This window comes from Benincasa hispida, chromosome 3 (genome assembly GCF_027475165.1).
Source record: "Benincasa hispida cultivar pf3 chromosome 3, pf3_genome.v1.1, whole genome shotgun sequence".
NCBI classification, from domain to species: domain Eukaryota; kingdom Viridiplantae; phylum Streptophyta; class Magnoliopsida; order Cucurbitales; family Cucurbitaceae; genus Benincasa; species Benincasa hispida.
This window is the reverse complement of record NC_143480.1, coordinates 50,941,381-51,085,559: the sequence shown is the minus strand read 5'-3', so window position 1 is coordinate 51,085,559 and position 144,179 is coordinate 50,941,381. Positions and strand designations below refer to the sequence as shown.

Here is a 144,179-nt window from a genome sequence, read left to right as displayed (position 1 = left end):
ACTACAGAGTAGGCCGCATCCAATGGTGTTATCAAAATAAGGTACCCAACCTCATTCATATACCATAGATCATTTTGACTATTTACTCGAACCTGATCCACTCTTATGTCTCCCCATAAAGTTCAAGTACTCATACAATAGTTATGGGTCTTAGTTTATTGGATTTATACTTTCATACAATTTATGAGATTAATAACAAGTATATTGATAATAGAAAATGTTTATCATTTTACAAACTGCAAGTTTTTAAGACATAAAACCCAACAATACTCCCACTTGGACTAAAACTCCAGTGGATCAATATATACAAATATATACAATGTTGAGTTTACATGGAGAGAATAAAATGTACAAATACAATAAACTAGGGCATCACAATACCCATCAATTCTCCCACTTGCCCTAGTGATACAAAACTCGTAGACCTAGTCCTACTAGGTAACCCTCGAACACTTTAGTCGAGAGAGCCTTCGTAAATGGATCAGCTATGTTTCTTTTGCTGATTTTCTTGTAGCAACGTACTCAACTTCCATTGTGGAGTTCGCAATACTACTCTACTTGATGCTTCTCTACACAACTGCTTCTCCGTTCAGAATGGATACTGACCCCGAAGTTTATTTCCTTGAATCAATATTGGTATGAAAGTTAGAATCAGTGTATCAAGTAAGGATCAGATCCTTAGGACCATACACAAGCATCTAATCTCTCGTTCTCTGAAGATACTTGAGAATGTTTTTAACAGCAGTCCAATGGTCATGACAAGGATTGGACCGAAATCTGCTGACAATTCCTATGGTATAGCATATATCGGGACGAGTACACAACATTGCATACATCAAACTCCCAACTACAGATGCATATGTAATTCGATTCATCTCCTTAACTTCTTGAGGTGTCTTAGGACTCTATTCCTTAGACAAGTGAATTCCATGCCTGAAAGGTAAAGATCATTTCTTGGAATTTTGCATTTTATACCTAGACAACATCTTGTCTATATAAGACGCTTGAGATAATGCAAATGTTTTGTTCTTGCGATTCCGAACTATTTGGATTCCAAGAACATACTGTGCTTCTCCCAAATCTTTCATTTGAAATTGTGAAGTTAACCATCTCTTAACGTCAGCTAGATATTCTACCTTATTCCCAATGAATAGAATATCATCAACATACAACACTAGAAAAGGGATAGTTTTGTTGCAATCTTCTTGTATACACAGGGTTCGTCAACATTTTCTTCAAAGCCATAAGATTTGATCGCGACGTCAAATCTCATATTCCAGGATCTAGACGCTTGTTTTAATCGACAAATGGATCGATTAAGCTTGCAAACTTTTTGCTTTTGACCCTGCTGTATAAACTCTTCTGGTTGAGACATGTAGATACTCTCTTCAAGATAGCCACTCAGAAAAGCTGTCTTGATATCTATTTTCCATATTTCATAATCATAAAATGTGGCTATGGATAAGAGTATTCTGATAGACTTTATCATGGCCACTGGAGAGAATGTTTCTTCAAAATCTAACCCCTCTCTTTGGGTAAACCTTTTTGCCACTAGTCTAGCTTTGTAGGTCTATACCTTAACAGCTTGGTCTCGTTTTCTCTTGTAGATCCATTTGCAGTCGATGCGTGTTACCCCTTCTGGTTGATCTACAAGATCCCAGACATAATTGAAATACATAGATTCCATTCCAAAGTCCATGGCTTTAATCTATTGGTCTTTGTCCACATCATTCATTGCTTGATTAAAAGACAATGGATCCTCTAAATCATCAATTGGTATGATGACTTGAGTTTCAGTTAAACCCATGCACCGGTCATGCTGTTGCACAACCCTCCCACTACAAGAACCCACGGGCCGAACCGAATCGGAAGACCACGAACCACGCGCAAACTGGAGTTGAACTGTGTGAAATTTTCGTCTCGAAGTGTTGCAACGTTGTGCCCTAATGCTGCGATGCTATAGAAATTTCCTTCCGTTCGTCGCATCGCAGTATCGCAATGCTAGGGCACATTGTTATGACACTACAATATAGATGCCTCTGTACTATTTTGAACTCTTTTGAAATTCCATCGTTTTTTTCCTCGTTTTCTCCAGTAATCAAACGGGAACACCATGAATGACTCAACAATAGAATACAGACTCGATTGCACAATAAAATGCCCAAAAACATCGGCGATTGCACAATAAAATGCCCCAAAACATTGGCCTTTACATATCGAAATCCATAAAAGAAAGCCATAAATTCTAATGTCCAATTCCAAAAATATCCATCAATACAATACCACATTTAACAACAATTCATCACATAAAAGAATCACAGAATGCAGAAACTAAAACCCACCGAAACTGTAAAAATAATTCATAAAAATTGGAATTTGGGATTAAAACCTGAATGCTCTGATACCAATTAAAGGAACCCTTGAGCAGAAGTGGATCTTTCCAAACCCCAATTTTTATAGAATTACAATTTTACAAAGGAAAAAAGATTTATGCATTTACATATAAAAATGCAGCATGCTAATTACAAAAAAAAAAATAAATAGGGTTTAGAAAACCCTTACATTTGAAGATTTTCTTCAAACGAAATCTCAAAACTAGAAAGGGCATGACCACAAGATGACCTCAGTATTCTCAGATGAGAATCCAGAAGTTTGTGGTGCTCTAGTGAAATTGGTGAGGGAAGGGAGATTGAATAATGAGAGAGGATGAAAAGAGAAGGTGCAAAAAAAAAACACACTCTGTGCTACTGTGAATAATCCATGAATCCCACCACTCTGGCAACCACCCATTAACGTGATGTGGAGAGAATTAAGGGAAGGAAAGTTATTTCTCTCCCTTTAATTTAATTTTAAATAAGTAAAATGAAATATTATATATATATATAATAACTAACTTATTATACATATATACATAACTATATATTATATCATATATAACATATAACTTATAGTTTTTAATATTGTATCATACATAATATAACCTTCTTCCCTCTCACAAATAACATTTAATATAAATCACATTTATATTATATTTAATAATATGATTCCAATTCACATAATTAATATCTGAATCATATTCAAATATTTATTTCATCTCAAATAAACTTTATATTATAATGTATCAAATACATTATAACAATTATATCATATATAATTAATTTAACTTAATTATCTCATATATAATTAATTCCCTCAATTAATTTGAACAATTCAAATTAATCCAAAAACTTATTCTCATTAATTCCTATTGAGCTACCAAGGGGGCCTCATGGACCTGTAGTTTGAAGCTCCAACGGTACATGAATAATTAATTAAACTCTTTAAAAACTATTCGCCATCCGTTAACTGTCGGACACTCCACTAAAGACCGACAACTATACTCTTCGCACTACAGATATATTTTTATTTTCATTAGGTATAACCAATCAACATTACAATGACCATTCACCAATTGCTCATAAGTACAACTGGGCCAAAAATATTGTTTTGCCCTGTAGTTACATTTAACTTTTGAAGTACCACTGATCCCTTTAATGAACAATAGATCATAGTCCAACTATGACTAAATCCCTCTCAGGCCAGGAGAGGATTTAATGCCACATTGTTCAAGCCCTTAAGGGAGCAATTTATCTACTTGCCCTGACATTGGGGAATGAGTGAATTCCTTCTTGTGTACTTATGTTCCTAGCTCTCCAATCAAATGAATCCCCAAAATGGTAGGCTTGTTAAGCGGCGATCTTGCCACTCTCACCTATACAAATCAAAGGACCGCCTTCATAGGCAGAAGTTCACAACTCACTCAGGATTTATGTCATGTTACCTATGGTCATCCTGGTGAAATGTAAGTCTCTATTAGGAATGATGTTATATAATGAGACTAAACATTTCGTAGTCCGGTCTTATACAAACTCCTTTGTATAGAATATCCCCGCTCACATGTCTCCACGTGAATGATCAGGATCAGATCATTTGTAGCACTTTACAACAATTGTAATATCTACAAAATGGGTCATACTTGTAGTGTCACCAAGATAAGATACCAATCTTATCCATCTACTACAGACCATTTAGGTTATCATTTAAACATGATCTACCCATATGTCTCTACATACATGTTTAAGCTACAAGATGACCTTAGATGTTAGTTTATTGGTTTGTGATTAATACAACCTATTTTGAAATAAAACATCACATATTTTTATTATATAAATAAAATGTTTGTACATTATAATTACAAACTATAGGACCCTATAAGATTTAGGGCACCAACCCCAACAGAAGAAACGTTTTATACAGCAGTCGTAACATTGCAATGTTGCACCTAGGGTTGCAACCCTGCGACAGATAATGCACGCACCTCCATCACAATTTGAAGCATTACAATGCTACCCTATTTTTCTGCATTGTGGAGGCTACTGTCCTGTAGCATTGTACAACGCTCAGTTGAGCATTGCAACACTCTATCCATGGGCATTTTCATCCTTTCACATCCTTTTGAAGTCTGGATGCTCAAATTAGCTCCCAATTGCTCCAAATTAACCCTGAACAGCTCGTAACGACTTATTCCACCTCAAAGATGTTCGATACCTATAAAATCATTAAATAAACAAATTAAACATAGTAATGACCTAGAATTAAGAAGAGGAAAATAACACATTTTCGGTGCTATCAAACACCCCAAACTTAATTCATGATCGTCCTTAAGTAAGGTAGAATCACACATTAACACAAAAATTTGCTTGCTCAATAACAAGGGTCATCACTCTAGTCTCAACAGTCTCTAAGGATAAGATTTTCAGTAAAAAAATGAAATTCGATTACAATCAATCAATGAAGCATATTTTAAAAATGATTCTAAACTTATTCATGCATGAGTGAGTCCAAAGCCCTACTAATTAAGCCCACAAAACCCAAAATGGTTTTATAAGGCTCTTAATTCGTTTTCCTCTACTCTGGCTTGAAGGTTCAAGAGCTAAGCTTCTTAGACTCAACAATGCAATGACACACTTAAGAAAACCAAACTTTTATTCTTTTTTTTTTCATTTTCTTATTTTATACAAAAGAGGAACCCTTATCTAGACACGTCACCCTCGTTTTGGTTTGTCCACATAGGTCACGTGAAAGACATCCAACTACAAGCAACGTCTCCTAACAAGGTACAGAAGCTTAGTCATTCCTTAGGGTACTTTAGCTTAGAAGGAAACTACGAGTGTCATAGCCATCCCAGGTTAATCATAACCCCAAGAAAGAGGAGTAATCCCCTTCAAAAATAACATACAAACTTTTTTTTTTACTTTACAACATGCTTTGCCTTTTACAAACTTTCTTTTTATTTACTCTACACTTGGCTTTTACAATACAAAACAAGAGTTTGGCAAAAAATTTAGGCATGCATTACTAGGTTGAGCTTTTAGTTACTTAACACTTATCATCTAGGTCTTTCGGGGTGACAACAAATGTACAAGCCACATAATACAATTCTAAGCATGCAAGACCTAATTTCTTTGGACAAAGGACTTAAAAATGCATGAAAGATAAGAAATTTTTTTAAAACAGGCTAAAAATCATGATCATGCTCTTTAAACATAATTTCATGCAAACCTAATCACAAAGAGAGTGTGTCATCAACTATTCATCATAACAAATAAAGCAAGAGAGCAAGCAAGCAATTCAAGCATACAAACATTGTCCGAGCATAGCGCTCAAGGACCCGAAGTTATCACAACATACCCTACCCCCAACTTAAAATGATACATTGTCCCCAGTGTATATCTAATCTAAGCCCAATAAAATAAAGGAGTCGAGGAAACATAAAACCTCCCCTAATGACGTTTACGTGCATGGGATGATGGTATGAGGGTTGCCTTACATTGATCTTCTTCTTCTTTTAGGGCAAAAGGAGAGAGCCTACAAAAGAAAAACAAGAAGTTAAACTAGAAAGCGGTAAAGAAAGCAATAAATTTTATCACCTGACTCCCTCCAGGAAGAGAAAATTTTTAACGTCGGTTGCTCGACGTGACTTGTCCCCTATCAAGATACAAAGAAATTCTCGTATTTCTCTAGTCCCTTTCTTAGATGAGTCAATATAGCTCGATAAGGCTATAAGGCTATAAGGCTCCTAACCTTTTCAAGGGAACCAGACAGGTCGAATTTGTATCTTTTGGAATATGGAAAAAAAAAAAAAAGGTAAAAAGACAAAATCAAAAGACTCAAATGACTCTAAATAGTCTAAAGAAAGAAAAGACGTAACAGACTTATGAGAACTAGAGGAAAAAAACTCGAATATATACGAAATACCAGAAGCTAGAACAGGGCGAGGTCTTTTGACCTCTAACTCTATCACCTGGATCTCATCAGATTTAGGCTCGGGATCCTCCTTAGCCTCGCAAACTAGCAAACATGGAGTGGTGTCCTCATCATCACTAAAAGAGTAGCACTCCACAAGGAACTCTACCTCTGAGGTACAGACAGTGGGTTACTCTGGCACGCTCTCCAATCTCTATAGAGTCTCTGTCAGCTGGGCAACATGGTCGATCATGCTTCACAGCTGAGTTTGAACGTTTTGCTAAAACTGAAGAGAGTTATTAGCAATTTTAGAAATTAAGAACTCTCAAGTCATACCTGGGCACGAATCTCCAAGAAGCGGTTCCTCCTCCTCCACCACGTCGACATGGACAACCTCATGCTTCTGGGCCTCTAGAAAATCCAAGGAATGGTCTGACAACAACTCTTCCAACCTCCCAACTGAAGTTGCAAGCTGAGCAACAAGGTCACCCAGACTTTGCAAGTCAGTTCTAGTCTTTACCTCAGGGCAAAGGCTCTCTTGCTAAAAATGCTGCCTACGGAGGGTGTTCTGCTGAAGCTCAAAAGTATTATCAGAAGCTCCAAAACCAAAGCCTCTAAAGACTTACCTGACCTTGAAGACTGAGCATGAGTCGATTGGTGTGATGTTGTGAAATCTTGGTTGTCTAAGCTCTACTGTCATCCTGAATATCTATGGTCAATGAACTCATCCCACCAAGAATGGTAAGACTCATAGTCCAAATGACCATAATACCCCTCCTTAGAATGACCATGTGGTAATGGACTCCACTGCAACATGGGGCCTATTGCCTTTGCTTGCTGTGAACTCCACTTCGTCACGTGGTCAACCAAGGCGGTCAACTCGGCAATGTGGCAATAAGGGCCACTTACTTCATCGTCCATACCTGCAACTCGGCTTTTGGGCGTCCAAAATTGATTTGGAAATCCTGTCATGTTTAACTGATACAACAAGAAAACAAATAAAAGCAAAAGAAACTTTAATTAAAAACTAACTAAGAAGAACTAATGGGCTTCCCTGGAAACGACGCCATCTAACCTAAGAACAAAAATTTTAAGAGCCAGAACCCACGTGACAGTCTTAATAACAATCCAAAAGAGCTTAACAACCTTAAGGTCTTGCCCAAATTTTCTAGTCACTCAAAGTAAATCTACACAAGGGTCATCAAGGCTTAAAACGTAAAATTTTTCACCAAAATCGAGCTCTAACACCTATTGAATAACATCTAAAATTCTTCCAAAAACTCCAATCCAACCTTCAAATTGTTGGGGTTGATGCCTAAAAGTCTCGTGTCCTGTAGTTTGTAAACAGTATATACGAACACCAGCGATTGTTAATATATGATATTTACTTTACATCTTGTTGTTTTGCTCAGTTATTTGTTTTATTTGCTTTACCACAAACCAATAAACATAAAATTCCTAGTTATCTGTATGTGACTCAAGCATGTATGTGGTGACATACAAGTGGATCATGTCTTGAGTGATAACCAAAATGGTCTGTAGTATATGGATATAGGAGGGGAACCTTATCTTGGTAATAGTACGGACGCGGCCTGCTTTGTGGAATGGTCACAAGTGTTGTGACTTGCCACAGATGGTCTGATCCTGATCATTCGTGTTGGGGACATGCGAGCGAGGGCGTCCTATACAAAGAGTTTGTATAAGACTTGACCACGAAGTGTTAATGTCTTGTTATATAACACCGTTCATGACAAAAACTTCACTTCACTAGGATGACTATAGGTAACATGACCTCAATCCTGATGAGTTGGGAACTCCTGCCATTGAGGGCGATCCTTTGATTTGTATGGATGCGAGTGGCCAAGTCACCGATTCAAACCTACAATTTTGGGGATTCGTCTGATTTGGGAGCTGGGAACTCAGCTACACAAGATGGAATTCACTCCTTCCCCAAGGCAGGGGTAAGTAGATAGATGGCTCCCTTAAGGGCTGATTTCGGGGCTTGAACGATGTGGCGCCACACACCTTCTCTTGGCCCGAGAGGTGTTCACACATAGTTGGACTATGTTGTATTGTTCGTTAGAGGAACCAGTGGTACTTAAGGAGTGAGATGTAACTACAGAGGCAAAACGGTAAATTGGCCCAGCTGTACTTACGAGCATCTGTGAAGGGTCATCGTACTCATGATTGGTTATATCTGATGGACACAGAAATATATTTGTGGTAAGAAGAGTTTAGCTGTTGGTCTTTAGTGGAATCACTGACAGTTAACGGATGGTGAATCTCATGGATAAAGAGTTTAGTTAGCTATTCACGTACCGTTGGAGCTTCAAGCCATAGGTTCATTAGGTCACCTAGGTAGCTTGGATAAAGTTGAGAACCAGTGTTTAGGTTAATTTGAAATGTTCAAATTGACAAGAGGAAGTTTAATTATATATGATATAATTGGACTGGTTAATTATATATGATATAATTGGCTAAATGTATGAGATACATTATTTTAGAAGAAATTAGATATAAATATGATTTATATCAAGTATAAGAGAAAATACTATAGTAGATATATAATATCAAACTATAGGATATAAATATAATATGATTATATTTATTAATTTTTGATTAATTATTTGATAATTAACTGATTAATCCATGTTCGGATGTGGGAAGTGGGGCTGCAAAGATTATGGTAACCGGCGGGTTAAAGTAATGAAAATCGTTTTCATTATTATTCAATCGTGCATTTGTATCGCCCGCACCCAAAAAGAATTCGTGAAAGAGCGATCGCGAGAGCCTATACGATAGAAGCTCGTTCGTCTAAACGATTGTTTAGTTCACGCATTCTCTAAACGATCGTATACATCTTTCCTAAATGATCATTCAGTTTTTCCTAAACGATCGTGTAGCTCTACTATACGATAAGCATTTTCACTATACGATAGCAAATTTCATCTCCCACTTGCTTATCGTCTACACGACATCTTTTCCTCCGTCCTCTACCAAACTCATCAGAGCCCACTCTTTGGGTTTTTTACGCTGAGGATACCCGGGTTTCTCTTGTGGTGGTGTCATCCCTGCGGTATTGTTCGTGTACGTTCGGTTCGTGTTGTTGCAGTCGACATACTTGTCGGGTGCTAGTAGATCGGTGGGAGGTTTTCCGCTGCTTTGGGTTCAGTCGTTCAAAGAGCGTCTTCATCTAGTATGAACCTTTTCCTTGTGTTTTATTGTATTCTGAGCATGCCGATAATGAGTTTAATATGCATAACTGTATGTATGGAATGTATATCATTTGAGTTCTGGTCACTGTGAAATCGGAGCGATCTAAACTCGCTCATGGAACTCTCAGTATGAGATCCTTCACAAATGTCAAGAGAAAAAAGATTTTAGGCCAAAATTTGTTGGGTATTCAAGATACACCATGAAAATTTTCAAAATTAATCAAATCATTACCTAAAACAGAAACTCTAGCAAAAAAACAACAAGGACGGTAATAACTCGTCGTCGACAACAAAAAACCCTAAATGGACGTGCAAATGAAAGGAAACGACAGGCTCGTGATTGGTGGTTGACAGCAGACAAAGATCATGTGAGAGAGAGATCGACAGAGAAAAGATAGATTTGAAGTGCACCATGTGGACGAGCTCGATCTTATCCACATCGAAACACGCAGACAAACAACTAGCGAAGACGCTTCACAAACTGGTTGTTAGTGTGACTGGGGCGTCCATCGCAATCGAAGAGATGGAGAGATGGAGGGTCGCCAAAGAGAGGAGATGGAGAGGCAGAGAGGAAAACTCGAGATTTTAGATCTAAAAATCGATTTCAGATCTATGGTTTTAAACACCATCTCCTGGCGAGCAATCGTACTCATTGGGAGTTTATACTAACTCCCGACGAGTAAATTAACGCGTCAGAAGTTTTCAAGCATGTCCTGACACTTAATTATATGGCGTTGGGAGATGTAGACTAACTCCCGACGTTCATATACGACGTCAGGAGTTAGTTCACTCTCCCAATGCCAACTTTACAATGTCAGCAGTTAGTCTAACTACCACAGTTGTTTCTGGCGTCAAGAGAGTCCTTTTTTCTTGTAGTGTTAGGTTGCTAATGAAATTGATCGTGATTATTCTTAGTATCATGCTTCTTAATTTGGTTTCAAGCAATTAGTAATCAAATTATGTTTGCATGAGGAAGACTGTTATTGAAAGATAATAATTTGGAAACTAGTTTCTTGACTTAAATATATCATTAACACAACAATCCCTATGAACCTTTGCATGACTTAATGAAGTAATTAAGTAAATCAACACCCATGAAAACTTTTGTCTATTAAATTTCACACTTGTTTTACTTTGTTTTCTTTTATTTTCAAAATTAAAATCAGATCATTCATCACAAGTTCAATCCTTCGATAAAATCAACATAATTCTTTAAAAGTTAAGCATAATTTGAGCATTATTGATCTCATTTCTAGAGGATGATACTCAGTTTCTTGATCGTTTTACTATATTACACTTGATACGTGCACTTGCATAATACTAGGATTTTGGCCATCACTATCTTGATAAGATTTTTCAACTTTTCGAACATTTTTGTTTTTTTTTATGTAGATCAAATTTATGATTGGACCATTTTTGTAAATCTTTTTATCTTAGGCCAAATTTTTTTTAAGACAAACTATTGTTGTTATTAGTTATCATTTTTTACATAGAAATTATTGTGCATTTTCTTAAATAGAAATCAGTGTTGTTAATACTTTTGGTAAATGGTATAAAAAACAACTTCAAACTAACAAAGGAAAAACATCTGCTAAGTGTGTTAAGCTATTTGCCTAAGCTGTTTATTTATTTAATATGATAAACATCTATTTGTTCACTGATTACTTTGCAGCTTAACTAGGATATGATAACATCTATTTTAGGCATAATCTCACATGATGTTACTTAATGGTTTCACTCGAGTGCTCTCACTCCAATGAAAAAATAGTAACATAATAAAAGGATTCATTGGTTTTAGAAATATTTATCAATTAGTTTATCATTATTATATCTAATGTTTAAAATGTCGATATCAATAAAAATATTAAGATCTCAATTTTACAAAAATGTCAATGAAATGTCGATGTCAATATACATGTCTAGAAAAGTTTATCAATTGGTTCTTAGCCCTATATCTCCACACAATCCTAACCTGTCATACGAGCATGAAATTCTGTAAACCCTTGTGCCCAAAAAAAGAAAAAAGAAAAACACAGTGTGAATAATTTAATCAATTGCAAATATTAGTTGAAAAACTGTTAAATTGATTTCCTTGCATCAGTTTAAGCAAAGAAAGACAAATTGGAATCTAAAGCAACAAGATATTAATATAATGGTAAAAAGAAAACCTCTATTTATAGACAACAGTTCAACTAATTACAAAGAAATATTTACTATCAAATTTTGTTCAAAAAGAAAATCAGGCAACAACATCTTCTAGATTTTTTCCTTTGTTTGAGGACTTGTTACTTGAAAGAAAAAGGCTAAAATGGTAGGAGTTTGAAGAGAGACCAGAGAAGAGAGAAGAGGAAAAGATGAGAGGAGGAAAAAAAATTAAAAATGCTTATTTTTTCGAAGTCATCTTGCCACTTCATCATTTTGTCCATTAAATTTAATAATTTATTAGTAGAGAGACTTTTAAACCTATTTCTAAAAATTTATGGACTAAAACAACCAATTTGAAACATTATGACCAAATGCACCTATTGTTGAAAACTACCGAAAAGTATTTTTCCTATTAACTTCCACTTGTTGGATTTTCTTCATAAACCCACAAGTGAGAGAGAATGTTAGATGATATAGTAATTAAATTCGTCTTCACCCATTAACTTAAGTTTTTGGGTCAATCGGCGATTTAGGAGGATTAAATTAAGAAATAAATCTTTTATATTTTCTAAAAAAATTAAAATGTTTCTTGAATTTTTTATAATATAATAGAAATGTTGTTTACCCTCATGATGTCATCTATAAAAATGTAAAAATATAGACAAAAATATCACCATTTATCAATTAATTTATCGGTGTTATTTCAATTTAGTTCCCGTTATTTAAAAAGTTTCACTTTAGTCTCTTGTGTTGAACATTGTTTTTTTACTTCAATTTGTTATTGAGTATTAAAAGGAGGCTAATAATGAGCTTATATAGCATGATACTAATTAAGTTTGGAAAAATTTAAAGGACTATTTGGAGGGTTGGAATGTGATGGAGAATATTGAGAATCAAAAAAGTGTTGGATGCATGATATATCAACGACAGAACGAAAATGGGATCATAAAACAAAACGACGTGAATGAGGATTAGGTTGAAAATTATTTAAACATAATTATTTTGGAATCACAAAATGGGATCCAAAACACTAAATTCAAATATGGGTTTTGTGTATCACACCCAACGAATTTGAATGCTCAATTTTTAAACATCAAATATTGTCTAAAGTTTAATATATCTTTTCTTTATAAGATTCTAAAGAGAACAGGAACACATGCTTTTAAATGAGCTGACATTTTTGTACTCAATTTCAAATAAAATTCCAAAATCTTTTTTAAAAAATTAATTGATCAAATTATTAACTTTTATGATGGTAATTAATGTCTTATCTCTAATAGATTGACAATTCCAATAACTCCATTATCCCATTATATATATAAGAAAAAGTTAAAATTTCAAAAAAGTTTTTATTGATTGTTTTTTGTAGCACGCTTGATCGCTTAGTTTTCTTATTAATTATTAACAAAAAGTTGATACAACACCTATTCTTTTATTGAATAATTAATTTTAAAAAATATTTAATTTTAATTTTCCTTCTTTTTCTCCCCTCTATTTCTCTCACCTCATTGTTCTTACTCTCAACACTACCAACAACTACAATTCTTTTTCCTTCTCAAAAAATTAAAAATATATTTTTTTAAATAAAAAAGAGGTGTCATATCAATTTGACACCTATTTTTTATTAGTACTAAACAGAAAAATTAATGGAGGAATGAAGAGTGCCAATAAAAGGGCCCAACAAGTTGGAACTAAAGAGAGTAAAGACGATAACTCTACTTGTTTGATCAAAGAGAGTTCGTGGACCTCATGTCTAAAAAAATCAATCCATGTCTTATAAATTTTTTACACTATGAATCCCATGACTAAATAACTTTACTAGAAATGTCTACGGAACGGGACAGGATCGGGATGTCATTCTCCATTCCCATTCCCACTCCTCATTTCATTTCCCATCTCCATGAAATTTCCCACGGGGATCGGGGCGGGAATTTCTCATGGGGAATCGTGGAGATCGATTCCCCGCAGGAAATTTTTCTCCGTTACTTTTTTTTTTGTAAAAAGTCAATTAATTTAAATCATTAACGTGAACAAATTTTAATTAAATAATTAACTTTATCACTGAATTATTTATTATGGTTAATTTTACCTGATAATTTGAATTTAAAGATAAATTACTCAAATTGTGACCTAAAAAAACTAATTAATTTTTTTTAGTAGAAGGAAATAAATAAATCAAACTATTCACGTATATAATCTAAATTTAAATATTCAATTTAAACATATTCATCTTTTCCAATAAATAATCAAATTTAAAATTTAAATGTAATATTTATCTAATAATAATACTAACATAACATTAGATAACTATACAAAATAAATAGGTAGAAGTTAATCGGAGTCATGAGTGGAGAACGGGGGTAGGGATATGGAATGGTCCCTATCTCCATTTAGTTCACGAGAATTTTTTTCTCCCATTTCCTCCCTATTTCCCGCCTAACCAGGAAATCTCCATCTCCGTGGGGAAATTAGACTTCTCTAAACTTCACTTTTTACCCTAAAACATCTTAGGAGTAAAAAGATTAAATATTGAAAACTCGAATATTTAAATGTAAACTAAACCAAACCTTACATACCCAAGATGTAAAAAGAATCAAAATAAAAGTAATAATAATAATGGTTTGTACTTTCCATATGAGAGATAATAGAGATTCTTCGATCCTCCTCCGCTCCCACACCAATCGAACAGTGGATGGAATGGCGGAAGCATATTCGAAGAACCCTCCTCTTGGATAAGGACGTGTTTGGGAGATGCCAATGCCAAGTCATTTGCTGTGTGATTTGCCACCCAACCGCCTACTTGCCGTAAGGAATCAAACGAGGGGAATTACATCATAAGAGCGCAATAATTTTATCATATTCCTTTAAAACATAAATAAATAATACCCTTTAAATATTATAGTAGTTATAATTATATCCTATACACGGGCAGAGGAAGAACAATATTATTTGAGAAAATGTTTTCAGAAATTACATCATAACGGCATCTCTAGGTTAGAGAGTTTATATAGCGCACTACTCTAAACCCTAGGGTCATAATCGTAAAAAACTGTACATAAATAAATTCAAGGTATTTCAACACTTATATAATTGTATAAGTTTGAGGGTTTAATTTTTATTATTTGGGGTCCAATTTCTATAATTATTGTAAGTTTGAGCTTCGGGATTCAATTTTAACACATTTATAAATTTGAGGATATAGTTCTAACTAGAATCATACTTTAAAGGTAGCTTTTGCAATTTGTCTCCCAAAAATAATTATGATTAAGTTCGGGAGGTTTTGTGGAATATGTATATCATTATATTCTATATGCCCCAGAAAGATAAATTCATTAATATGAAAAGTCAAGCGTTTACAACATTGTATTTATTTATATAGTTATAACAATTATAGTGACATTTATTAACTTATATTGATCATCTAGGCTCCCCTAGATGTGAGATTCTCCCTCAATGGGACTTAAGCACCTCCTAAGTATAAGTATTAAGTGATAAATCACTTAGGCTCCCCCTAAGTATAAGACACCATCTTGTCGATACTTTGTCTTTCCAATTTCAAATGAAGCCCACTTCACTTGATAAACTTAGGCTACCCTAAGTTCGAGAACACTTTCTCTATTAAAGATGCCTTAGGATTCCCCTACGGATGAGAACTCTTTCTCAATCAACAATGCTTAAGGATCCCCCTAAGAGTAAGAACTCCTTCACAACTTTCGATACCTTAGGTTCCTCCTAAGATCAAGAGATCTTCACAAGTCTCAAGTTTGCTTCTAATATCTCGAGAACAAGGATACAATGAGCCGCAAAACAACACTCAATTTCTTGCTTCACAATAACTAATAGTATAGATAGCTTTGGTGAAAGACTAAGAAAACACAACTATGCTCAAATTTCAGAATACATGCGGCAACTCTAATAAGGCTACTTCTTGCACTTAAATAACACAGCAGAAAGATGGAAAATATCCACATTCAAATTTGACAAATCAAAAACAAGGAAAGTAACCCAGAAAAAATAAAACACATATTATTTCAAATGAGAAAATAAATATTCTACAGAAAAAGCATCTTGTAAAATATTCTCTTAAACATATTCTAAGACATCATCAAAATAATCCAAAGAGCAAATTCCAGAATCCTTATATAAATATATAGCCAATTACTCAGATCTAACAATTATGAAGTAAAATTTTAAATTAATTTTAATAGTGATGAAAAATAATAAATTTTAATTAACTATATTACTTTAAATTAATACACATTAACATTAAAGACGAAGAATGAGTATTTAATGAAAAATCAAGGTTAAAGTGTAAATATTGAAATCTAGAGATCAAATCGAAACAAAACTTAAATCTCAATGGTAAAATTATAACATTTTGAAACTTAGAGACTAAAGTGAAACCAAACTCAAAATTTAAATATTAAAATGTGTAATATTTTAAAACTTAAAAAAATAAATGGAAACTAAGGACTAAAAAAACAAAATTTTATCAATTTCATGAACACATAAGAGTTTTATATATATATATATATATAACAATTTTTGGTGTATAAGGGTTAAAATTACTATAACTTTTAAGTTTAAGATTAAGATTGCAACAATTCTCTATAATTAAGATGCAATATGATGGAATTGAACCGTTAAAGTCAAAATTGATGCAATTTAACAAATTATCAATCAAATCATTACCTTCCCTAAAAGAATAAAAGATGATTCGATAAATTAATGGAAGCAAAAAACATGCCTTTCATTTTATAGTCAAGTATCTGGTGGCATCATGGTGGTGGATGCACTTTTTTTTTTCATTCTTAATACAACAATTAAAGGGATGGAAATTGGCCAATAGTCTTTAGAGTAAAAATTATATCAATTACCTTTGAGTTAAGTTTATTTCGATATGGTATATGCACTTTTTTTCTTTACCATACATTTTTTTTTTTCAGTTGAGAAAAAATCAGTTTGTACTCTAAACTCATATTGACTTAGTTAAAACTCTGAACTAGTAATTTATTAAAAATTTAAACGATTAATTTCTTTGTATAATTTAACTTATTGAAATCTTATATCTTAATTAGATCAAAAGATCAATACGTTTCTTAAAAAGAATCAAAAGATTAGTCAAAATGAACATAACACAACTGCATCAAATCTATGTGACAACATAATGATATGAACTAATAATAGTCAGTTAAAATTCTAATTATGTATGGTTTCATGTGATTCCTATTCTTTGGGTGTAAAATATTGCCCCCTAATGGACAAAAAAGCTTGTTATTTTTAGGGGGAAGTAGAGTTCGAATCACTAGCTATTACTATCTCTTTTGATAAAGATTTAGTTGATCAAACAAGATTATGGTTTTTTTATCTTTTATTTTCGAAAATTAAACTTATAAATACTATTAATTATACTTTTAAGCTTTTATGCATTGTTATTTATTTTTTACGGTTAAATTTTAAAAATTGAAAGAAATAAAAATTTTCAAAATTGACTAGAAATTCAAGTTTTTTTTTTACAAACTTTAATTATAAAAAAAAACAAAACAGGAAAACGAACTCGTTACCCAAATGATATCTATATTATCCACCAAAATATCTTCAATGTCAATATTTATAACAAGTATAGTTGTCATATATTATACGACATGGTTATTATTCTAGTGAACTCTCAACATATATGACATCTTTCCTAGCGAACTCTCAACCTATATGATATTGATAAGAATAATCTCGCCATCATCATATACCTTCATAGATTTAACTTTTATAAAATTTAAATAATATGTTAACAAGTTAAATTATGTTCATTTGATTGAAATTTAAAAGAGAAGATTCTCCATTTGGAAGTTCCCACGTCCACTTTTCCCATAGAATTTAGCCTTCAAGAATCTAGAATTTTTGCCGTCTTTAATAAAAGAAAAGTTATCACACTTCCAATTTTATTGATAACGTTGGACTTGTACATGATTCGCAAATTGAATAAATCTAAAGCGGACAATAGGTTGCTTTTTGTTAAATATTCCTATGGTTCTTGTTTAAAATTTTCTTCTTTTTTTTTTTACTCATTCCCTTTCATATTATTAATTTCTCTTTCATACAAAAAAAAGAAAAAAGAAAAAAAGAAAAAAATAAATGACATTTTGATGGAACGGGTCAAAAGTATTAGGTCATATCTTTGGCCATATAAAAGAAGTTTATTTTTAAATGTAAGACAACACTCTCAAAAGAACAAATATTCTATTTCATATGATATTCCAAAAGTTTTTCTATTACAGTATTCCTAAAATGAATATTTATAACCTTACAAAGAAAATAAGCAATTAACTAATTAATTTTGAAATAATAATTCACTACAAGAAAACATCATTTTTTCGACGCTCGAATTCGTAGGAAAATGGTCAAAAACGCACCAGGAGATCAACTCCCGATGCGAGAAACATTGTCAGGAGTTTGGTCGGGATAAACTCATCAGGAGAACGTCTCCTGACGGCTAAAGCCCCACCATTGGGAGTTATGGAAAACTCCTGATGCCTAGTGTACACCGTCGAGAGATAGAAACTTTCGACGGCAGTAGATACACCGTCGACGGTTCATCTATCGCTCGACGATGTTCAATGCTGTCAATGAAGGGATTTAATCCTAATGTGAAGTATTTTGTGTCTTTGAATTAGGATTGGAAAAATCAGAGAATTGATTTTACATTATTAAAAGGTTAAGCATACAAATTTCTACAGTATAGAAACAATACATTTGAAGACCAATTTCCTCAAGAACCTCCGTGAAATTCCTCTACACGATCTTCCAAGGTCATGAATGGTAAGACACCACCACGAGGATGCCCAGCTATTCTCAGGGAGGATCAAGAATGGTGGGATCCAAATAGCAAGGAATTGAAGAAACTTTTTTAGAGATGATTTTTTCTCCGAGAGTTTTTTAAAGAGAGAAGAGAGATCAAAATAACACATCACCAAACAATTTTGTGTTTCTACGTTTCTATATATCACATCAACTAATGTGAGGAGAAATAACTCCCTCATACCCCGCTCTCCACTCCCTTGCATAACTGTCGAGAAGTTATTATTTTAAAAAATAAAAATAATTAATTAATTTAATTAATAAATATATATTAAATTATAGTTAATATGTTATAAATAATTTAATAAATATTAATTAATTAATTAACTATTAATTAATCCATATAAATATCACATATTTATTTAATTATGCATTTAAATCATATAAAAAGGCATATCTCTCTCTTATCCTATAGTTTTAATATGAATCCGATTCACAATTAATTTTACTATATAGTTTTAATATGAATTAAATTCATATTAATTTAATATTTCAATCTTATTCAAATATTATTCTCTCATATGATATAGTTTTAATTATAAATCATATTTGTAATTAATTATATACTATAACGTATCATTATACATTATACTTTATATTAATCCTTATTAATATAAAATTCCCTAAAATAATTTGAACAATTCAAATTATTTCAAAAATTAATTGATTTTTGTTTTGCCCATAGTGGGCTAACAAAAGAACCTAATATACCTACAAATTAGAAGCTCCAATGGTTCAAAATTAAATTAATTAAACTCTTTAATTAACTTAATTAACAATTATTAACTATGGGTCACTCTATTAAAGTCCAACAGCTACACTTTTCGCACTGTAAATATATTTCTATGTCCATGGATATAACTAGTCATCAATAAGTTAATCCTTCACGAATTACTCATAATTACAACTAAGTTAAAATTATCGTTTTACCCCTGTAATTACATCTTTCTCATCAAGTCCCACTAATTCTTTAATGAACAACCTAATTATGGTAAGACCCGAAGGGAGGGACAACTTGTTCAAGACCCGAAGTCAACACTTAAGAGAGAAATTCATCTACTTTCCCTGAGAGCGGAAATAAGTGAATTTCATCTTATGGAGTTATGTTCTCAGCTTCTTACTTTGACAAATCCCCAAGATTCGGCGACACGGGTCACTCTCACCCATACAAATCAAAGGATTGCCTTTGTAGATAGGAGTCCATAACCCATTCAAGATTGAGTTACCTATGGTCATCCCATGGAATGTTAGTCTCTTCAATTAACGGTGTTATAAAGAAAGAACAAAATATTTCATGGTCTGGTCTTATCAAACTCTTTGTACATGATACCATCAGTCAAATGTCTCCACATGAACGATTTGGATCATAACATTTGTGACGTTTACAATTTTTGTAATATTTACAAAGTGGGCAGTATCCACAGTGTCACCATGGATCTTAGTTTATTGGATTGAGTTAATGCCTTCTAAATATCGAATAGAATACTGCTTATTTTATTAAATAAATAATTTGTATTTACAAATTACAAAATACAAGATCCATGCAATTTAGGGCACTAATCCACTAGTCGGGAGATTGGTTTACTTTCTTAAATGAATCTCCCGACGACATACTAGCCGTCGGGAGATGGTTGAACTCCCTACGGTATATCAACAGTCATCAGGAGATAGTTGCACTGTCCGATTTTTTTTTCCTTTTAGTTTTGATCTTAATAACCTAGAATTCATAACATTATTAAGCAAATCAAACGCTTTCGTATAAAGAGCGAAACAAACAAACAAAAGTCGGTCTATAGTTTTCTTTGTTACATAAAAGTAAGAAAAGTTTGAAAGACGGCCCACAAAACAAATATGCCTTAAGGTATACATAGAAGAAAGTGTAATGACATCTTCTCCAAATGGCATCTCCAACAACATATTTGAAACAGTAGTTTACCTACATTTAAATTAATTAGAGAACATTATTATATATATATATATATATATAAAGATTAAATGTATAACGTGAAGGAACTACTGAAGGTCCTTGAGCGGAAATGGGGATCGGACCCAAATCCCAAAATTACAGAGTATTATATAAAATACAGAATGTTATGCATTATATAAAAATTACAGCATGTTGAATAATAAGAGAAAAAAGAATAAGGAGATGGAAAACTAACCCTAGAAGATTAAATCTTCTTCCTGTAAATCTTTTTCTCTAAAATTGTCACAAATTCCAACGTGCTCGAAACCCTAAATGGTCACCACCACTTAGTTTCCTCCTGGATAAAAATCCAAGGAGTTTATGGACTCTTGGTTTTGGAAGAAGAGGAGAATTGTGAGAAAAACTGAGAACTTTTTTTCAGAGAGTTTTCTGTATTAATTTTTCTGTCAAACTCAAGGAAGGAGATGATCGTATCAACTTCTCCTTCATATAATATATAAATTAAACTATATGTTATATCAAATATAACATATAACCTATAGTTTAATATTGTATCCAATACAATATAACTTATAGTTTAATTCTCTCATTAATGATATTTAATATAAATCTCATTTATATTAAATTTAATTATATGAATTCAATTTACATAATTAATATTTGAATCATATTCAAATATTTATTTCATCTCAAATAAACTTTATATTATGTATCAAATACATTATAGTAATTATATCATATATAATTAAATTAAATTAATTATATCATATATAATTAATTCCCTCAATTAATTTGAAAAATTCAAATTAATCCAAAATTAATTCTCATTTAATCCTCATTGAGCTACAGATGGAACCTCATGGACCTATAGCTTGAAGCTCCAATGGTACTTGAATAATAATATAATTAAAGAAGTTTAATCAATTATTCAACATCTATTAACTATCGGGCACTCCACTAAAGATCGACAGCTGCACTCTTTGCACTACGGATATATTTTTTTGTTCATTGGATATAACTAGTGAACAGTGTGATCGCCCTTCACAAATTCCTCGTAAGTACAACTAGGCTAAAATTACCATTTAGCCCTTGTAGTTACATCTAACTCCTTAAGTACCACAGATACTTCTAATGAACAATAAATCATAGTTCAACTATGACCAAACCCTTTTCAGGCCAAAAGAGAATGTGGCGCCACATTGTTCAAGCCCTAGAATCAGTCCATGAGAAAGCAATTTATCTACTTATTGACTTCGGGAAAGGAGTGAATTTTGTCTTGTGTAGCTGTGTTCCTAGCTCTCGAATCAGACGAATCCAAAAAATGGTAGGCTTGTTGAGGCGGCGATCTGGCCACTCTCACCCATACAAATCAAAGGACTGCCCTCATTGACAGGAATTCACAACTCAATCAAGATTCAGGTCATGTCATCTATGGTCATCCTGGTGAAATGTAGGTCTCTATTATAAACGATGTTATATAATGAGACTAGTCATTTCGTGGTCTGATCTTATACAAACTCCTTTGTATAGAATACCCTCGCTCACATGTCTCCACATGAATTATCAGGATCATATCATCTGTAGCATTTTACAACAATTGTAACATTTACAAAGCAGGTTGTACTCGTAGTGTCACCAGGATAAGGTATCCAGTCTTATCCATCTACTACAAACCATTTAGGTTATCACTTAAACATGATCCACTTATATGTCTTTACATACATGTTTAAGCTACAGAAGATAACCTTGGATGTTAGTTTATTGGTTTGTGGTCTTAATGCTACTAAATGTCAAATAAAACATCTCATATTTTATTAAATAAATAAAAAGTTTGTACAACGCAATTACAAACTACAGAACCCTACGAGATTTAGGGCATCAATCCCAACATAAAATACTCTCAACCGACCCTCATTTGAAAATTAATCTCAACCCACTCCACACAACATTCAAACTTCATGATAAACCTCCACAAACACACGAAAACACCACAAGTTAAACTCCAAAACAAGTTTAACTAATCTCAATCCACCCCATACAACATTCAAACTTTATAAACCTCCACAAACACACAAAAACTCCAAGTTAAACTCAAAAACAAGTTTAATTAATCCCAACCCACCTCACACAACTTTCAAACTTCATAAACCTCCACAAACACACAAAAACTCTAAGTTGAACTCCAAAATAAGTTTAACTAATCTCAACTCATTCCACACAATATTCAAACTTCATAAACCTCCTTAAACGCACAAAAACTCGAAGTTGAACTCCAAAACAAGTTTAACTAATCTCAACCCACCCCCACAGAACATTCAAACGTCATAAAACTCCCAAAACACACAAAAACTCGAAGTTGAACTCTAAAACAAGTTTAATAATATCAACCCACCCTACACAACATTCAAACTTCATAAATCTCCACAAACAAACAAAACTCCAAGTTGAACTCAAAAACAAGTTTAACTGATCTCAACTCTCCCCACACAACATTTAAACTTCACGATAAACCTCCACAAACACACAAAAACTCTAAGTTGAACTCCAAAAACAAGTTTAATTAATCTCAACCCATCCTACACAATATTTAAACTTCATAAACCTCTTAAACACACAAAAACTCCAAGTTGAACTCCAAAACAAGTTTAACTAACCTCAACCCATCCCACACAACATTCAAATTTTATAAGCTCTACAAACACAAAAAAAAAAACTCCAAATTGAACTCTAAAACAAGTTTAACTAATGTCAACCCACCCCACACAACATTCAAACTTCATGATAAACCTCCCAAACACACATAGAAACTCCACAAACACACATAAATTTCACAAAAACACGAAAATCCAGTTGTATGGCTACCATAACTGCATGATAGCCAACAATTCACTATCCTAAAGTTAATGATAAGATATAACTACTTTGCTACTATAACTGCAGGATAGCAATATATTAGCCAACTAGATATGAAGTAATATTTATACCTAATTCGATGGTTCTTCTCTCTGTGGTCGTACCATGCCTTCAATCATTTTTGTCATTTCTTCCATCTGACTTGCATGATTCTCTTGATGGAGTTAGGTACATGCAAGTGGAAGCAATTAGGATTTTGAGCACTCTAATTTCATTCATTTAAAGATTAAGCAGGCATGTTTCAAAACTATAAAACAGATTTCTTTGAGCAAACCGTAGTATAGCTCGAAATTGAAGTTATCCACTGCTTGTTTCTGATCACGGACAGTTCATGAACCACCGCTAAAGTCTTCCTCGCTATTCTCCAGCCTCAGAACGGATTGTGGAATCCAATTTTATGATGAAATTGAAGGGAAAAAAAGAAGTTTGAAAGAGTTGGAATTTTGAATTTTTGAATGATAAAATCCAGCTTCAAAAGCTAATCTCATCAACCCATTCTCAACAATTTCTTCTCTATCTAAAGAAGAATTCATGCAACATCAATTCCATCTATATATGACAATAAATTCAGCACGAATATAATGGGATTTGAGATGTTAAGGAAAAAATCTTGGATAAGTCCACTGACATTTAATTTTTTAATTTCCAAAAATTCAAAAATTCAAAAATCAAATGATTAATTAAAATCAATTTTAAATATAATTAATTCTAAATAAAGTTAGCTTTAAATAATTAATTGATAATAATTTAATATCAAATATTAAATTATAAAATTAATTTTAATTAATTAATTAAACAATTTAATTAACAAAATTAATTTAATATAAAATATTAAATTATTTAATAACACCAATCCCGATCATGAATCCCTATTCATGTATGCATATTTTCAACTCTCCAAATTGTTTCATTCATAATTAAACAATAATACATTAAGTATATCGAATACAATTAACGCTTACTCCTTAAGCCGAATTTGAACAATCCAAATTCTCTCATCACATTGTTCTAAGGTTTAGTCCAATATGAGCTAGTAGAAGGATCTAATGGACCTACAATCATTAGCTCCAACGATCCAAGATTAGCCGGCTAAACTCTTTAACCTAGCTAACCAACATTCATTAACTACCAGGACAATCCACTATAGCCCGGTAGCTGCACTCTCCTCACTGTAGATATATTTCTGTCCACTCGATATTACCATGATTAGTAAGTCGACCCTCCATAAGTTGTTCGTAATTACAGTTGGGTCAAAATTACCGTTTTACCCCTATAACTACATCTTGCTCCTTAAGTCCCACTGATCCTTTAATAAATCATTGGTTTGTGGTCCAACCACCAAATCGAGTCCCTTTCGAGCCAATAAGAGGGTGAGGCCCCTTGTTCAAGACCTAGAATCAGCACTTAAGAGAATAACTTATCTACTATCCCTAGAATTGAGGGTGAGGCCCCTTGTTCAAGACCTAGAATCACCTTGTTCAAGACCCTCCATAAGTTGTTCGTAATTACAGATGAAAAGAGTTTGTAAAGATCAGCCCAAGAAATTAGTTGCTCTTACTTTATAACGTGTTTAAGACTGATTATTTCAAAACGATGACCTAGGTAACTTGACCTTACTCCTGAGCTAACTATGAACTCCTGTTTATTCAAGATTATCCTTAGATTTGCATGGGTGAGGGTTGGCTCAACAGCGTCGGCTCAATAAGCCTCTCATTAAAAGTGTAAAATCGGGTAGATAGTTGGGGACATAAGGTGCAAGATGGAATTCACTCTTACCCACTTTTAGGGATACTAGAGAGGTTGTTTCCTTAAGTGCTAACTTTAGGTCTTGAAACAGGGGCCCTACCCTCTTATTGCCCGAGAGGGACTCGGTTTGATGATTGGATCTCAAACCAATTGTTCATTAGAGGATCAGCAGATTTAAGGAACGAGATATATAATCTCGAGGGTAAAACAGCTATTGACCCAACCGTTATTACGAACAACCTATGAAGGGCTAACTTACTAATTATGGTCATATCGAGTGGACACAGTTATATTTGTAGTGAGAGAAGTGAAACTACTGGACTTTAGTGGAGTGACCTGGTAGTTAACGAATATTGGTTAATTAGGTTAAAGAGTTTAGTCGATTAATCTCGGATAGTTGGAGCCCATGATCTGTAGGTCCATTAGGTCCCCCTACTAGCTCACAAACGGGTTAAACCTTAAAATAGAGTGATGGGAGAACTTGAAACGTTCAAATTGAAATGGAGGGAATCAATAATTATATGCGATATAATTACACGTTTAATTATCGAACTAAACGAAATTGGAGAGTCGGATAATATTTAAATTTGATTTAAATTACATGAATGGGGATTCATGTTTATGGAATTAGTTGGGTAAATAATTTAATATTAGATATTAAATTATATTAATTAAGTAAATTCTTTAATTAACTAAATAAATTTTATTTAAAATTAATTATTTGAATAAATTTTGTTTAGAATTGAATTTTTGAATTTTGTGAAAATTCAAAGTATTTAAAATCAATTTTGTTTTTCATTTTATTTTTAGAAAAGTAAAATTGAATACAAAAATTGATTTTAATTCAATTTCAATGTAAAAAAGAAAAAGAAATTAGATTTAATTGAAAAAAATCCAATTTTAGTGGGGTTTTCCTACTTTCAAACTCACCATTCCATCCAAATCCACTAAGATGTTCAAGTAGGAGTTGTCCATTTCTTATGCAATTTGATTGCATGGAAAAAGTGAACAAAACTAGTGTAGTTGAGGTGAAAATCCATCCATGCATGTAGATTTTTACTGGTTTTTCATTGTTGAAGAAGTGTTCTTCAACATTGAAGAAGAACCAGTCCGTCTCCTTGAAATTTCCTTCAATTAACAACTCATTTTGAATCCCACAATTCAATTTAAGGTCCAAGAGAATAATAGGGAAGATTCGTTGGTGGTCCACAAACTTTTGGAGTCAAATTTGAAGTTGTTTTGTGGATTAAAGGAGTTCTACAAAGGTTCAATCCCTTTTTTTTCGTTATGAACATGCTTTCATAAATGCTAAAATTGATGAATTAGAGTGTTTAATGATTTTGTTTGCTTCCGCTAATTGCATGCTAACTCCAACACTATTTACGTTGGTTTTCACGTATCAACTTATTTGCTTTTTTTACAGATTAATGGTTATTTTAAATATACCTTAAAACATTTTTTACGGATTCATGATTACTTTAAATATACCTTGGAACATTTTGTTAGTTATTTGAAAATATTCTAACCAATATATGAAATATACTACAATTTATAAATTAGAGATTCACTCAATGTTTGACATAAATCACAGTATAAACCAATATATGAAATATATCACAATATCTAAATCTTCATAAATTTCATTTACACCACGGTGTATATATCATAATACATGAAGTTTAAATTTAAAAAAAAAACACTCTCGTTTATATCAAATAAACGAATACATAAACCAAAGTGTATATCAAATTTCCTACAGAAGCTAAATACATATATATCACAATATATATATAAATAGGAAAAAAATAAAACTAAAAGTTGAATTGCATCTGCCGTTCGTCTGCTCCCAGTCCACCATCACTGTTCTTGGCGTCCCACACTCACCCTGTCGTCGGATCGCCCCGCGCCATGTGTCTTCCGCTTAAAACTCACACCACTGGAAGGAGAAAAAATGGAGGGAGAAGGAGAAAAGAGAGAGGAGGAAGAATGACCTTGAAGCATGGGGGAGAGGGAATAATATATGTGTGTGTGTGTGTGTGTTGTATGTGTATATATATATATATAACATAGGTGAGAGCTAAATTGTAAATAACCATTGATATTAGTGAAAATAAGGAGGTGGTCTTTTTTGTAAAAAAAAATGAAATGTTCATGAATATAAGCCTATTTTTAAGGCCTTTTATGTAGAAATCTCAAAAAAATAATTCACATCAGCCCAAATTTAACCGTCCAAGTTATAATATTAAACTAAAAAAAAAAAAAATCAGTCCAAATTTAACCATCCAAGTTATAATATTAAACTACAAAAAAAAATTGAATCATCCCAAATGTAAATCTATGAAACATACACTTAAATCAACTAAAATGAAAACAAAATAATAGATTTATGGAGCATACACTTAAATATTTTAGAAATTATATTTTTTTTATGTACAATCTCATATATTGGGAAAAAAACGAAAACAAAATATTACCTACGACCGGCGGCAGTAGGAAGATCGGCAATGACGGTAGACAGTGGACGGTGGACGTGGCAAATGGCAACAACATATGGACCAACAAATGGCGACGGCAGATAGACCAACGACTGTGAGAGAGAGGCGAAAAGTGAAAAGTTTGAGATGGAAAGAAAGTGAAGGAAGAAGGTCGTAGGGTGCGTTTTGGGACCACTAAGGCGTGTATCTGGATACACCGTTTAGGGTAGTTGTCCACGATTACCTAGTCAACGTTGCATGACTGTACATGTGGCAATCTGCTTATGCTGGTTCAATGCCAGGTGTGCTAGATACACGTGATGCAAAGGAAGTCGTAGACCCCGTCCATGATTTAGGACTAATCGTATACCGGGCCCACGATTCCACTACCTATTTTTTATATTACTTTTGGTCCAATCCTATTTTTATTAATAATTATTAAAATAACATTATTTTTATAAAAAAAATCTTTCAAAAATAATAAGTACACTTTTAATATATTTTTTAAAAAGAAAAAGTATACTTTTAATATAAAATTATATAAGATGACGAGGGAAAATTAATTTTTATACACGCTAGGGCAAACCTGAGCTGGAAGCATGATCGAGATCCGCCAAATCTTATCCATTTTACTTATAAAAAAATAATTAAAAATATATAAAGGAAGAAACCATAGTTCCCTGATTGAGAAGAAAAAAGATAGAATCCACTTATTTTCTAATTATTCTTTCCATCATTTCCTCCTTTATGCTCACAAAAGTCAAAAACATTTCTTAAATATCCAAAAAAACAAAACTAATTTCTATGTATTTATAAGGATAATTACATTGAATACTTTTAGAGATAATAATTTAACATATAATAATATTTTTAAAAATGATAAATATAGCAAAATCTATCGGTGATAGATTCTATCACTAATAGACTTTTACTAGTAATATAATTTATCACTATAATTCTTACAATTGATATAGTTTATCATTGATAAACTTCAAAAGTAAAATCTAAATTTTGTTACATCTATAAACTTTTTTGTATTGTGTTATATTTACAAGTATTTTAAATCTGATTGATCTATTTACAACGATTTGATTTAATTTTTTAAAATTAAACTAGTTTGATAATCATTTCTATTGTTTAGTTTAAAGTATGCGTGAAGTTTTATAGGTTTCTGAAAAATATACCATCGAAATTTGGTATTCTAATATCTGAATTTTTTTATCTCATTTTTGTAATTTATCTGAAAAATAAAGTAGAAATTTCACTTAAAAATTAGTCAGTCTTTTAACACGTCATTCATTTTATTTTATGAACTTTACAAACTTAAGTATTTAATTGATAATAAAATATATAAAATTATATGCCATAGCAGGCATCTAATATACATATTGAATATGTATGTGTATATATTAACTCATACAATATATTTTCATGAATTTACCAAATTATACTAAATAATTGAAATAATTACTTTAAATTTTGCTTTAGTTACTTAGAAATCTTTTTTTAAATAATAAAAACAACTTTAAGGGATAGTTTTTGCTTAAAACATGAAACCATTTGTATGAAGCATTTTCTTTTTAGAATATTTTTATGAAGCATTTTTATTCTGGTTAAAACATGAAATCATTTTTATGAAGCATTTTTACGTCTCATTGATGCCTAAACATCAAACTAACCATTATTTCTCGAGTCATCAAATCGAGCATAGCTCAATTGACATTCGAATGTGTTTGAAATCACAAAGTTCATCATTCGAATCTCTCTACCTTAATTATAGTAAAAAAAAATAATTTCTAGAGTCACGAGGTTAATATTAGATTAATTATTAAATAATTTGTAGGTAAGAAAGAAAATCACTAAAGATGAGGAGTAAGGAAAGAGGCTTCCACATATTTTCTACTGGTATGATATTTTTCATTGTGGATATATGCTTTGTTCGTTTTTTTTCCACAGTTATTTTATTATTAAAATTCCAAAAGCTACGTAATTCTATTTTATTAATTATAATTAAAAGTATAATCATTACTTATAATTGATTTTTAAAAACGGATAAAATGACTAAATCAAGTAGTTGAATAGTATGAATTATTACATCAACAGTAAATGTCTTTTTTTTTCTTTCTTTCCAAAGACGGGTGGTTGTAGCATGGAGGAAACAATTATTTTAGTGTTTTGCGAAAATTTTCAATTTTACCACTAAATTTTTAGATTCTATAAATTTAAATTTTGAACTTTTATAGGTGTATTAAATTATACCATCATTTAATTTGAAAATGAGGTAATTATAATTGATAACACTTTTAAAGATAATAATATAACGATATTTTTAAAAAACGATACTCTTACCAGTGACATGGTCTATCGTTGGTAGACTTCTACCGGCGGTGTGAGTTATCACCGATTGATTTCAAGAGTTTGATTTAAATTTTGTTATATTTGTATCTGTCCCTTGGAAATATCGCCCCATTTAATTTTTTCAATTAAACTTCTAATTGTTACAAGTGAATCAATTTATAATCTTTATTAGGATTATTTTTTAATATCATTAATGCATTCAACTTTTACATGTGTATAAACTTCTTCGACGGTCAGATTAACAATATAAATTATTAGAATTGGTGCATTGACAATTTTGAAAAGAAGTCTTAATTAAGATTGATCTAAATTGATTTTCTTATGAAAGTTCTGAGCTTTAATTCATAATATTACAAGTCTCACACGATGTTATCCAAATAAAACATAACGGACGCTTAAATCGATATATTTATGAAAATTTAAGAATTTTAAATTGGTACAACTTCTACCAATTTAGAAATATAAATAGATATTTTTTTTTTTTTTTGAATGGTTTTGATTTAATTGATTTAATTGAAATAAGGTTTGTTTTGGTTTAACCTTATAAATAAATATCAGTACAGTCCAAAAAAGAAAAAAGTATAATTCCATAATATTATATCAAATTCTTTTCTCCCACATGATTAGGCAAAGCTGCCATGAAACGGAATCGTGTACTTATAAAGTAATTCAACATATAATATAGTTTGAAAGTTTTTTTTCCTTCTTTTTCTTTTTAGTAAAATAGGGGTAATTAGCCAATAAGAACATAGTTCAACTGACATGGTATTCATACTATCAACTTCGTGATAACTAGGTTGTTAGTATATTTCTATGTCAGTTGAAATATGAGACGAGTAGGTGAAAACTAAATTTAATTTGGGTCATCGGATGTTGGTAAAAAAAAAATTAAATGATTGAGATTTAAACTAAACTAGCCGTTAGACACAATAACAAAAATAATATAATAATATATATCTTTTAAAATAATTTCTTTCAAAATGCAACAAAAAAACAAATGTCCAAAATTAGCCACTAGACACAAACATAAAATAATATTGAATTCATTTTCTTTTTAAAAGCAATCAAAAAATCAAAAGCACATCATGTGTCACTCTTCCATTACTCTACATGACACATTTCATTTAGTCCACTTTTATGAGAAAAATTCAGCTATGTCATCAACTTGGGTTTTTTCCGTTGCTTGTTTCGGTCATATATTTTTCGTGTTAGTTTCGATTTGAGTGATTCAAAATGTATTGAAATCTTTATTTTGAGCTATATACAATAGACTACTCAAAACTAAAATTGTTATTCATGTTTGTTATCATCAAAACATTAATTAATTTGATATTGAGGGCCAAAAAACAACCAACGAGATCTTCTTTCAATGGATCAATTTAGTATAAACTTCATAATATCAATCTCGAGATTAGGAAATCAATTCCCCACCTTGCAAATTATATATAAATATATATAGGAAATTTTTTCAGATAAAAAAAACTGTCAAACTATTTACATAAATAGCAAAAAAACACCAATAGAGATAGATAGTGTATCAAATTCTATAAATTAGTATATATTTGGCTATAAAAATAGTTATCTCATTTTCCATTAGTATTAATTTTCCCCTTGGAAACCATTTTTTTCTTAAAAAAACATAAATAAATTAAAGGGGCCAAAAGGTTCCACGAAAAGTCAACCATCCAAATCAAAATTAATCACATACATCAACCAAAACCAAAACGAGAGGATAATTTTGATTGCAAGAAATTGCACTAGAAGATGCTTCGTAGTTCACGGACAATATGATGAGCAACAAAATTGCTCGACCTTTGGCAATAATAGGAGATCGAGTTGGCTCCCACTCTTGCATAGTCTTCTTAATTCGGCGGTCACATTTGAAATCTACGTAAGATTTGCTGACACGTGTATTAATTTTAACTTGGATGGTTTGAGAATAAAATTTAGGAGAATAATGTCATAGTAATAAGATGTAGGAGAATAAAATGTATAGGAATCGAATATAAATTGTGTTTACTCTTTAGTATATCATAGAAATGCTGCCATTCAGGCATCGCATTTAATTATGATATATCAATTAAACTGATTTATTACCACTAGGTAACTATAAAATTCTAGTTGATTTTAAGATATTTATTTTAAATGGTGCTAGAAAAAATTATAAATAAAATAAAACGTAACTGTCTATCGGTAATAGATAGTGATAGACAATGATAGTCATGTATAGTGTCAGCTCACTGATAGATAAATGTCTAGCAACGTCTATCATTGATAAACAGTGACATTTTGCTATATTTTGAAATAAGTTAGTTCATTTTTCAATATTTGAAAATAACTTTTAACCTAATCATATATACGTCTCATTGATAAATAATTTTAAAATTTAATTTTTTAGTTCAACAATAATAAACTGAAGAACAGAATAATGATCCTTAAATTAGTAATAAATGTCTTATTTATTTTTGTCTAACGTTCAAATTGAGTATGCAAATATTTGTCCATGTACTTCACATTCACTAAATTAAAAGAATTAAAAAATATTTAATAGTGAACATTTTTTTTCTAAAAAAATAATAGGGACACTTGACACTTTATAAATTTTTTATACTTTTAATACATTTATTTCATTTACGTCCAATTAAGAGAAATCAAATCTCTAGGACCAAATCATATTGACAAGTCAAATAAGTATGATTTAAATTATTAGTCAATATCTAAATGAGCATATCTCAATCAACATATTCTATAGTTTCAATTTCCCTATTTTTATTGTAAAAGAATTATTAGACCAATTAGCACCTCTCCACACAAAACGACTAAAAATAAAAGGTTAATTGCATAAATTGAATTCAAGTCCAAAATAGTAGAATATATATAGTACAAGGATAAAATAATTGTATATATAGAACAAAAGTTGATAAAAAACTAAAAACCCACATCTAACCACCATTTTACGCGCTGCTTCCTGGTTTTCTCAAATTGAAAGCTATCACTAATAGCTGCTATCAGTGATAGCTTTCAATTTGAGAAGTGTGCTATCAGTGGTAGCTTTTTTATTTGAGAAGTGTGCTGCAGTTGCTATCACTAATAACTGTTATTAATGATAGCTTTTAATTTGAGAGGTGTGCTATTAATTGTTGTCGTTGATAGTTGTAATCAATGATAACTTTCAATCTGAGAAATGTGCTATCAGTTGATATGACTAATAGTTGCTATCAATTTCTATTGGTGAAATATCACTGATAGTTGCTATTAGTGGTAGCAACTGATAGTTGCTATCAACGATAGCTTTCAATTAGAGAAATGTGTTATTAATTGCTATCATTGATAGATGTTACTAGTGATGTTGTTATTAGTTATAACTTTCAATTTGAAAAATGGGTTATCAGTTGCTATCATCGATATGTTTCCATCAATAATAACTAAATAGTGGTTATTGCTGATATATTTCTATCAATGATTTTTTTTTTTTTTTTTTTGATTTTTTTGTTGTTTGAGTTTGATATCATGTTATACTTGTTTGTAAATAATTAGGGTATTTTGATTAATTTGTTGATACATGCAGTGTGTTTGTATATCGTTATTGATGCATATAGGTATCGAAGGGTATCATTCTACATTGATAATCATAAAGGATACCATTGATAACTACTGTCAGTGATATCTTTCTATTGCTATCAATATAAAATATATCACTTATAATATTTATGTATTAAGCAATGTAGTATTTGATATGAAATGACTCATCGAGATTGTTTGATTGTAAAGTTTTCATTGATAGCATGATATTATAGTATCACTAATAACACGTTATCGGTGATATTACTGATAGGTTTCATACTCTTAAAGTCCTATAAAAAGGAAAAAAAACTATTAATATGTTTAATAACGTTCTCATTTCTCATTTTATTGAGAAATAATAAATATTATCGTTTATTATTTTAAACTTTTAATAAATGTTTCTAAAAAATTGTGCAAACTTGAGGACTAAAAGAAATAGTTTATTTCAAATCATTTTCATTTGCTATTTATATTTAACGTTTCGTTATAATGATCAAGCTTAATGATTAGTTTGTTAGTGTTAGGTCACTTATAAGTTAGACACTTTTAAATTAAAAAAAAACATTAGAGAGAAAATAAAATGAAATAAAAAACGAGAGAGAAGGAAAGAAAATAAAGAAAGGAAGAAAGGAAAGAGAAAAAGTGGAGAAAAAGAAAGGGAAAAAGAAGGCACGTAACAAGACAAGGGAGGACAAAATTGATAATTAGAAAAAAATTAAAAGAAAAATAAAAAGTTGATTGATCAATACTTCCATATTTACAAATTTTTCTAAAGAAGTATTATATTATTAGATTTTTTTTTCCTATTTGTCCTATCTATTATAAATATCCAAAAATAAACTATACAATATCAAAACAGAATAGATTTTCTTTATTTAGTCTGTATTTCAAAGTGCGAATAATCCATCACATAGACACATACTGCCTACCTTTGCAAATAATAATAATAATAATAATAATAATAAAATCACATTTTCAAGATGCCCAGCGCCAGCTGGTTTGATGGGATTATTTGGCGCACGATGTTGAATTGTGGATAATGAAAGGGCCCTCTATCCACTCCCGAATTACGTTTTTAAAATATGTGTAAATAATTAGGAAAAAATATAGTTGAAAATATCAATATTATGTCGATGTCAATTGAAAAATCTATATTGAAAAACCAAAGGAGTCGCAATTTTAATAAAATAGATGACTTACTCTCTTATATTAGTTTTGAGATGAAATTCTATGTAATCTAATCAAATTGATAAAGTTTTTGAAAAAAATTTACAAAAAACAGTAAATATGTATTTTATATTTTTAAACAATTTAAAATGTCTAATTATGTATGTTATAGTCACGTTAGTGATATTTTATTTTTTTTAAAATGTTTCTTGAATGTTTATACGATATAATGAAAATGTCAATTTACTCTATATGTCAATGTCGAATTCATGAATATATGTGAAATTATTTATGAAAATGTCGACGTATATTTAATATGTCATACTTATAACACGACCCTCCCTCATTGTGGGCCCAACTTTTTTTTCAACAACATGCCTCATGCGACATCTTTTTCTAATTTTAATTTATTTTATTATTTGAATATAGTTAATAACATGGAATGGAAATGAAAGCGATGGTATTTTGATTGATGATATATATATTTTAATTATTCAACAATAGTTGACATATACTTATCTTTTTAAGGTCGGAGATTCAAAATGTTCATCTAAATTTGTGATTTTTCGAACATAGTTAACTAAAAAGCATACAATACTATTACAACTTCACGGAGCCAATGGCCTCAAATTTCTTCAACAATTATTTGTATCTCATTGTTAAAATAGAGTTGGAAAACATTTTGCTTTGGCCATTTGAACTTTTTCCTATCAAATATATTATCTAGTTACTTTTCAAACCTAACTTTGACATTATAGTGAGTCTGAAAAACAAAAATATCAAATCTTTATCAACAATCCAATAAACAATAATTGATTAAAAATTGGAAAAGAAAAATAAAATTTGAGTGTAATTGAAATAATTAAGATATAAGTAAACTTTAATAAAAGGTAAGTTAAAATTGCCGATGATGTTTAATGATAATACTAAAAAAACATATGAAAAAAAAGTGTTAATTTTTTAGTTCAAAAAAAAATTTAAACTTTTATCCTCTTGATCAATGATATATTTTCTAACCAGTTCTTACTATAAGAAATTTCGTCTTTTCTATGTTTGAAAGTTTTGAAAACATGCCCTTATGCTGACGATATTTTTATCATCGGAAAAATATATGTATCCTGACGGTATTAAAAAATGCGATGAGGTAGTATTCTTGATGCCATTTTCTTAGGCATCAGAAGAAAAATTGGGTTGAAAGCAAAATTTTGAAGCTATCTTGACGATAGATACTTTGCGTTGAGATAGGTACCTTTTCCCGACGCTGTATAAGATGGCATTGGTTTAGGGTAAATACCCTCACCCAAAATTTCCATAGCTTTTCCAACGATTTTTGAAAATCCGTTGGGAGAAACTGGCGTCTGGAGAGGATTTTTGAAAACCCTCGAGCCCCCTTTTTCTTTCAACTCTCCTGCCCCATTTTCTTTCAGCTATCCCGCTCGACCCCCCTCTCTTCCTTTCCCACTTTCTGCAACCCTCCCCCAGCCGCCACCTATCTGCGACCCAACCCCACAACCGTCAACCCAGTTGCGCCGCCGACCTCGCCGTCGCCGGACCAACCTCCCCTTCCCATTTCCTTTTCAAACCATTTTCGCCCCCTTTCCCCTTCCGTCCACCTCCATTTCCCTTTTAAAGCTGACTTGCCCTTCCCATTTCTGGTTGCCACCTTTTTTGTTTTTCTTTGTTTTTTCGTTTCAGGGATTTAAATGCTTATCTTTTGTTTTTGTTTTTCAATTTTTATTTTAGAGGCTTTAGTTTAGTTGTTTAGAGTTTATTTTAGAAATTTAAAATGATTTGGATGAGATTAAGTGTTATTATTGTGAATTTGAAGTGTTTTGTTTACTGATTTTAGGGATTTATTTGTAGGTGGTGAATGAGAAAAAAAATGAACTTAAGATTAGTTTTAAGTTTCGATTGTTTTTTTTATTTTTAGTTCTAGTGTTCTTAATTTTAAGTTGAAGTTTTAGATAAGTTTTAGATTAATTATTATATCTATATGCTTGAGATTAGTATAGGAGGAAACTTTATAAGTTGATGTTTTAGATTAATTTTGGATGTTGGGTTGATTGGTTTGTTTTGTATGTTTGGTATTAATTTGTGGTTACATATTGTTGTTGAGATAATTTGAATAAGTGGAAAAAGTCCACTTCTGTTTGTCATAATTCTTAAAAATACATTAAAACACATTTTCTCTAAGGTTGAATTTAAAATTTTATATTGAGTGAAATTATTAAAGGGGTAGATGCATATGTTTATGTTTATATATGTTTGAATTGAATTTTAAGTTTTGATGTGTACGTAGGGTTTCTAACTTTAAGTTTGAATTTAAAGTGTGTGTGAGGAGAGGGGATACGTAGAGTTTATTTAAAGTTATTAATGTTCTTAAGTTAAATTTGAAGTTTTATATTGAGTTTGACATCGATAGAAGTAAATGTGTATAGTTATGTTTAAATTTGAGTTGAATTTTAAGTTTTGATGTTGAGTTTGACGTATTTGTAGAGTATAGTTTCTAGATCTAAGTTTCAATTAAAGTGTATGTGAGAGGGGGGAGAGATGCCTAGAGTTTATTTAAAGTTGTTGATGTTCTTAGGTTATATTTAAAGTTTTATATTGAGTTTGAAATTGTTAATAGAGGTATATGCACAGTTATGTTTAAGTTTGGGTCGAATTTTTAAGTTTTGATGTTGAGTTTATCGTATTTGTAGAGTATAGTTTCTAAATTTATGTGTGAATTTAAAGTATGTTTGTGGAGGGGGAGGGGATTGGAGGTGGAGTGTCTAGATTTTATTTAGTTTGAGATCAGTATATAGTTAACTTTTGACATTGAAATTGATATAAGGGGCTAGGGTAGGTGCCAAGATTTATTTGAATTTATTAATGATTTTAACATTAACTTTAAATTTTGTATTAAGTTTAAAAGCGAAAATACGGACAAATGCATAGTTACATTTAAGTTTTATATTAAATCTTGTATTAGTTTATTTGAATTTGCAAAAATTTTAGCATGATTTGAAAAAGTAGTCGTTATGATTTGTTTCACTAACCGCCACGATACAACAGTTCCTCGATATGTGAATAGATAACCTGTTTGAGATCTAGTTTTGCGTGGATCAGATAAATATTCATAATATGCATAACCAACCATATTAAAATTCGGTTTATTTGAATAAAACAAAGTCATATCAATTGTTCCTTAGAGATAACAGACTATATTCTTAATTTTTTAATGTATTTTTATTGGAGAAGAACTATATATTGCTAATAAATTTACTGAAAATGTAATATCTAGTCTTGTATTATTAGCAAGATACATAAGCGCATCAATTACACTAAAATATGGTACTTCAGGACCAAGAAGTTCTTCGTTATCATCTCGAGATCGAAATATATCTTTCTTCACATCTAGTGAACGAACTTCCATTGGAATGTTCAATGAATGTGTTTTGTCCATATAGAACCTTTTCAAAACTTTTCCTGTATAAGTTGACCCATGAACAAATATCTCCTCTGCTAAATATTCAATTTGCAAGTCGATGTAAAATTTTGTTCTTCCGAGATCTTTCATCTCAAATTCTTTCTTAAGATATTTTATTGCCTTTGAAAGCTCTTCGGGAGTCCCAATTATATTTAAGTCATCAACATATACCATTATAATAACAAATCCTTACTGTGATTTCTTTATAAAAATACATGGACATATTGAATTGTTTTAATATCCTTCTTTTAACAAATATCCACTCAGGCGATTTATCACATTCGTCCTGATTGTTTCAATCCATATAACGATCTCTGAAACTTTATTGAATACAATTCCCAGGAATTTGATTTATATGTTCAGGTATCTTAAATCCTTGTAGGATTCTCATATAAATATCATTACCAAGATATCCATATAAATATGTTGTGACTACATCCATAAGATGCATGTCTAGATTTTCATACACAGTTAGACCAATTAAATATCTTAATGTAATTACATCAACCACCAGATAATACGTCTCCTCATAATCAATACCAGGTCTTTTGAAAAACCTTGTGCAACTAGTCTTGTTTTATATATTGTGACCACATTATTTTCATTTCTCTTCCTACAAAAAACTCATTTGTATCCCACAAGTTTGACACCTTCTGGTATTCAGACTACTGGTCCAAAAACTTGACGTTTTGAAAGTGAGTTCAATTCTGCCTTGATTGTTTCTTTCCACTGAAGCCAGTCTTTTTTCTGTTGACATTCTTTAATATATTTTGGTTCAGAATCCTCATTTTCAGATATAATATCAAGAGCAACCTTCTATGCAAAAATATTGTTAATAACTACATGAGTTTGGTTCCATCTTTTTCCTGTCATGACATAGTTTTTTGAAATCTCATTATCATTTTTATGCATTCCATCTTCCTCATTAGTCATGTCATGAATTTATTCATGGGTATTTATATTCTCAACCAAGTTTTCTTGACTATTAATTATTTTTCTTTTTCGGGGATTTTTATCTTTGGAACTCACTGGTACGCTTTTAGCGTGTTCTAAACTCATTATTGATAATTTGTTGTGTTGGGATATCAATTTCGATGGAATATTTGCAATTGATATATGTGACTTAGTTAGTTTCTTTGCATCTATAAATTCATATGGTAACTGATTTGCTATATATTACAAATGAATTATCTTCTGAACTTCAAGTTCGCATTAATTTGTGAGACAATAACGATGCATTCCATGTAATTTCTTTTTCCAACTTTTTAATTTCTCCTCCTAATGTTGAAAAATTTGTCTCATTAAAATGACAATCAACAAATCATATAGTAAATACATCACCTGTCAAAGGTTCAAGAAATTTAATAATTGATGGGGAATCATATCTAATATATATTACTAACCTTCTTTGAGGATCCATCTTAGTACGTTGTGGTGGAGCAATTTGAACATATACTGCACATTCAAAATTCTCATATGGGAAATATTTGGCTTATGGCGATGAATTAATTGTAATAGCGAGTACTTATAATAAGCTACTGGCCTGATACGTACAAGTGATGCAACATGCAAAATAGTATGTCCTATATAGATGTAGGAAACTTAACTCTCATAAGCAATGGTCTAGCAATTAACTACAAATATTTTATGAATGATTCTGCTAAAATATTTTGTGTATAAAAATGAGCTACAGGATATTCAACACTTATCCCAATTGACATACAATAATTATCAAAAGCTTGAAATGTAAATTCACCAGCATTATCAAGACAAAAGTTCTTAATTATATAATCAAAAAAGTGTGCTCTTAACTTAATTATTTGAGCAAGTAATCTTACACATGCAAGATTTCGACTTGATAATAAGCACACGTGTGACCATTTCCTGGATGCATCTATTAATACCGTAAAATATCTAAACGATCCACTTGGTGGGTTAATAAGTCCACATATATCACCATGAATTCGTTCTAAAAATATAGGTGATTCAATCCCCACTTTAGTTGGTGATGGTATTAAAGGAACTCTAATTGAGGAGAGATCCTTGAGCAGATTTCCATTTTTCATTGAATTTGAGTTTTACCGTAAAACAAGAACAAGGTATGCATTTACATAAGTTATAGCATGCAATAAATAAAGGAAAACTTAGGGTTTTAGAAACTTTTACCTTTGAAGAACACTTTCTTCAAGAATCTCTCGAACAAGTCACGAATGGATCTCCTTCTCCGAATAGGATACCACTAACCGGAGGCTTCTGTATTCTCCTTAGGGATTGAGAATGACAGGAGTTGTGGACTCTGCCTTAGGGCTTTGGAAGAGAGAATGAGATGGAGAGGAAGAGAGGGAGGAGAATAACTTTTCTTCTCTGTTAATTTTTTCAGAGAGAACACTTTTTCTTAGAGAGTTTTCAGGAAGAAGATGAATCAACACCATCTTCTTCTCTCACACAACCCACATAATTGACTTAGAGAAAATGAGGGGAGAAAGTTGTAACTCCCTTCCTTTAATTAATTAATATTAATTTAATAAAATTAAATTAATAATAATCATACATATAATAACAACTTTATTATATGTAATATAAACTATATGTTATATCCCATATAACACATAATCTATAGTTACATATTGTATCAAATACAATATAGCCTATAGATGTATTTTCTCTCAACAATACATGACATTTAATATAAATCACATTTATATTAAATTCACTTATATGAATGAGAATCTCATTCATATAATTAATATTTGAATCATATTCAAATATTTAATTAATCTTAACTTATTTATGGTATTTAATATAAATCATATTTATATTAAATTTAATTATATGGATCTCATTCATATAATTAGTATTTGAATCATATTCAAATTTCTCTCATATTACCTTATATTATAATGTATCAAATACATTATATTAATTATATCTCATATATAATTAATTTAATTAATTATATTATATATAATTAATTTCCTCAATTAATTTGAAAACTTCAAATTAATCTAAAAATAATTCTCAATTAAATCTCTGTTCAGCTACAGATGGGGCCTTATGGATTTGTAGATTGAAGCTTCAACAGTACTTGGATAATTAATTATACTCTTTAATTAAATTACCTAACAAGCGTTAACTGCCAGTATTCCACTAAAAACTGATAGTTGCATTCTTTACACTACAGATAAATTTTTGTGTCCATTGGATATAACCAATCAACAGTGCGATGATTCTTCACAAATTGCTCGTAAGTCAGTTGGGCCAAAATTACCGTTTTGCCTTTGTAGTTACATCTAACTCCTTAAGTACCACTGATCTTTCTAATGAACAATAAGTCATAGTCTAACTATGACCAAGTCTCTCTCGGGCCAGGAGAGGGTGTGACCACTATGTTCAAGCCCCAAAATCAGCCCTTAAAAGAGCAATTTATCTACTTGCCATTACATCAAAGAATGAGTAAATTTCGTCTCGTGTAGCTGTAGGAGTAAATTTCGTCTCGTGTAGCTGTGTTCCCAGCTCCCCAGTCAGACGAATCCCCAAAATGGTATACTTATTGAGTTGGCAATCTGGCCACTCTCACCTATACAAATCAAAGGACTACCTTCATAAGCAGAAGTTCAAAACTCACCCAGGATTTAGGTCATGTGACCTATGGTCATCCTAGTGAAATGTAAGTCTCTATTATTAACGACGTTATGTAAAGAGATTGATCATTTCGTGGCCCAGTTTTATACAAACTCTTTGTATAGGATACCCCCGCTCACATGTCTCCACATAAATGATCATGATCATATCATTTGTAGCACTTTACAATACTTGTAACATCTACAAAGTAGGTCGTATCCGTAGTGTCACTAGGACAAGATACCCAGCCTTATTCATCTGCTACAGACCGTTTAGGTTATTATTTAAACAAGATCCACTTGTATGTGTCTACATACTTATTTAAATGACATGAAATAACATCGGATCTTAGTTTATTGGATTGAGTATATGCTTATAAAATAACACTTATTTTATTAACAACAATATGTTTATACAAAGCTTACAAACTATGATATTATAAGAGATTTAGGGCACTAATCCCAACAATCTCCTACTTGTCATAAAGCTTAAGGAGTCTTATGTACAATACAAATAAAGTTTAAAATCACAATAAACTAGGGCATAGATTATACCCCAATAATATCTCCCACTTGTCCTAGACAATATGTCACATATCCCGTAGATCCAGACTTTCTAGATGACCCTCGAACACTTTAGTCGTGAGAGCCTTTGTAAACGGATTAACAATGTTGTGCTCCGAAGTAATCTTCATGAAAGTCACGTCACCTCGATGCACAATCTCCTGAATCAAATGATATTTCAGCTATATGTGCTTGCCTCTTTGGTGACTCCTAGGTCCTTAGAATTTTCCACAGCATTAATATTATCACAATAAAGCGTGATAGGAAAAGACATATTTGGAACAACTTCCAAATCAGTAATTAACTTCTTAAGCCAAATAGCCTCTTTAGCAACTTTACAAGCAACTGCGTATTCGGCTTCCATAATGGACTCTGCAATGCATCCTTGCTTGATGCTTCGCCATACTATAGCTCCTCCATTCATAGTAAACACTGACTCTGATGTGAATTTTCGAGAATCTCGATCAATCTGAAAGTCAGAGTCTGTGTATCCTGTAAGAATCAAATTCTTATCTCCATACACAAGCATATAGTCCCTCGTTCTCCGAAGATACTTGAGGATCATTTTGACCGCCATCTAGTGATCTAATCCTGGATTTAACTGGACTAACAATCCCTACTGCATAGCAAATGTCAGGTTTAGTATATAACATTGCATACATAATACTGCCAACAGCCGATGCATAGGGAATTCGTCTCATTTCCTCAACCTCTTGAGGAGTCTTAAGACGTTGTTCCTTTACAATACAATTCCATGCCTGAAAGGTAATAAACCCTTCGTAGAATTGTGCATCAAATATCTAACAAGCATCTTGTAAATATACGATGTCTGAGGCAAGGCCAACTTTTTGTTCTTACAATCCCTTATAATCTGGATCCTTAGAACAAACTGCGCCTCTCCCAAATCTTTCATTTGGAATTAGGTAGCTAGCCATTTCTTTACATCGGTCAGAAAAACTACATCATTCCCAATGAGTAGGATATCATCCATATACAACACGAGGAAAGTTACTGAGTTGATGATTTTCTTGTAAACACAAGGCTTATCAATATTCTGATCAAAGCCATAAGATTTGATTCTTATATTCCAAAATCGAGATGCTTGTTTCAGTCTATAAATGGACATATTAAGCTTGCAAACCTTTTGCTCTTGATCTTATTCAATGAATCCTTATGGTTGATTCATGTAGATGGTCTCTTTAAGATTACCATTCAAAAAGGCAGTCTTGACGTCCATTTGCCATATATTATAGTCATAATATGTGGTTATGGACAAGAGAACCTTGATAGACTTTAACATGACAACATGTGAGATAGTTTCTTCATAGTCCACTCCTTCAACCTGATTATAACCCTTTCCCACAAGTCTAGCTTTAAAAATTTGTACCTTTCCATGTACACCTCTTTTCCTCTTGTAGATCCATTTATAACCTATAGGTTTTACCCGCTCCCAGACAGAATTAAAGTACATGGCCTTCATTTCTTGATTCATGGCTTTAATCCATTCATTCTTGTCAACATCTTCCATTACTTATTTATAAGATAATTGATCATCAACTCCATCATTAGTTATGATGTTTTGGGCTTCTGTTAAACCCATGGAGCATACAGGTGGGTTCATAACCCTTCCACTACATCGATGCAATCTCAACTCTTGAAATGGATGACTAGATGAACTGACATCAACAACCCTTGTTGATGTATCAACTTGTTCAACAACTCTTGTTGAAGTCTCAGCAGACTCATTAGAAATCTCACTTAAAACCAATTTACTTCGTGGTTTATGATCCCTTCTGTGGTCTTCTTCCAAGAAAGTAGCGTTTGTCAATACAAACATTTTATTCTCACTTGGATCGTAGAAGTATCTGAAGGAAATCAAACACGGGGATTTCCATGAACAGCGGAAAGATCATTCCAAATTACAATCATATATGAACTTTACAATTACAATCTCAAATAGAAACATACGATTATATATTAAATACATAAATTACAGCATGATAATATAAAAGTTCAAGGAGAAATGCTACACACTTTTGTAGACTCATCGCCAAGCTCCTTGATCACGAACGCTCGAGCACAACAACATCTGAACGCTCGTCCAACACGACCGCAACACTACACGAACACCGCGCACTCAAACTCAGCGATCACCTAGGTCATGAACACCCCTAACAACACGAACGGCTTCCACAGAACCTCGGCAGTGTCGAGTTAAGTATGACACCACCAAGAAGTTTACCTTGGTATTCTCGGTGTGAAATCCAGAGGGTGGGCTCTATGTGGACTTGGTTTGAGGCAGAAGATGGAGGAAACAATAATCTGTAAACGATTGAACAAGTGGAAAATGGCAGAACCTATCGTATAGGTCAATGCCCAATCGTTTAGCAAAAGCTAAACGATCGCATAGCTTTTGCTAGACGATCACTTAGCTTTGTATAGGTCAATGCCCAATCGTTTAACAAAAGCTATGCGATCGTTTAGCTCATTGCTTAGCTAAGTATCTGTCACTTACAAACACTCCACGATCGTTTACCTTATCCAAGTTGTCGCCTAGTAAATCCTATTTACTTAACAACTTTCATGAGATTCGAGAGAGAAAAATCTCAAAAAACAATTTTGCAAAACTTACTAAAATTAGAAAAACAATTTTCCTTTTATCTCATGGTTACCATGAAACCACCAATAACCTCCCACTCAATTGGTTATTAGAGAAAAATAGTTAATTATCCAATAATTAATATTATTATAAATATAAATGATAACTAACTTATCATACTATATTTATAACTTATAGTTTTAATATTTCATCTCATGAAACATACAAACCATAGTTTTTTTTTTCTATTCCATGGTACTTAATGTAAATCTCATTTACATTAATCCTCCACTAGATGTATCTCATATACCATACCGATCATATCATATATAATCGAATTACCTCTTGTCAGTTTGAACATTTCAAATCAACACCAAGAATTGACCCTCAACTGAATCCATTGAGCTACCAAGGGGACCTTATGGACCCGTAGCTCGAAGCTCCAACAGTACGTGAATAACTTACTAAATTCTTTAGTCACAGAATCCACCATCCGTTAACTGTCAGGCACTCCACTAAAGACCGACAGCTGACTAAACTCCAACGGTCGGACGCACGGTGCCGGCTGGAGAGGAGATGGTCGGCGGTTGCTAGGGCACACAGAGAGGGCCTTCACGTTGGGGGGGGGGGGGTGGAAGAAGAAGATAAGGGAGAGAAAATAGTTTTTTTAATTTTTCTTTTTATAAGAAAATGTTTGTTTTAATAAAATAAATAAAATATAATAATATTTTATTTTATTTTATTCCATTATATTCTATTTCACTTTTATTTTAACATTTCCCTCATTACATAAATATATATAATATATATATTCTTAAAACTCTTCCCATTTTCTCTTTAAAATCCAAAATCAAAATCAAATTAATTTTCCCAATATAAATTTAAATTCTCGACATTAACTTAAAATTAAATTAATGTGGCATAAATCCAAATCTCCCCTTTAAACAAAACTGAACTTCGAAATTAACAAAATTGTCCTCGAATTTTATGAAAATACAGAATTTGAATAATGAAAAACTCGGGGTGTTACATAACACCTACAAAGCGGGTCGTATCCGTAGTGTCACTAAGATAAGGTACCCAGCTTTATCCAGCTACTACAGACTGTTTAGGTTATTTAAACAAGATCCACTTATATGTCTTTACATACTTGTTTAAATTACATGAAATAATCTCGAATCTTAGTTTATTGGATTGAGTATATGCTTATAAAATAACATTTATTTTATTAACAACAATATATTTATATAAAGTTTACAAACTATGAGATTACAAGAGATTTAGGACACCAATCCCAACAGGTATAATTATCAATTTTTCTTGAGAGCAAGCATCACATGATAATTCATTAGATTGAAGAATCTTCTGACTCTTCAATGAGTATCCATTTGAATTCTCAATAATTCTCCTCGTCATTATAGACCATAGATGACCTAATCTGTCGTGCCAAATTATAAATATATTTGGATTCATGAACTTCATGTTCATTGTTGCATATGTTTCAATTACTCGTATATGAGTACAATATAATCCAGAAGATAAAGTAGACAACTCTTCCAATATACGTTTTTCATATGAGAGAGTAGATGATATAAAGATACTTCATATTATTTTTCTATCAGTCTCAATATGATAACCATTGCAACGTATATTTTTAAAACTAAGTAGATTTTTTTTTATTGACTAAAGAACAATGCATTATCCATTGTAAAATTTGTTCCTCTAAGCAAAATAATATTTTCTTTTCCAAAGCTTTCAATTAGGTTTGCAGAACCTGATATCGTATTTACTTTTGCTTCCAACATTGTCAGTTCGAAAAAATATTTTCTACTTGTAAGTATTGTATGTGTAGTTGCATTATCTGTCAGACATAGATCTTCACTCATTTTTTAGTCACCCAACATATGAAAATGATCCAGGTTTCTTCATTAAAAGAAAATAATTACAATAAGAAAAACAACATTTATAATATACAAAAGTTAACATTTATTAAAAGAGAAAAAAAAACATGTAGATAAAAAAAAGCATTAAATCAAGATATTTTCAAAGTCAAAGAAAACATTTAATATTCCATCAATTCTGCCGATTTTCTCTTCAAGAGATTCAAAAAAATCTACCACATCCAAATTTGTCATATGGGATGAGTCAAATATGTTATTATCCTGATATGTAAAATTTGCTTCCACATATTTTTTTTTTCTTTTTTCATCAGAGAGACTTGATAGAGATCAACTAAGTGTTTTGATGTACAATGAACAATGCCCAGTCATTCCGTATCGGAAGCATTTATTTTCAACACTTTTGAACTCTTTTCTCGTGGAAATGTTCCTTTGTGATAATTATTTTGTGTGGTTCTTTTGAAATTTGAATGATTGAAACGACTACCACGAAAATAATAATTATCTCTTCCTCTATCATGGTCACGACCTCGACCTCGACCACAACCATGACCTCGACTACGATTATTATTAAAATTCATAATATTAACTTCAGGGATTGTTGTTGTTTCAGTTGGTCGAGATTCATGATTTTTCATCAATAACTTGTTATTTTGTTTCGCCACGATAAGACATGAAATTAGTTCAGAATACTGTTTAAAACCCTTCTTTCGATATTGTTACGGTAGGAGAATATCCAAAATGTAGAAAAATGTCTTCATTAACATATTGATTTAAAATTTTGGAGCCTCAAGTGCATCCATTTACGATGAGCTTTAGGAAGAAAATTTATTTTCTGATGATCACATTTTTATGGCATCCAAGTGTATTTTGGCATCAAACACTAATGATAAATAATTATTACCATTAATATCAAATGCTACAAATTCTAATTTTATTATATTTTTCATAGTAGCACTATTACAAAATATTCTATTTATATTAGAAATTTAATATATATCAAATATGTAAAACAACATTTAATTTATTAATTATAACGAAGAGAGAAAAACCAACATATCTTTAGCGAGGAAAACGATAGGAGGTCATGCTAATAACGTGTTGGAAACTTGAGAAATAACAGGAACATGAATACCAATAAAATATAATATTAAAATAAATATTATATAATATAATAATAAAATAAATTAATATTAAAATAAATTAAACGTAATATATAAATATATGAATAAAAATTAATTAACAAAATATGAAATAAGAAATTTCTCTAAAATCTCCACTTTCTCCAATTTTCATGGATTTTGCCCCATGTGTGTTTCAAAAATTACATGCACACTAAATATTTACCAGATACATGGCGATATATAGAGCGTAGAGGGAGTGACATTTGACTCTTTGATACTAAGAATGGATATTTATTTTATACATAATTTGTAATTTGTGATATTTATAGTATTGATAATTTATTTTATTATGCTGATAAAAAAAAATAGGTGAAATAAGTTTTTTTTCCCTCTCCTTTTTAGATAGGAAAAGGTATGTAATATGCATTGACTAGTTGAATTTTGCTTCTAAGTTAGGTAAGATGATAAATTTAAACTAATACATAATCCATAACTACAAAAATTAAAAAAACAAAACAAAGCAAAAAAGAAAAAGAATTTTTTTTTAATTACGTTTTTCATGTCAGGAATACGGGTTGATTTTATACTATGAATATCGATAACCTTTTCTTTTGTAAGGTCTATCATTTTTTTCCAAAATAAATATGAAGGTGGAGATTTGAACTTCTAACCTTACGAGAATGTGTAAATATCTTAATTGTTGAATAAAACTAATTTTGACTTTTTTTTTTTTTAGAAAATTTATATTGACTCTTTATAATTCATGAATTGTACATTCATTCTCATTAATAATCTATACTATCTAAAATAGGTTATGTGAGAAATACATTTTATTTCCCCTTTTGCCCCTTTTAATTGATGGTCATAGGGTTATATGATGTAATTTTATATTTAAATCATTTAAAAAATCCATATTAAATAGTTTATAATTTATGAAAATTTAATTGGTTTAAAATTTAGTTATCTCTAATATTTGATTCTAATAGTTTATAATTTAAGTGAATTTTACTGGTTTACAATTTGGCTAATTCTAATATTTGCATTAAGATCCAAAATTTATTATTAAGAAGAAAAAAATATATGGGATAAAATTTTTTTTTATCATATACATGGATTTTATTTGTTTAAAATTTGATCAATTCTAATATTTGATTTTAATATTTGATTTAAGATCCAAAATCATTATTAGTAAACATAAATTTTATCATTTATATATATATATATATATAAAAGTTGATGACTCGCGCTTAATAGGAATTCCTTGTTGAAGACCAACAATTGCAATGATCTATCCGGATGAAATTTCAAAGATTACCCGGGCTTGTTGGCCAAGGCTATAGACTCGTTGAATACATCAGTGTAGCGCGTGTGGCCCAAAACATCTGAGGGCATTATAGACCTGTTATTGCCTCAAGCTTCTTTGGGCTAAGCGGCCATAGTTCCTCTAAAAAATTGACCGCAGAAGGGTACCTCCACATAATTAGTTAGCAGGCTGAGGTCTCGGTCGTTAACGGAATAAACCAGACAAATCGTATATATATATATATATATATCATTCCCTTTGAATTTAATTTCAAATTATATTCTATTGATTTGAAGTATAAGTTTTCTCACTAAATAGAGAAATTCAACCCCTCATTTTCTATAAGGTATCTCATTTTTTTTTTCTTTTTTTAATAATTTAGTTAACTTGTTCTCCAAGTTTTTTACGTTGTATTTTTTTTCTTTTCATTTTGTTAATAGTAACATTTTCTTTTCCTTTTCTTTGAGAAGAGTTTGATTATTCTGCTCCAGCTATCTCTTAATAGTTAGAAGAAATATCCGATCTCTCTTTCCTTCATTTTTTTTTAATTTATGTTTCTTTTTCAATTTTTTTTTTTCACTTTTCAATTTTGGAAAATCATATAGAGTGATTTAATGTATGCTTTTTATATATTTTTGTATTTTTTTTTTGTATACACAAATTCAATTATTGGTCCTCAAGTATCAAAGAGGGTAAAGAGAAAGACCTTGATTTTGATATTCATCGAAGTTCAAGAAGTTTTTAAAGATAGGGAAAAAATTCTCATTTGATCTATAATTCAAAATTTAAAAAAAAAAAAAAAAAAAATCTCTCTCATATCTAAAATTGGAGGGAAAATCTCCAATTTTATAAAATTTAGGCAAAATCACAAATCTTAATTAATTTCGTAAAATTAAATTAGGATTTGAAATCTAATATATATGTTACCATATATTTAGGGCTAGGAAAAAAACCTTCAATTTTCTCTGGTATTTCTTTTTTCTTTATTATTTTAATTTTATTAACTCGGTCTCTCTATTTATGATTAATTTTTACTTTAATTTTCCATAGATTTTTTTTTTTTTGTTGCATTCAGGTTTTTTTTTATTAAAAAAAAAGTAATTAATTATTCCAATATTTTGTGTTTTTTTTTTTTTTCAAATTCTTTTGACCTTCTAAGTTTTTTCTCAAAGGTAGGCATTATCTACAAATGTTTATTTCATATATCTCTTATTTCTCAATTTTTTTCATTTTTACTTATTCCTATTTTTTAAGTCTTTGTGTATCACACCACTATTTTTCTATTTGTTTAAGGTATGTTAGTTTGAAATCAGGAAGAACCATTGCAAAATCTACAAATAATAAAATTTTAATATTTTGTTTAAATTAAAATTTGAAATTTAAAAAATAATCAAATCATCCAAATCAAAACAAATATATATATATTTTAAATTAAAGGAAGATAGTTACAAAGTTTAACATTATCGTTGTTGTTGTTTAAGTTAAAGTTTGAATTTTAGCGGATAAATCACGGATTATTATGGACGGTCATGGAATCTAAAAAAATATATTTATCCAAATCAAAATAAGAATAATTTTTAGATTAAATTAAGAGAGGATTATCACATGGTTAAAAAATATTTTGGTTAAAATTAAAATTTAAAATTAAGAACATAATTAAATCTTCAAATCAAAATAAAAAAAAAATACATTCTTTTGATTAAATATACACTGTTTTTTTTTTAAATAATAATTTTTTTAGATTAAAATTCGAAAAGAAAATAATTAAATCATCCCAAATAAAAAATATAATTGTTTTTTTGCTAATCGGTGATTAACCCAAAATGTTAAAAAGAAATACCACAAAATATTTTAGTTTATATATTATTCTATACATATTTAGTTTACATATTTTTTGTTCATATATTTTAGACTGAGTTAGTAATAGTTAATATAAAATAATTATTATTTCTCCTCGCCTAACTTTCAAAATTTTTATAAATATTTTTCATGACTTATTTAAAAAACAAAACTCTCTATCCATAGATCAAAGTTGTATTATTAAATTTTGTAAATAAATTATCTTTTAAAACTTTATCCAATACATACATACAATGCAAGTAGTATGAACTAGTATATTCAAGAGGAGAAGGTTAATAATTCTGAAAAGACATTTTAAAAAATATACCATCCATCGACATTATTTTATCATATAATATATGTGGGCTCTTGGATTTATTTTTTTACTACCTTTCTTTTTGTTATTTATAAAAGTACAGATATGCCGAGCTTGATAATAGACAATAACTTGATCCAATTTAACTTTACTGTTAATTAAAGTTGTTTTTTTTTTTTTTTTTGAAGTGATATTATTTAGCCAAGGTGAGTTTGGAGAAATTCAAGAGGTTGGAGGTTCAATCTCTCACCCATAGTTATTGTACTAAACAAAAAGAAGTGACATTGTTTAAATTCTATTTTGGATAATTTTATTTAACGTCAATACTCTAACAAAGAAGGAGAGAGGATAGGGGGCATTTGGGCAGTGGGCACCCTATTTATAGGGGGCATTTGGGCACCCTATTTATAGTTGGGCAGTGGGCTATAATAGCCCATCCAACGTTTGGAGCTCCAACTATAGTTGGAGCTCAAATCTCACTTAAGCGCTCGATTATTGTGGTTAGTTTCCTTACTCTCCCTTGTTTTCCTTACTCCGATTAGCGCTCGATTATTTCGCGCCTGCCAATACGAATTTACTCGATCTTTGATGGCTTGTCACACGTTCCTTGATGCACGACACTCAATATCCAGCTTCATGGTCACTCGATACAGCTGCAATCGACACGTGTATACACGTTACTCGATGCTCGATTACTTTATACTCGATTATTTTGAATTATCCATATCACTTGATACATGGTGAATTTCAAATCGATATATATGAAGAATTTCAAATTGATTTCTTGAAATGTGAAATAATTTTATACTCGATAACCTTGACTATATAGATAGTTGATTTATATGTACTATATACTCGATGCATGTTACACGATACTCGACAATACTCGATAAACATTGACTATATAAATGGTTGATTTACATGTACTATATACTCAATGTAATATAGAGACATTTTGATAAATACTCGTTACACGATACTCAACAATATTAAAAAAATTGGTGACTATATAAATGGTATAGAATTACAAATAGTGTCAAAATTCACATGGAAAACCTATTAAAAATAATGTCAAAATTCACATAGATAGTATAAAACTTCACATAAACAATGTCAAAATAATGTGAAAATTTACATAGAAAAATTGATCTGCCCATAACTCGGAAAAAAATTCATTTTCATCACCTTTTATTTTAGTTGCTATAATTCAAGATACATAAAACTTTTTGAATATTTCAATTTGGCTACCTATTTTTAGCCACCGATAACAATTTCCCAAACACAAACTATAATAACCCAACTATAATAACCTAGGTTATTATAGTGTTCATTGTTATCGGTGATTATAGTTTGGCTAATTCCAAACTAAAATAATCTACACCCAAACACAAACTATAATAACCCAACTATAATGACCTAAGATTGTGATTATCATTATTCCTTCCCAACTCTTCTTTTTAGTTATTTAATTGTGATGTAAAGATTAAAGTCATGAACGATGTATATAGCTTAGACTCTTTAATTTTTGGTTAAAAATATTTTTGGTCTCTGAACTTTCATGAAAGTAACAATTAGTTTTTGAATTTTAATAGACATCGACTTAATCCATATATTGTCAAATTTATAACAACTTAGTCTATTAATTTCAGTCATTAACAATTTAGTCCTTATATTTTATAATTTATTATGATTTAATTTCTATGGTAAATTTTTTTTAGGATTTAATAAAAGAATTTGTGTATGTAGATCAATAAACTAATCTAAGATCTTTTTTTTTTTTTTATAAACTATAAATAATAAGTCATTACTATATAAAAATTGACAATAATTTTGATGATTTTTCTTTTATAGGGACTAGATTGGTACAAATTTCAAAATGTAAAGACTAAATTATTACGTATTAAAGTTCACGACTAAATTATTACAAATTGACAAAATGGAAATTAAATCATTACCAATTATAATTAAAAGACTAAATTGTTACTTTCATAAAAATTCATGGACCAGAAATGTTTCTTCAACCTTAATTTAGTTTAAACAAGTTATATATATGCTAAAAGCACACAAATTTGGTGAATTGTGGAGTGAGTCTCGACTAATCAACTAAGTGAATACAAGTGAAAATTCTAAGTGCTTAGTCCAACCTAAGAGAAACAAGAAGTCAATGGATCATAGCTAGTGTGACCAACGAAAACTTGATTTAACTAGACATGTGCCCATATATTTTCTCTAACACTGAAAATTCTTAAAAGACATGATCGGTTGATGAGACACATTAAGAGTATGGTAATAACATGTCATCATATTCTACGGTACATATATCTTACATATTCAATTCACCTCTACAACTACAACTTTACAAATCTTATGAAGTCAACCGAGATCGCCTTCCAAACTCGATTATCCCACTGTAGAGTAGGAGGTTGTCACCGTCTTTTGCATGACTACTTGTACAAAGCTATAACAATCGACCACTAGTTTGATCAATCCACAATTACAACCGTCATCTTTTCGAGAAGAACAAGATATAGAAGCCTATCATATCATCTTTTTAGATTTCAATTGACCGAAGCATTAAAGCGTATTTGACAAATTTTTAGAATGCAAGCTAATGATATAAAATTAGCTAATCTAAAATTAGACAACAACAATTAAAAATATATTTTGGAACATACCTTCATGAAGTGAAGTTTTTTTTCCTTTTAAAATAATATATTACATACAATAAAAGCGCTTGAGATGAATATTTAACCTTTTCTTTTTTGGTCTCATCAAAGGATCTAACTTCATCTCTTATAACATAATTTTTAAAATTATTTTTTTTATTTAAGCATTTTCGTATTTTTATATTACAATAAGAGCCATTCTCGTTTTAACAAATCTTTTCAATTAGTGAATGCAAAAAAATGATAGACATGAGTTAGAAAATTAGTAATTTTTGTTACCTTATCAATGTTAATCTACCAACAATTTTGTTTTTTTAAAACCTATAGTATTTTTAAATTAGTTCATAATGTTTTAAAATATTAATTCTATCCTTTGAGCCCTAAAGTTTAAATTGTTATCATAAATATTGGATTGGAAAAAGTAGGGGAAGAAAAATTCAATTCTTACCGCTAAACTTGATCATTTTTATTTATTTTCATTATAAACTTCTAATTTCATCAAATTAAACTTTAGATTTGATAACTTAAAAAGCAATTACAAATTCTTTGCAAACCCAATCATTTCAATAATAATATCAAGTTTGACACAAATTTTATTTTATTAATACTGAATAATTTTGTCAAAATTCGAAACTTTTAAGATAAATTTAGATATATTATTGTTTTTCTTTTAAATTTTATTGATTTAGTACAACATATATTTTGTAATTCATTGTGTGAGATTATTTTTTTCAATGGTTATACGAATAATATTTATTAAATGAAACAATTGTAACATTTTTTTTTTAAGTTTAAGGTTAAATGATAATAAAGTTCAAAATAAAAATTGATTATACCTTAAGTTTTTGTAGTAAAAAATGATTCTTTTCCTAAAACATCAATAAAAAGTAATGGATGAAAATAAATAGATAAATAAATATATGAGTTATTTTTAAATATAGAAATATAAATCAAAATATTTATAAAATATAGTAAAATTTTAGAACTACCAATTTCTATCTATGTCTATTAGAGATATTGATAGATACCGATAGAATTGATAGTTCTAAAATTTTACTACATCTTGTAAATATTTTCAACAGTTTTATCATTTAAAATGATTTTCTTAACTATATATATCCATTGATGTCAATAGCAAATGACAACAATAAATTAAAAAAGTTAATCCATGAGAGTAAATAAACTCTTGGTTTAACTACGATTTTAATCCTTCGTAACAAATTCATTCTAGTTATTCTCTGAAATCTAGATTCTGCTCTGCACTTGGATTTAAATTGCTTTTAAGTTTTTATGTTTTGTTGTTTTTCTTGGGTGTACTAAAAAAATTGTTTTAAGTTTTATGTTTTGGAATTAATGATTTATTTTACTCAGTGTTATGTAATGATTTTCATCTATTAGAATTTCAAATCCCTAAAAATGAAAAATAAGTTTTTGAAAACTATATATTTATTTTTTAAACAGTAATAGAAAGTGGGTAGGAAGTGGATGACACACATAAAATTTTACGGGTAGGGGTAATTTTATAAACTAATATTTAAAAAGCTAAAAATCGAAATCCAGAATTGTTCCTGAGCAAAAAACTTTTTTTAATTATTCTTTTTCTTCCATTTCTAATCTCGAAGCTTCAAAATATCTATTTGAATCCATAATTTTTTTAGTAACAAAATTAACATTCACATTTAATTTGATTTCAACAAATTAATAACACATTACACCCCAGGTTAAAATATCATCTTACTCTTTATATTTTAGGGTTGGTTGAATTTTAGTTCTTGTAATTTCAAAAATTAGATTAACAAATAGTAGAGACAAAAATTAAGATTTAAAATAAAGTAGGTTAAAATACCATCTTAGTCCCTGTACTTTAGGGTTTGTTCAATTTTAATTTCTATAATTTCAAAAATCCAATTTTAATCCTTATACTTTCAATAAATCTCGTGTTCTTAAAAATTACTTTTTCATCGAAATTGGTTAAATAACAATAATAATGTTCATGAAAAAAGTCCAATATATGATTATATTTGCAAAATTAATAGTAAAAATGGCAAAAGATATATATATATATATATATTGAAAAAGATCCACAATTAACTAGCAATAGAGACTAAATTAAAGATTGAATAGAAATATATGAACTAAAATTTGACATTTAAAAGTATATCGACCAAAATTAAATAAATTGCAGAGTAAATGGAACAAAATGGTATTTTAACAAAATAAAAAAAATGTATAGGTTCCAAAAAGTAAGCTCAAAATCAACAGAATTTAGGTAAAAAAAAATAATATAAAAAGAATATAGTACTATAGGGACAATTTGCAAGATTTATCTCTAAAGTACGATGATAGTTGCAATTATATCATTGAACTTTCAAATTATAAAAATTGACTTCTCAACTTTATACCAACGTTAAAATTAGATCCTGAAACTTACATAATTGTAAAAATTATAATAATTATATAAATTTGAGGATTCGATTATTATCCTTTAGAAGTCCAATTTCTATAATTATTTTAAATTTAAGAGTCTAATTTTAATATTTGTACAAGTTTGAAGGCTCAATTGAAAGTGAGATGATGTAACTGCAACTACTATCATACTTTATGATTGATTTTTGTAATTTACCTATAATTTATCTTTTTAAATTTAAGGACTAAAATATACTCTACAAAAAGTTAAAGTACTAAGACCATGTTTAGTAGCTACTAGCTGTTTGAATTTTTGTTTTAGTTCTTGTAAAGTGAACTTATAAACACTTTTTACCCTTCTAAAATATTATGTTTTATTATTATTATTATTATTTTTTCACAATTAAGATTTTGAAAACTTAAAAAAATAATTTTTTAATTTTTTTAATTTATTTTGAAATTTGGTTAAAAATTAAAAGATGAAAATCCTTATAAAAAATTGAGATGAAATGAGCTAACTTTTTAAAAAAACTTAATGTAAAAAATGACATGGTTGCCCGAGTATTAAAATAAACATTTTTCAAAGTTTATTAAATAAAATTTTCATGTAAACAAAAATAAACATTATAAGAATTTAGAAAAAAATTGAGAATTATTTTAAATGTCAATTAAAAATATTTATAAATATAATAAAAATCTATAGAGACATTCATATTTTATGATTTTAGAGCATAGGAAGATTTTTACCGAAAAAAAAGTTTAACGTGAACATTTTACGAGCAAAGGGAAAAAAAAATAGTAGAAGATGAAAGGAGAAAAAAAAGGAAAAAAACCCTAATTGGACATATATAAAAAAGAAAAATCTAAAAAGAAAAAGAAAATGGTGAGAGAGGGCAGAGTAGGAGAGAGAAAAAGCTGTAGTGTAAATCTCTCCCTCTCTGTTTCTCTATGCAGTCTCTGGGTTCTCTCTCTGATATATCTTTCTCTATAAATATCAAACCAAACATTCATTTGCTCGAACAAATCGGTGCTTTGTTAATCATTTTGGCGTTTGCTAGTAACGATTCAGAGCTTTCTCTCTGGTTAGAGACGCGTCGTTTTCTCATAGCAAACTTCAATGGATACTTATCCTTTGCACATGGCCATGGCCGCTTTGATAGGGGCTTCCGTCGTTGCTGTTTCGGCTTATTATATGCACCGGAAAACCCTAACTCAGCTGCTGGAGTTTGCCAAGACCGTGGAGAGAGAAAGGGAGCGGGACGATAGTTTGGAGGTTGAGTCGCCGAGGCATTCCAAGAAGCAGCGTGGAAACCATGTGCGGCGTAAAGGAAATGGTTATAATCGGAGGGGTTCCTCTTCGTTGCCGGATGTTACTGCTATTTCCGGTGGGGCTGATGGCGACGAGAAGCGAAATGGACAAGTACTGCTGGACGTGATTCCGGCTGGGCTCCCGAGGTTACATACACTCCCTGAAGGTATGGATTCAACGGGTTTCTCTTCCGAAGATTGATGGACTTTGAATGCATAAAAAGTAAAAACTGTTTGGTTTTGTTGGATTTCGAGGGGAATGCTTTGTTTTTTTAGCATCTAATGTTACTGGATACTTCTATGGCGCCTTTGGTTCTAAAATAATCCAGAAGGAGGTTTATCACTGCTTTGTTTCAATGTATACGGCTGATGTATTGTTTTTAACTTTAGAATCATGATTAACTATTAAGTTCTGATGAATCGGGGTTTCTTAATAGGATTCCAAATTAGGAGTATTTTGATCTTCATATGACCAATAGTACTGCAGATAGCAGTTTCTGATAGGTCATGAACTTTCTCTTACCCTATTTGGGAAAATCAGTTGTGGTCTTATTCGGTTGATTAATTCTTAAGCCATGCAATCCAAGGAGTCTCCTGTCATGTATTTCATAATCCCATTCTTAAATCGTCTTTCTGAAATTTCCAGCATGTCTGTAACATAACCGGCTAACCTTGATAGATTATTTGTGATTTGTTCATGGTCATCTCGATAATTCTTTTCTCCCTTCTTTTGGAACAAAAACGGACTATCCTACCTTTTAGATTATTGAAAAAATTTGGTTTGACTATTCAGGTCATTTAAAATGGATCGTGATTAAAGTTTGACTGTTTTATATTAAAGAGATAAAGCTTGAAGTTTTAAAAAACTTGGTAATCTAAATTATCAAGTCAATGTGTTGAAAGATGGTATAGGTATTACATCAACTTTGGCAATGTTTGACAGGAGATCACTCATGGGCTAAAGCAATTTGCTCCATTTCATTTCGTTCTGGATATATAATTTCAATTGACATCTATAGTCTTTGCTTTAAGAAATGCCAAGGATATGGGTGACCCTGGCTTTTTCAACTTGTCTGAAAATAGTTAGCATGAATTGGTTCATTCAACTTTTTTTTTGGCTCATGTATTTACAACTCCAACTTCCAAAACCCATGATTTCAATCTGTTAGGAGGACTCCAGATAATCTGAATCATCCTTGCAATTTTTCTGACTATTTTTCACCTATCGATATTAAGATTGAAAGGCTGACACTGTATATTAATGTACTTATCCCTCCAAACAATCATTTGTATCAGGGAAAAATTCTACCAAGAGATCAATTAGGCCTACTTCACCGAAGTCCCCCATTGCAAGTACGAGTGCCTTCGAGAGTGTTGAAGGGTCGGATGACGAAGATGATAATTTAACTGAGGATACTAAATTAAGTTCGGGATATCTGCTTACTAATGGAAATGCAGTGAGTACTTAACTCCCTTGCATGTTCTTATTTTCGTGGGCATCTAATGGCCTTTGGAGCTTGGGAGTACTTACAGTGTTGCATTTATCCCCCTACGTGCAGGGTCCAGAATGTAAGGGTATGTTTGAAAATCTTCCCGATCACATTAATGCCAATGGAGAGCAGATTGCTTTGGCTGCTTCAAGTATGATCCGATCTCATAGTATATCTGGTGATCTGCATGGTGTTCAGCCTGATCCAATCACAGCTGATATTTTGAGGAAAGAGCCTGAACAAGAAACTTTTGTACGGCTCAAAATCACCCCATCTGGTATTACTAGTTGGATCCTTTTTATGTGACTTATTTCTTTATTTTCTCTGAAAATTAGATAATAATTATACAAGTCGTAATTGTAAGGTGCTTAACATCGTGGCATGGTCTTATTTTTTTGTGTCATGTCTGCATATTGATGTAATCTTCCGTAAAGAATGTATAAGTGATCATTGGACATGATATTATGTTTTCTGTTAGAGGTAAACATGCCATTTTGTTTGTTGTGTTGGATGGATTATTAGGGATTTTGTTCATACGTGGGTACAGATTTGATTTTTAATATGTTTCTATTTGTCTGGTGCTTTTCTAGAGGTACCGTTACCTGATGAAGTAGAATCATATCTGGTTCTTCAAGAATGCCTTGAGATGCGGAAAAGATATGTATTCAGCGAAGCTGTTGCTCCATGGGAGAAAGAAATCATATCTGACCCCAGTACACCAAAACCTAATCCAGATCCGTTTCAATACACTTCTGAGGGCAAGTCTGATGTGAGTGTGTCAATATTGACAAATAAGTCTAGTATATTGTACTGCATGTTACTAATTCTGCTTCAAATGTCCTTTGTTCTCATAGTTATGCATTTTATTTGATTGTTCCTCTTATTCAATTTATATTTTCTTTCTGCAGCATCATTTTGAGATGCAAGATGGGGTCATTCACGTCTATGCAGACAAAAATTGTAGGACATCCCCACAAACTTTTGATGTCTCTTTTTAATTGCTCTTCTTTTGAGTTTTATTTAAATCATTTGCAGCAAAGGAAGAACTGTTTCCTGTTGCTGATGCAACCACCTTTTTTACCGATCTTCATCACATACTTAGAGTCACTGCAGCAGGAAACATTAGAACTCTTTGCCACCATCGACTGAATCTTCTTGAACAGGTATATGTCCTATAATGCTTTAGTTTATTGAAATGTTTGTTAACGTTTCTATTTGGCATCCTTGATGATAAGCCTATACTTTTACGTCATTCAGAAATTCAATCTTCATCTGATGCTTAATGCGGACAAGGAATTTCTGGCTCAGAAAAGTGCTCCACACCGTGACTTTTACAATGTCAGGAAAGTGGATACTCATGTTCATCACTCTGCGTGCATGAACCAGAAACATCTCTTGAGATTTATAAAGTCCAAATTGAGAAAAGAGCCTGATGAGGTAATGAAAATGACTTTTGATTTATTGACTAGTGTTTCTTCCCGTGTCTATTATGATTGTAAGAATTGATGCCCTACATCTAAGTCATTTGGTGAACTGCTCTTAGTTGTTTTCTTTTTTATTTGTATCCCTCTACTTAGGTTGTAATATTTCGGGATGGTACATATTTGACCTTGAAAGAAGTTTTTGAGAGCTTGGACTTATCCGGGTAAGTTTTTCCTTATCCATTTTCTTTGATCACGAAGAACAACTTACATTCAACATCCAAACAGGAAAAACAAGATATACTGATTTTGTCCACTTTGAACTTCAAATTTCTATTAAATTATGTCCATGACTGGAATATTGATTTCTTTTGACATATGGAGCACAGGTACGACTTAAATGTTGACCTCTTGGATGTTCATGCTGACAAGAGCACATTTCACCGCTTTGATAAGTTCAATCTTAAATACAATCCCTGTGGTCAAAGTAGACTCAGGGAGATCTTCCTAAAGCTGGACAATCTAATTCAAGGTATATGTTGCTTATTTTATAAACTGTTAGATTTGACATGAGAATAGTGTGACATTTGATTTTGTTTGCACATTCTTCTTTGTTGCATATTTGGTTGGTCAATTTAGGGTTTTGGGACTGTGATTTACGTACTGAAATTAGTTTAAGGAATAAGGAGAATTTATAATCTGCAAGCCAAAACATGCATTTGCAGTTGATGTAATGATCTCTTTTTTTCATTGGTTTGATGGAAGGTCTCTCTTTCTTCTTTCGTGTATGTATATATATATATATATAGAGAGAGAGAGAGAAATAATTCAATGCTTTCTTAAAGCTCAATGTGCACTAAAGCACAATAGTCCTTTGGAGCTGAAGCAGCTCAAGGTGCAAAAAAAAAAAAAAAAAAAAAGAAAAAGAAACCGTGTGGGTTTCTTTTACGAGGCACATAATAGATAAATGTAAGTAAACTTAAAATAGGAAGAAAATAGTAGAATGAATAATAAGATGAGAGAACAATTTATTTGACCTTGAACACTTTTCAATAGGCTGTATAACTGAAGATAGATAATTTATTAAAATAGGGCTTTTATTTGAGTTTGTAAGATTATTCATTCATTTCTTCCTTAAAATAACTTCATATACCCTACACGTATATTCTGTCCCCAATCCCATAATAACTCTATATACCCAATATATCCTTTTTGTGTTAATCCTTTCATCAATGGATGATAATAGCATGCAGCCTTTTTGTTGCTGGTTTAAATCACCAGAGACGTGGCTGTAGATATGGTTCTTTGACTAGTTTGTCATCTCTATGGCATTCTTAAGGAACTTTACTAGACTGTTGCATTCTATTAGTTTTTGATATTTCTGATGGATGTCTCTTTGAAGGCCGTTTCCTTGGTGAGCTGACCAAACAAGTATTTTCTGATCTTGCTGCAAGTAAATATCAGGTGCATCATTCTTCCATCTTTGTAGTTAGATACGCTATTCTGAATTCATTTGCTTTATGGGTGTGGGTTTAAAATTTCTAGCATATACCAAGTATGTTTTCTATCTATGTCAACTGTATTCTCTGTTCAGAAAATGTGTGGATAGCATTGTGTTTTAGAGGAAGGGGAAAAAAGCGATGATGGTTCATCTATGTCTCTGCTTTTAGTAATTTCTATGATGTCAACTTCCTATGATGGAACCTAAATATACTTTTTCCGCTCTCTCAATCTCTCTCTCTCTCTCTTAAATATTAGCCTACAGGATATGGAGAGGAGCTGCTAGATGAAAATAAATACAACTAACAGTAGTTACAAGAAAGAGCTCTAATCATTTGTAATAAAAGAAAAGGAAAAAAATCACAAAAGACTTGGAAAAAAGGCCAGATGGGTGAAATCCAAACAGACAGATTCCAGACATCCTCCAAGTGTCCACTATGCCTCTTAAATCCTCTTGTTAGTTTATTCGCTTGCCGTGGTAACTCTACTTCAAAAAGAGAATTCAGAAGTACTTCCATGGATGAGTTGTGACAGTGGGAGGGGGATACACTTAGGACAACCCAAAAACTTTAAACCAACAGGCTCTTCCAATTCAGATTTCCTGTTCACTTTGGTGCTTGGCCTCTCTTGCTGGGCTGTCTTTTTGTTTGTCCTTTTGTTTTCTTTCATTTTTCTTGAAGAAAGCTCAGTTTCTTTATAAGAAAAAAAGAGCTTTCCTGTACAGACTGTTGAACTCCACTCCTACCACCATTGCATATGAAAGATGGCGCTATCGTGCACCAATCCTAAAGACTCTTTCACAGGGAAGGAATAATGCAATGGAAAGGAAAGTCTCCAAAAGGTATTTTCAAACTGGTTCCCTTTTCAAGAAATATGGACAGAAAGTCGAGCAAACTGCTATTGATAAGCTTTGCTAAGGAAATGGGATTCATATTGCATTGAAAAACAAATTATTTCTAAGGAGACAAAGCTGCCTGTCTAATCCATCGTTAACCAAGGAATCCAACCTAAATGGCGACTCTCTAAGAATCCAATCCAAGTCGTAACTCGTGAAGGGAAATAAGATTTTATCTTCAGCCCTGCTCTAAACCCTTATCTTGTCTTCAATTTTTGATCTGGTGAGACATTTCCTACCTCATTTCACCATCCTAAAATTCATCCTACTGAACACACACCCTTTGGACATTTATCAGACTTGGGAGCTTTAATACAAAAGAAAAGGAGAATAATGAATATTTATTTTTAGCATGTGAATGAGAAATGGTGGAATTATTTCAATACAGTTTCGTATTCATATATTATGTGCAATGTTCGTTTTTTATGCTTCTATAGAACTTTTGTTTCAAGATACTCCTTTAGCAAATTGTAATTGTAATATAATTAACGTTTTTATGTTTATGAATTATTTCCTATTGTTTTCCAGTCTATGAAATAAAACTTTTAGTGATACATATGTCCAGGATCGTGTACAGTATCTTTTACTGAATTAATATTTGAAAAGTTATATGTCATGTCCATGATATGGAGTAAGCATGTTTGAGGGATCCCACTATATTTGATAGTTGAGTTGTCCCTTGATACTTGATAGCTGATGGATGCATGAAAAATAAACTCATGGTAGCTTTATGCAAATTTATGTTGATGAGTATAATATGTCGTCCTTCCTACTTTTATTTTTGCATGTTTGATGTTTCATTCTTTTAGTGCAGATGGCTGAATATCGGATATCTATATATGGAAGGAAGCAAAGTGAATGGGATCAACTTGCCAGCTGGATAATTAATAATGATTTGTACAGTGAAAATGTTGTATGGTTGATCCAGGTAATGCAGCCTTCAAAAGCACAATAACAAAAAAAGGTCATTTTGGCTTATCATATATGCCTGGCTTGTCATATCAAATTTGGTTCGGGTTTACTGCAATTGGCTTTATTAAGTGAACTGAAGTTGCATTATTTCTTGGAAAATTATTTATCACCATCTTTATGTCACAGTTTTTGACTTATTACCTAATGCTTTTTATGAAAATTAGAGTTTAGAGTTTCTCTGGTTCTTAATTCTTATGCTTCACTAAGGAACTGTAAATTTTCTTCATAGGCATCTTATGGATATCACTAGGGCCTTGTTTTTTAAAATTAAGCCTATGGACATTACTTACACCTCCAAACATCTTCCTTAGTTATCTACCTTTTACCAATGGTTTAAAAAAACCAAGCAAAAATTTGAAAACTAAAAAAAGTAGTTTTTAAAAGCTTGTTTTTGTTTTTGGAATTTTTGGCTAATAATACAACTATTGTACTTAATAAATATGCAAATTATGGTAAGAAATGAGAAGAAAAAAGGCATAATTTTCAAAAACCAAAACCCAAAAACGAAATCGTTACCCAAATGGGGCTTAAGCTTTTTGTTTTTAAGTTTACAAATGGCGTATTATCCAGCACTCCTCTGTATTTTGTACATATCAACAAGGACACTGAGAAGTACTATCCTTTCAGAAAATTGTCACCCTTATATTTTGTTATGGTTTGCATTTCAGCTGCCACGACTTTACAATGTGTATAAGGAAATGGGGATTGTGACTTCGTTTCAAAACATTCTTGATAACATCTTCCTTCCATTGTTTGAGGTCACGGTGGATCCAGATTCACATCCGCAGTTGCATGTTTTCTTGAAACAGGTTTGTTATATTACAGGAGCATATCAGTCTTTTTAAATGAAGATAGCGTCGAAATATGTCCTATTGATTTTGGTAGGTTTGTATCTGAAACCATTGTTGCTAGAATTGTGTTCTCATTTATTCTGCCATTGTAACTTATGTTTTATATAATTTTGTAAGGAAGTAACCTATGTTACACGCACCATAAACTTGTTCACTCAACGTGGGTGCAGAATTTTCAAATTTATTCTCTTTTATGAACTTTTCAGGTTGTTGGTTTGGATTTGGTTGATGATGAAAGCAAACCTGAACGACGCCCTACCAAGCACATGCCAACGCCTGCTCAGTGGACAAATGTTTTCAATCCCGCATTCTCATACTATCTCTATTACTGCTATGCCAACCTCTACACACTAAATAAGGTTTATAACGAAATGATCTTAAGCTCGTTACTTTGTGTCATTTTGTTTATTGAATTTGAAAGTACATAGCAGTCCATTACGTGAATGTGGTATAAATGGCCCATTTTAAGATTCTATACTTGATTTTACAACTTTAGACGAGTCTGTTTTAAAATAAATTATGTTTTGCTCGGCACAATACAAAGTTATTTTTATGGGTGGCATTTTAGATGTTCTTTTAATTGTACTCCTTTGGGCTTTCACAATATTTCCTGCGTTTATATCATGACCGATGTTTTGGTCTGTGCTTCCTCCATGCTTAACTTTTCCTAGGGTTATAACCTTTCGAATTGCTTTTCAGCTTCGTGAATCAAAGGGCATGACCACTATAAACCTTCGTCCACATTCTGGGGAGGTACTTCAGAAATTTACTCAAATTTGATGATACGTTACATTTTTTACATTCAACTTATGCATAGAATTCTTTTCAGGCTGGTGATATTGACCACCTTGCTGCAACTTTCCTAACTGCTCATAGCATTGCACATGGAATCAATTTGAGAAAGTCTCCAGTGCTTCAGTATTTATATTATCTAGCACAGGTAATGAAGCAGACAACAATTTCTTCCCATTAAACTCGCATAATTTTCATTGTTACTGTCTCTTATTTTGAACACGTCTTGCGTTAACAGGTTGGTCTGGCTATGTCTCCGCTTAGCAACAACTCCCTGTTTTTGGACTATCACCGGAATCCATTTCCCATGTTCTTTTCTCGTGGTCTAAATGTCTCTCTTTCAACTGATGATCCTCTCCAAATCCACTTAACAAAAGAACCTCTGGTTGAAGAATATAGCATAGCTGCTTCAGTAAGTTCATCTTTCCTTTACCTTATACCCCTTTCAACTTTCTTCTGAGCTCTGTATAGAAGGTTGCATTTCTACACTTTGTTTCTTTTATCTTGTTTACCTTTTCTTTTTCTTTTTCTTTTTTTATTGAAGTTAAAATTTATTGTACAGGTCTGGAAGCTGAGTTCTTGTGACCTATGTGAAATAGCACGCAATTCTGTCTACCAATCAGGTTTCTCTCATGCTCTGAAGGTACATACAGAACTTTGGAGCTATATAAATATTTACTTAAATCCCCCACTCATATACTATGAATTTATGATGCGGAGAAAATACTCTTATTCCTCCAACTGCGTATGATGCATCCAACTATGATTTTAAATATGTTCAATGGAAAACATCTGTTTCCTACGTCTCGTTAAAATCCTAAATGTTCAAGATCAAATGTATCTTCCCCATTTATTTATTTATCTTTACTATGATGAAAGGGATACCTTGGACAGAAGTTAACCAGCAGCAACGGCCTTACATGAATAGATGTGTTTTACTGGTTGGGTTTGCTTTATAGGTTGTAGAAGCCCAATGGCCGTACCTGAATAGGATAAGTTGTAGAATGACTCTTGAGAAGCAGTTGATTAATATAAATTGAGTCCATACTTGAGTGAGATCATCAATATATTTCCTTGTGAACGTGCATTTTCTCAAATGCAAATACATAGAATCACTGATATCTGCAAATTTCTTTCCGATGTCTCCTATTGCCCCCATTTGCAACATTTATCAATGACTGCTGGAACTCGACCTTTTTGTTGCAGTCGCATTGGATTGGAAAAGAATATTACAAGAGAGGACCTGCAGGAAATGATATTCACAGAACAAATGTTCCACACATTAGAGTCGAATTCCGTGACACGGTATATACCTTCTTTCCCTCTCTTACTGCACTCTTTTTTCTCTTTACTTGAAAGATTTCCATCATCACCTGACAATTTCACTTTTATGCCCATTTTCTTCTCAAAATGTTATGAAAAACCAAGATCTGGAGAGAGGAAATGCAGCTGGTTTACCTAGGGAAGGCCGACATTTCTGACGAGATCGAAAAGTGATGAGCAGTGGAGGAACACCTCAGAAGACTGGAGCATGTTATATTTTAGGTGGTAGTTTGAAGATTCGATTATTTGGATTAGTCATTTGATCGCCTCAACGAAGAAGTTGGGTTTCGATAAAATTCATCTGGTTGTGCCTTGGAGGCAGAAATCTGAAGTTGGGGAAGGGGAGTATATACAAATTGCAAATGGTAGCCTGAGGGGGTATGTCTAGCCGAAGCTTTGATATGGGCATAATTTAACGTTGATCGAATGAATATATAAATATATATATATATATATATATAGACGTAGCAGCCTAAATAATCATAATGGTGGGAAATAATAAGAGGACGTGAAAATAAAGTTAGTGTTTTCCCACGGTTGGAAGGGACAAATGCTCCCTCTAAATCCAATTTTGATTATCATTGGATTTATAGTCTATAATTTAAGGCTTTGCTTATGATTTTGTGGTAATCTACAATGGCACATTACTGGATGAACAAACTCCTTCCATAATGGCATCTTTAATACGCTGGCTTGACTCTCTATTTGGAACTCTCAAATTTCTTTACCAAGTCGGTAATCTCGAACGTTATGAGATGAGTTTGCTCACCACTGAGTGTTTGTTTAAGTAGTATTAGTGTACATTGAGATTTTAAAACAGTTAAAATCATCTTTATTATGTTTAAAATTAGTTTTAATCGTACATTTTGTAAAATTTAGTCCCTATATTTTAGGATTTAGTCTTCAATGGTTTGAAAAAATTCTTTTCTATGGTAAAAAGAATTGTTTTGTTTATGAACGGTGGGGATATTTACGAGGATTAAATCATAGAAATTATGTACTAAATTTCAACTTCCAAAATCACGAGGGCTAAACATATGGACTAAATTTGTAGATTAACCTAGAAATTACATGTAAACATGCTTCTAATGGTTAATTTTGAAGGGTATGACAAGGTTTAGAATGAAAAAGGAAAGTTTTGAAAATGTATTGGAGTGATTTGAACCACAAAATGTGAATTAAGGATCTTAAAATCACTTCAGTTTGCCCTTAATAATTGATATAATGAGTGCATCTATGAACGGATTAATTAAGTTGGTTTAGTACGAACCTCATTACGGTCTAAGCTTATTATGTCAAATTTAGGTTGGATGGATTTTGAGAAGTTGGAAAAAGGAACTGAACATAAGAAACTGAAACTTCTTTCCAGATTAGCAAAATCACAAACAGAAGGTGACTCCTATTATTATATAATACTTCTCATTGATCGACACACTAAAGCGCAATAGTCATCCAGAGTTTAAACATCAAAACTCCTGAACACGAAATTTCACATTTTTTTATTTAGTAAATTTAATTTTTTTTAGCTATTTTTAAAAAATAATGAAAGAGTCAGAGCCCAAAGTTACCGGAATCGAGCCAACATTATCCAAAAAAGTGACGGTTTTCTCCTTTTTATTCGGTTATCATTGTAAAGCATGAAATCCTTGCCAGTGATTAGTCATCAATTTGATCATTACTGTTGTGTTGGTTTGGAAAGTCCATTTCCACCAAAAGACAATTTGCTGAAATAACTACCGCTAAAATGAACGGCATGTTGGATCAATGTTCAAGAAATGCTTGGTAAAGAAGGGAAACCAAGATAAAACAATATTATTAAGTAAGACAAGCCTATTGTTATAGGTATCAACCTGGCGACTCCAAATAAGCCCAGCAACCCGCTGTGAAAGCCATGCGATGAAAAATACTCGAGTAGAAAATGACAAGTTCGAAAATCAACTGACCGGATTGAGGTAGTATAGTTGAAATTGGTTTGTAAAAGCTTTCTATTTCTTGTACTGCTTTATCTCTTTGATAACACCATCTGCAAGTGAATCAACGTCGTTGTTTTTCCCAAAAAATTTTACAAATTCCATCTTCTCAGGACCCATTAAATACCTGCACCAAATTCCCCACCAGATTGTGAAAAAAACTTAACGTGTGATACTGATGACGGACTCAATTTGAAGTAAATTGGAACTGATACTTACATCACTATGGAGTGATCAACAAGATAATCTGAGTCTTCCTCTTCAGTCTTCATATAATAAACTCGATATGCCCGCGCTACATTCCGTATCTCATCCGTAGTCCCAGTCAGGCCAACCAAGTCCGGATGGAATTCTGTAACATTAGGGAAAAGATTATATTAATTTGGTATTGTCTAAAGGCTAAACAAGTATGACTAACAGATGGAGAACTGACTCCTACATACCTTTGACATATTCCCGCACTTGTTCGACCGTATCTCTCTCAGGATCAACAGAGATGAAAACAGGGACAATTTTGATTCCTGCCTTTTCTGCTTCCAACAGAGAAAGACGAAACTATAAACAAACATAATTAGCTCAAGAATAAATGGCACGAAAAATTTAAGAAGTTTGTCAGAAAATTGTCACAAGAAATGTAACTGTTTTTTTTTTTTAAAAAAAAAAAAAAAGAAAACATAATTATAAACAAAGGTACTGTTGATCGGAGGAAACTTTTGCTCATCAAAATATCAAACGGTCAGCAGAAGTCCTGACCATTAAACGCCACACATCTTTATCACAACTAACTAGGACAAAAGTAGAATAAAATTAACCAATAACAGTTTGTTTGAAAAAAATAAATAAAATAAAAATAAAACCCAATAAAACAAAACGGTCATTTAGAAGATGCCCCAAGAAACTACATTAAGAACTTTTCATGTCTGCCATCATTATATTATGTTTATATCTATCAGATGTCACCGAAGGGACTATATATTTGTTAACATAAATATGAAAGACCAAACATATTTTTTCAAAGACTAGTTGAGAAACAGTTTCCTGTTTTCAAAACTGTTAGTAAGAACATAAATCAAATCATGTGAGTTATTTTGAGATTGCTATTCACAAGTCCAGTGTTTGGATTTGACGAAACAAGGCATCTGGGAGAAATAAGCTAAAGCGAAAGCAAACGATAACTGATCTTTCAGGAAAAGTAACTCCAACAAGTGTGTGGAAGAGCAAATGACTAACTGATTTTATCAACTGCAGCAGCTAGCTTTTGTAGCTCATCTGGGCAGATATCGGGACAGTGAGTGAAGCCAAAATATACCAATGTCCATTTCCCAAAAAAGTCTTTTTCTGTGACCTGCTTCCCATCATGATTAACAAGTTTAAATGGGCCCCCAATAGCTGCTTTTCCTACTGACGGTCCTTGTTTGACTTCTGTGGAAGCCTTGTTTATTTCTGTTAATTAGAAGAAGAATAATCAAATCATGCATGCAAACTCAGAGGAACAACATTGAAATAAAATCGTACATCAACGCACATTATGCCCCAACTACCAAAAGCAACCCATGCATCTTGCTAAATGTTTTCCAACAAGTTACATTCTACAGTAACCCTTATAGCGAATAGTTCCAGTTACAAAAAATTGGTAAAATGACTAACAAAAATGTACTCAAAGCTAGATAATAGATGATAAATCTAATAATGACGCTGGAAATGAACCATGAAACCAAATAACTACCCACATGGAAGCAGCAAGATCAAAAAAGGAATTGGTTAGGTCAGGTGAAGAGTCTTATTTCATATGAGTAGCACCTAGCTTGTAGAAAATACTAAATAAAGTCATGTTTGAATTAGAAGGAAAAGTTAATTCAAGATTTTCTACTGTACAATACCTATAAGCCATGTTATGATTTGACAACAAAGCAATAGCAAGAACAATAGCAATATACAATGTATTAAGGGGCAAACCCCCACATTTTGCTTGTTCAAGAGACCTCTTCGAATAAACATTGCTTGGAAGATTTTCTTCTTTTAGAAAACGTGGTGCAGAATATTTATTCCACTCAGGCACTCACCATAGTAGTCTACCTTCGATATGACGTTTCTTTTCCCTGTCATAATAGAAAACCAGTCCCGCTCCGGTGGCAACCAGCAAAAGAAAACTCAACCATGATACCGGCTGCAAGGAGAGAGTCAATCAACTCGAAACAACCAAATCTCAAGAAGAAGGCTATAGATGATTGTAGAAAGTCCATTAGAAAAGCTAAAGGCAACCATACCCCACCACGAACAGGTTTTCCAGCATCCTGACCCTGATTTGATTTCCCCGATTTGTTCCCTTCACTAGAATTGGGCTCTACCGGTTTCTCGGAGGCTGGGTTTTGAGAATCAGCAGTAGTAGAAGCGGTACTATTAAGCCGTCTTATATACGTAGCTGGAAAGTTTATTCCAAGCCCCTAAGAATGAAGAGGGAACTCAATTGGAAAGAAAAATACTCATAAAGAGAAATGCTAAACACAATTCTCGTAGTATAACCTCTATCGACGGTGACAATTGAGAATTTAAGAAAAAAACGAAGAAAAAGAATTCAGAGTATCGTCGCGCCAGGAATTTAAACAATTTCCTCATTGTTACTTCCCTATCATCAACCAAAAATTCTAGGCCCGAAATAAGGCAGCGTACAGCCTACGATCATTCGCTAAATTGTTGATTGAAGCGATTAATCATTAGTATCGTGTAAATTTCACTGAAAAACTGGATCTTTAACTTAAGCATGACTTCTTTACAAACATCATCCCACAATACAAAGCGAACATTAGGGCAGAAAGTTAATCAAAATGGATAAGTAAACCAACCGAATGAAGGGGAAAAGGTGGATCATGAAGATTCGCGCCCTCTATAACGCAAGACGAAGGCGAAAGAGAATGTAACCTCAGCCAGTGCAAAGAGAGACTGCGATTTGCGTAATGGAAATGCTTCGCACTCCTAGAAATAATGGTCGCCATAGTCAAACTGCAAAATCTCGTAAAACCCTGAAATATGGAAATGGCTTTCGGAAACCCTCGTCGCCGGAATTTGGAGGGAAGGCGGCAGGCTATTTATTGGTAGAACTTTTGGATCATTATGAATGGGCTTCTTTATGGGCCGGATCCATTCATCAACTCGGGAAGTCGGGGACTAAAATGTAACGAAAATTTGTAAATAAAAAAATAATAATACGTGGGGTGGGAAATCCAACTTCCGACTTGAAGATTGATAAATATAAATATTATAAGGGTGTTTGGGTCACCAACATAAGTTAAGTTGAGTTGGTATAAACTCAATGTTTGGTTAACCGATTTTAAATGTTGGTGGAGTTGAATTGATATATTTTAACAATTCACCCCAATTTTTCATTCTTCTAATATTCTCAATAGCTTCATTCATCGACTACTATCGGCGATATTGCTGTCACACTCTAGAAACTAACTCCAAGTCCCGACAACTCTAATGACAACTCCGGTAACCTAATTCCAATGACCACCTTCACGTGACCAACTTCGACGACCAATTTTGGGCTTTGACAACTACCTCCAACAAACACAAACTCCGATGACCAACTCCGACAAATCATCTTTGTAAGCACCGACAACCACTTCTGACTACAAACTCTTACGAAAGTTATCTTTGATAACCATCTTTGAGCGAACAACTCTGACGACCAACTTTGGGTTTTGACAACCACAGAAACTCTGGCAACTAATTCCAATATCACCTTCATGCAACCAACTTCAAGCTCTGAAAACTACCTCCGATTACAAACTCCAGCGAAAACTATATTTTATTATCTACTTCAATGAGACCACCTTCACGTGACTAACTATGATGTGGGGTTCCGAAAACTGCTTTCGACGAAAAATTTCGACAATCAATTCCAATACCACCTTCATGCGACCAACTTCAAACTCCGACAACTATCTACAACTACAAACTCCAACGAAAATTATCTTTGATAATCAACTTTGACAACCCTTTTCGACTATTATAAGACCGATAACTGTTAAAATATGTTGTGGGGCTATTGATTATATAAATAATAGTATTTTCTTTACATTAACTTTAAGTACAATATTTATACGTAGAAATTTGTATAGCATATTTTTGTTTAATTAAATTCACGTATCAAATGAGTATTAAAAATATTTGGAAAAGTATGTATGTAGTCGAATAATATGTAACACATAACAAAAAAGATTAAAAAAACCATAAAATGAAGTTTGTTTTCCTTTAGCATTTTATGGCAAAAAATAGTGAAAATTGAGATTTGTTCTTTGATGATCATCCAAATTTGGAGGAATTGAAAATAAAACTGTTGAAGAAATATGGTGACATTCAATTGACTGCTGAGATGATGAGGGAGTTCCAATTATAAAAAAAACTTATGACAAAGTAAAAATATAAAACAACAATAGGAAGAAGAAGAAAAAGAAGAAGAAGATGATGATGAAATTCATTGAGAAAATTAGAAATCAAAAGTTTTGACTTCTTTTTGGTTTCCTATTTTATTTAATTATATTATTGTAAGAAATGTAATAAGTTAATTATTGTTGATTAAAAAAGAAAGAAAGAAAGAAAGAAAAATTTTAAAAAATAAAATAACAAAAATTACAATTCATATTTTATTCACCACAGAGGTATAAATATTGAATAAAAAAGTTTCAAAATAAAAATAGTTATCATAAAAACAATTATTTAGAGTTAAAAAAATTGTATTATATACTCCAGACATATGAACTCAACTTTGCACTTCAAATACAAACATATGAACTTAGACTAAATAACTCTACATCCCAAGCACCAAGATATGAACTCCACAGACATATGAACGCAAGACATCATATCTCAACTTAGCACCCCAAATAGCTATATGTGTTATTTAATTTTGTGGCCGTTTTATTGTTACAAATCTCATAATCATTTGATGGTTACAAATCTAATATTTTAAAATCGCTTGATCTTTACAGATCTAATATATATATATATATATATATATATATATATATTTATCTATTTATTTATTTGAATTTTTCAATAATCAGAGGACAATGCTTCAAATTTGGATACACATATTTATTTTTCTCTCTATTTACTATCTTGTTTATTTTCTCCGAGCAAAAGTTTTTCTTTGATTCATACTCTTTTCGGAGTGCTCGTCTATCAATAGCATTGTATTAATGTTGGGAGCAACTAACTTGAGACGATTAGCATTGAAGTTGTGTCACAATTGTTTTCAAAACAGTGGTCATGCCATGACACAACAACTAATTTGATTTTTACATTATGCTCATTCTACACTATTAATCTTAAAATTTTCAATTGAATTGAGTTTGAGTTTAGTTCTAATATGACATATACAATTTAAATTTTTTAATTTTCATCTTTATTAATTTTTGGTCAAATATTGTGATTAGTACAAACGACTATCATATTAAACGTGACACATATTCCAATTATATTACAATGAACTAGTATTTTCTAGTAACGATCAATTCTATCGAAATTGCATAAATCAAATTAAAATTTCTAAATCCCATAATAATCAAATTAAAACTACCCTTAATTTTCAAACTATAAGAAGTAAGATCCCATTTGTCAACCATTTTATTTTTTTAATATAAATTTCATGAACACTACGTTTACCTATAAATATCTTCCCATTGTTATTTACTTTTCATTAATGGTTTAAAAAACCAAATCAAGTTATGAGAACTAAAAAAAGTAGCTCTCAAAATGTTGTTTCAAAAAGTTGTTTTTGGAATTTAGAATTTCACTACGAATTCAATTATTGTATTTAAGAAAGATAGAAATTATTGTAAAAAAAAATTATGAATAAAATAGATTTAATTTTTTTAAAAAAAAATCTAAATAGCTATGAAGCGATAGTTGAAGTAATACATTTACAAAAGCATAGACATAAAATTAAAACAAAACTCATAAAATTTTCAAAATGGCATACTCTCCCCCCTTCAATAAATACCAATTTTCCACCATTTCCCATAAAAATAATTTACACATTTACCAAACCACATTCCAAATTCCTTATTTCACCAACCAACAAAAGGGGAAAAAAAAGGAAAACAATTTGTTGAATAAAACCTTTGAACATTTGATGCTCCCAAGATTTGGTACAATGTTTTTTTTTTTGCCAAATGGGGCTCAAACTTTTGTTTAATTTGGTTTTGGGTTTATATTACATTATATATTAGCTATAAATGTGCGAAAAGTATTTGATTCCAAGTATCGGGGACGCCGGGAAGGCACCAGTGAATGCAGTCGGCGTGGTGGAGAGGATCCGCCTTTTGCTCCGCCGTCAGCAGCTTGCCGCCGGTTTCGGTGAAGACGGAGGTATGGGCGTCGATTCGGTAGTCGGAAAGTTGCGTAATGTTGATGAATGTGACGGGGACTTTCATTTTGTGAACTATTTTAGAGACCACACTCATCATTCCTTTGTCGGACCCACTTCCCCAGAATTTCTTCTTCTTTATTGGCTTTGTTTCGTTGAAGCATTTGCTCCCATTCACTCTTCCCCAATCCATACTCCTATTCAATACTACATCTTATTAAATTTTCTTCACGTCTATTTCTACTTATCACTTTAATTATAAAATTAAAAAAAAAAATAGTTTAGGTACTTTTAGTTTTAGTTCATTTGAGTCTATAAATTTTCAAAATGTTCATTTTAGTCTTTTTTTTTTTTTTTTTCCCTTCTTTTAACTCTGTTTCATTTTAGTCCTTATATTTTCAAGAAGTTCATTTTGGTCCTTATACTTTTAAAAAGTAATAATTTTGATCCATTCATTTTCATTTTCGTTTCATTTTTAAGGGATCAAAATGATCGTTTTTTTTAAGTTTAAGGATCAAAATGAACCAAAAGTTAAAAGTATAAGGACTAAAATTAATAACCTTTCATTTTTGTGATCGACAGGTCATTGAATTTTTACCTTTTTGTCTTATAAGTCATTAGCCTATTATACATTTTCTAATATTCAAGGATTTGTTAGACACAAAATTGAAATTTTAGAGTCTCATTAGATGTAAAATTCAATTACATACACATAGATGAGTTGATTTCTAAAAGTTTTGAATATATCAACATATTAGAGACACACTGATTTTTTTAAAAATTTGAGTAATCTATTAGACACATAGTCAAAGATTCATAGACGACACTTTTAGACCTTATTTGGTAACTATTTTGTTGTTTATTTTTTGTTTTTCTTTTTAAAATCAAACCTATTTTCTCTCATTTTCTTACAATGATTTGCATATTTCTATAGTACAATGGTTAAATTTCTAGCTAAATTCTAAAATTCAAAACCAAGTTTTAAAAAACTATTTTTTTAGTTTTCAAATTTTGACTTGATTTTTTAAATCACCAGCAAAAAGCAAATAACAAAAGAAGAAATTTGGAGCTAAAAGTAATATCTATGGACTTAATTTAAAAAAAATAAAAACTAGAAAACCAAATAATTATCCGACATGGTGAGAAAGTTTAGAAAAATTTCTGACGGTAGAGTAAAGTTATAATTAAAAAAGAAAGAGAAAAAGATGGAGAAAGGTAAAAGAGAAAAGACCTGGTGTGAGTTGGAGACATTGTTGTAAAGAAGACACGTGTCATATTTGGATTGACATTTGAATCAACCCAATTGGCCCAAGTCTTCAATCCCATTGTATAAGCAATTGGTGTATCAAATTCTTCATATCCTTCTTCTCCATTCTCAAACGATCCCCATCTACACATTCATTCCAAATTTTAATAATTCTACCATTTTAAACCTACACCAAATTTTAAAATAAGCTTTTAATCGATCCATAGATTTTTAGATTTTAGACTTCTATCTCTCAGTTTTTACTAATGTTCATTTTCGATTAATTAATTTAAAATAATCAGGATGTAGATTTTTTAGTACAACAAACGTGGAAATTAAGGATTGAACCTCCAATATCTAGGGTGAAAGATTTATTCATTATCGTTGAGTTAAACTCATTTTGACATGGATTTTTTTTAAAATTAATTTTAATAGGGATGAAAAATGAATAAAAAGTAATTTAATTCTCTTAAATTAACTAATAAAAATAAAACAACTTATCACTAATTTAATTCACTAGGAAAAAAGTGTAAGAGAGAGAGAGCTTACAAGGATTTAATTTTAACGCCACTCATCCACCAGACATAGGTATTGAAGACAAGAATATCAACATTAGTCCAATGTTTTGAATGATTTGCAACTGAGTCCACTCTCAATATTCTTTGCTTTGGATCTCCAATTATCGGATTGTCCGAATTTGAGTGCACCAGAAATGGGGCCCAATAGAACTCAATCCTAGCCTTGTATTCCTTAAAACCATATGCCATCCATCATTAATCAATTTTTTCTTTAAACAAATATAATTTAAATTACAAGTTTAATCCTTCCATTTTCGTGTATCCCGTCTATGTGTTTTTTTTCATAAATTTTCTAATTGAGATTTGTATTTTGAACTTTGTGTTCAATAGATGAACTTTAAAATACGTTATCAAAGTATCAATTTTGTGTTCTATAAAGTTATGTAATTTTCAATTTTGTGCCTAATTTTTTTTTTACCAATTTAATACTTTTTTAAAGTTAAAAGAAAAATCACTAATCAAATATAAAATTAAAAATTTATATTTCCACTGAACATAAAATTCAAAATCAATTATTATTATTTTTTTACGGTTTTTAATATTTTAGGAATTTATTAGACACAAAATTAAATATTTAAGAACGTTAGACATTTTTTAAAATTTAGGGATCAAATAGATAAAACTTTGGAAGTTCATGGACTAAACTTATAATTTAATTAAAATAAAATATTAGTACTAAATTTATAAAGTTATGCCAATTTTTACTTCTAAAATAACAAATTCATCAAATTGCAATACTAGATAAGTGTAGCAACCTTAAATTTGAAAAGTGTTCCAGTTTTATTTTCTATTAAGTATATGACTAGATTCTGATAGTTGTATTAGTTAAAGAATTTAAATCCATTTTTTTTAGAAAATAATTAATTTATATGACTAGATTCTAAGAATTGTATTAGTTAAAGAATTCAAATTAAATTTTATGAATAAATCAATTTAATTTTTAAACTCACTCAAATGTAAAAAATTAATGTATAATAGTGAGAAATGCTAGCATAAAGGAGTGGTAGTAGAATAATTGTATTGATATATATTTCTTTGTTTAAGATATTAATTAATACAATTCTAAAAAGATTGTTAAATACCATTTTCATCTTTATAGTTTGAGACTTGGATCAATTTGAGTTTCAAACTCATTTTCAGTTCCTTTATTTTTTTAAAAAATCTTAAATGATTAAATTTAAGTTTTGAAATTAATGATTAAAATTAAACACTTTTTTTTTTTTAATAAAAAAAGAGAGGAAGAAATTAGAAAAATAGAACAAAGAGTACCTTAGCAGTGAAAACAGAGAGAAATCGGCCTCTCTTCATAGATTTTTTGTCTTCCGGAATCATCCACTCAACCATACAAACAAATGATTGCCACTGCCCACGTTGCAATGAATCCCCAACGAACATTAACCTTTTTCCCCTAAGCTTCTTCAGTGCAATCTCTGCATTAAATCTGTCATATCCAAACCAAATTCCATATCATTTCCCCAAATTTTGAACTCTACTTCCTCTCTTTACTTCAATTCACCAAAACACTCTCAAACCTTGGCAATGTGCAATCATCTGGTTGCCACTCCCATTGTTGGTAATCCGAATCCACCCGCCCGTTCTTCACACACGACACTTGTCGGTCGAGATACGGGCACGACCGGTCCGTGTACAATGGTTTGATCGACTGGTTAAAGACCCACTTCCCGTTCACTACGCTGCACTCCTCTGGGTCGAACTCGAACCGATCGTCCATCAATGGGTCTCTCCACCGCTCCTCCGTCATCGACTTCTCCCCTACATGGAAATGTAAAGGAGTTAGGGACAAAATGAAAGAAAGAGAGGAAAAAATTGCTGAGAATAATTTTTTTTTACTGTTAGTTGAATTGCAACTAATTTTTTTTTAAGTCAAATTTTAAAATTGAGGCAGGTATAGATTTTGGAATATAAAATTAGTTGATTCTATATCTGATGGAATAAATGATATGTGACTTTTTGTTTAGGATTACATCATGGAATTGGAAGGATGTAACTCTAAACGATGAGTCGTATATCATTTATTCCAATAATATTTAATAAGGTCAGATGATAAAACCTACTTGTTTTGGAGGGGGAGGATTTTCGGGGGCACGACTTGAGTTTGGAAATAGAGATGGAGGAGAAGAAAGTGATGCCCTCGGTGTGAAAGAGAACGAGGAAGGCGAAGGCACAGAGGATGACGATGAGGAAGGGGAGGTGAGGCTTGAGTCGGGCGACCGAGGGCTTGGCCATGAGGGCGGAGGGAGATGGCGCCCACAAGCTCATAGAGGAAAGAAGAAGAAAAGAAAAGAAAGAGATATAGCTAGCAAGGTTGAGGAGAGAATGAAGAGGATTAGGAGGTTATTTTAGGAGAATTTGAGGTAATATTTTATGGGTGTGTTTTGAGTAGGAGTGAAGCTAAAGAAAAGTGTGGTTGGCCTTTTGAGTTTTATTAGCTCTTCTTTATGTAGGTTAAGAGGAGGTGGGGTGGGTGGGTTGAGAGGCAAATGTCTTAAGCTTCTTCTAATGGATTTTTTTAATTTATTTTTTGAGGTCCAATCGGTTAATTTCTCTCTCAAAGCAGATTCAGAATCTTTTCATTTTGGTGAATGTATAAATATTTATGTTTTTTTTTTAAGCTTTGAGGTCAATTTATGATATTATATGTATTATTTTCATGTAATATTATATTTCCACAGAAGTGTGGACTGAAAAAGACAAACATTCATTCTCCAAAAGGAAAAGGGGGAAAAATAAATAAATAAAAGAACATACATATGTCATACTTTTTTTTATTGGGTCAGCAAAGTCTTTCTACTTTTGAAATTCTTTTTAGAAATGGTTATTTTATTCCTGTCAAAAATAGTAGTCAATTGATTGCTTTTAAAATTATTTCCTTTGTTTTTTCTCTCAGAATTATTTCTTAATACAAAACAATCAATTTGTATCTCCCAATTTTGAGTTGCAACCATTAAAATTTAATAATCATGTCAAGTTATTATTTTAAACTTTTATGAATGAATTAATTTAAAAAAATTATTAATGATCTATACCTATTTTTATTTAAAACTAGCTGAAAATCACTTAAAATTAAAAGTATTTGTCTCTTAGAATTTCATAAAAAATAACAAGAAAAATTATCAAGTAATTATTTCTAAATAAGCAAAGAAAAATGATGGAAGAAAATGGAAAAGCCGCTCATCATATTAATATAAGACTGTTGTTATCTATTTGATTACAGTATTTTTCACTAATTTATGTTTATTCTCGTACATGTGAAATTTACATTTTAATTGATATAATTATTAGTTTGAAATTTTTCATTTCATTTTTATATATCCATGTTTGTGTTCTCTTTTCCACTCTTTTCTTACAAATAATCTATTTATTATTATATAAAAAAGATAATTTTGATGAATAAATAGCAAAATCTATCCGTGATATGGTCAATCACTTATAGACTCCTATTTAGTGATATGATTTATTACTAATAAACTTTGAGAGCTAGATCTAAATTTTATTATATTTATAAGTTTTTTTACATTGTATTTACAAATATTTTGAGTCTGATTGCTATATTTGCAACCGTCCTTAAAAAGATCAAATTTTAGTTTTTAAAATTATGAATTTGTGAACGATGTTAACAAAAACGAATTTTGGCATATTGATGAAAAGATTCCAAAAAATGTTTGATCAAATGTCCATTGAAGAAAAATGGAGAAATTATCTTTAAAAAAGAGGGGTCAATTTCAAAATCACAAATTTGATGGTTTCTATTTCGTTAGTTTTTAGTTTTCTTCGTTTACAACCACCAATTCACTCACACATGCAGTGATTTTAATTCGTTAGTGCTTTGTTTAATCATACTCTCTTTATTATTCTATATGTTTATTATTGGGAATGATTGAGAAATGAGAATACATTAATAATTTAATTTAATTACTTGAATTTAAAACAACCATTATTAAGTCTCCATTTTTTTGTTTTGAAGAAATGATTAAGTCTCCATTTAAAATCAATGGTAATTCAAAAAAAAAAAAAAATCAAAACTATATATATATTTTTTCAATTTCAAAGTTGACTCAGTTTTTTAAAAAGAAAACATGGTAAAAAGTGGACTACAAAACAAACAAACTTAAAATTTAAAGGGTTTTAGATGCTTGGGTTTCAGTAGTTAATTTGAACATAGTTCAATTAGTTTAGGTATGTATTCTCGACTCAAGAGTGGTTAGAGGTTCGGATGTATTCTCGACTCAAGAGTGGTTAGAGGTTCGGATCTTTCCACATTAATAAGTTACTTCTATTATCTTGTTACAAAAGTTGAAGTTTGTGTGTATATTTTAGGCTATGTTTAGTAACCATTTAATTTTTCAAAATTAAGCTTGTAAACATTATTTCACCAATAAGTTTAATTTTTTGTTATGTTATCCACTTTTCATTCATGTTCTCAAAAAACCAAGTCAAATTGTAAAAACTAGAAAAGGTAGTTAACAAAATTTTATTTTTATTTTTAGAATCAATTAAGAATTCAAGTTGTTTCTTAAAAAAAAAATGTGATAACCATATTATGGAATTTATGAGAGAACAAGACTAAATTAAAAAAATAAAACGAAAAACAAAATCAACCAATTCAGTAATCACAATTTAGTGATAACTTAAATTGGATTTGAATATGAACAAGGTTCAATCCGAGTATCGTTCAATGGGTACAACACCAAATTACCATTCCAAAATTTGATGGTTCAATATCTTATAAAACTTGGCTACTGACCCACTACACACTTGACACCTTAATTTAAAACTTGACATTTGACATATTACACAGGAATCAGTATAAAAACTCTACTTGTAGACATATTGCAATATCATATATGCATTACACGAATTATTGACAAGAGAAATGAATTTGGTTTAGCAAAGTTCGAAAATTACAACACGTTTTGAAAAAGAATTAAAGGGAAAGGTGTGAAATGAGAATAAAAGGAAATGAATTGGTAATGCAGCATTGTATTAAATCAAAAGCATTAAGCAGTACGCAAACTCCTCCATGATTTCATTTCCCAACAAAAGCTGTGATTTGATGAAAAGCCAAAAAATTTTCATTGAGGCCCCACGTCGAACACCTTGTGCTCATTTGGAATGGACCAATTAACCCACGCACCTCTTATATTATTCTCTTCACCCAATCCCATTCTCAAGCTTCAAGCTCAAGTTTCTTGGTTTCTTTATTGTTTTTTCAGAATCTGATAACGCCATTTCTGCCCATCAGACAAAAAGAAAAAAAAAAAATATCCCAAACAAATCCTTTAGTTTTGAGCTTTATTGGGCTCCCATGTATGAGCCAATGTGGCCAGTGGTGTGGTGATGAAAACTGAAAGCTATATTGCTTCTGGAGATCTAATTGAATGTGCGCCGGCTGCGGCATTATATGTACCAAATATGGAGCCCCTCAATCTGGCGTTCGACTTTTCTTGAAGGGATATTTGTTGTAATTAAAGATTTCAATATTGCCGTATATTGAGAATTTTTGTACGAACGACGTCTTTTAAAGGTTCAAATGAAAATTAGTTCAAAGTTTGGAAATAATAAATGTTGACATTTTACTTGCATTAGTACTATGTGAAGTTACTACTTTGACCTAAGAATGCACTTGTTAGGATTTTCACTCCTACTTCACGCTTCTCGCTCCCTTCTTACTCTTGCTCCTTCTATCCTCTTCAATTCGATTTTCTATCCTCCGAGAAAATGGTAGAGAGTGAAACGGCCATGGCATCTCACAAAGAGAACGAGTAAAATTGAAAAAAAAAAACACAAATTGAAGTCAGTATTGATGGATGTCTTTATCAAATATTAGTATCATGGATATTTTTATAACTTGTGTTTACTCTTAAACTAAGTTATGAATATTGTTATTAGTATTTCTATTCATATTGGACTAAAGATTTATTAACATTTTTATGTTTTATGAGCATTTATAACATATATCGAAGATATCAATAGATCTTTAATATCGATGTCACACCATTCAATTTACGAATATATCAACATATATTTTAATCCTTGGTTGTGGTGTAACCATAAATTATCAGTACCAAGTTAATCAATATTTGTCAATTGTGAGTACACTCCACTAAAGACCCACAACTGCACTCTTGTCACCACAGATACATTTTTGTGTCCATGGATATAGATCAATATCAGAAAGTTAGTCCTTCATGAGTGTTCGTAACTCCAACTGGATCAAATTACTATTTCAACCTTGGATTACCTATGATTCCTTAAGTATCAATGCTTCTTTAATGAACAACCTGTTTATTATCCAACCAATAAACAGAAACCTCTATCGTAGGGTTGGCAACGGGGCCAAGGTCGGGGGAATTCTCTGTCCCTTTCCCCGCGGGGGGTATTTCCCCCCATCCCCGAATTTTATAAATAAATAAATAAATAAATAAATAAATAAATAAATAAATAAATAAATATAGAGCGAGAACCCGACCCCGCGGGAATTTTTGCCAACCCTACCTATCGGCCAAAACATATACTTTAGACCCTTTAGACTGTATCTTGAACATTGATCCCTGTATGTATCCATATGCAGTTCAAGACTCATAAAATAACCTTGGATATTGGTGTTGGGGTTGATGCCCTAAAGTCTCGTGACCTGTAGTTTGTAAACAGTTTGTACGAACGCTTGTGTTGTTAATATATGATATTTACTTCACATTTTGTTTATTTTTGCTCAGTTGCTTGTTTTATTTGCTTTACCACAAACCAATAAACATAAAATCCCTGATTATCTGTATGTGGCTTAAGTATGTATGTGGTGACATACAAGTGGATCATGTCTTGAGTGATAACCAAAATGGTCTGTAGTATATGGATATAGGAGGGAAACCTTATCCTAGTAATGCTACGGATGCGGCCTGCTTTGTGGAATGGTCATAAGTGTTGTGACTTGTCACAGATGGCTTGATCTTGATCATTCGTGTTGGGGACATGCGAGCGGGGTCGTCCTATACAAAGAGTCTGTATAAAATCTGACCACGAAGTGTTAACGTCTCATTATATAACACTGTTCATGACAGAGACTTCACTTCACTAGGATGACCATAGGTAACATGACCTCAATCCTGAGTGAGTTGGGAACTCCTGCCATTGAGGGCGGTTCTTTGATTTGTATAGGTGCGAGTGGCCAGGTCGCCGATTCAAACCTACCATTTTAGGGATTCGTCTGATTTAGGAGTTGGGAACTCAGCTACACAAGATGAAATTCACTCCTTCCCCAAGGCAGGGGTAAGTAGATAGATAGCTCCCTTAAAGGCTGATTCCAGGGCTTGAACGATGTAGCACCACACACCTTCTCTTAGCCCTAGAGGTGTTCACATAGTTGGACTATGTTGTATTGTTCATTAGAGGAATTAGTGGTACTTAAGGAGTGAGATGTAACTATAGGGGCAAAGCAGTAAATAGACCTAGCTGTACTTACGAGCATCTGTGAAGGGTCATCGTACTCATGATTGGTTATATCCGATGGACACAGAAATATATTTGTGGTAAGAAGAGTTTAGTTGTTGGTCATTAGTGGAATGCTTGACAGTTAACGGATGGTGGATCTCGTGGCTAAAGAGTTTAGTCAGCTATTCACGGACCGTTGGAGCTTCGAGCCACAGGTCCATTAGGTCCCTGGGTAGCTTGGATAAAGTTGAGAACCAGTGTTTGGATTAATTTAAAATGTTCAAATTGACAAGAAGAAGTTCGATTATATATGATATAATTGGACTGGTTAATTATATATGATATAATTGGTTAAATGTATGAGATACATTATTTTGGAGAAAATTAGATATAAATATGATTTATATCAAGTAGAGGAGAAAATACTATAGTAGATATGTGATATCAAATTATAGGGTAAAAATATAATATGATTATATTAATTAATTAATTAATTGATTAATTGTATGATAATTAAGCCAAAAATCACGTTCGGACGTGGATTAGTGAGATCCGTCGATTATTGTAACCGATGAATTAAAATGAAAAATGTTTTCATTTTTTTGAATCGCTCCGTTTGTCAATCGTCCTAAAGAAAGAAGAGTGCGTGTTGTTGAAAAAGTGAACGATCGCTTAAAGAATCGAGAGCCTATGCAATATTTGCCTCGCACCTAAACAATCGTCTACCTCGCGCCTAAACGATCACACACTGTTTCCTACACGATTGGATAGCTTTTCTAAACGATCGTATAGTGTGCCGTTTTTGCTAAACCATCGTATACCTTTTCCTAAACGATCGTTTAGTAAATCCTACACGATTGTGTAGTTTCTTCTAAACGATAAGCAGCGTGCTATGCGATAACGCCTTTTTCCCTCCCACTTGCTTATCGCCTACACGATCCGTGTTTCCTTCTTTCTCTACCAAATTCACCAAAGACCACGCTTTGGGTTCTCAATCTAAGAATACTCGGGGCTCTTTAGTGGTGGTGTCGTCCCACGGTGTTTGTGTTCGCGGTTGTTCGTGCTACTGCAGTTGACACTTCCGCTGGGCGTTGGTAGATCGCGTGGAGGTTTTCCGTTGCCGTGAGTGCCGAAGATTAAAGATTGTCTTCAACTGGTATGGTACTCTTTCCCTTGTTATTTATCTTGTTCTTAGAATGCCGTTAATTAAGATTTGTTTGCATTATTGTATGTTTTGAATGTATATTGTTGTATTTCGGTCACTATGAGATCGGAGCGATCCGAACACACTCATGGAACTCTTCGGTAAGAGATCCTTCAGTTAGTTCATTGGATTTAAGGTTATTAAGACAAAATAGGCAACAATAAAAACAATAACATTTATTGATTTAACATTCATAACTCTTTATTGATGACGGTCAATTAATAACATTTACTATCTATGAGTTTTAGGACATAAAACCCAACAAACTCCTATTTGAACTAAAACTCATTCAGTGGGTTGTACACAATCCAAAAGGCAAGATAATGCTAAATACAATAAACTAGGGCATCCATATACCTGTTACACATCTTCTACTTGCTCTAGATTATACAATGTACATGTCTCGTAGACTACGAAGGTGAAAGATGTTCTAGTTACAATCGATAAATTTATATTACCAGCAAACTTCATCATCTTGGACTATGAAGTAGACAAGGATGTGCCCATCATCTTGGGGTGACCATTTTTATCAACCGGTCGCGCCCAGATTGATGTGCACAAAGGAGAGATCACGCTGAGCGTGAATGGACAGAAGCTCAGGTTTGACATTATCCGAGCCATGAAATATCTTGATGAAGAAGACCTTAATGAATTCGACGATGAACAAAGTTTGAATGACGAAGAGAAGCCTGACGAAGAAAAAGAAGATGAGGATGCGATCGCATCCATTGTAGCATGCAATGCGATCACAGAAAAAACAACCAAAGAAGATAAGGTGATCGCATCCTAAGAAGTTAAGCCGACAGTGAATGAAGAAAGAAAAACAACAAAATCGTCCTTAGAACAACCACCAACAATAGAGCTGAAGACCCTTCCTAACCACCTGAAGTATGCGTTTCTGGGGCAGAATGTAAAGCTACCAATAATCATTTCCTCTGCACTTAATGAAGACCAAGAAAACGCACTGCTGATCATTCTGAGAAAGTATGTAAAAGCAATTGGCTGGACGCTTGCAGACATTAGAGGAATCAGCCCCGCATACTGTATGCATAGGATTCGTCTCGATGAGAATCACAAAGGATCGATTGAATATCAGCGTAGACTCAACCCTACGATGAAGGAGGTCGTAAAGAAGGAGATAATCAAGTGGTTAAACGCGAGCATCATCTATCCAATAGCCGACAGCACGTGGGTCAGCCATATGCAATGTGTGCCAAAGAAAGGAGGGATGACGGTAGTCCCTAATGCAAATAACGAACTGATACTGTAAAAGATCGTTACTGGATGGCAGATTTGCATGGACTACCACAAACTAAATGTGACAACAAGGAAAGATCATTTCCCTTTACGTTTTATTGACCAAATGTTGGATCACCTAGCTGGAAATGACTTCTACTGCTTCTTGGATGGGTATGCCGGTTATAACCAGATCACATTCGCTCCCGAAGATCAAGAAAAAACCACATTCACCTGCCCGTATGGAACATTTGCGTTTCGATACATGCCGTTCGGCCTCTGCAATGCGCTAAGTACTTTCCAAAGGTATATGATGGCCATCTTTTTTGGAATATCTCGAAGATTCTGTAGAAATATTCATGGACGACTTCTCTATGTATGGGTAAACATACGAAGTCTGTCTTAACAACTTGGAGAAGATATTGAAAAGCTGTAAGGAGATGAACCTCGTGCTTAATTAGGAGAAATGCCATTTCATGGTGAAAGAAGACATTGTGCTTGGGCACAAGATCTCCAGGGACGGGTTGGAGGTGGACAAGGCAAAATTAAAGCGATTGAAAAACTCCCACCTCCAACAAGTGTAAAGGCTGTCAGGAGCTTCTTGGGACATGCTGGATTTTATAAACGTTTTGTCAAAGAATTTTCAAAGATTGCACGACCACTGAGTGCGTTAATGGAGGCAGATAGAAAGTTTGACTTCGATGACCAATGCCTCAACGCATTCATAATTTTGAAAAACGCTTTAACGACCGCACCTGTGTTGATCGCACTAGACTGGACACTGCCCTTTGAATTAATGTGCGATGCAAGCGGTTATTGATAACGGGCAGAAATGGACGTTATCATAGTGCTAAGTTCTTAAACAATGTTGGCTTGCGTTGATAAAATATGGTAAATTGCATCCAAAAAGCATAAGATTCATAATATTGCGGTCGCATATGTTCATTGCATTAAAATAGTTGATTTTTGTGCAGAATATGTGATGACGCAAGGCGGAAATTGCGATCATAGGAAATCATTGGTCAAACGCAGCATTATCGCAAGGCTTTGCGGTGATTGTGTTCGCAAATATTAGCTCGAGAAGGATTGCCAAAACTTGGTCAGCGCAACATGGTGGGTGCATCTGGGTGAAAGGCTGATTAATCGTGATGGGACAGAAAACTGATGATAGTCGAATCCGAATTAAGTTGACAGCCGATAACGATCACAATTACATTAAGCTTTTCGGTGACAAATATTCGGCGCATCAGTCAGGAATTAAAGCAGTTTCATCTGTACAATCATGAGAGAGAAGCCGATTTTCACCATGGATGCTCTATAAATACCAAGGGCATCCTTTAGAAAAGGGGTTGATCAGTTAATCAGTTCGCACGTCCTTGTTCCTAGTTTTCTTTCGTTTTAAGACGGACGCGAGAGAGGAGGTTGTGCTGACAGATCGTTCCAGTAAGCTTAAGAGAGTGCCGAAAGCTACCAGAATAGAGAGAGGTCTGACACCTGCGGAAGCAGGAACATCTTTGGAACCGAATAGAGATTTACAGTGTAAAAGCCTCGATTAGCAAGGAATTGCTACCAGACTCTCTACCTTTATCTTCCATTGTTATTTTATACTCAAAATCATTTATAAAAATGGAATTTTCTTTTCTATATCTGTTCACTCTCTGTTATTTATGCATGAGTAGCTAAATCTGTTGAATGGGTTGAGAAGCATTTAGCTAGCACAACTAGCGAATCTTCATTCTATACGATTATCTTGTATTATGTATGCTTCATTCGTCCATTAGAGATATTCGGGAGGGTAGTCTAATGACAGGATCTAGGCTTCGGAAGGTCAGGTTAGAATCTAGGCTCGAGAGAGTTAGATTAGAATGCATAATCAAGAGATAGGAGCTTAGAAATAAGCATTATTTGTTATCAACGCATCGCATGCATCCTAGAGATAGGATATGATTATATGCGGTTACCTTGTCTTCATGCATTTTGCATCAGCGCATAGGAAAAGAGTAGAGACTTAGGGATAAGCTCTATGGACACTTTTGCATTCAACACATGCATTCTAGACTTAGGAGCATCGCATTTGCATTGGAAAATGACTTGCTGTGCATGGTTGTAGCATGATCGCATAGTTTGACGCATTCCCAAGTAACGCTAGCTAAAGATCTTCTCAACTCGTTCATCCGCATACTTAGTGCATCTATCACACAATTGACTTTTCTCAAATCCGCCGCATTTTTTTATTTTTCATTAACGCAATCAATAACAAGCCCATAATTAATTGAGTTACTAGTTACCGCAAAGTTTTCATAAAAATTCCCAATGCAATCTATTTTCACAAGTCCCTGAGTTCGACCCTGGGCTTACCAGGAAACTCAGTGGAATTTACACTTGGATTCTGCTAAGGAAACTTGAGCGCACAATGCAATTTCACAATCGCATTTCGTCCATAATTCACTTCATAAAATCAAGCATCAGTTATGCGATGGGAGTAGTGCGTGCGCAGAAGAGAAAAACAAAACTACATCCCATCGCATATGCGAGTAAAACCTTGAATCCTGCTCAAACAAACTACACCACCACATAAAAAGAACTGCTTGCAGTGATATTTACGTTGGAGAAATTTAGAGCTTATTTGTTGGGAACTAAAGTACTCATTCTCACTAACCACTCGATGATAAAATATTTGATGATAAAGAAAGATGTGAAGCTGAGATTGATTAGATGGGTTTTCCTCCTCCAGGAATTCGATATGGAAATAATTGATCGCAAAAGGATGGAGAATCAAGTTGCGGACCATTTATCCAGATTAGAAAATCCAGAGGTTGACAGCAATCAGTCAGAGGTAAGCGCAACATTCCTAGACGAGCAGCTATTTCAGATTGAAGAATTGTCATGGTATGCAAACGTGGTAAGTTATCTGGTTTGCGAGCAATTTTTCAAAGATTATACCAACTATCAAAAGAAGCGGCTCAGACATGAATGCAGATCATATTATTGGGATGAGCCAAATCTTTATAAGAGGGGGTCAGACTAGATTCTGCAACTGTGTGTACCGGATGCTACTCACCAACACATATTTAAGGATACAAGAGACTATGCGATGAAGTGTGACTGGTGCCAACGCACGGGTAATATTTCATGGAAACATGCGATGCCCATGGACATCATGTTAGAGCTGGAATTGTTCGACGTCTGGGGCATTGATTTCATGGGACCATTCTCACCATCGAATGGTCATAAATATATTTTGTTAGCCATCGACTACGTTTCCAAGTGAGTAGAGGCGGTAGCATGCGCCGTAAGCGATGCGGCGGTAGTCTCCTAATTCTTGAAGAAAAATATTTTCACTCGTTTTGGTACTCCACGTTCCATAATAAGTGATGAAGGCTCCCACTTTGTTAATCACACTATCAAAGAATTGCTGTGCAAATATAATATCCTCCATAAAGTGGCCATCGCATACCATCCACAGAAAAATGGTCAAGCGGAAGTGTCTAACCGGGAGATCAAGTTGATGCTAGAGAAGGTGGTGAGGCCTTCACGAAAAGATTGGGCAATAAAGCTGGACGATGCGCTGTGGGCATACAGGACCGCCTATAAGACACCTATAGGCACTCCCCATATGCGTTGATATTTGGAAAGGCATGTCATTTACCACTCGAGCTGGAGTATAAAGCACTGTGAGCGGTGAAAAAGCTAAACTTTGACTTAAAGGCCGCAGAGGAAGCAAGGAACCTTCAATTGGTTGAGCTGGAGGAATGGAGAACTTGCGCATACGAGAACGCAAAGATCTACAAAGAGCGCATAAAGCGCTGGCACGACAAACAATTATGCAGAAAGAATCTCCAAGTCGGGCAAAAGGTCTTACTATTTAATTCACAGCTACGACTCTTCCCTGAGAAATTAAAGTCACGTTGGTCTGGACTCTTCATAATCAGAGAGGTATTCCCTTATGGCGCGGTCGAGTTATCCAATGAAGACGGGACCAACATATTCAAAGTTAATGGGCAACGAGTGAAAATATATCGTGGAGAAGACTGGCATCACAAGGTTGCCTCCTTGAACCTGAGAAACTATGACTGAAAAAGAAGTGGGCCATCCCTGCGCAATCATACGATTCAAATTCATCAAGGATGCAAGTTTTGTGAAGTATCCATTGAAATCCTCAATTTATGAACTTATCTCTATCTTCTTTTAGTATTGTCATTTCGCTATCTATTGCTTAAAAAAAGGCGCTTTGTTAACTCTGTTTTATTATTATTTGACCTCTCAATGTTTTCTTTGCAACGATCGAGGTGAATAATTGCGGAGGCGCTACATGAAGATGCAACTACTTTATTTCGTCACCACAATCAAAGAAAGCAGTACGTCACAAAGTAGGATGCGTCCACAAATAAGCGGGCGACAATGCAAATTTGGGGGTTGTATCTTTCCTTGACCTCGTTATTTCCAAATTTTGCACTATCGCATCGCATTTTAACTATAAAAGTTTTAACATCGCATCCCCTTTAGTCGACGTAACTATTTAACATTGACTCGTTTAGTAAGTCACCACATTATTTCTCCTTGCCAATTATGATTTCAATGATGAAATGCATGCTTCTATTTTTTTTGTATACACTAGAGTTAACTTAATTTTAGGATAGTCAACTCATAAAATATTTCTAGAAATTAGTGATCTGTCAACTTTCTTTCAAATTGACCCTTTAAGAAACTTCCTAAGAGCATCGCATGATTTCTTTCAATCGTTTAGCAATGAGGACATTGCTGCATTTTAAATTCGAGGGTGCAGTATTCATTTTTGACCTTGTTATTTTTTGCTTTAAAAAAACTCATAACGTTGTGATCGGATCTTACTTGTAGTTGGATGTCTGTATGACACACGTGGGGGCAAGCCAAAAAGAAGATAGGAATCGTGATCAACTCATAAATAAATGATCGCAACTCCGCTACCAAATAGGCATGAGTTTAGACTGAGAAAGAGTGCCTTGCTCGTAGTTGGATGTCCACATGACACACGTGGGGGCAAGCCAAAACGAAGGCTAGGCACTTAGATCAGCACAAGATCATAGAAAAAAAAAATATATGTCTAAAATACGCAAGGATAAAAAATCATTTGAAAATACCCTAGTGAAAAAACTTTTTTTATGAAATAAATCATGCGATGCCCTGGAATCTGGTAAAGTCTTTGAAGGTTAAACTTGCGGTCCCTAAATTTTAGAAATATTTTAAGAAGAGACCTGGATAAAAATTAAGGGGATTTTGGTGCATAGGATGAGAATAAGGCATCCTTGAGAAATCTAAAAAAGAGAAGACGGTCAACTTTCTAAAGGAAATCTTTAGCTTATGCTTGATGACAAGCATTGTTTAAATTTGGAGGTGTGATAACGGGCCGAAATGCATGTTATTACAGCGGAAAGTTATAAACAATGCAGGATTGCGATGGTAAAAATATACAATATTGCATCCAAAAGCATTAAGTTCACAACATTGCGATCGCATGCGTCCATCGCATTAAAACAGCTAACTTATGTATTTTCGTGCAAAAAATACGTTGCGCAAGGCGGAAATGCGATCTGAAGAAATTAACGTCCGTGCGCATTAAGAGATTGCGACCGCAAGGCTATGCGATTATTTGCGCTTGCGAATATTTCCTCAAGAAGATGGTTGCATAGAGCCGACACATCAAGGTGGGCGCATCTGGGTGAAAGCTTAATAAATCACGATGGGATAGGAAGCTGATGACGATCGATTCCTAATTAAGTTGACAAGTTGTTAACGACCTACTGTAGCAAGTACACTCAACTTTTTAATGACAATTATTCGGCACATCAGACAGAGAATTAATGCCATCCTATCAGTGCAATCATAAGAGAGAATAAGCTTTTCACCCTGAAGCTCTATAAATACCGAAGGCCATCTTTGGTGAAGAGTTCGTTTAGTTTGCCCAGTTTTTAGAGTTCACCCTTTAGACGATACTTAGCCTTGTTCTTAGTTTCTTATACTTAGAAGGCGGAAGCGAGAGAAAGAAAGAGACGCCGAAAGATCTTCTTGGTCAGCTCAAGAGAGTGCTAGGGAGCGTGGAAAAACAAAGAGAGGGCCAACTCTTGCGAGAGCAAGATTATCTTTTGAGCAAAGTAGATGAGAACAGTATAAAAGCCTTGGGAAGCAAGAAATTTCTACCAGACTCTTTATTCTTATTATGCATTGTCATTATGTACTTCGATTATATATTTATAAAATGGAACTTGCTTATCTACATCTGTTCACTCTCTTTAAAACACGCATGAGTAGCTAAATCTATCAAATGGGTTGAGAAGTACTTAGCTAACATGACCTAGGATCTTCATTGCATGCGATCATCTTGTCTTATGTTGCGCCCAACACCTTTTAGAGCTACTCGAGAGAGAGTCTAAAGAAAGGACCCAAGACTTGAGAGAGCTAGGTTAGAATCTAGACTCGAGAGAGTAGGATTAGATCTGCATAAGCAAGAGATAGGGACTTAGAGATAAGCTCTGTTTGCTAACATGCATCGCATGCACCCTAGAGGTAGGTTATGGTAATATGCAGTTGCCTTGTATGTGTGTATGTATGTGTGTATGTTATTTGTCATCACATAGACAAGAATAGAGGCTTAGATGTAAGTCCTATAGACATCATTGCATATATCGCATGCATTCTAAAACTAGAAGCCGTAACATTTGCATTGAGAGATGATTTACTATTGTATGTGTGTAGCATGATCGCATAACATGAATACAATCCTAGGAAGTGTTAACTAACCCCTTCTCAACTCGTTCCCCCGCATATTCATCGCATCTTCCGTATTATTAACTCTTTTCTCAACTCCACCGCATACATTTTATACTGTAAACAACAAACTAACCAACTCCTTGATGTATTTGTTACCGCAAGGTGATCTAAAAATTACCATAGCATATTGTTTTCCCTAGTCCCTGAGTTCGACCCTGGGCTTACCAGGCAACTCAGTAGGATTTATACTTAGATCTTACTGAGAAAACTTGCATGCTCAACACATTTTCCACCAACGCAATCCTTACCATTATTTCATCGCATAACAACATGCATCATCTATCAAATAGTCCTGGTATTCTAAATCCATGTACTCTCCACCCCGATCAGATCAAAGTATTTTAATTGTTTTACCTAATAGGTTTTCAACTTCAGCCTTATACTCTTTGAACTTTTCAAAGGCTTCAGACTTATGTTCCATTAGGTATAAATAACCATACCTCGAATAATCATCTATAAAAGAGATGAAGTATTCGTACACTCCTTTAGCCTTTATATTCATCGGACCACATAGATTCGAATATATGAGCTCTAAGGGCTCTATAACATTTTCCAGTAAAAGGTATTTTCATCATTTTTCCTTCGAGACAGGATTCACATGGAGGTAATGAATTATCTTCTAACTTGCTTAGATGTCCATTCTTTACGAATCTCCCGATCCTATCTAGATTTATGTCGCCTAATCTCAAATGCCAAAGGTATGTATCATTGTTACTTGGAGAAATTCTTCGTCTTTTAGTTTGAGTATTAGCAGTTTTAAACATCTCATGATTTAAAAGTGATTTTGATTCAGTTGGTCTTAACACATATAAGTTGTCTTATAGTTTAGCTGAACAAATAATCACACCAATTTCATAATGAACGCTTCATGTGAATTAAAATAAATTGAGTATGACTGTTCAATTAAACAAGAAATAGAAATAAGGTTCCTCTTCATTTTGGGAACAATGTATAATTTTTTCAAAAACAAAAATCTATTTCCAAAAAATAACTTAGCAGCTTCTATTGCACGAGCTGAAATGGCATCTCTCATTTCAACCTTAAGCGTCATTTCACCCTCTTCTAGTTACTGAAAGGAAGTAATTCCTTGTAAAGAAAAAAAGATGATTAGTGGCTCCCGAATCAAGTATCCAAGCATCATGGTCATTTTCCACTAAACAAGTTTCCAGGACTAGTAAATCATATTTACTTTCATTCTCTTTCTTCTTTTCAACAAGATACTTGGGGCAATTGCGTTTTCAGTGACTATCCACATTACAGTGGAAGCATTTATCCTTGTCAACCTTAGCTTTGCCCTTGCCTTTGCTAGCAGCGAGAGCTTTTCCCTTTCCTTCTTTCATTTTCTGGATCTTTTTATTACTAGAAATTGAAGGAACATATTTAATTCCAGAGGATGAGCCCTTATGGATTTTTTTTGGAATGAGCAACATTTGTCTCTCCTACTACTGGTCCCTTATCTTTCATAAGAGACTGAAAAGTTTGTAACTCACTTAAAAAGGTAGTCAGATTGTACTGTATTTTGTTCATTACCGCATTGTTGCGAAACTTAAAAAAACTCTTCCGAAGAGATTCCAAAATAAAGGACACCTGATTCTGTTCGTTTATGGCCACACCGTTCATTTCGACGACATTGAAATGGACCATCAGATCGAGAACATGTTCTCTCACTGATTGGCTCTATTTCATGCACACATTATAAATGTACTTGAGGGCCTCTTGACAGATCTGAGTGAACGGTTGTCCAAACATCTCCTGGAGGGACTCCATGATATGACGTGTAGTCATCTTGGCCTCATGCTTCTTGATAAGAATGTCAGACAGACTTGCCAAGATGTAGACTCGGGCCTTGTCATTGGCCTTCGTCCAACGGTCATAAGCATCCTTCAACACTTGAGATGCATTTCGAGCGGGGACTGGAGGACATTCCTCTATCAGGAAAAATCATAGATCATCAACAACCAGAATCATATTTAGATTAGATTTTCACATCACATAATTTTCATCGGTTAATTTCTCATTTTTAAGCAAAGATATGATTGTGGAAGACATGTTGAAACATATAACAATCAATTGACCTTATTAGTTATCTTTTTCATAACCCATTACTTAATTATCCAATCAATTTAGCAAAAAACAAATTTAATCAAAGAACCCTAATTAAACTTTTGATTTTAGTTTTTGCAACGATACTTCAGAGGTTTAGGGCAACAACCACCGAACGGTGATCAACTACTCCTTCCCTAAATTGAGATAATCTCAGCCAATTACTAATACCAGAATAACTATTATTCCTATAGTTTTTAGCTACTGTTGTTTTGGTCGATTCATTAACTGACCTTCCCATTTTTGGATCCCAAAGGTACGCTTCAGCAGGCTATCGAAGGGAAAGACAACTGTTGAAGATTAACCTAAGAAACCATATATATTGCTGGAGTTTGCGTCGTTCTGACCCCTATGATAAGGCCTTCCAAAGGAATGGTCGCTCTAGGACGACACACAGGCGAACCATAGGAATCTCACAGTGCAACCTAATGGAGGAGACCGTGGGATACGTTGACACACGTCCTTCTCCCACATGCTATGAATACTTTCCTCATTCATCTTGTTATTGACCCATGCAAATACTCTCCAAAGGGAGGCTACTCCCAGGGCGACACGAAGCCGAGCATGAACCTCATGGTGTGAATTCTTGGGAACATGCGAGCTGAAATTTGATATATCATATATACCAACTTTCTCCCACTAAAGTATTTTAATATTTTATTACGATTTTATTACACTTAGTTAAAATCCTCACTAATGAATTTTTCTAAGTCCTTTAAATTTTCTCAATATAAAATACTTGATTTCATTTATTAAACTTTTTTTATAAAATCAATCATCTATAGCATGCTTATGCCCAACTCGCCTTCCAAGTCGGTTTCTAGGTGAAGGTGTTCCATTTCTGTCAGCTTAAATACCCTTCCTAAGCAGAACATTTCTTAGACAAAGGTTTTTTATGGGCAATTATTTTATAAATTTAATCTTTTATTGAAATTCATTTTAATCCTATTAAAACAATTTTTTTTTTTTTTTTTAAAAAAGTTTAACCTATTCCTAATCCCATTAGAAATAACATAGATCAATTTTAAACAATTTAAAAATAAGTTTGACCCATGTTTGCATGCAATCTAGATTATAAATTTTAATTTATTTCATTAATTCTATAACTCTCTATAAATTAATGAATTATCAAATCTATAAAACTTCGAGCATTCATATACACCATTCCACTATTTATTAGAACAATTTTAATATATAGTATGATGCATGAATATGCTTAGGTTAATCATACAATACTAACATAACACTTATATTATGATGCATGAGCATGCTAATTCGATCATGCATATAAAAAATATAACCCTTTATATTTATTTATGATGCATGTACATATTTATCCTAAGGTGGGCATTTTTGAATCTATATGACATACAATATGTAATATGAATTCAAATAATAAATCATTTAAAACATACATTCAATGCATAATTAAATTAAACAGCAAAAGTTAGATCGATTTTGGCACTCTAAAACAAAATTAATTGATTAAATTAATATAACCATTGTATTAATTTAATTAATTAATAAATAAAATAGAAAATTACAAAAAAGGTTAAAAGAACAGCAACCTAGACGTATGCGTGTGCCGCCTTGAGTCTGTCCATCTTCGGAGTGTTGCAACACTGTGGGCAAGACATCCACAGCTCCGAACTTGCAGCCAGACGTTAGCGACTCTGAACTTGCCTTGAACACTTCTGTTTCTTTCTGATCTATTTAGCAATCGTTGCTCTGTCGATCGACACAGAGATACAGACTCGAAGCATGAATTAAATTGCCCAAAAAATACAATGTAGTTTAATCAAATTAAAAAGTAATCTAGTGCTAAAATAAAAAACATGCAATTTTACAAACCAACCATTCAAACATTTGATAACCTAGAATATAAAAACCCACCTCTAAACGATTTTGTTAAAAAAAAAAAAAGAAGAAGAACGAAGATGCAAGGAATTGACTCTGATACCAATTGAAGGGATCGGATCTCGCAGCGGAAGCGTTTTCGTGTGAGATCGCCTTGCATCCCACGATTCGATTTTTACAATAAAAAAAATCGTTGTACTAGACGGAATAGATAAACACGTAAACTAGCATGCTATTAGGGAAAGGGTTAGAACGATTTTGACCTTTATGGATTCTCCAAGTGCCACAAACAATCATCTCTAAGGTTTCAATGAACGGATCTCCAAACGGTCTTAATCATGAATAACTCCTTGAGCGATCTCGAATATTACCACGAGAGTTACCTTGTTATTCTCTGGGATTCCAATAAAGAGATATGTGGTATCCAACTATTGGGAGAAGGAGAGGAGAAAAGTGTTTTGGAGAGTTGAGAGGATATTATGGCTTAGAGAAAATTTTGCACAATAATATTAAGGAGTTGCGTATTGTCAGAGTTTCTCTGTAATCAAAGTGTGTATTCAGTGCATTCCCAAAGGGCTATAGAGGGGTCTTTATATAGAGAAGGGTCAAGCATCTTTTTCAATATATTTTCCTTTTCTATAATTAATTAAATAACATTTATTTAATTAATTAGCCAATTTAATGAAATAACACTTATTCAATTAAATAGCCCAATTAAAGAACACTTATTTAATTTGCACAATTAAATATATTTAATTTTGATTTGCACAATAATTAAATAACTACTTATACATTAAACCCAATTTAATTTATACATTTAATTATCATATACATCCCATATATATGTGCAAAATCTCTCTATTAATTAATTTTTTATGAATCTAATTCACTTGAATTAATTAATTTTAAACTTATTCAAATATTACTTTCCAATTTGATTATAGATCATATCCATAACTAATTATATATTAATCACATTAATGTATAGTTTCCTCAAATTAATTTAAACAATTCAAATTATCTCTCTTAAGTATTCTCTAGTGAGCTAACAAGGGGACCTGGTGGACCAGTAGATCGGATGCTCATATGATATGAGATTAATTAGTTAAACTCATTAACCAAGTTAATCAATATTCGTTAATTGTGGGTACACTCCATTAAAGACCCATAACTGAACTCTTCTCACTACAGATATATTTCTGTATCCATGGATATTGACCAATACCCTCAAGTTAGTCATTCACGAGTGTTCATAACTCCAACTGGGTCAAATTACCGTTTAACTCTTAGGTTACTTTTGGTTCCTTAAGTACTAGTGCTTCTTTAATGAACAACCTGTTTATGAATAAGCCAAGAAACAGAAACCCTCTCGGGTCAATGAGAGGGTAGGGCCATTTGTTCAAGTCCCCAAGACACCACTTAAGGGAACACTCATCTACTTACCCTTAAGGAGGGAATGGGTGAATTCCATCTTGTATTATTATGTTCTCAGCTCTCCACTCGGTCTTGTCTCTAAAATGGTAGGCTTATCGGGTCAACAATCTGACCACCATCACCCATACAAATCAAAGGACAATCCTTCATAAACAAGAGCTCATAATATACTCAGGATCGCCTAGGTCATCCTATTGAAATAGAAACCTACTAGTCAACGGTGTTACATCTAGTGGTTACTATTTTGCAGTCCAGTCTTATACAAACTCTTGCATAGGATACCCCACTCACATGTCACCTACACAAACGCATTGGATCATTATGTTTGTATCAAATACAAAGTGGGCCGTATACATAGTGTTACCAGGATAAGTACTCAACCTTATCCCTATACTATAGACCCTTTAGGCTGTATCTTGAACGTTGATCCCCGTGTATCACCACATACAATTCAAGACTCATAAGGCAGCCTTGGATATTAGTTTATTGGATTTAGGGTTATTTAGACAAAATAGACAATAATACAAATAATAACATCTATTGATTTAACATCTATAACTCTTTATTGGTGACAGTCAATTAATAACATTTACTATCTACGAGTTTTAGGGCATAAAATCCAACATCAAGTGCCAAAGATAAGTATTAGGAGAAACTTTTCACCTTTTATTTTGAGTTTCAGCTGTTTTAAACATCTTAGTATTCAAAATAACTTTTGCTTCAGTTGGTTTTAACACATAAAAGTTATTTTATAGCTTTGCAGAACAGATTTGAACACCTTTTAAGCTAATGAACACTTCATTAATATCAAAAGTTACTTTATAAATTTGTTCTAACAAACAAGAGATAGATATCAAATTCCTTTTCATATCAGGAACATAAAATACATTTTCAATAAAATGTATGTATCTCCAAAAAATAACTTCAAGTCTCTTACTGCTTTAGCTGAAATGACTTCTCTTGTTCCAACCTTGAAAGTCATCTCACTACTAAAGAAATTGGATTACTTGACTTTTTCCAGTGTCAAATAAAGGGTATACTTGATACTTATAAAAGTATCAACTATTCGAGTGTCAAGTATAGTGTGATAACTTGACTCGAAAAAACGTCAAGTAATATGTTTCTTGATACAATTTTTGTGTCAAGTAAGATAACTTGACATTGGTGGTATGTCAAGTTTTTAGAGTGTCAAGTATAGTGTGATCTCTTTGACCTTTTTTTATGTGTCAAGTATATGTCTTTTTGTTTTCAAATTAAATGCCCCAATTTCTCATTTTCTACCTTATATTCCAACAATACAATTACATCAAATAAATAAACATTATACATTTAAGATCTATCAACTCAATATATTCATTAAAAATCCATATATTCAACTATGAACACTCCTCACAAATTTTAACAATATTTCTCTTTCACATGTACATGCACAAAATAAAATTTCAACTATTGCTTTTGTATACAAAACTTAACTTTCAACAAAAACAAAAGTGACAAATTGTTTGTACAATATTTAATTTATACATTGAGCTTTGAAGTCTAAAGATCGAGAACTAAGGGTCAAGCAAGCCATGTTCAAGCAAGTCAACCTGCAAAATAGAATAAAGGGCGATAGCATCAAATTTCAAAATATATAAATAAGTGTTAAAATACAACAACGTAATCCAACCTACGAAAAGTTCAATAATAATGGTTACAAAACGCAAATTCCAGCAACTATGTAATAATTCCAAAAGAGTTTCAAGACCTTAATACCTATCAAAACGACCAAACATTGTTAACTTTATTGGATAGTGGCTCCAATCCCTTGAAATCTTTGAATTGAACATCAAAAATTGAAAATAACTCAATTATTAAACCAATACTTCAATGGAACAAAGAACTATTAATACTAACCTCCAAACTTACAAAAATCTTGCCAAGATAAGTCTCAAACCTAATGGACAATAACTCAACTCCTTCCAACACTTCAATCTAATACCAAAAAAATGACAGGTATTACTAAGTTAATGTCAAAACTTATTGAGTGTTAAAAAATTTTCAAGTAAAACCACCAACACCAACCAAAATATTGTGGACAATAATGGAACAAACCCAATATCAAACAGCAAACAAGATATACCTCATATACTTACCTAAAATCTTACCGAAATCAATATCAACCTGTTGGACAACACATTAATGTTCTCCGAATCTTGAATCTAAAGCCAAATAAAAAAGAGCATCAATCAATTTGGATAAAAAAACTTATGGGTATTCAAAAATTTTCAAGAAACCCACTAATGTAATTAAAACTCACCAAACTTACCAAAACCTTACCCAAAAAGACAAGATTCTAGTGAGATAGAGTATAGATCTGATGAGATAGAATGAAGCCCACACTTGAACAAATCTGTTACAAAGTTAGACCTCAACGAAGATATGGATGACCTTGACGAAAACAAGTGGATTTGGCTAGACCAACTTGGCTGAAGCGACGAAAGCGGTTAGGGGCATTCGGCTACAAATTTGGGCGAAGCTGAAGCGACGGAATCGATGGAAGCATTCAGCTACAGATCTAGGCGCGGCTAAAACGACGGAAGCGGTTGGGGGCATTTGGCTACAAATTTGGGTGGGGCTGAAGACTCGCGAACAACGTGCGCAGCTGGCCGGCTGGTGCGACTGAGCAAACGATGAGGTAGTTGAGCAGACGAGGAAGAGGGCTGACGTGGCTGAGCAGACAACAGAATAAAAACCTTAACAACAGCGGCGCGAACGGAGGCAAGGAGAAAATGAAGGCTGACGACGGCTAGGGCTCTCGGGTGCACGGAAGAAGAAAAAAATTGGGGGGAAGGGGAAGGTCATATTGAGATGGTAAAGGAGGAGAGAAAAAGTTTTTAATTTGAGAGAGGGAAATGAAAATGGGAGAGGGAAATGTTATTTTATTTGATAATTTTGGTAGGAGAGAAACCAAAATTTAGAGGGAAATGAAAATTAAAGACTCTACACGATCGTTGAGTAACACTATACGATCGCTTACCAAATGTTACATGATTGCTGAGCTCGGCTACACGATCGCTTAACTCTGCTATACGATCGCTGAGTAACAAAATGCTATACAATTGCCTACCAAATGCTACACGATCGCTGAGTAAAAAAATGCTATACGATCACCTACCAAATGCTACACGATCGCTGAGCTCGGCTACACGATCGCTGAGCTCAGCTACACGATCGCTTAGCTCTGCTACACGATCACTAAGTAATAAAATGCTATACGATCGCATACCAAATTGGATGCCTATCAAATATCCGATATATTCCGTCAATCTCCGCTTTTTTAACCCTTTTACTTGATATGAAAAAAATGTCAATAGCTTTTAATATTTGACACGTGAAACGTGTCAAGTAAGACCTTATATTACTTGACAGAAAAATAATGTCAAGTAAAGGTTCGCGTGAAAATATTCGAAATATTCCATCAATTTCCGCTTTTTTAAACCTTTTACTTGACACGAAAAAAATGTTAAGTAAGAGCTTCTTATACTTGACACGTGAAACGGGTCAAGTAAGACCTTATATTACTTGACACGAAAATCATGTCAAGTAAAGGTTCGCGTGAAAATATCTGAAATATTCCGTCAATCTCCACTTTTTTAACCCTTTTACTTGACATTTTGTTGTCCAAAATCATATTACTTGACGTTTTTCCACAGAAACGTCAAGTAATTAAAAACTACAAGTGTCAAGTAATGTAGATTTTGTAGTAGTGTCTCACCTTCTGCAAATTGTCTCTAGGAACTAGTTTCTTGAATAAAAGTACAAATATGGTAAGCAACCCCTGAATCAACTATCCATGTAGAGCTATCTTTTTCCACTAAACATGTTTCAACAACGAGTAAATCATATTTTCCTTTTCTTACCTTTTCAGCTTTCTTCTCAACAAGGTATTTGGGCAGTTCCTTTTCTAGTGCCCATCTTCGTTTCAGTGGGAACATTTTCTTTCGTCTGTAACTTTTTTCTTGCCTTTACGTTTTGCAAGAGCCTTTCTTTTCTCTTTTCCATTGGAACACTCTTATTCTGTGAAGTTGAAGGTCCATACTTTGTCCCTAAGGACGATCCCTTTTGGAACTTTTTGAAGGTAATAATATTTGCTTCTTCTTCATGTTCCTTACTCTTCATAAGAGACCAGTAAGTCTAGAGCTTGTTTAAAAGAGTTGTCAGATTATTCATCATTGCATTTATACAAAATTACAAGAAACTCTTCGGAAGAGATTCCATGATGAAATTGACTTGACTTTTTTCATCTATGATAGCGTCGTTTGCCTCCACCATATTGAAGTGAACCATCATATTAGAATATGTTCTCTAACAGAGGTTCTTTCTTTCATGTGGTAGTTGTAAACGTATTAAGTGTTGGGGTTGATGCCTTTAATCTCGTAGGGTCCTGTAGTTTGTAAACATCTGTATGAACAAACATTTTGTGATTTATAATATGAGATATTTTATTCACTTCTGTCTATGAAATATGAGATATTTTAGTTGCATTAACCACAAACCAATAAACTAAGATCTCTGGTTATCGTTGTAACTTAAGCATGTATATGGATACATACAAGTGGGTCGTGCTTTAAGTGATAACCTAAATGGTCTGTAGTATATGGATAAAGGAGGAAAACCTTATTCTGGTGACATTACGAATGTGGATTCGTCTTATTGGAGAGTTGGGAGCTCAGCTACACAAGATGGAATTCACTCCTTCCCCGAAGCAGGGGTAAGTAGATAAATTTCTCCCTTAAGGGTTGATTCCAGGGCTTGAACAATGTGGCACCACTTCTCTTGGCCCGAGAAGGGTTTAGTCATAATGGGACTATGATACATTGTTCATTAGAGGAATCAGTGGTACTTAAGGAGTTAGATGTAACTACAAGGGCAAAATGGTAAATTGGCCCAGTTGTACTTACGAGCGTTTTGTGAAGAGTCATCGTACTATTGATTGGTTATATCCGATGGACACAAAAATATATCTATAGTACGAAGAGTGCAGCTGTTGATCTTTAGTGGAATGCCCAATAGTTAATAGATGGTGGATATCGTGATTAAAGAGTTTAGTCAGTTATTCACGCACCGTTGGAGCTTTAAGCTACAAGTCCATAAGGTCCCCTTGGTAGCTCAATGGATTCATGTTGAGAATTGGTTTTTAGGTTAGTTTGAAGTGTTCAAATTAACAAGAGAGAATTTGATTATATATGATATAATTCAATTAATTCAATTATATGTGATATAATTGATTTAATGCATTTGATGCATTATTTGATTAAAGGAATTAATATAATATGATTTATATTAAATGCCATGAAGGAGAAAAAGAACTATGGTTTATATGTTGCATATGATGTGGTAGTAAATCTATAGGTTATAAATATAATATGATAAATTAGTTATTATATTTATTTATAATAAAATAATTATAAGATAATTGTTTTTCGATTTTTTCTCCAAATAACCACCTTAGTGGTTGGTTATGTACAGTTTATGGCAACTATTGGATAAAAATGAAAAACGTTTTCATTTTTCATTTGACGGTACGAAAAGCAAGTTAATCAGATAACTTGTCGAGAGAGAAAAGTAAACGATCGAACGAGTATCCTATACCATAGCTACTCACTGGTATACGATCGAGTACCCAAGTCTAAACGACAAACTTCTTCCTTCTTCCTCTTACTCACTCGTCTACTTGATCGTCCAGTTCCTCTTTCCCTCTTCCCAAATCCATACAGAGCCCACACCTCCTGGATTGTCACATCGAGAATACCAAGGTAGCCTCATGGTAGTGTCAAGTTTCTGTTCGAGAGTCGAGGATCGAGTTTTACTCGATTGTGTTCAAGGTTCTACTAGTTCGTGTAGTTTGCTGATTTGCTTGCTTTGTGTTCTTGCTGTTGAACGCTTTGCTGATTGATCAAGGGAATATTAGAAGAAAAGTTCTTCAAAGGTATGCTCACTTGATCCCTTGTTTGTTTTTACATTTGTAGCATGTTGTAATTTACTCGTTGTGCATAACTATGCTGTTAGATTGTAAATGTTCTTGTTCTTTCACAATGGGATTTGGAATGATCTTCTTCTACTCATTGGTTCTCTAGATAAAGAGTTCCTCATTAAGAACATCATGCCTGACAGATGTGGACGTTTGCCCGAACATCGTCTACAACGAATCATGATCTCCTTAGCAGTGACCATGCTTTTGTGTTTTTTAGTTATGCTAGCTAAAATATAGCCTCAGGCCTTTTCATTTGTCCTTACCCATCTGTCATAGGCATCCCAAATATTTTGATTCATTATCGAGACGGGAGCTGGAAGAAATTTTGCCGTTAAAATGAACCTAAAATCATCAATTACTAGTATCATATTTATATTTGATTTCTATGTCGAGTAATTATCACCGTTAAACTTATTCGAAGCGAGTAGTTGAATTATTGAGTTTGACATGCTAAAAATATAAACAAATTATATTAGTGAAAAATTTTATTAAATCCAATCATGTTTTAGCAAAAGTAATAAGGTACCCTATCTCATTAATTTGCAACGATACTTCAATGAGTCAGAATAACTGCTACTGAGGGATAGTCAATTACTCCTTCATTGAATCAAGACATTCTTGGCTTAATACTAATACTAGAATAACTCTTATTCTTATCGCATTTATTTATCACTCTTTGGTTAAGAAATTATTAATACTTAGTAATTATTGTAAGTGTAACTCGACATTTTCAGATCCCAGAGATCGGGATCAACAAGCTACCGAGGGGCAGACAATGCTGAACATGGACCTAAAAGACCCTATCCGTTTATGGAGTTTTCATTGTTCTAATCCCAAGTCACAACCTTCCGAATAGGTGGTCGCCTAAAAATAACACGCAGGCAGAACATAGGAATCTCATGATGCAACTTAATAGAGGAGATCGTAGGATGTATTGACACACTTCCTTTTCCTACTTACTATGAACAACTTCCCATATTCACCTTGCTATTGACCCATGCAAACACTTTTCGAATGAAGCGGTCACCTAAAAAACAATACGAATCCGAGCATGAATTTCACGGTGTGAACTCTTACGGGCGTAAGAGCTAAAAATAATATATCATTTATATCATTAATCTCCCGTTGAAGTGTTCTTAACGGTTTGAGTAAACTTTTATTTCAGTATATTCTGGCTAATTAAAACAACCTAAGTCTAGATGTTTATCCGAGTATAAATTTTATAATAAATGGTTTATCTAAGTGATAAACCATTTATTATCTCCTATCGCTCATGCATGCTCATAAAACCGGGTTAAAAAAACTCAAGAATCGGTTCAATCTCCAAGTAGTAGGTGTTTCGTAAACTGTAAACTTAAGTACCTCCAACCTTAGACAGGATCTTGCCAGGTGAGTTTGTAATAGAAACTTTACAAGATAACAACCTATTTTAACTATTAAAACAAGTTGTCATTTGTTAACCCTAGATTAACATACATTTATCTTTGTTACAGGTTTTAAATGTCTAATTCATTTTATACACTTGTAACTTACACATTCTCCATAACATACATCATACATTTCATAATTTAATATAACCACTTACATTAAAACTCAAGAAATCCTATGCATACTATATATTATAACACTTATAACATACTTTCAATGCATGTAACATGTTTTGCTGTGGTGGGATTTTTAATATACATGACATACTTTATGCACAAACAAGATTTAATTTAATTAAACATACATTCATAATGAATAATTAATTAAATACACACTGAAGTTGACTAGTTTTGGCATCCTAAGCAAGCAAACAACTAAATTATTACAATAATAACTCAAAACCGGCTTAGAATCGCTCCTGGACACTTCGAAGTGGCCCAAACTAGCTGAAAAATCCTTGAACCAGACCTCAAAGACACCAAATCAGGTTGAACCAGACAGGAATGAGCTGAACTAAGCCAAACCGGATTAGCTGGACCGCTGCCCCTCACGTGCGCGTGTTTCTGAAAATGCTGAAGAACAACACCGCGACGCTGTTAAAGAAGCGCCACGACACTGCCACGATTCTAGGCTTGCCGAAGAATAGCGTCGCGATGCCACTTGACAGAAGCAGTTTCCAGCTACTTTTCGTATTACACTTACTCCAAAAACTTCCAATTATAACCTAATTTCAACTCTAATGATTCTAGGAGTTTTATGTACCTTTCTTCACACATTAAAGTCAGTAAACAAGGATCCTATTACAACAATTACAATCAAATTGAAGGAAAATTTTGATATCAAAACTGTAAAATATCCACTTCAGCAACCACAACATTCATCACATGAATTAACATCTACCAAGCTAAAATTAATACAAATTGAGTTCTTAAATCATGCTCTGATACCAATTGAAAGAGTTAACAACACGCATGTAGAAGCAATTAGGACCATAAGCACTCTAACTACATTAATTTTGAGGATTAAGCATGCATGTTCATAATAGGAAAATAGGGTATGAGATAACAACCTTTGTAGAAACTCAAAATTTATGCAACTCTTTTGTTAATTCTGATCATGAATATGTCGTGGACCACTGCTAGAGTCTTCTCCACTATTCTCTGACCTTAGAACAGATTGTGTAATCCAAACTGTGGTGAAATTGAAGGGAATTTTGAGGAATTGAGAGTAGTTTATGAAAAGGAAGAACAATTCTTCTTCAAAATTTAAACTTGCATCAAGATTTCTAGCCAATTTTTCTTCTATTTATAGAATAAACACATGCAATCAAATTGCGTGTAACCTTGACTCTAAATGAACCACTAATCAGTGGGATTAAATGTTTAGCTTAGTGGGATTTGTGGAAAAACCCACAAATCCCAAATTCCATTTTTGAATTTAAATTTCATAAATATAAATTAAAATGGATTCTAATTTATTTTTTAAATTTTAATTTCATAATATTAAATAAAATTAATTCAAATAATTAATTTTAAATAAAATTAATTTCTTTTAAAACAATTTAAAACAAAATTAATTTTAAATAATTAATTAAATGACCAATCCCGAAGATGAATTACTATTCATGTGTAATATTTAAATCACATTTAAATATTCTCTAACTCTATAATTTGTTTAATTCGACAATTAAACATCAATTATATTGCATATAATCAACAATAATTCCTAAACTGAATTTGAACATTTCAAATTCTCACATCACACTGTCCTAAGATTTAGTCCGCTATGAGCTAGCACGGGACCTAATAAACCTATAGATCATGAGTTCCAACGATCTGAAATTAACTGGCTAAACTCTTTAACCTAATTAACCAACATTCGTTAACTACTGGGACACTCCACTAAAGCTCTGTAACTACACTCTCCTCACTGTAGATATATTTCTATCCACTTAATTTAACTATGATTAGTAAGTCGATCCTTTATAAGTTGTTTGTAATTACAACTTAGTCAAAATTACCGTTTTACCCCTATAATTACATCTTGCTCCTTAAGTCCCACCGATTCTTTAATGAACAATTGGTTTGTGGTCCAACCACAAAACCGAGTCCCTTTAGAGCCAATGAGAGGGTGAACCCCTTGTTCAAGACTCGGAGTCAGCACTTAAGAGAACAACCTATCCACTATCCCTAAAATCGGATAGGAGAAAATTCCATCTTGCAAGACTATGTCCCTAGCTATCTATCCGGTTTTACCTTTAAGATGGAAGGCTTATCGAGTCGGTGATGTTGAGTCACTCTCACCCATGCAGATTAAAGGATGATCCCGAATAAATAGGAGTTCATAGTTAGCTCAGGATTAATCTAGTTACCTAGGTCATTGAATTGAAATAGTCAGTCTTATTAGTAAACGGTGTTATAAAGTGAAAGTGACTATTTTGTGGTCCGATCTTATGCAAACTCATTACATAGGACATCCTCACTCGCATATCTCCACATGAACAATTTAGGATCACATCAAATACAAAGTGGGTTGTATTAACAGTGTCCCCAAGATAAGGTATCTATCCTGATCCCTATACTATAGATCATTTTGACTATTACTCGAACTTGATCCCCTTTTATGTCTCTACATAAAGTTTAAGTATTCATGCTATAAGCAAGGGTTCTTAGTTTATTGGATTTAGGATTAAAAGGTGCAATTCACTTATTCAATAGCATTTTTACTGAATAACCTCAATAAAAACTTTATTGTAAAATAGAATATGTTTAAAGTTTACAAACCACAAGTTTTAAGACATACAACCCAACACTGACGTCGTATACTAAGCATCTGGAATTATACTTAACTCCTGATAGTTTGTATTTGGGCATCGGGAGAAGGTCTTTCGATAACTCCCGACACATTCTTTACCATTTTCCAACGATTTCAAGCGTCAGAAAGTGGTGTTTTCTTGTAGTGACTTTCAAAACCAACCTAAATTATTTCCTATAAAGTGTCTAAGTGACAATTTAATTTTCAAAACAACCTAGAAATGCATAAGTGTCACTTTAATTCTCAAACCAACATAAAAAAAGTGGCCATAAAGTCTCCAAGAGACAATTTGTCTCCCCAAACAACCAAATAGTTCATATGAGACACTTTAATTATCAAAACCAACTACAAAGTACCTAAAAAGTGTCTTAAGTGAAACACTTTAACTCTCAAAATCACTTAAAAATGCCCAAGGTCCACATTCAACTAAAGCATGTAATTGTCTGTTACAATTGCAGGATAGCCACAACATATTACAACTCAAACATATAATAAAGGCACTAAATGGACGAATAGGCTATCGTAACTACAAGATAGCAAATCAACAATCACCGACTTCAGACAAGAGACATTGTGTCTTTAGCACCTAGGAACGAAATTTCGTTAGTCATACATTTATTAGAAAGAAAGAAAAATGACCTCAAACTCTAAAATGTTCAACACTACTACAATTTTGGCCTTTGTTGACGACTAAAAATGTCAAAAAGGACCTAACGTTCAGGAAGAATAATACTCACCTAATGTTCCAAATTGCTCCTTAGTTATTTGAAAGATTCCCAAAACAGTAAAAACATGTTCTTAAAGTTAAAAGTTAGTTTGAAACTATATTTAGAGAATGAAAACACTATTAATCCCAATATGAAAATTCTAAAATTACAAGAACTACCAAACCATATGAACTATTCCAAAATTACAAACTATATATATCCCCACCAATCCATACATATACAAAATCTAACCACGAAAAAGGTTGCACATTGCAAGAATAAAACTTCTCGGCAAAAAAAAAACAAAAAAAAAGTACAACCAACTGATCTTTGGTAAAAACTTTCTAATGTAATTAGTGGAACAAACACTTTTCAATGTAATATCTTTAGTAGAACACACTTAAATAAGTAATAAAATTAGTACATTCTCATAATCACATTAGAAAATCAATTGTGAAAGAACCTAATTGGCTCAAAATTCTTTTTTTAAAGCATTTAAAGTCATGTTAATATAAACATCCATCATATATTATCATAGAAACCAAAATTCTCAAAAAAACAACTATATCCCACAATAAGAATGTTCACACTAAGAAATCGAATCATAAATCTAAAAAGAACAAATCAAAAAATAAATCAAAAGGATTAATTATAGTACTTATTTATTTAATTAAAGTGTGGATTTTTTATTACACAAAAAAAAAATTCGGATGACCATAGGTAACATGACATTAATCTTAAGAAAGTTGGGAACTCCTGCGTATGAGAGCGGTCCTTTAATTTGCATGGGTGCGAGTGGCCAGATTGTCGACTCAAACCAACCACTTTGGGGATTCGTCTGATTGGGAAGCTGGGAACTCAGCCACACAAGATGGAATTCACTCCTTCCTCGAAGCAGGGGTAAAAAGATAGATTTCTCCCTTAAGGGCTAATTCCAGGGCTTGAATGATGTGGTGCCATACACCTTCTCATAGCCCGAGAGGTGTCCACTCATAGTAGGACTATGATGTATTGTTCATTAGAGGAATCAGTGGTACTTAAGAAGTTAGATGTAACTATAGGGGCAAAATGGTAAATTGTACTTACTAGCGATCTATGAAGGGTTATCGTATTGTTGATTGGTTATATCGGATAGACACAAAAATATATCTGTAGTGAGAAGAATGCAGCTGTCGATCTTTAGTAGAGTGCCCGACAGTTAACGGATGGTGGATCTCATGAATTAAGAGTTTAGTCAGCCATTCACGTACCATTGGAGCTTTAAGCTACAAGTCCATAAGGTCCCTTATATAGCTCAATGGATTCAAGTTGAGAATAAATTTTTGGATCAGTTTGATGTTTCAAATTGACAAAAGGGAGTTTGGTTATATATGATATAATTAAACTTGTTCAATTATATGTGATATAGTTGACATGATGTATGAGATACATTAATGGGAAGGTTTTGATATAAATATGATTTGTATTGAGTAAAGGAGAAAATGACTATGGTTTAAATGTTACATATGATGTGATATTGAAATTATAGGTTATAAATATAATATGATAAGTTAGTTATTATATTTATTTATAATTAAAACAATTATGTGATAATTATGGGTGGTTTCTTCTTTAACCATGCGTGAAAGTAGGAGGTTATGTTCAGTTTTTATAACTGAAGGATAAAATGAAAAATGTTTTCATTTTTGAAAGAATCACTTCATTCAGAGCATTACCAATCGTTTAGCTGATTAGGGACTATACGATAGCCTTTTAAGCGAGAGCCTAAACGATTGTGTAACGCGCCTTTCTCTAAACGATCGTGTAAAGCAATTTACTAAATGATCACGTGCCTAGAGAGATTCTCTAAACGATCAAGCCTGTTTTTCTAAACAATCATGTACCTGCTGTGTTTTACTAAATGATCAAGCACACAAAGTCTATGTGATAGACAATTCCTTCTCCCACTTTCTTGGTCGTTTGGTTCGATTGTTGCCTTCTTCCAACCCTCTACCAAATCTAACAGAGCCCACACCTCCTGGATTCTCACTCCGAGAATACCAAGGTTTCCAAGTGGTGGTGTCTAAGAGGGTGCTTGTTCATGGAGAAGATTGTTCGTAACGACTAGACGATTGGGTAGGCGATCTGGGCGAGAGCGAGAGATTGTTGTCCAAGTTCTTCACGAGAGCGGAAGATCAGTAGAAGAAGAGTTCTTCAAAGGTATGTCTCTTGTTCCCTTTTGTATTTAATTACTAAAGCACACTGTAATTTATTAGAAGATGCATAGCTAGTTTGTATGTTTGTGAATGCATTTAATTTTGTCACAATGGGCTTGGATCGATCTAGCTTCCGCTCATTGGTTCTCTTTGATAAGAGTTCCCTAAATTGGTATCAGAGCCAGGTTTTGATATTCCAAATCCATTGCTATATAGAATTGCATTTACTTAGTTGGTGGGTGTAAAGCTTGTCCACATTCTGTTTAAGTATTAAATATGTTTGTGGATGTAGATTAATGTTATTTCTAGGATGATTGCCTCTGGTTATTGAATTCTTTTACTTTTTGAAAGTTATTTGTAAGGACCACTGTGTTTTTGGGCAAATTAACTTACTATCGAGTCTGTAATTCAAAGTGTTTGAGTCAGTTTGAGTCGCTCGTGATGAAGCTTTGAGGCATGGTGATACATATTACTTCGAGGAAGAAGAAGACAAAGCGTTGGTCAGGTCATATAAACGATGGAGGTAAGCGACCGTTGAGTATGGGATACTCGATTGCAAGGTGAATACACGCGCACTAAACGATCGTGTAGCTCAGCATGCTTCATCGCATAGTCACTGTCTACACGATCACATAGTAATTGTTACTTGGCGCTTGTTCTATGATCGTCTAGACGATCATGCTTCACAGCATTGTAGTCGTCTACAGGATCATTTAGACTTGCATTTAATTTTAGTGCCCTAAACGATCGAGTAGCCTTCATGCTTCATCGCATAGTCAAAGGTACTCGATCTTAGCTAAGCGATCATGGTTACTCACCCAATTTACTAAACGATCAGGAAGAAGTCTTCTCTGGGCGGTTTAAGACCCGATTCACTTGTGAACCGGTTTGCTCGATGGTTTTATGTAATAGATAGAATTTAATTTCTGGTTTTTTAGGCTAATCATCCCGGTCCATTAATTTTGTGAATGTACATAAGATGTATGTTTTATTATATGTCATATGGTATGTCATATAGTTTAAATCCCATCATAGGTTATGCATTGGTCATGCATCATCTCTATATTGTAAGAGTTATGTTATAGTAGTTTGCATGATTAAATTACTTAAGAGCATGCTCATGCATCATATAATATAAGAGTTATATTTATGCATGCATTAAGCATATTCATGCAACATCTTTATATTATGAGTTTTATAGTATAAAGGTGTATGGAAGCATGTATGCTTAGTTTATTACCAAGTATATAAGAGTTATATATAGTAATGAATGGACATTGCATGAAACATGACACATAGGTTAAATTTGTAAGAGTTATAAATACCTAGTTTTGCTTAGCAATGGGAATGGTTTTGGTTGTTTCTTTTGTAAGTGTTATAAGGGAAATTAGAACTAAAATCACTAAGAAAGACATGCATATGAACTTAGGCTTGAATCATGTTTTAAAAGAGTTTTAAAATTTGATGGAGATAGACCTAAGATCATGGTTCTAATGATATTAGAAACCTAAGGTTTAATCTTTTAATCAATTTAATAGGATTAAATTGACTAATAAGGGACCTTTTGTTTAAGGCAGGTTCTGTCTAGATTGGGGTACTTAAGCTGACGGAAACGGAACACCCCTACATGGGAACCTACCTGGAAAGGTGAATTAGATAGATTTGACGCATGCATGAATTTGAGGATAGTTCGTTAAAGAGTTTAATGGGACTTGACTTGAACTTGTTTAATTATCAAGGACAAGAGTTTTTTTTTTAGCAAATTAAACACACTTAGATAAAATCAGTAGTCGGATGATCTAAGTTAATGAACCCTTAAGTAGAACATTCAGTGGGAGATACTTGGGGTATATGATAGTTCACTTAAACCTTTTCACGTTTCTCCCTTAATGTTCACACCGTGAGATCTATCCTCGGCCTTAAGGCACCCTGGGAGTGTCCCCATAAAGGATGGTGTTTGGGTAGGTTAATACCAAGGTGAATGGAGAGAATGTTCATAGTAAGTGGGAGTGGGATGTGTGACAACATATCCCATGGTCTCTCTCATTAGGTTGGATAACGTTTCTGTGCATCGCCAGAGGCATCCTGGGAGTGTCCCCCTATAGGATGGAAGTTTAGCATGACTCATTATTTGATCTCCTGTATAGGATAAGGTCGCTTTAGTCTCTTGTCCTAATCTGCTTTTTTCCTACAGTGGGTACATTAGGGCGAGACTCTAGGGCCGAAAATGAGGGGTTACACTTACACAGAATTGTTAAAGGTTAACAGTTCTGGACCGAAAAATGGTGATTGTTAGTGTCAATTACAAGAGTTGTTTCTGTCTAATGGTTGAGAAGGTCTCATCCCAGTGAAGGGGTATTTGATCACTCCACTGGTGACTTTTGTCCTAACTCACTGGGGCATCATTGCGAAATAGATGTCTTTTCACTTAGGGTACATGAAAACTATTTTGCTAAAGCTAAAATTGGTGTTAAAAGTGGTAATGCATACTCATTAAGTTTGTTCTTTTTTCAGCAACATAAAAATGGCTACAACCACATTAGCTCTATAAAGTACCGATAAGTTGGCTGGCGAGAATTATGCTAGTTGGAAACACACGATAACTACAATACTGATCATCGATGACCTAAAGTTCGTCCTTACGGAGGAGTGTTCTCCTATTCTGACTCAAAACGCCTCTCGAAATGTTCAGGAGGCTTATGAGAGATGGACACAGGCGAACGAGAAGGCCCGAGCTTACACCTTGGCCAATCTAAACGACGTTTTGGCCAAGAAGCATGTGTCTATGGTCTCGGCGCATAGACAACCGTTCTGGAAATGTTCCTACTGGGAGTGTTCGGACAACCGTCTAGACAGCTCAAGAACGAACCTCTCAAATACATCTTCAATTCCAAAATGGAGGAGGGTACATCTGTTCGTGAACATGTTCTGAACATGATGGTCCACTTCAATATGGCAGAGATGAATGGGTCAGCATCAATGAGGGCAGCCAGGTTAGAATTATTCTGCACTCGTTGCCAGATAGATTCTTACACTTTGTCAGCAATGTTGTGCTGAACAAAGTAGACTATACTCTTACAACTCTCCTCAACGAGTTGCAGACATTCCAATCCTTGCTGAAAAGTAAGGAGAAGAAGAGTGGTTAGGAAAATGTTGCTTCATCATCAAAGAAGTTCCATCGGGGTTCAACCTCAAGAACAGAGTTTGCACCTTTTACTTCTAACACTTCCAAGTGGAAGAAGAAGAAGGGTGGTAAGGGGAAGGGGAAGGAACCTGCTAACCAACAACCTGTCGTACAACGGGGTAGGCGACCAACACTGATTGACAAAGGAAAGTGTTTCCATTGCAACCAGGATGGGCACTGAAAGCGGAATTGTCCTTGCTGGATGATGGAGAAGAAGAAGGCTAAGGCCAAGGCAAAATAAGGTAAATATGATTCACTAATTTTGGAAACCTGTTTAGTGGAGAATGACGATTCTGCCTGGACTATTGACTCTGGGGCCACTAATAATGTTTGTTCTTCTTTTCAGGAGATTAGATCCTGACGACAGCTTGAGGCTAGTGAGATGACGATGCGAGTAGGCACTGGACACGTCATCTCAGCTATGGTAGTGAGAGGACTCCAGTTGAATTTACAGAAGAAATTTATCATTTTAAATGATGTTTATGTTGTTCCCGGGTTAAAGCAGAACTTAATTTCTATAAAGTGTTTGATTGAATGTAATTACACTCTCAACTTTTCGATGAATAAAGTTTTATTCTAAAAGACGGTGTTGAGATTTGTTCAACAAAACTGGAAAATAATTTGTATGTGCTAAGCCATTAGCAACAAATTCCCTCCATAACATAGAGATGTTTAAAATTAATGTAACTCAAAATAAACAACTTAAGGTTTCTCCTAATGAAAATGCCCAACTTTGGCATCTTCGATTAAGGCACATCAATCTCAATAGGATTTAGAGGTTGGTGAACAATGGACTTCTAAACGAGTTAGAGAAAAATTTTGTCCTATGTGCGATTCATGCCTTGAAGGCAAAATGACTAAAAGATCTTTTACTGGAAAAGGTTATCGAGCCAAAGAGCCTCTAGAGTTAGTGCATTCAGACCTTTGTGGTCCGATGAATGTGCAAACCAGGGGAGGCTATGAGTATTTTATCACTCTCCAGGTATAGGTATGTTTATTTGATGCAACAGAAGTTAGAATCCTTTGAAAAGTTCAAAGAGTTCAAGGCTAAATTTGAAAACGCATTCGATAGATGGATTAAAATACTTCGATCAGATTAGGGTGGAGAGTTTTTGGATTCTGAGTTCTAGAACTATATGATAGAACATGGAATCATTTCCCAACTCTCAGCGCCGGGTACATCTCAGCAGAATGGTGTATTGGAGAGGAGAAATAGAACCCTATTGGACCTGGTTCGGTCGATGATGAAGTACGGTTGCTTATTGGACTCGTTTTGGGGTTTTGTAGTGGAGACTGCAGTTGATATCCTCAACTGTATTCCTTCCAAGAGTGTTGCCAGAACACCTTTGGAGTTGTGGAATGGGTGTAAAGCTAGTTTGCGTCACTTCCGCATATGAGGTTACCTAGCACATGTGCTTGAGCCTAATTCAAAGAAACTGGAACCACGTTCGAGGTCGTGCCTATTTGTAGGCTACCTCAAATATACACGAGGGGGCTTATTTTATGATCCTGAGGAAAACAGAGTGTTTGTGTCGATGAATGCTACCTTCCTGTAGGAGAATCATATGAAGGAGCACAATCCACGTAGTAAGATCGTGTTGTGTGAACTTTCCAACGAAACTATTGAAGCTTCAACAAGAGTTGTTGAAGGGCCTGTTCCATCAACAAGAGTTGTTGATGGAAGTTCATCTGGTAGGTTTGAACCACCTCAAGTGTTGAGGGAACCTCGATGTAGTGAGACGGGTGCGAACCCACCTGTTCGCTATATGGGTTTCACTGAAATCCTGGCTATAGTAGTCGATGGTGAAGTTGAGGATCCGTTGTTTTATCAGAAGGCAATGAAAGATGTTGATCGGGATGAATGGGTCAAAGCCATGAATCTCGAGATGGAGTTAATGTACTTTAATTTAGTATGGGATCTTGTAGATCAACCTGATGAGGGTAAAACCTATAGGTTGTAAATGGATCTACAAGAGGAAACGAGGTGTTGATGGGAAGGTGCAAACCTTCAAGGCTAGACCTGTGGCAAAGGGTTATACCCAGGTGGAGGGAATCGACTATGAGGAGACTTTCTCACATGTTGCCATGTTAAAGTCTATTCGTATTCTCCTATACATTGCCTCATATTGTGACTATGAGATATGGAAAATAGATGTCAAGACTGTCTTTCTGAATGGTAATCTTGAGGAGACTATTTATAGGTGCAGCCCGAGGGATTCATAGCCCAAGGTCAAGAGAAAAAAAGTTCACAAACTGAATTGGTCCATTTATGGGCTGAAACAGGCGTCTCGATCTTGGAACATTTGGTTTGATATTGTGATCAAATCGTACGACTTTGACCAAAATGTCGATAAGCCTTATGTCTAAGAGAAAATCATCAACAGTTCAGTAGTTTTCCTAATGTTGTATGTAGACGATATCCTACTCATTGGGAATGATTTAGGTTTACTAACATCAGTGAAGAACTGGCTAGCGACCCAATTCCAAATGAAAAATTTGGGAGAGGATCAGTTTGTTCTGGGTATTAAGATCTTTTGGAATTGAAAAGACAAAGTGCTAGCGCCGTCTCAGGCATCGTACATTGACAAGATGTTGCTCAAGTACTCGATGCAGAACTCTAAAAGGGGCCTACTGCCTTTTCGGCACAGAGTTACATTATTTAAGGAAATGTGTCCTAAGATACCTCAAGAGGTTGAGGAGATAAAATGGGTCCCCTATGCATCTGTCGTTGGCAGTTTGATGTATGTGATTTTATGTACTAAACCAGATATCTGCTACATTGTGGGGATAGTCGGTAGATATCAGTCTAATCCAGGACAAGGTCATTAGACCACCGTCAAGAACATTCTCAAGTATCTTCGGAGAGCGAGGGACTACATGCTCATGTATGGATCTAAGGATTTGATCCTTACTGGATACACAGACTCTGACTTTCAGACTGATAACGATTCCTGGAAATCCACTTCAGGCTCAGTATTTGCTCTTAACGGAGGAGCTGTAGTATCGCGAAGCACTAAGTAGGGGTGCATCACTGACTCCACGATGGAGGCCGAGTATGTAGCGGTTTGTGAAACTGCTAAGGAGGCTGTTTGGCTCAGGAAGTTCCTGATTGATTTGAAAGAGTTTCCAGGCATGTCTAGGGCCATCATCCTTTATTGTGATAATAGTGGTGCTATGGCGAACTCCAGGGAGCCTAGGAGTCACAAACGTGACAAACATATAGAGCGAAAGTATCATCTAATCTGCGTGATAGTGCAATGAAAGGATGTGATAGTCACGAAGATCGCTTCGGAGCACAACGTTGTTGACCCGTTTATGAAGGCTCTCATGGCTATAGTTTTTTAGGGTCACCTTCAAAGCATGGGTCAATGGGACTGCCCGCGGCTGGACTAGGACAAGTGGGAAATTTTTGTAATATGACTTAGTGCCCTAGTTTATTGTTTTGTACTTATTTTTATCTTATACACCCACTCACTTTAGGACAAATGGGAGATTGTTGGGGTTGATGCCCTAAACTTTCGTAGGGTTTTGTAGTTTGTAAACACATGTATGAACAAACGCTTGTGATGTAATAACATGAGATATTTTCTTGACTGTTGTCTATGAAATATGAGATATTTTATTTGCATTTACCACAAACCAATAAACTAAGATCCCTGGTTGTCATTGTAACTTAAGAATGTATGTGGAGACATACAAGTGGATCATGCCTTAAGTGATAACCTAAATGGTTTGTAGTATATGGATATAGGAGAGAAATCTTATCCTGGTGACACTACGGATACGACCCACTTTGTAGATAGTTACAAGTGTTGTGATGTGCTACAGATGGTTTGATCCTGATCATTTATGTGGAGATATGCGAGTGGGGGTGTCCTATACAAAGGAGTTTGTATAAGACCAGACCACGAAATATTTAGTCTCGTTATATAACATCGTTCATGACAGAGACTTTCATTTCACTAGGATGACCATAGGTAACATGACCTTAATCTTGAGTGAGTTGGGAACTCCTGCCTATGAGGGCGGTCCTTTGATTTTCATGGGTGCAAGTGGCCAGATTGTCGACTCAAACCTACCATTTTAAGGATTCGTCTGATTGGGGAGCTGGGAACTCAACTACACAAGATGGAATTCACTCCTTCCCCAAAGCAGGGGTAAGTAGATAGATTGCTCCTTTAAAAGTTGATTCCAGGGCTTGAACGATGTGGCGCCACACCCTTCTCATGGCCTGAGAGGTGTCCACTCATAGTAGAACTATGATATATTATTCATTAGAGGAATCAGTGGTATTTAAGAAATTAGATGTAACTACAGGAGCAAAACGGTAAATTGGTCAAACTATACTTATGAGCGATTTGTGAAGGGTTATCGCGCTATTGGTTGGTTATATCCGATGGACATATAAATATATCTATAGTGAGAAGGGTGTAACCGTTAGTCTTTAGTGGAGTGCCTGATAGTTAACGGATGGTGGATCTTGTGATTAAAGAGTTTAGTCAGCTATTCATGTACCATTGGAGCTTCAAGCTACAAGTCCATAAGGTCCTCTTGGTAGCTCAATGGATTCAAGTTAAGAATCAGTTTGGGTCAGTTTGAAGTGTTCAAATTGACAAGAGGGAGTTTGATTATATATGATATAACTAAACTGGTTCAATTATATGTGATATAGTTGACATGATGTATGAGATACATTAATTGGAGGATTTTGATATAAATATGATTTATATTGAGTAAAGGATAAAAGGACTACGGTTTAAATGTTACATATGATGTGATATTGAAACTATAGGTTATAAATATAATATGATAAGTTAGTTATTATATTTATTTATAATTAAAACAATTATGTGACAATTGTGGGTGGTTTCTCCTTTAACCGTGCGTAAAAGTGGGAGGTTATGTTCAATTTTCATAACTGAAGGAAAAAATGAAAAATGTTTTCATTTTTGAAAGAATCGCTTCATTAAAAGCATTACCAATCATTTAGCTTATTAGAGACTATACGATAGCCTTCTAAGCGAGAGCTTAAACGAACGTGTAACGTGCCTTTCTCTAAACGATCATGTAAAAAAATTTACTAAACGATCGCATGAGTAGTGAGATTCTCTAAATGATCGTGTAAACGATCAAGCCTATTTTTTTAAACGATCGTGTATCTACTAAGTTTTACTAAACGGTCAAGCACACAAAGTCTATGCGATAGACAGTTTCTTCTCCCACTTGCATTGTCGTTTGATTCGATCGCTTCCTTCCTCCAACCCTCTACCAAATCCAATAAAGCCCACACCTCCTAGATTCTCACTCTGAGAATACCAAGGTTGCCGAGTGGTGGTGTCTAAAAGGGTGTTTGTTCGTGGAGAAGATTATTCGTGGCTACTAAACGATTGGGTAGGTGGTCTGGACGAGAGCGAGAAATTGCCGTCCAAGTTCTTCACGAGAGCGAAAGATCAGTAGAAGAAGAGTTCTTCAATGGTATGTCTCTTATTCCCTTTTGTATTTAATTACTAAAGCATGATGTAATTTGTTGGAAGTGAAGGAACTCTTATGAAAGAGAATCTATGAGTGGAAGCAAGATCGTTCTAAATTCATTATGACAAAATTACAAGCATTCACAAACGTACAAACAAGTTATGCATTTCAGAACAAATTACGACATGCTTCCATAAATAAATGCAAAGGGATGAGAGACTTACCTTTGAAGAACTCTTCTTCTGTCTTTCTCTCGCTCTCGTGAAGCCTTGGATTAGCACTTTACGCTGTCGCAACGAATACTAACGCAATCGTTTAGTGTATCGCCTGGTCAATCACGAACAACCTTATCCACGAATAAGTAACAATTGGGACACCACCACTCAGTGACCTTGGTATTCTCAGAGAAAGAATCCAGGATGTGTGGGCTCTGTTGGATTTAGTAGAGGGAAGGAGGAAACAACGATCGCACTCAACGACCAAGCAAGTTGGAGAGGTTTGTGTCTATCGTATAGACAGTGGTGCTTGATCGTTTAGTAAAGGTACACAATTGTTTAGTAAATCACGTGTGATTGTTTACACGATCGTTTAATGAAGCTCGCTCGCCATGATCGTTTAATAAAAGCTATGCGATCGTTTAGTAAAAGTTATACGATTGTTTAGACAAGGGCACGTGTACACGGTCGTTTAGACAAACACTTGAAGCTGTCGTGTAGTCTCTCGTGAGCTAAATGATAGGCAGTGTACAAGCAATGAAGGAATACTACGATTCACTTCCAAAATGAAAACAATTTTCATTTTATCCTTCAGTTATGAAAACTGAATAAAGCAACCTCCCACTTTCATGCACGGTTAAGGAGAAACCACCAACAATAATCTCATAATTGTTTTAATTATAAATAAATATAATAACTAATTTATCATATTATATTTATGACCTATATTTTGAAACCATAGTCCTTTTCTCCTTTACTTGATATAAATCATATTTATATCCATTTTCTCCAATTAATGTTTCTCATACATCATGTCAACTATATCAAATATAATTGAACCAGTTTAATCATATCATATATAATCAAACTGACCCAAAAACTGATTTTCAACTTGAATTCATTGAGCTACCAAGGTGACCTTATGGACCTGTAGCTTAAAGCTCCAACGGTACGTGAATAGTTAACTAAACTCTTTAGTCACGAGATTCACCATCCGTTAATTGTCGGACACTCCACTAAAGACCAACAATCGCACTCTTTTCACTACAGACATATTTCTGTATCCATCAGATATAACTAGTCAACAATATGATAACCCTTCACAGATGCTCGTAAGTACCATTGATCCCTCTAATTAACAATACATCATAGTCCTACTACGAGTAAACACCTCTCGAGCCATGAGAAGATGTGTGGCGACACATCGTTCAAGCCCCGAAATCAGCCTTTAAGGGAGTAATCTATCTACTTACCTTTGCTTCAGAGAATGAGTGAATTCCATCTTGTATAGTTGAGTTGCCAGCTCCCCAATCAGACGAATTCCCAACTCACTCAGGATTAAGGTCATGTTATCTATGGTCATCCTAGTGAAGTAAAGTCTCTGTCATGAACGGTGTTATATAACAAGATTAAACACTTCGTGGTCCGGTCTTATACAAACTTCTTTGTATAGGACACCCCCGCTCGCATGTCTCCACATGAATGATCAGGATCAGACAATCTGTAGCACGTTATAACACTTGTAACTATCTACAAAGCGAGCCGCATCCGTAGTGTCAACCGAATAAGGTTTCTCTCCTATATCCATATACTACAGACCATTTTGGTTATCACTTAAGGCATGATGCATTTGTATGTCTCCACATACATGCTTAAGTTACAACGACAACCAGAGAACTTACTTTATTGGTTTGTGGTAAAGAAATTAAAACATCTCATGTTTCATAGACAACAGTGAAGAAAATATCTCATATTATTACATCACAAGCATTTGTTCAATTCAGGTGTTTACAAACTACAGGACCTAACGAGAGTTTAGGGCATCAACATCAACAATATCCCACTTGTCCTAAAGCGAGTGGGGTGTAAAAAAACAACAAGTACAAAACAATAAACTAGGGCACTAAGGCCCAGTACAAAATCTCCCACTTGCCCAAGTCCAGCCACGGGCGGTCCCATAGACCCATGCTCTAAAGATGACCCTAAAAAACTATAGTCATGAGAGCCTTCGTAAATGGGTCGGCAACGTTGTGCTCCAAAGTGATCTTCGTGTTTATCATCCCCTCAATGCACTATCTCACAGATGAGATGATACTTCCCCTCTATATGTTTGTCGCGCTTGTGAATCCTAGGCTCCCTAGAGTTTGCCACAACACCACTATTATCAAATAAAGGTTGATGGGCCTAGACATGTTTGTAATAAATTTCAAAACAATCAGGAACTTCCTAAGCCAAACGGCCTCCTTAGAAGCTTCACAAGCTGCTACATGCTCGACCTTCATCGTGGAGTCAGCGATGCACCCCTACTTAGTACTTCACCACACCACAACTCCTACGTTAAGAGTGAATAATGAGCCTGAAGTGGATTTCCAAGAATCCTTATCAGTCTGAAAGTTAGAGTCTGTGTATCCAGTAAGGATCAAATCCTTAGATCCATACACGAGCATGTAGTCCCTCGTTCTCCGAAGATACTTGAGGATGTTCTTGACTGCGGTCCAGTGACTCTGTCCTGGATTGGACTGATATCTACTGACAATCCACACAACATAGCAGATGTTCGGTCTAGTACACAGCATCATATACATCAAACTACCAATGGTAGATGCATAGGGGACCCGTCTCATCTCCTCAACCTCTTAAGGTGTCTTAGGACGCATGTTCTTAGACAATGTAACTCCATGCCTGAAAGGCAATAGGCCCCTTTTGGAGTTCTGCATCGAGTATTTGAGCAACATCTTGTTCTTCCGATCCCGAAAGATCTGAATACCAAGAACAAACTGAGCTTCTCCTAAATCTTTCATTTGGAATTGGGTCGCTATCCAGTTCTTAACTATAGTCAGTAGATCTACATCATTCCCAATGAGTAGGATATCATCTACATACAACACTAGGAAAACTACTGAATTGTTGATGATTTTCTTGTAGACACAAGGCTCATCAACGTTTTGGTCAAAGCCGTACGATTTGATCGCAGTATCAAACCGAATGTTCTAAGATCGAGATGCCTGTTTCAGCCCATAAATGGACCGATTCAGTTTGTAAACATTTTGCTCTTGACCTTGGGCAATGAATCCCTCGGACTACACCATATAAATGGTTTCCTCAAGATTACCATTCAGAAAGGTAGTCTTGACGTCCATTTGCGATATCTCATAGTCATAATATGAGGCAATGGACAGGAGGATGCGGATAGACTTTAACATGGCAACAGGCAAGAAAGTCTCCTCATAGTCAACTCCCTCAACCTGGTATAACCCTTGCTATAAGTCTAGCTTTGAAGGTTTGTACCTTCCCATAGGCACCCCGTTTCCTCTTGTAGATCTATTTAGAACCTATAGGTTTTACCCCATCAGGTCAATCTACAAGATCCCATACTGAGTTGAAGTACATCGTCTCCATCTCGAGATCCATGGCTTTGACCCATTCATCCTGGTCAACGTCCTCCATTTCCTTCTAACAAGAAAACAGATCCTCAACCTCGGCATCAGCTACCATAGCCAGAATTTTCGTGAAACCCATATAGCGAACAGGTGGGTTGGCAACCTTCCCACTACGTCAAGGTTCCCTCAACTCTTGAGGTGGAACTGACCTACTAGATGAATTTCCATTAACAACTCTTGTTGATGGAGCAAGCCCTTCAACAACTCTTATTGAAGTTTCAGTAGTTTCGTTGGAAAGTTCACGCAAAACGATCTTACTATGTGGACTGTGCTCCCTCATATGATCCTCCTCCAGAAAGGTAGTGTTCATCGATACAAACACTCTGTTTTCCTTATGATCTTAAAAGTAACCCCCTCGTGTACCTTTAGGGTAGCCTACAAATAGGCACAACCTTGAATGTGGTTCCAGTTTCTTTGGATTAGCCTCAAGCACATGTGCTGGGCAACCCATATGCAGAAGTGGCGCAAACTAGCTTTACGCCCATTCCACAACTCCAAAGGTATTCTCGCAACACTCTTGGAAGGAACACAGTTGAGGATATAAGCTGCAGTTTCTACTGCAAAACCCCAAAACGAGTCTGGTAAGGAAGCGTAACTCATCATTGACTGAACCATGTCTAACAAGGTTCTATTTCTCTTCTCTGCCACACCATTCTGTTGAGGTGTACCCGGCGCTGAGAGTTGGAAAATGATTCCATGTTCTATCATATAGTTTTGGAACTCCGAATCCAAAAAATCTCCACCCCAATCTGATCGAAGTGTTTTAATTCGTCTATCTAATGCATTTTCAACTTTAGCCTTGAACTCTCTCAACTTTTCAAAGGATTCAGACTTCCGTTGCATCAAATAAACATACCCATACCGAGAGTAATCATCAATAAATCTTCTTTCAAGAAGTTTTTCATTCACAGGAGTGATGAAGTACACATAGCCTCCCTTGGCTCGCACATCCATCAGACTACAAAGGTCAGAATGTACTAACTCTAGAGGCTCTTTGGCTCGATAACCTTTTCCAATAAAAGGTCTTTTAGTCATCCTGCCTTCAAGGCAAGATTTGCACACAAGTAAAGAATTTTTCTCTAACTCGCTTAGAAGTACATTCTTCACTAATCTCTCAATCCTATTGAAATTGATGTGCCCTAATCGAAGGTGCCAAAGTTGGACATTTTCTTTAGGAGAAACCTTTTGTCGTTTATTTTGAGTTACGGTAGTTTTAAACATCTCTATGTTATGGAGGGAACTTGTTGCTAACGGCCTTAGCAGATACAAGTTGTTTTCCAGTTTTGCTGAACAAATATCAATACTATCTTTATGAATAAATACTTTATTTAAATCAAAATGAAGAGTAGATTTACATTGTATCAGGAATTTTACAGAAATTAAGTTCTGCTTTAACTCGGGAACTACATACACATCATTCAAAATGATAAATCTCTTCTGTAAAGTCAACTAGAGCCCTCCCACTGCCCAATTGAGACGATGTGCTCGGTACATACTCGCATCGTCATCTCTCTAGCCTCAAGCTGCCGCCAGGATCTAATCCCCTGAAAAGAAGAACAAATATGATTAGTGGCCCCAGAGTTAATAATCCAGGAAGAATCATCATTCTCCACTAAACAAGTTTCTAAAACTAGTAAATCATATTTACCTTGTTTTCCATTGGCCTTAGCCTTCTTCTTCTCCTTTATCCAGCGAGGACAAATCCGCTTCCAGTGCCCCATCCTGGTTGTAATAGAAACATTTTCTTTTGTCAACCGACGTTGGTCGTCTACCCCACTGGGCGAGAGGCTGTGGGTTAGCAGGTGCCATCCCCTTCTCCTTACCACCCTTCTTCTTCTTCCACTTGGAAGTGTTAGAAGTAGAAGATGCAGAATTTGTTCCTGAGGTCGAATCTTGATGGAACTTCTTTGAAAATGAAGCAACATTGGTCTCACCTCCCTTTTTCTCCTTACTTTTTAGCAAGGATTGGAATGTCTGTAACTCATTGAGGAGAGTTGTAAGGGTATAGTCTACCTTGTTTAGCACAACATTGCTAACAAAATCCAAGAAACTATCTTGCAACGAGTGTAGAATGATGCTAACCTGGCTGCCCTCATCGATGTATGACCCATTCATCTCAGCCACATTGAAATGGACCATCATGTTCAACACATGTTAACGAACAGAGGTGCCTTCCTCCATTTTAGAGTTGAAGATGCATTTAAGAGCTTTGTGTTTGAGCTGTCCAGACGGTTATCTGAAAATTCCTCGCAGGGACTCCATGATCTCATGTGCTGAGGCTATAGGCACATGCTTCTTGGCCAAAACATCTTTAAGACTAGCCAAGATATAAGCTTGGGCTTTCTCGTTCACCCGTGTCTAACGCTTATAAGCCTTCCGAACATTTCAAGTGGCATTCTGAGGTGGACTAGGAGAACATTCCTCCGTAAGGACGAACCTCAGGTCATTGATGATTAAAATGGTAGTGATCATATGTTTCCAACAAGCGTAATTCTCACCAGTCAGTTTTTCGGCGCTTAGTAGAGCTAATGTGGCTGTAGCCATTCTAACGTTGTTGAAAAATGAACAAACTTAATGAGTCTATACAATACCACTTTTAACACCAATTTTGGTTTTAGCAAAATAGTTTTCATGTACCCTAAGTGAAAATACATATATTTCGAAATGATGCCCCAGCGTGGGAAGATAAATGTCACCGGTGGAGTGATCATTGCCCCTTCACTAGGCTTAGACACTCTCAACCATTAGGCAGAAACAACTCTTGTAACTGACCCTAACAGTCACCATTTTTGGGTCTAGAACTGTTAACCATTAACAATTTTGCATAAGTGTAACCGCCTCATTTTCGGCCCTAGAGTCCCGCCATAATGCGCTCACCGTAGGGAAAAAGCAAATTAGGACAAGAGACTAAAGCGACCTTATCCTATACAGGAGATAAGATAAAGGGTCGTGCAAAACTGCCATCCTATTGGGGGACACTCCCAGGGTGCCTCGAGGCGATGCACAGAAACGCTATCCAACCTAACAAGAGAGACCGTGGGATATGCTGTCGCACGTCCTGTTCTCACTTACTATGAACATTCTCTCCATTCACCTTGGTATTGACCTACCCAAACACCATCCTTTAGGGGGACACTTCCAGGGTGCCACGAGGCCGAGGATAGATCTCACGGTGTGAACATAAAGAGAGAAACCTGAAGAGGTTTAAGTGAAGTATCATATACCCCAAGTACCTCCCACTGAATGTTCTACCTAGAGGGTGACCATCTGGCTACTGATTTTATAAGTTAGTTTAATCTACTAAAAAACAACTTTTGTCTTTGAAATTAAACAAGTTCAAGTCAAGTCCCATTAAACTCTTTAAATGGACTATCCTCAAATTTGCATGTATGTATCAAATCTATCTAATTCAGCTTTCCAAGTAGGTTCCCAGGTAAGGGTGTTCCATTTCCGTCAGCTTAAGTACCCCAGCCTAGACAGAACCCGCCTTAGACAAAAGGTCCCTTATAGATAGATTTGCTACATGTTTAATATTTTATTAGTCAATTTAATCCTATTAAATTGATTAAAAGATTAAACCCTAGGTTGTTAATCTCATTAGAATCGTGATCTTAGGTCTATCTCCACTAAGTTTTAAAACTCTTTTAAAACCATGATTCAAGCCTAAGTTCGCATGCATGTCTTTCTTATTGATTTTAGTTCTAATTTCCCTTATAACACTTATAAAAGAAACAACCAAAACCCATTCACATTGCTATGCATAACTAGGTATTTATAACTCTTATAAATTTAACCTATGTGTCATGCTTCATGCAATGCCCATTCATTACTCTATATAACTCTTATATACTTGGTAATGAACTAAGCAAACATGTTTCCATACACCCTTATACTATAACACTTATAATATAAATATAATGCATGTCTATGTATGCATAAATATAACTTTTATGTTATATGATGTATGAGCATGCTCTTATGTAATTTTAAGTCGTACAAACTACTATATCATAACTCTTACAATATAGAGATGATGCATGACCAATGCATAACCTAAGGTAGGATTTCAACTATATGACATACCATATGATATATAATAAAACATATCTCATATGCATTCACCCAAGACTAATGAACCGGGATGATGAGCCTAAAAAAGCGAAAATTAAATTCTATCTATTACATAAATCCTTCGAGCAAACCGGTTCACAAGCGAATCGGGTCTTAACCGCCCAGGCAAAGCCTCCTTGATTGTTTAGTAAACTGGCTGAGTAACCACGATCGCTCAACTACGATCGAGTAACTTTTACAATGCGATGAAGCATAAGGCACTCAATTGTTTAGCGCACTAACATTAAACGCACAAGTCTAAACGATCGCTTAGACGACAACGTTGTTGTGAAGCACGATCATCTAGACGATCATAGAGCAAGCGCTTAAGTAACTTTTACTACGCGATCGTGTAGTTAGTGACTAAGCGATGATGCTTGCTAAGCTACACAATCGTTTAGTGTGCGCGCATCAACCTTGCTGCCGAGTATCCCATACTCAACGATCGCTTACCCCATCGTTTACACGATCTAACCAACGCTTGGTCTTCTTATTCCTCGAAGTGCAAAGCAACTCCTTGCCTTGAAACTTCATCACGGGTGACTCATACTGACTCAAACACTTTGAATTACAGACTCGATAGCAAGTTAATATGCCTAAAAACATAGGGGGCCTTATAATTAACTTTGAATGTAAAAGAACTCAATAACCAGAGGTGACCATCACAGAAAACTCCATTAATTCACATCCACAAACATATTTAACACTTAAACAGAATGTAGACATGCTTTCACCCATCAAGAATGTAAATGTTATTATATTCAACAATGGATTTGGAATATCAGAACCTGGCTCTAATACCAATTGAAGGAACTTTTATCAAAGAGAACCTATGAGCAGAAGCAAGATCGTTCCAAATTCATTGTGACAGAATTACAAGCATTCACAAACATACAAACAAGTTATGCATTTCAGAACAAATTACGGCATGCTTCTATAAATAAATACAAATGGATGAGAGACTTACCTTTAAAGAACTCTTCTTCTGTCTTTCTCTCGCTTTCGTGAAGCCTTGGATCAGCACCTCTCACTGTCGCTACAAACACCAACGCAATCGTTTAGTGTATTGCCTAGTCAATCACGAATAACCTTCTCCACGAACAAGTAACAACTGGGATACCATCACTCAATGACCTTGGTATTTTCGGAGAGAGAATCCAAGAGGTGTGGGCACTGTTGGATTTGGTAGAGGGAAGGAGGAAACAACGATCGCACTCAACAACCAAGCGAGTGGGAGAGATTTGTGTCTATCGTATAGACTGTGGTGCTTGATCGTTTAGTAAAGGTATACAATCGTTTAGTAAATTAGGTGTGATCGTTTACACTATCATTTAATGAAGCTCGCTCGCCATGATCGTTTAATAAAAGTTATGCGATCGTTTAGTAAAACCTATGCAATCATTTAGACAAACACTTGAAGCTGTCGTGTAGTCTCTCTTGAGCTAAACGATAGGCAGTGTATAACTAAATTAAGCGATACTAGGATTCATTTCCAAAATGAAAACATTTTTCATTTTATCCTTCAGTTATGAAAACTGAATAAAGCAACCTCTCACTTTCACGCACGGTTAAGGAGAAACCACCAACAATTATTTCATAATTGTTTTAATTATAAATAAATATAATAACTAACTTATCATATTATATTTATAACCTATAGTTTTAAACTATAGTCATTTTCTCCTTTACTTGATATAAATAATATTTATATCATTTTCCTCCAATTAATGTATCTCATGCATCATGTCAACTATATCAAATATAATTGAACCAGTTTAATCATATCATATATAATCAAACTCACTCTTGTCAATTTGAACACTTCAAACTGACCCAAAAACTTATTCTCAACTCGAGTCCATTGAGCTACCAAGGGACCTTATGGATCTGTAGCTTGAAGCTCCAATGGTACGTGAATAGCTGACTAAACTCTTTAGTCACAAGGTCCACCATCCATTAACTGTTAGGTACTCCACTAAAGACCGACAGTTGCACTCTTCTCACTATAGATATATTTCTATATTCATCAGATATAACCAATCAACGTACGATAACACAGATGCTCGTAAGTACAACTGGGCTAATTTATCATTTTGCCTCTGTAGTTACATCTCACTCCTTAAGTACCATTGATCCCTCTAATGAACAATATATCATAGTCCTATTATGAGTGGACACCTCTCGGGCCATGAGATGGTATGTGGCGTCACATCGTTTAAGCCCTGAAATCAACCCTTAAGGGAGTAATCTATCTACTTACCTCTGCTTCGAGGAAGTAGTGAATTCCATCTTGTGTAGCTGAGTTACCAACTCCCCAATCAGATGAATCCCTAAAGTTGTAGGTTTGAGTCGGCGATCTGGCCACTCGCACCCATGTAAATCAAAGGACCACCCTCAAAGGCAAGAGTTTCCACTCACTCAAAATTAAAGTCATGTTACCTATGGTCATCCTAGTGAAGTGAAGGCTCTGTCATGAGGCGTTATATAACGAGACTAAACACTTCGTGGTTCGGTCTTATACATACTCCTTTGTATAGGACACTCCCGCTCGCATGTCTCCACATGAATGATCAGGATCAGACTATCTGTAGCACGTCACAACACTTGTAACTATCTACAAAGCGGGCTGCATCCATAGTGTCACAGGATAAGGTTTCCCTCCTATATCCATATACTACAAACCATTTTGGTTATCACATAAAATATGATCCACTTGTGTCTCCACATACATCTTTAAGTTACAACGACAACCAGGGATCTTACTTTATTGGTTTGTGGTAAAGTAATTAAAACATCTCATGTTTCATAGACAACAGTGAAGAACATATCTCATATTATTACATCACAAGCGTTTGTTCAATTCAGGTGTTTACAAACTACAGGACCCAACGAGAGTTTAGGGCATCAACCCCAATAAGAAGATGCATAACTTGTTTGTATGTTTGTGAATGCATTTAATTCTATCACAATGGGCTTGGATCGATCTAGCTTCCGCTCACTAGTTCTCTTTGATGAGAGTTCCTTCATATCAAAGCCATAAGATTTGATTGTAGTATCAAACCTTATATTCTAAGATCTATAAGCTTCTTTCAGTCCATAAATAGATCGTTTAAGCTTGCAAACTTTTTGCTCTTGACCTTGGGTTATAAATCCTTCTAGTTGTTGCATAAAGATGGTTTCCTCAAGTTGCCATTCAGAAAAGCAGCTTTGACGTCTATTTGCCAAATATCATAGTCATAATATGCGACAATAGATAGGAGTATTTGGATAGACTTTAACATGGAAATAGGTGAGAAAGTCTCCTCATAGTCAATTCCCTCAACCTAGGTATAACCCTTTGCCACCAATGTAGCCTTAAAGGTATGAACCTTACCATTAGCACCCCTTTTCTCTTGTAAATCCATTTGTAACCTATATGTTTTATCCCATCAGGTTCATCTACACGATCCCATACTAAATTGAAGTATATAGACTCCATTTCGGGATCCATAGCTTTGATCCATTCATGTTTATCTACATCATCCATTGCCTATTTATAAGACAATGGATCCTCAATTCCTCTAATAGATATGACAGTTAGGGTCTTTGTTAAACTCATATAATGAGCAGGTGAGTTCACAATCCTCCCACTATGTCGAGGCTCTCTCTACGGTTGAGGTGGATGTGATCTACTAGATGAACCAACATCAACGACTCTTGTTGATGTACTAGATTCTTCAACATCTCTTGTTGAAGGTTCAGTGGTTTCGCCCAAAAGTTCATTTAATACTATCTTACTATGCGGTTTGTACTCCTTGATGTGGTCCTCTTCTAAAAATGTAGTGTTTGTCGATACAAATACTTTATTATCTTTAGAATCACAGAAGTAACCACCTCTCATGATAGTCCACTAATTTCTGCCACTTCCGTTATTACTGTTGAGTTGGCTGTCGAGCTTGCTTCTATTGGACCTGGGGTTGGTCAAGGTACTACTGCGGGCTAAGCTGTAGAAGGGATCGCGAGACAACCCAAGGTGGAGGGAAAAATCTGAGGTACTTTATTGCTTAGTCTGGCTTTTATGGAAGCTTTAACTATTTATGGACCGGTTGTAGCATTAGCACTTTTATTTGTGAATCCTTTCGTTTAATCCTAAAAAAATTACGTATTTTTTTCATATTTTATTTACTTGGACTTGCTGCTCTTGCTTTTTCGAATTATATGAAGCTTTCACTCCAACAATTACTTATTCGTTGGGACAATAACCTATGGGAAAGATTGATTTGAGGATGGGGCATTAGCATACTGACTCGCCTTCTTCCTTCCCTTTCTTAGTCCAATCTCGAATGTAACTTTCTTTTAGGATTGTTACAACATATTTTTTACTCTGGGACAGAAGGATTCGAACCTCCGAATAGCAGGACCAAAACCCGTTGCCTTACCACTTGACCATGCCTCATTTATATTCAACACTAATAAACACTAATATTGGTAGTGGTTGGTCGTCAATTCCAATACAAATATTTATCGAAAAAATTAGATTGTTGCTCGGATTTTGATACGTTTATAGATCCAACTAAACTCAATTTATTGATCATTACATATAATTCCATTAAGATATTGTATGAAAGTAGGATTTCTTCTATTCTCCGTTGGGGCAGCCTACAAATAAGCATAATTTTGAATGAGGTTCCAATTTCTTAGGATTAGCCTCAAGCACATGTGTTAGGCAACCTCAAATCCTAAAATGGTGTAAACTACTTTTACGACCATTTTATAACTCCAAAGGTGTTTCAGAAACACTCTTAGATGGAACACAGTTCAAAATATAAATTGCAGTCAGTATTGTATAAACCCAGAACGAATCAAATAAATGAGCATCACTCATCATAGACCGAACCATTCGGTTTCTCCTTTTTTTATATACCATTCTGCTGAGGTGTACCAGATACTGAGATTTGGGATACAATTCCATATTCTATCAAATAGTCTTGGAATTTTAAATCCATATACTCTCTAATGGAGTTGACATTCAACCAACAGAAGCTATTAGGATCTGAAGCACTCTAACTACATCAATTTTAGTGGATTAGCATGCATATTCATGGTTTTCCAGATTTTAGGGTTTCAAGAGAATACCTTTGTAAATTCCTCCAAATTGCTCCAATCAACCTGTGATTTCTTCTCAAGAACTTGTTATAGATTACCACAAAGATCTTCTCTACTAATCTCAGGCCTTAGATTGGAATTGTGGGATCCAAATTGAGAGGAATTTTGAGATGGATTTTGACAGTTGGAGAGAAAATTTGACAGAAATATTTTTTTTCTTTAAAAATTCAGTTTCCATGCTCATTTTTCCTGAAATAACTTGTATTTATGTATATTAAACATGCAATTTAGTTAAATGGGAGATTGACACTAAATATCCCACCAAATAAGTGGGTTAGGTGTAATTGAAATGGAAAAATGTGGGAAAAACACACTTTCCATTAATTTAATCATATTTCTTTTAATTAAATTTAATTTTTCGATAAAATCAAATTATATTTAAAATAAATTGAATAGTTCTAAATTTGAAATTTTCATATTCAAATAATTTATTTTAAATAATTAATTAATTTAATATCAAATATTAAATTGATAAAACACCTATTCTGAACATGAATCCCTATTCATGTAATTAATATTTAAATCATATTCGAATATTTTCAACTCTCCAATACCATTTTATTCGTTAATTAAATGTTAATTATATCGAATATAATAATCCAAACTCTAAATCGAATTTGAACATTTCAAATTCTCTCAACACGCTATTCTAAGGTTTAATCCATTTACAAGCTAGTAGAGGGACCTAATGGACCTACAGATCATGAGCTACAACAATTTGGAATCAATTTGCTAAACTTCTTCAACCGAATGAATCTATATTCTTTAACTACCGAGACACTCCACTATAGCTTAATAGTTGCACTCTTCTCACTGTAGATATATTTTTGTCCATTTGATTTAACTATTATTAATAAGTCGATCCTTCACATGTCGTTCATATTTACAATTGGGTCAAAATTGTCGTTTTACCTCTGTAATACATCTTGCTCCTTAAGTATCCACTGATCCACTAATGAACAATTGGTTTATGGTCCTACCAATAAACCGAGTCTTTCTCATCCATAGAGAGGGTGGGGCCCCTTGTTCAAGACTAGAAACAATACTTAAGGAATAACCTATGTACTAACCCTAAAATTCTATCTTGTAGGATATGTCCCCGTTTATCTATTCCGTTTTACCCCTAAAATGGAAGGCTTATTGAGCGGCAATATTGAACTACCCACACCCATGCGGATTAAAGGATAATTCCGAAAAAACAAAAATTCATAGTTAGCTCAGGACCGAGATCAAGTTACCTTAGGTCATCGAATTGAAATGGTCAGTTTTAATAGTGAATGGTCGTTATAAAAAAAAAAAAAAAAAAAGTGACTATTTCGTGGTCCGGTCTTACGTAAACATCTTTTTCATAGGATTCCCCCACTCGCATGTCTCCACATGAACGACTTTGGATCACATCATTTCTATCAATATACAAAGTGAGCTGCATCCATAGTGTCCCCAAGATAAGGTACCCAACCCTACCCATATGCTTATATATCATTTTGACTATATACTCAAACTTGATCCTCATTTATGTCTCTACATAAAGTTTAAGTATTCATGTTTGTAGTCATGGATTCGTTAGTTTATTGGATTTAGAAATCTAAAATTACAATTTACATATTCAATAACAACTTTATTGAATAAACCTCAACAATAACTTTATTGCAAATAGAATATGTTTAAAGTTTACAAACTGCAAGTTTTAGAACATATAACCAACACTCTCCACCTCGATCAGTTCGAAGTGTTTTAATTATTTTACCTAATGCATTTTCAACTTCATCCTTGTACTCCTTGAACTTTTCAAGGGCTTTAGACTTTTGTTGCATTAAGTAAACATACTCATACCTTGAACAATAATCTATAAAAGTGATGAAGTATTCAAATCATCCTCTTGCCTTAACATTCATAGGACCACATAGGTCTAAATGTACAAGTTCTAAGGGCTCTTTGGCTCTATGACCTTTTTCAGTAAAAGGTCTTTTAGTCTTTTTGCTTTCAAGACATGACTCACATACTGGTAAAGAATTTTCTTCTAGCTCGCTTAACCTCTTAATTCTATTAAGATTTATGTGACCTAATATTAGGTGCCAAAGTTGGCCATTTTCTTTAGGAGAAACTTTTTATCTTTTATTTTGAGTTACCGTAGTTCTAAACATTTTAGTATTAAGGAGAGCCTTAAATGCTCACGACCTTAACACATAAAAGTTATCTTCGAGATTTGCAACAAATTTAAACACCATGCTTGTAAATAAACAATTTATTTACAACAAAATTTAAAGTATAGTTTTGTTCTAACAAACACTTTATAGAAATCAAGTTCCTTTTCAAATCAAGAACTACATACATATTATCTAATAATAAGTAAGATTTGTAAAATCAACCGAAGCCCTCCCACTACCATAGTCGAGACGACATGCCTAGTTCCAACGTGCATCGTCATCTCCCCAGTCGCTGGCTGCTGCTAGGAATTAATTCCCTGAAAGAAAGAACAACATGATTAGTGACGCCTGAATCTACTATTCAGTCAGAATTATCATTCTCCACTAAACAAGTTTCCATAACGAGGAAATCATATTTACCTTGTTTGGCCTTCTTCTTTTCTGACAAATATATAGGACAGCTCCTCTTCCAATGTCCTTCTTGGGTGCAGTGGAAACAGATTCCCTTAGCAACATTGGCCTTCTTGCCCTTTTGAATAGCACGGGGTTAGCTTTCCCCTGACCTCTCTTCTTCTTCTTCCACTTTTTGGTGCCAAAAGAAGAATGTACAGACTTTGTTCCAAAGGTCGAACCTCTGTTGAACTTCTTTGAGGATGAGGCAACATTTACCTCATTCTTCTGTTCTTTAACTTTCATCAAGGATTGGTATGTTTGCAGCTCGTTCAGGAGGGTGGCTAGGTTGTAGTTAAGCTTATTCATAGCAGCGTTGCTATGGAACTAAAGGAAACTCTTAGGCAGAGTTTCCAAGATGAAGCTAACCTGACTGGTTTCATCGATAACAAATCCATTCATTTCTGCCACATTAAAGTGGACCATCATTTCCAAAATATGTTCACAAACAGAAGCCCCTTCCTTCATATGGGCATTGAAGATGTACGTAAGAGCGTCATAGCAGAGTTGTGTGGACAGTTGTCCAAACATCTCCCTCAGCGAATCCATGATCTCACGAGCTGTGATCATAAGTTCATGATTCTTAACCAAGATTTCAGATAACCTGGCCAAGATGTGAGGACACTCCTCAACAAGGACAAATCTCAAGTCATCTATAATTAGCACAGTGTTAATAATTTTCTTCCAACTTGTGTAATTATCGTCGTTCAGTTTATTAGCAGAAAGCAAGTTTAAAGTAGCGCTCGTCATGATGATAGTTGTTGAAACCAAACAGTTTATTTATATTAGTTATTCATGCATTACCCAATTCAAACCAATCAATTTAACAAAAAAATTAATGTACCCTAAGTGACATCCATATTACAATGATGCTTCAGTGAATTAAGATAAAAGCCATCGTAAAGTGATCAATTACTCATTCATTTAATTGAGACAATCTCAACTAATAATTACACCAGAATAACTTTTATTCCTATAATAATTAGTCAGCATTTTTCGATCTAGGAGTCGTTAACTTAACAATTTCTTGTAAGTATAACTCTTCATTTTAGATTTTAGAGTTCTACCTTAATAAGTCAACTGAAACTAAAGTAATCCTATCCATTTCTGAAGTTTGAGTAAAATTTCATGCAAACATGATCCGTATAAGGACACAAGCAAAGGTGCCTCGAGGCCAAGCATGAATGTTTACTGTAAATTAATGAATGAGACCATGGGATGTGTTGACACATGTCCCTCTCCCATTTACTATAAGCACTCTTTCCATTCACCTTTGTTATTGACCTATACAAACACCATCCGTAGGGAGACACAAGCAAAGGTAGAGATATCCAAAGGGCGGGGCAGGGCGGGGCAGAGGATATCATTACTCATCCCCGTCCCTGCTCCCCATTTCATTCCCCATCCCCGTGAAATTCCCCACGGGAATCGGGTTCCCTACGGGGAATTTTTTTCGGATTTTTTTTTTTTTTTTGTAAAAAGCTAATTAATTTAAATCATTAATGTGAGAAAATTTTAATTAAATAATTAACTTTATCACTAAATTTTTTATTATGGTTAGTTTTATATGACAATTTGAATTTAAAGTCAAATTTTGGCTTCAAAAAGCTAAATAAGTTTTTTTAGTAGAAATAAATAAATATAAATCAAATTATTCACATATATAATCTAAATTTAAACATTCAATTTAAACATATTCATTATGTTTCTCAATAAATAATCAAATTTGAAATTTAAATGTAATATTTATATAATAATAATAACATAACATTAGATAACTAAATATATAAAAGTTAATCGAGGCGGAGATGGGGAACGGGGTGGGGTCGGGGCCGGGGGCGGGGACGGGTAATGCATTCACTGTCCCCGTCCCCATTTAGCTCATGGAAAATTTTTTTCCCCCATTCCCCGCCTAATCGGGGAAAGTTCCATGGGGCCCCGTCCCCGTTGGGAAATTGGACATCTCTAAGCAAAGGTGCCTAGGCCAAACATAGATCTCACGGTATAAATTTTTAGGGAGAAATGTGAAAGGAAATGGAAGTATCACATACAACATTTTCCTCCCACTCAATGTTTTACCTAGGGTTGATTAACTTAGAAAAATTTGACTAATAATGTTTATTAAGTGATTGTTAACTTTGCTAAATGTAACAATTACACGTTAGTTTAACAATGTTGATTTAAGTTTATTAAACACTTTAGTAAACTTTACTCATTCATTGCATGCTTATAAAAAATTTATCTAATTCACCTTTCACGTCAGTCCCAAGTAAGGGTGTTCCGTTTCCGTCAGGTTAAATACCCCAGCCTAGATAGAACTTTTCTTAGACAAAGGTCCCTTATGGACAAATTTTTTATAAATTTAATCTTTTATTTGAATCCAATTTAATCCTATTAAATGGAATTAAAAGATAAAACATATTTCTAATCATATTAGAAATATTATGAACATAGGTCTAATGTGAAATCAATTTTATATTAATTAAAAAAAATTAACCTTTATTTGCATGCAACTCTTTATTATAAATTTTAATTCTAATGTTATTTAACTTATGACAATCATAAAGTTTAATGAAACAATTAAAACCTATAAATGCATCTAATGACGTACTTTTAAAAAATATAACAATTATATTTTTACTAAAGTGGAGTTATGCTTCATGCATTCCATTTTCATTACTACATACATAACATTTATATAGTAAGGTAATGAAAATAAATTAACATACATTCATCAATCCATACTATATAACAGTTATAATATAAATTATGCATGTACATATTATTAATGCATGCTATCATATCATATAACTTTTACATACATAACATTTATATAATAAGGTAATGAAAATAAAATTAACATACAACCATCCATCCATATTATATATCATAACAGTTATGGTATAAATTATGCATGGATATGTAATGCATGCTATCATATCATATAACTTTTATATAAAGGATGTGTAATCATGTTTTTCATTAATAATATAACTTTTATATTAAGTTAATAAAACTATATCAAACATGTATTCATAATATAACTCTTATATTAAAAATACATGAGCATGTTAATAATTCATACAACTATATAATATAACGCTTATATTAAATATGATGCAGGAATAATGTTTATCCTAAAGTGGGAATTTCAAATAAAACCATATGGCATACATTATGCTACATATATTTAATTTAACCATACGTCAAATACCAAAGTTAAATTAAACAGCAAATTGGACCGAATTTTAGCACCCCTAAAAAATTAATTAAATTAATATAGCTAATTTTATATTAATCTAATTAATAAAAGAAATAAAAATACTGCAAAAAACCAAAACCAGGCTCGAACTCACGACCTCACGAATGGACTCGCGCGCCTTCAACATCGGAACGTTGCAATGCTAGGGTATAACATTGAACTTGCACCAAATTGCAACATTCTTCATCTTGATCCTCAGCAACACTTGCCAAAAGTGAGACTTGAACTTACAGACTCGATAGCAATAAAATAAACGCTCAAAACGATGGACCCTTTACAACTTTAATCAGAATTAAAGCGATAAATTCTAAGGTACCAACATTCGAAAAATGCCCAATTGCAAAACACACATTCATAATGTAGAAACATTCATCACATTTATAACGCATAATGAGAAATCCCACCTAAACTTTGATTTTCAAATCAAATTAGAAAATTAAAATCGTACAATTTGACTATAATACCAATTGAAGGATATGTAAATTCCCGTGCAGAAGCGTATGAACGTCATGTGATTCAATTTTCAATTTGATTTTTAAACAAAAAATACAAAGAAGAACACGAAACGAAATTTACAGGATAAACATTCTAAAAAACAGCATGCTTAAAAAGGAGAAAAGAAAGAGAATTCTACTCACCCTTGAATAATGACGTTCTTCTTGCTTCCTCTCAATCCACAGCACGAGATCGATCCTTCCTGGGGATCACCAACACAAAAATGTACAACATTAAAAAAACCCGAACACCACCACGAGGGCTTCTTCTTTATTCTCTAGGATGAGAAGCGAAGCGGAGTTGTGGGCTCGCTATAGATCAAATTTGGGAGAAAGGAGATAGAGAGAATTTTGATGAGAGAACCACAATCTTCACAGAGAGTTTTTTTTTTTTTTTTTGAACACTCGAGGTTAAAACGTAGGAGGAAGAAGATGAAGAATCAAAACCACTCTGTGAACAAAAAACATGGAACTCTTTTCACGTCCCTTAGATTGAGAGATTAAAGGGGGGAAGTTATAAAATAGCTCTCTCAAATTTAAAATGGCTAGTTGCATAAATAGAATTCAAGCCCAAAATAATAGAATATGTAGTACAAGGATAAAATAATTGCATATATAGATCAAAAAATTGTAAAAGACTAAAAAACTCATGCCTAGCCACCATTTTATTCGCTTCTTCCCAGTTTTCTCAAATTAAAAGCTATTATTGATAGCAGCTATCCGTGGTTAACCACGGATAGCTACTATCATTGATAGCTTCTATCAATTACTATCGATGATAGTTGCTATCAATGATAGCTTTCAATTTGAGAAAAACTAATACAATCTTGAAATTAGCTTTTAATTTGCTATCAATTATTAGTAGCTATCATTGATTCACTTTCATCAATTGGAATCAACGTTGAAATATTACTACTTAAGGCTATCAGTGGCTATCAATGATAGATTTATAAATAATGATCAACTTTGAAAGAAGACCAACAACTTTGATTACCATAGTAGTTATCACTAATAATCTCTTATCATGGCTATCACTGATAGCAGCTATCAATCGTTATCACTAATAGACTTTCATCAATTAGAATCAACCTTGAAATATTAACACTTAAGGATATCAATAATAGACTTTTATAACTGGTTATCATTTTTGAAAGAAACTCGATATATAGATATCACCTAAGTTTTATCACTAATATCACTAACATCACTCATATTGTGGTTATCAGTGATAGCTTCTTTCACTGATAACATCACTAATAGATGCTATCAATGATTTCACTGATATCATGCTATCAGTGATAGTTCTCTATCACCGATAACGTGCTATCAGTGGTAGCTTCTATCACCCGTAACGTGCTATTGGATAGCTTCTATCATCGATAACATGCTATTAGTATTAGCTTCTATCATTGATAACATGCTATCAGTAGTAGCTTCTATCAATCATAGCCACTGAACACCTTTTTGCCTCTTTCTTATCCTTTTCAAACATTTATAAGTCTCTTTTCTTTTCGATGATAGCTTCTATCGCTGATAAACATGTTATTAGTGATAACTTCTAAGCATTCCACTTACATTTTAGTTTGAGATTCAACTTTATTAATTAAATTCACTAAGTTGGCTATCAATGATGGATTTCTATAAGTGGCTATTAACTACGAAAATATAATCAGATTAAGCTATCAATGATAGAAAATATTAATGGCTATTACTGATAGACTTTCATTTGCTATTTATATTTATTATTTGTTATAATAATCGAACTTGATGATTGGCTTGTTGGTGTTAAGTCACTTATGAATTGGGTATTTTCAAGTCCTGCATATGGAACTCAACCTCATAATTCTTGTGAAAAAAAGGGGAAGAAGAAAAAAAATCAAATAAAGGAAAGAAAAATTTTAAAAATAAGAGAAAGTGCAGAAGCAAAAACAAAAAAACTAAAATAAAGAAAAAGAAAATGAAGAAGCAAAAAATCGGAGAAAGAAAAGAAAATAAAATAATAAAAAAAAGATAAGGAAGAAAGGGAAGAAAATAAAAATAAAAAAGGAAATAAGTAAGAGTTGAAGAAAGAAAATAAAAATAAAAAGAAGAAAGAAAAGGAAATTTAAAAAAAGAAAAGAAAAGGAAAGAAGAGAAATGAAAGAAAAGAAAAAATAAAGGAAAGAAAAAGAAAGGGGAAAAGAAGGAAATGAAAGAAAATAAGCAAAAATCGGATAAAAGAAAGAATAAAATAAAATAAAAAGAGAAGAAGCAAAAACCAAGAAAGAAAATAAAATAAAAAAATGAAAATAGGGACGGAAGAAGCAAAAATCAAAAAAGAGAAATAAAATAAAAACTATAAATCATATACATTATATTAATTATATAAAGTTTTAATGAGAGAAAGAAATATTTGAATAATTTTATATAAATAATTTTATATAAATCATATACATTATATTAATTATATCCATATAATTAATTCTCTTAATTTGAACAATTCAAACTAATTCAGAATTAATTTGATTCTCATTAATCCTAATTGAGCTAATGAGGGGACCTTATAGACCTATAGATTGAAGCTCCAATGATATTGATTAATTAATTAAACTCTTTAAATTAATCAACCTTTATTAACTACCGATCAATCCACTAAAAACTGACAATTGCACTCTTTGCAATATAGATATATTTTTATGTCCTTTAGATATATACAATCAACATAGCATTGACCCTTTACAAATTACTCATAAGTACAGTTGGACCAAAATTACTATTTTGCCTTTATAGTTACATCTAACTCTTTAAGTACTACTGATCCCTCAAATGAACAATAGTTATAGTCCAACTATGATTAAACCCCTCTCAGCCAGGAGATGGTTATGGTGCCACATTGTTCAAGCCCTGAAATTAGTCCTTAAGGGAGCAATTTCTCTAGTTACCCTAATAGAAGGGAATGAGTGGATTTCTTCTTATGTAGCTATATTCCTAGCTCCCCAATCAGACGAATCTCCAAAATGATAGGCTTATTGAGCCAGCGAATCTAGTCACTCTCACCCATACAGATTAGAGGACCGCTCATAGGCAGAAGTTCACAACTCACTCAAGATTCAGGTCAAGTCACCTATAGCCATCCTAGTGAAATATAAGCCTCCTCTAACAACGGTGTTATAGAAAGAGACTATCCATTTCGTGGTTCGGTCTTGTACAAACTCTTTGTATGGGATACCCCGCTCACATGTCTCCACATAAATGATCAGGATCAGATTATTTGTAGCATTTTATAACATTTGTAAGAACTACAACGCAGGTCATATTCATAGTATCACTAGGATAAGGTACCTAACTTTATCCATTTACTCTAGACTATTCTAGTTATCACTTAAACATGATCTACACGTTTGTCTCCACATACATGTTTAAGTTATAACAGATAACCTTGGATCTTAGTTTTTTGGCTTTGGTGTTAATGTAACTAAATTTAAATAAAATACCTCTTATTTTATTAGATAAATAAAATCTTTGTACAAATACAATTACAAAATACAAGAGCACGAGATTTAGGACATCAATCCCAATAAAGATGAAATCACTCCACCGGTAGTGAGCAAGTAGGCGTGTGACGGCGAAGAGAGAAAGTGATAGGTAAATCACTCCACCGGTGGCAGTAGACGAGCAGTCGTGCAACGGGGAGGCATGTGATTAGGCTGCTTCATATGGCACAGGTGCGATAGGGTTGCTCGTGACAAAGCAGCGTGCGATAGGCAGCATGCGACGACAGCAGCAACAGTGATGGACGTTCTTTAGTAGGTTGTGCAACCGATTGTGAGATTGGAGAGGAAGAGAATGGAAAGTGAGA

The 144,179-nt window shown here is 33.4% G+C and overlaps 4 protein-coding genes across 4 annotated transcripts; 1 reads left to right on the top strand and 3 right to left on the bottom strand.

Moving 5' to 3' along the window:
- Positions 1-57,324: 57,324 nt before the first annotated feature.
- Positions 57,325-67,712, top strand: LOC120073402 (AMP deaminase). The gene is made up of 19 exons (XM_039026245.2): positions 57,325-57,931; positions 59,061-59,221; positions 59,324-59,531; positions 59,845-60,023; positions 60,163-60,214; positions 60,290-60,417; positions 60,512-60,691; positions 60,832-60,899; positions 61,065-61,207; positions 62,078-62,139; positions 63,885-63,998; positions 64,711-64,851; positions 65,100-65,252; positions 65,593-65,646; positions 65,723-65,833; positions 65,924-66,097; positions 66,248-66,328; positions 66,892-66,990; positions 67,114-67,712. Exons 1-19 carry the CDS (start codon positions 57,574-57,576, stop codon positions 67,180-67,182), a joined length of 2,535 nt encoding a protein of 844 aa, XP_038882173.2. The 5' UTR covers positions 57,325-57,573; the 3' UTR covers positions 67,183-67,712.
- A 1,079-nt stretch (positions 67,713-68,791) lies between these two features.
- On the bottom strand, positions 68,792-71,986 carry LOC150037366 (cytochrome c oxidase assembly factor HCC1-like). The gene is made up of 7 exons (XM_090311638.1): positions 71,822-71,986; positions 71,246-71,422; positions 71,055-71,145; positions 70,209-70,421; positions 69,422-69,508; positions 69,198-69,330; positions 68,792-69,105 (listed from the first exon to the last, which is right to left on the bottom strand). Exons 1-7 carry the CDS (start codon positions 71,969-71,971, stop codon positions 68,994-68,996), a joined length of 963 nt encoding a protein of 320 aa, XP_090167764.1. The 5' UTR covers positions 71,972-71,986; the 3' UTR covers positions 68,792-68,993.
- Positions 71,987-74,970: 2,984 nt separating this feature from the next.
- TBL3 (trichome birefringence-like protein (DUF828)) lies at positions 74,971-79,536 on the bottom strand. Its single transcript, XM_039027231.2, has 6 exons — positions 79,248-79,536; positions 78,705-78,945; positions 78,442-78,613; positions 77,144-77,343; positions 76,580-76,738; positions 74,971-75,545 (listed from the first exon to the last, which is right to left on the bottom strand). The coding sequence occupies exons 1-6, from the start codon at positions 79,450-79,452 to the stop codon at positions 75,212-75,214; spliced, it is 1,311 nt and encodes a 436-aa protein (XP_038883159.1). The 5' UTR covers positions 79,453-79,536; the 3' UTR covers positions 74,971-75,211.
- A 21,279-nt stretch (positions 79,537-100,815) lies between these two features.
- Positions 100,816-137,335, bottom strand: LOC150037365 (uncharacterized). Its single transcript, XM_090311974.1, has 4 exons — positions 136,955-137,335; positions 101,410-101,463; positions 101,159-101,236; positions 100,816-100,851 (listed from the first exon to the last, which is right to left on the bottom strand). The coding sequence occupies exons 1-4, from the start codon at positions 137,333-137,335 to the stop codon at positions 100,816-100,818; spliced, it is 549 nt and encodes a 182-aa protein (XP_090168100.1).
- Between the last annotated feature and the right edge of the window lie 6,844 nt (positions 137,336-144,179).

Excerpts from the sequence above, each read along its gene's own strand:
- LOC150037366 (XM_090311638.1), bottom strand. The coding sequence starts at position 71,971 with ATGGCGACCATTATTTCTAGGAGTGCGAAGCATTTCCATTACGCAAAT. Across the intron at positions 71,423-71,821 it reads CACCTTTTCCCCTTCATTCG|GGGCTTGGAATAAACTTTCC; the intron begins GTTGGTTTACTT and ends CTTCATTCTTAG. Across the intron at positions 69,331-69,421 it reads AGTGCGGGAATATGTCAAAG|AATTCCATCCGGACTTGGTT; the intron begins GTATGTAGGAGT and ends CTAATGTTACAG.
- LOC120073402 (XM_039026245.2), top strand. The coding sequence starts at position 57,574 with ATGGATACTTATCCTTTGCACATGGCCATGGCCGCTTTGATAGGGGCT. Across the intron at positions 66,329-66,891 it reads GTTTCTCTCATGCTCTGAAG|TCGCATTGGATTGGAAAAGA; the intron begins GTACATACAGAA and ends TTTTTGTTGCAG. Across the intron at positions 66,991-67,113 it reads GAGTCGAATTCCGTGACACG|ATCTGGAGAGAGGAAATGCA; the intron begins GTATATACCTTC and ends TGAAAAACCAAG.
- LOC150037365 (XM_090311974.1), bottom strand. The coding sequence starts at position 137,335 with ATGACGAGCGCTACTTTAAACTTGCTTTCTGCTAATAAACTGAACGAC. Across the intron at positions 101,237-101,409 it reads ACAGGTTGATATTGATTTCG|ATTGAAGTGTTGGAAGGAGT; the intron begins GTAAGATTTTAG and ends TTTTGGTATTAG. Across the intron at positions 100,852-101,158 it reads AGATTTTTGTAAGTTTGGAG|GTTGACTTGCTTGAACATGG; the intron begins GTTAGTATTAAT and ends TCTATTTTGCAG.
- TBL3 (XM_039027231.2), bottom strand. The coding sequence starts at position 79,452 with ATGAGCTTGTGGGCGCCATCTCCCTCCGCCCTCATGGCCAAGCCCTCG. Across the intron at positions 78,946-79,247 it reads ATCCTCCCCCTCCAAAACAA|GGGAGAAGTCGATGACGGAG; the intron begins GTAGGTTTTATC and ends ATTTCCATGTAG. Across the intron at positions 77,344-78,441 it reads TCTCTGTTTTCACTGCTAAG|GAATACAAGGCTAGGATTGA; the intron begins GTACTCTTTGTT and ends TATGGTTTTAAG.